The sequence below is a fragment of the Pinus tabuliformis genome, chromosome 3_2, assembly GCF_031772625.1.
Source record: "Pinus tabuliformis cultivar Carrire ecotype Pingquan chromosome 3_2, CPIR1, whole genome shotgun sequence".
In the NCBI taxonomy this organism is placed as follows: Eukaryota; Viridiplantae; Streptophyta; class Pinopsida; order Pinales; family Pinaceae; genus Pinus; species Pinus tabuliformis.
Window position 1 is genome coordinate 731,277,410 of NC_142302.1, and position 144,179 is coordinate 731,421,588.

General features: G+C 36.0%; 3 protein-coding genes and 1 pseudogene across 3 annotated transcripts; 1 reads left to right on the top strand and 3 right to left on the bottom strand.

Moving 5' to 3' along the window:
- Positions 1–46,967: 46,967 nt before the first annotated feature.
- LOC149182691 (uncharacterized) lies at positions 46,968–48,566 on the bottom strand. Its single transcript, XM_089414630.1, has one exon. The coding sequence runs from the start codon at positions 48,564–48,566 to the stop codon at positions 46,968–46,970; it is 1,599 nt and encodes a 532-aa protein (XP_089270756.1).
- Positions 48,567–51,790: 3,224 nt separating this feature from the next.
- Positions 51,791–52,354, bottom strand: LOC149182692 (uncharacterized). The gene has a single exon (XM_089414631.1). It carries the CDS (start codon positions 52,352–52,354, stop codon positions 51,791–51,793), a length of 564 nt encoding a protein of 187 aa, XP_089270757.1.
- A 10,776-nt stretch (positions 52,355–63,130) lies between these two features.
- LOC149182693 (putative receptor-like protein kinase At1g11050) lies at positions 63,131–91,021 on the bottom strand. The gene is made up of 6 exons (XM_089414632.1): positions 90,986–91,021; positions 90,781–90,872; positions 90,500–90,626; positions 90,299–90,413; positions 63,981–64,104; positions 63,131–63,260 (listed from the first exon to the last, which is right to left on the bottom strand). The coding sequence occupies exons 1-6, from the start codon at positions 91,019–91,021 to the stop codon at positions 63,131–63,133; spliced, it is 624 nt and encodes a 207-aa protein (XP_089270758.1).
- A 15,074-nt stretch (positions 91,022–106,095) lies between these two features.
- Positions 106,096–107,388, top strand: LOC149182694 (nematode resistance protein-like HSPRO2 pseudogene; annotated as a pseudogene).
- The last annotated feature ends 36,791 nt before the right edge of the window (positions 107,389–144,179 follow it).

Here is a 144,179-nt window from a genome sequence, read left to right on the forward strand (position 1 = left end):
AATTGACTACCTTATTGAATTGACCGGAGCTGGTATATCTGACTCAACATCGATTCTTTCTTATACTGGCACACAATTTGGCTCATATCCCGCATTTCACTACCCGGAAGCCCACGATTTGCTACACGGAAACCCTAGTGTGAACACAAGGGTGCGGGAGACTCCGGAGGATAGATATTTAGAGATATGTTTGTAATATTAAAATTGTTTCTGAAGGTGATGTAGAAAGAAATGGCTACAGATCAATCTCCATAGTTCTAAATTCACTATCCTTTAATCATAGAAAAGTAAACATATAATTCACTATCCTTTAATGATAGAAAAGTAAACATATAAGCATAGAAATAATCTCGATGCAAATGGAAATGTTGTAAAAATGGCGATGAAGTAACTTTTAAAGTACTCTGGGTTAGTTTATATATATATATATATATATCAAAAGGAAGTTAATTATTTATAACAAAAGGTAATTAAAAAATTTCAGCATGTTTATCAAAGGGGTGCTAAATTAAACAGAACATCATGCTAAATAAAGTGTTGGTTTTTTTTAAACGTAAGAGTAAGGATTTTTATTAAAACGTTTTTTTTATCAGTATATTCCTATAGATTAAGAGTTAATTTTATTATACATAAATTATTTGTGTGAAAATATTATATCCTATTAATTGTATTTTTAAATAATTTCCTCATGAAGATTTTAAAAACATATAATACTATAAATATTTAAGCGAACATTATTAGGGAGAGGGAATTGAGTTAAAGATAGAATTTAGTAATTTTTTTAAGAGATATATGCTATTTATTTTTTACAGTAATTTAATGAGAATAATAATAATATTTTTAAGGAACATTGTTATAAAGATTAAAGTTTAATGTTAATTTTTGGAAAGAATTTATAATTAATGTTCAAGTCATTTTATTTAAAGTTAGTTTGTTTTGTGTTATCACGTTCGATATGTGGAATTATTAAGGTTTCTAATTTATATTAATTCTTTCAATGTTTTATATATTTAAGACATGTATAATAGAAATATAAAAATTAGTTATTTTTTATTTATTTGGTCAAATCTGATCTCTTTTGAATTTGTATGTTTTTTTCTAATTTTTTTTTTATTATATATTTTTTATTTTTAATATTAATAATATTATTTATTTTTATTAATGTTTTTTTTTTCTTTTCATAATTAAATAACTATATTTTTTATTTTTAATATTAATAATATTATTTATTTTTATTAATGTTTTTTTTTCTTTTCATAATTAAATAACTATTTCTAATATTATTTTGATCAAAATCTTTTCTAACCGTCATCTTAAAACTTAAATTATTTAATTTGTTAAACTTATTTTCCAATTTTAGATAGAGGAGGAATGACCTGTTATAGAGTTTTGTGAACCCAACATTGCTAAAATATTGTTCCCTAAATAAATAGGTTATTACTATTTGTCAATTTTTTTTTTTTTTACAACTAAGTTGTTGTTAAAGGGGTCTATTTCTTTTGAGTTTATTTCTACTTAGTAAGAAGTTTATTGAAACATTTTATATACTTTTCATTTCTACTATGACATTTAGAAAATTGTTTTTTAGATAATGGAGTCAATGTAATTGTAGCTACATCAAAAATGGCCACCACATTGATTGCTATATCCATCAAATTGAGATATAAAAATTGATACTATAAGATTCACCATTACATTTCATACCAAGAGATTCCATTAATGACAATGGTTATACCCATCTTGGTGACTACTACCATTCTCAGATATAAGCTAAGTCAGTGTTGGGATGATTTTAAAAAATAGTCATTATTGTCACTAGTAGTAATTTTAGTTTGACTAATTTTTTTCCCATAGAAGAAGAAAAAAGAGGTAAAAGACATAACTAGTAGTGAGAAAGAAACCTTGGAAATTTGCATACCTATACTATAATTTATTTCTCCAAAAGGCATAATAATAGGTGCATCCTTAACTATTTTGAGAACCTTTTGAATATGTATAGTTGGATCGAAAAAAGATACAACCTATATAGGAACGCATATGTTATGCTCAAATTATATTTTAGACAGTGCCTTCAAATGCTAGCATGAAATAATGTGCAAAGGCTAAGGTATATAAAACTCATGCTATAAACAAAATATATATCCTAAGTACTAAATGTAATGTCCCATATTTGATGTGTAACTACAATGACAGTGAAGTGAATAATCCAACTCCAAAAATAGGTCCTTGTAAGTTACTACAAAATGTGTACGAGAAGTGTTACTAAATTCCTATGAGCATTTATTTCAAGAAATGATATTGTGGAGGACAGTGAGAATATTGATATCCAAGATGGTGGTATGTTGTTGTTTCTATAGAGATATGAGGATAAGAAGGAGACAAAAAATATAGATCTATTATGAAACTAATCACAAGAATATTAATAAAAATGTAAGAACTGAATGCATTACAAAAATATGAAGAGAGAGAGAGAGCAAGAATCAAAAAATGAGAATTCCATTAATAAGAACCAATACATGTAATGAGGCCAATATGGTGGGATTTTGTTGTTTCTATAGAGATATGAGGATAAGAAGGTGCATTGTGGCCTACACATATGTTTTCTAAATATCCATAAGTATTATAACATGTTTATGATCTGGATCTTATAGGTGTGATTTCAAAGGCTTGAATGCTGACAGAGGAGGAGACAAAAAATATAGATCTATTATGAAACTAATCACAAGAATATTAATAAAAATTTAAGAACTGAATGCATTACAAAAATATGAAGAGAGAGAGAGAGAGCAAGAATTAAAAAATGAGAATTCCATTAATAAGAACCAATACATGTAACGAGGCCAATTCTACGACCTCTCCTTCTCGACATTCACTCTCTCCCTACTGCTTTCTTGTAAGGTGCCTTTTTTATGGAGTAAACTTTAATTAGGTTTTAATCTACTAGTTACATATCTATCAAGTTACCTTTTACATAATAATATGAACTTATGAATTGTACATCCAAACTTATATTGTAGCCACCCTAAGATTCAGATCAATCTTCTCCCTTATAACATCATTCATCCATGCTAAAAAAAAATAGGGACCCCATGATGTTTAATGTAACATCATGATTATAATAAATTATGAGACAATGAAGAAAATATTTTTATGCGGTTAAGCCACAATGTGAGTTTGTGGATGAACCATAACCAATAAGGTTACAATGTGCCAAGTGCCAATGAAGAGAAGGATTTTATTTGGTTAACCGATAAATGTGGGTTTGTGGAAAACCATAACCGAGTCGGAAATAACTATCTTAGAGAAATATTTTGTGTCATTTACCCATAATTGTGTGTTTTTGGATAACCCATAACCATGGATTTCTTCTTTGAATTGATTTTGCAATGGACCTCTTGTTGCATCTTTGTTAATAGTTTTCACTACAAGAGATTAAATAAATTTTGTCAAAGATCCGTTTGTGTTATTGAGGAGACCTTTCAATTGATATAAGATACTTTCTTCATAATTATATGTGGAGAGAGTAAATTATTATTGAAGCTCAAGGTGTGCATGATTATGAAACGTTATAGATATGTGTGACTTCAACTAATCATGTCTCTCAAATTAGAAAAAAAAAATCTATAAAAATCATGTCTGAATTAACATAAAATAATTTATATTGAACTATTGTACACCCTTTGGAACGCTTTTTATAGGTCATGGAACTTGCATGAAGTTCACTGAAGGTTGTTTCCCTACCTTTCATCCATTATTGTGCTTCTATGGTGGGCATATCTATGGGAAAGGTAAGAAATGGATGAAATGAGGTCGCCTAAGCTTTTATATGTTGCATACCTAATTTTTAATTTATGCCATGGTTATATAAATTTTCTATAACAATGAATATCATAATACCTAATGTAGAGGGCCACAAAGGATATCAAGGGTTTGTAGAGTAATATGGGATGCTATAGAGGTAATGTAACCTCTTTGTTGTAGACCAATGGATGTAATGAATCTATGTAAATATGCTCTTGTAATGGTGAATGAATATACAAGGGAAAAAAACCTTCTAATTCTTTTGAACCAACTATGATGCTTATAGTATATTAACCAACAATTTCACTCCAAAGGTGTCGCAAGGAGGTTCAAAATTAATGTAAGACATTTAGAATAAAATATTCTCCAAACACTAGTTCCCATGGAGTGGTAACTTTATTTGATTCCAATGATTTGGATATTGTGGGATAAGATGCCAAAGGCTTGAATATTGAGAGAGTAGGAAAGAAAACATATATATCTACCATGAAACTAATCCCAAGAATATTGATAAAAATGGAAGAAATGAATACATCATAGAAACATGAAGAGGGAGAGACCAAGAATTAGAGAGGAAGAATTCCATTAAGAATAACTATTACATGCAATGAGGCCAATTTTGGGACATCTCCTTGTAAACATTCACTCTCTTCCTATTTCCTTCTTATAGGGTGTTTTTTATGGAGTCAACTTTAATTAAGGTTTCATATATTAGTTACATATCTATCAAGTTCCAACCTTTTACCTAAAAATATGAATTTATGACTTATATATAACCTCAGATTATATACCCCTTAAGATTTAGATCAATTTAGCTGCAAAGTTTTAGTGGGTGGTTTTTGAATGAACCTGGATTTGCAAAAGTGTAAAAATGCTCTATAGGAACTTCTGAACCTTAAAAGTGGTTAGGATCTAACTATGCATTATATTTGTTATATGGATGGTGAAAAGAGCATTGCACAACATGATATATCCCTTTTCAGGAACATAGTATTATTCATAATCAACAATTTGAGAGCATATATATGTTGGGGTGATATTTTGATCATATATGTCTCCTTAATTTGGTAGTAGTAATGGAATAATTTGAGCTAGAAAAAATGGAAGAGGGCACAAGGGCAATTACAACATGAGGTGTGTGAATGGAAAGATGAAAAAATAGCAAAATAGTGGTTAGGATAATAATGGATAGTATAACATTCTTTAGAAAGCTCATGAGGGAGAAAAAAACATATGGTATAGAGTGAATATGAAATGAGGGGAATTTATCTTGGAAAATTAAGGCTCGAGAAGGAGAATGGTGTAAATTTAAATGAATACTTATTGAAATATAAAAAAAAAAAAGAGATAAAAACATATATACAAATTGATTGGTTAGATTAGAGAATTATGGAAGAGATTTAATATAGTATGGGTGAGTTCATATAATTTTTTCCATTTTAAAAATGCTTATAAGTGATTTGGAAAGCATCATATGAACGAATTAAGGTTATGTTGAAAGTGATTTTTAAAGAGTTAATTAAACCAATTTAGGCATAGATATCATATTTTTTAACTAGAAAATGAGGTTTGTGTTATTTTAATCAAATGAGGTAACAATGAAAGGGGTAGTGGTGAGTTGAAAAAAAGGTTACAAACTCTTGATCTATGATAAATTTTTGGCTACCAATATTAACAATAGTGATAGCCAACTTTCCTTTCACTTGAATATGACATGTAAGAAGGAGATATGGGGATTTTAAAGAAATTTCCTTAGTCATTAGGAGTAAGGAACCATTTCTGGAAAAATGGTTGGGAAAAAAAGTGATTTATGATTGAGGAGAAGCATCTAAATATGGGGATAGATTTAAAAAATTAAGGGACTGATTCTCCCATGTATATGTCCATAGATGTGGCCTAAAATTGGAATAACCTATAATGTATAGCCTCATAGTTTTTAGTTTTAAAATATTGGGACCATTTGGGTGGGGTAGTGCGTGGGGGTGGTGATGAGCCTCATCATTGGGTAATTATATGGGCCTTAATTCACCTCCTATATTAGTCAAACCAGCTTTTCTCACAACTTATTACATGTTTTTGATGATATTTTTTTTATGAGATGAGTTAGAGTAGGATATTATGCCTAGTGTACTAATATGCATTGAGTGCAGGATTGAAGGAAAAAATCAAGGAATTTTTGCAAATAATAAGGTTAAAACTTGAATGGGACAAGGAAGAGGGATTGTAGGAGGTAAATACTCCTCAGTTACCTTTCCCCCATTCAAATATTCCTCCATCCATCACACCAACTCAGATTGCAAGCAGCCAAATCATGAGGATTAGAAGGCAGCTGGGCAAGTGAGAGACAAAGAGCTAGTTTATCTCGTGTTTGGGAGCTGAGCCTCCCTAATTTTAAGGAAGTCGTTGGGGACTTCAGTTGTATAAGTATAGAGGCCTAGAGCCTCACTAGGATTCAAATTTTGGTTGTAAAACTCTAAGTTATTTCCGAACTCCATAGTTGTGGAAGTTTTGTTGATGTAATTTTCTGTTTTGGTAATAAGAATGAGTTTTGTTTTGAGCCACCATTGAGTTAACATAGAGGGTTGAACCTATTGGGTTAGGGCCCAAACCTAGCAGCTAAGGCTCCTCTTTCTTGTATCTATATTTTTAGATTAGTCTCATAACTTCATTGATAATTTTCTTTTAGATGTGTCTTCATTGCAAGTAGTTTAGATTGGATTGGTTGTTTATTAGTTTGCTTCCATTTGTGCCTTACTTCAGTAGCAATTTAGCAGGGATAAAAGGAGCACCACAAGGCTATCAGTAGGTGTCTTGGCCTCATTTCCTCCCTTTGGGATCATGATTTGAGGAAGGGACCCTTAAGGAGCCCCAAAAACACAGATTTCTATTTCTTGTATGAGCTTTAGAGTTTATTGTATTTGATTTAGAATTTGATCATTTTTTCAAAGTAGGATGTCTTTGACATCTCTTCTATCTTCATTCTTGTAGTAGATCTCATCCATGCTTTCATTCCTTTCAGCAACTTTCCTCATGCATAATGTAGGTAGTTAGTTCATTAATTTTGTTTTTCTAGCTTATGAGAATGCTTCTTGTTTACATAGATTTTTTGGAATTATACATGTTTTATGCAGAGCAGGTGCTTCAAGAGTAGACAAAGACTTCATAACTAGAAACCACGTTCCACTTCATCCACTATAGTCATTCCTTGTTTTCACCATTGCCTTCACTAGTTTTCATCATTTTACATAGAAATTCTTCCAAGCACATTGGGCGAATCCAACCATCTTCTATCCTTGTTGTTGACTTATGAGTGATCCTAGAACTTTTATCACTTCAATCCACCCATATACCACCTTCCCTAAGCCTTCCATCACTTCCAACACCTCCCATTTTGCTCTTGGCTATATCCTGTAGATTTATAGGGAATCCTATAAGTTTCTAGTACATCTTGTAGGTTTTCCTATAATAGCCTGTTTTGAGGCTGAATTGAGGGAAAACGTCTAGGAAGTCACCAAAGGTCTCCAAAGGATCTCCCACACCATGCATCCATCTCCTAACCCTTCCAGCCATCCTCCAACCTCCTTAATTCACCTGCCACATCACCAAAAGAAATTAGTTTGCATGCTTGATTTTGCATGAAAAGACAAAAAGAAAAAAAAAATTTATTTCAGTCCCTTTACTTGCACATTAGTGATGTTTGATGCTTTTTACTTTCAGGCTTAGATAGTAGCATTTGGTTCATGTTAATTTAGCATTATTGCAAAGCATAGTTTCTTGGCAGTTAATTAGGAAATGGTGTGATTTAGCATTGAATTTTAGTCTTTCCCATTATTGCTCTAGAGTAACTTTCCCTTAGAGTAGATTTCCCTTTCTTCTATCAAGAGACCAAGCTTCTTCTGACTCCATAGAAGTCTGGCTTGAACACCCCAGTGGTCTCTCACCACCTGAACCATAACGAAAGGCAGAACCATCACTTTTACTTATGTATACAGCACCATCACCTCCAAGTTTTTACGAACCTCAGGTTGATAAAGTAAAGTTGGTAGCCTAGGAGTTACAACATTATTTCTGCAATACTGGCACTCATCACTTTTTGGCATCGTTGTCGGGGAGGCGTCTGAGTAATATGTGAATACTACTTCTTTCTTCTATTTCTTGTCTCTAATATTCTGTCATTAGTTTATTTCTTCAAACGTAATTTAGTTGCTTCCTTTTTCGTTTTTCATTTTGTTCTTTCCTTTCCATTTTGCAAGCAATAGTTCAACTCAAAAAGTAGTTTTTTCATTTAGTCGGTAGTTTTCATTTAATCGGCAATTTCAATTCTGCAAAGTACTTTCCAAGTTTGAGAAAAAAGCACAAAACGAACACAAAAACATTTCCTTTCATGCCTCATAGGAATAGGGATAACTTATGGAATTTTTTTCCAAATACCCCCACTGCATCAAATAGCCAGCCTTCCCTATTCTTCGATGGTTGTGAACTAGAGGAACCCTTAGGTGAGCAACCTGACATATTTGAAGAACCTACAGGGGAAGAAGAAGAAGAAGAACCCATTCTTACTGAACCAATGGCTGAAAACAGAAATGACAGAGGGAATAGAGAGAGAGTTGAGGGTGCCTTCCCCATTAGGGAAACCAATGGGGACACTAAGATGAAAAATATAAGCCCTTCTGCCCTACCTCATTTCCATGGCTTGACAATATAAGGCCCCGACACTTTCCTATTTGAGTTTGATTTTATATGTCGAACCTATGACTATAGAGATGATGATCAGAAGTTAAAACTATTTCCATCTACCCTCAAGGATGCAACATTGTGCTGGTTCATGGGTTTACCTGGGGATAGCATCACAACTTGGGCTCAGATGTAGCAAGCCTTTAACAACAAGTATCAAGACTATTGTAGGTCAAAGGATACTAAAGAGGAAATATTTAGGATGACCATAGGCAATGATGAATCCCTAGAGGACTATGAAGAAAGATTCTATCTTAGTTATAAAAGGGTCAGTGCACACTTGACCGTGAGTCACTAAAGTTGGTCCTGCTTAGGGGAGTAAGCGAAGATCTTCCGGATACCCTACACTTGTTAGTAGGAGAAGATATCTACCAATTACGCTATGAGGATATCAAGACTGTCTTTAGAAACCATTGTAATGCAGCTAGGAAAAAGAGTAGGGGTATTCAACCTATGGTTAGTACATCCTCTTCCAACTCATCCATGAAGGGTGAAATTGGAAACATGAAGGAAGATTTCAAGAGTGAGATGCTGCAAACCCTTGCCTTACAAATGGGCACTATGCACATTAAGAGAAAGTAGGAGGAAGTAGAGAGAACCTTGTCCATTTTATGTCCTAGACGCACTAGGAGGCACCTTAGGAATGAATTTCCATTGAATTCTATTGAAATTTGCTCAGTCTGTGAAGAAAGCCACTCCACAAACAAGTGCCCTTCTTCTTAGACTCAGAGCTATATATCAAGGAGCTGAAGGGGTCACTTGGCAGCTTTGCTACATAAACCAAAGGAGACCTCATGGGCCTAGACCATACCAAAAGGGCATGCAAGGGTCATCCCATGCATATTACAACCCCAACCAAACCACACCAATACCTTCTTAGGGATTCCCTGCTCATCCTTCCTGGTCTACACCTCCTCCTTGGTCCTTTGCATCTCATAATCACTCCCAGCCAGCTATCCAGTCATTTCAACCATATGCTCCACCAAAACCTTAGTGGAATGCACTGCCCCAGGGGTGGAGGCCCCAATACAACGATGCTTCAGCTTTATTTCCTCCACCACCCACCCAACCATAGTTGTTACACTCTTCTCCAGCCAAGTAACCCTAGATTCTTGCCCAGCCAAATCCGAACCTGAGCAACAGACAGGCTCAACAAGTATACAATGGAGATACATCATATCCATCTTATGCTATGGAAATCCAGGAGATTAACCTCGATCTGGGAGAGTTCTCTCGGATAAACAACCTCCACATCCACCTAGTGATGTTGAGAAAGAAAGAGAGGAAAGCAATCTTAGGGGTAAATCCAACCTTTCCTGAGAGATTAACCCAACCACTCCATCCTACCCCAGAAGGGACTGAACTATTGGGAGAATCGAAAAATCTATGTGTAAAGATTTCATTTCTCTAAGAAATAAATTATGTTCCTATTTACAATAAGTTGATTAAGGAGAAGTGATTCAAGCATCCAGGGTGGCGAAGAAGAGATGCCCCTACCATTAATGTCATTGGACAACTATCCAACTTAATGTTGGGGTAGGTAATCTGTCTAAAGTATTTTGACCCTGGAAGCCCTGTAGTAGATGTGCGCATCAATGGCACCATTGTCCCACAAACTTTAATTGATCTTGGGGCTGCCATTAATTTGATGACCAAGGACACCATGCTCAAGCTCAACCTCCAAGGTTCATTGAGGAAGACCACAACAATTATGAAACTTGCAGACCACTCCACCGTGACCCCTAAGGGGATTGTGGAGGATGTGATGGTCTCCATTGGCTCTTGGGAGTACCCTGCAGATTTCCTAGTTCTCTAGCCTAAGGCTAAGCTTATTGGTTACCTTCTTATCCTTGGGAGACCCTGGTTGGGCACTATCGATGCTTACATTAGCTGTAGAGCTGGGAATATGACCATCAAGAATGGCCATATGTCTAAGCAGTTAGTCCTATACCCTCCTGCTCAGCCATCTCTGGAGCATGATTTACCTTTATGGTTGGAGGAGGAGGAAGAAGATGAAGTTTATTCCACCCAACATTATACTTTAGAAACAACCATGGGAGGAGGACCGTATGATGAATATGATTTGATTGAACACCTACTCCAAAGTCCAACTCCCAATACATTTCCCTTAGAAGATGTAGTAAAGGAAACCTAGAACAATCATCCAATTGACATATGCTTGGCCTATTCCAACCCCTTCGATGTCAAAACCATAGAATTTGGCCCTTAGAGAACCTTGAAAATCAATCCATCTCTTCCTGCTCTCCAAGAAGAAAAGTTATGCAACATGCTAAAGGAACATCTAGATGTCTTCGCTTGGAGTTACAAAGAAATGAAGGGAGTGAACCCCTCAGTGTGTACTCGCCACATATACATCAAAGAAGGTTGAAATCTAGTCTGATAGCCCCAAAGGAGGATGAATCCATCTCTTAAAGATATAGTCAAAGAAGAACCACAAAAACTACTAGATGTAGGATTCATTTACCCTATCTCTGACAGTGAGTGGGTCTCTCCGTTGGTGTTAGTTCCAAAGAAAAATGGTAAGTGGAGGATTTGTGTAGATTATAGGGAGTTGAACAAACCCACTAAAAAGGACCATTTTCCTCTACCTTTCATTGACCAAGAGCTAGATTGCCTCACAGGGAAAAAGTTTTTCTCTTTCCTAGATGGATTTAGTGGGTACAACCAAATCTAGATCAGCCTGGAAGACCAGGATAAGACCACCTTCACTTGCCCTTGGGGTACTTTTTCCTATAGTGACCTTCCTTTTTTCCTATGCAATGCTCCTGCCACTTTCCAGAGAGCAGTCTTGATTATTTTTGCTGAGTTAGTCCATGATGCGGTAGAAATTTATATGGATGATTTTACACCTTATCGTTGTGATTTTCAAGAGGCTCTATCCAACCTAGGCAAAGTACTGCACAAATGCATTGAAATGAACCTATCTCTCAGTCTCAAAAAATGTTAATTCTTGATGAGTGCAGGGACCATGCTAGGTCATTCAATATCTCAGGAAGGACTGCAGGTGGACCCAAACAAAATAGCTATCATCTAAAGGGTCCCACCTCCTCAAAAGGAGAGAGATGTCAGAAGTTTCCTAGGGTTAGCTAGATACTACCGAAGGTTCATAAAGGACTTCAGCAAGTTCGCATCTCGTTTATTTGGTTTGTTAGCCAAGGACTCTGAGTTTATATGGTCAAAAAGTTGTCAAGAGGCCTTAGACACCATAAAGAACAAGTTAACCACTCGACCGATTCTCCGAGGCCCAAATTGGGCCCTTCCTTTTCATATTCATGCTGATGCCTCACCCAAATCCATAGAGCATCCCTAGGTGAGATAGATGAAGAATTTCCTTATGCTATCTACTTTATCAGTAAGAATATGTGAAAGGTTGAACTAAATTACAGAGTGACAGAAAAGGAACTCCTAGTTGTTGTGCATTCATTGAACAAATTTAGGCATTATATTATAGGCTATCAAAACTTTGTGCATACTAACCATGATACAATCAAATATTTAATGAATAAACTAGATGTGAATGCTCGGATTATAAGATGGTTACTCTTACTACAACAGTTTGATCCAAATATTGTTGATAAGCCTGGTAAGGAAAATATTGTTGCAGAATTTTTGTCCAGATTCAATTTACCTATAGGTGAACAAGGAATGGTTGATGACGAGTTACTAGATGAGCACTTATTTGCTATTTCATTTCTCTCTCCATGGTTTTTTGATATAGCAAACTATTTGGTATCTGCACAGTTCACACTGAACTTGTCCCCAAAAGAGAAAAGCAAGATAGTAAGGAAGAATGCCCTCTTCACTTGGATTGGGGGCAATATCTTCAAACATGGCCCAGATCAAATCTTGAGAAGGTGTGTCAGGGAGGAGGAAGTCTTTGACATCCTTCTGACCTGTCATGATGGGCCTTGTGGAGGTCACTTTGCAGCAAAGAGGATAGCATTCAAAGTGTTACAAGCAGACTATTATTGGCCCACCCTTCATCAGGATGTGAAAAGATATACTAGTCAATGTGATCAGTGCCAAAGGATGGGAAGGCCTACTCCAAGGGATGAAATGCCTCTATAGCCTCAAGTGACTTTTGAGCCATTTGACAAGTGGGGCATGGACTTCATTGGACCTATCAACCCTCATTCCAATAAAAAACAATACATCATTGCGGCGTGCACTCAGTATCTGACTAAGTGGGCTTAAACGAAGGTAATTAAGGCAACAACAGAAGAGAAGGTAGTTGAGTTCCTAAGGGAGAATGTATTTTACCCTAGAGAGTTGGTCATAGACCAAGGCAGCCAGTTTACCTCCAACATGAATGAAGACTTGCTCAGCCAGCGCAAGACCAAGCATAGAACCTCCACTCCCTATCATCCACAAGCTAATGGACAAGTGGAGGTGACCAATAGAGCGTTGGATGTCATCTTGACCAAAGTGGTAAGCAGGAGCAGGAAGGATTGGGTAGATAGACTAGTTGAGGCCACCTGGGCCTATAATACCACCTGGAGGACCACCATTGGATTCACACCCTATGAGCTGGTCTATGGGAAAAAGGCCCTGCTATCCATTGAATTTGAGTATAACACATTAAGGATGGCATCCCAACTACATCTAGATCTCAGCAGTGCACAAAAAGAGAGATTTCTCCAGTTGAATGGTTTAGATGAGTTCAGAATGTAGGCCCTCCTACATACAGGGGTAACTCAAATTTAGAGCAAGATCTAGCATGATAAGAACATCAAAGAAAATAAATTTCAAGAAAGTGATTGGGCTTTGTTATATGATTCTAGGTATAAAGACTTGAAGGGAAAGTTAAGGGAAAGATGGCTAGGACCTTATGTTGTAGAAAGATCCCATGATAATGGTTCAATACAGATTGGAACCATAGATGAAGAGGCCATTCCATTACTTGTTAATGGACACCGATTGAAAATTTATAAGAGACCATTGTAAAAAAAACAGTTCATTGATGGTATAAATAAAACAACAATGGTAATGGAGCAAGTTTCAGCTCCTACCTCATCAAATCATTGAGAGAAAAAAAAAAAAAGAAGAATAAGGACTTAGGTGAAAACTTCCATGAGGTGCCTAAGTCCCAATATCGGGTTGAAAACCTCTCGGGGAAGCCCAATGGTGTCAATAAAAAAGAAAAAAGAAAATTAGAATAAAAATATCCTTGGGTGAAAACCTCTCTTAAGGCGCCTAGGGAAAACAACTAGGATGAAAACCTCTCAGAGGCAGCCTAGTTGTTGTCAAAAAAAAGGAAAAGAGAAAAATCATGAAAAATTCTATTTTGCAGGTCAGCAAGAAGAATGATCAAAGAGCAAAGGAGGATCACCAAGAGACCTATTTCACTCATATTTTTATTTTTCAACTCATTTTCATTCATCACTCTACCATTTCTTTCATTTTTTCCACTCCTTTCCTTCTGTTTACAAAGGGTTTGTTTTTTCTACAATATCCCCTGTAAACCTATAGGGTGATCGTGTAGGAATCACAGTGACCCAAAAATCCTATAGGAAGTGATCCTAAGGGAAACAATGAGCTGCTATTTCAATAAAATATCACCCCTACATTATCATTCCATGACCATACCTATATCCACCTTCATCACCCCTGCATTGACCCTTAAAAAATATCAGTTTCAAAAAAAAAAATCACAGTCTTCAAAAAAGAAGGAAATAGAGAGAAATAGGGAGCATCACCTGAGTATTCCTCATTTCCCACACTCCTAGTCTCCCTCTCCATCCATGTCACCATCCTCAAAATCCTAGCAAAGTATATGATTAAGAGTTCTGAGGGAGAAGCAACTACACGACATCCTCTAAGAAATCTTGTAGCAGCGTATTCCACAGAGTATAAATCATGTGAACAAAAAGCTTCATGCACGATGATCCAAGAGCATAGGGAACTCCAAAGCAGGAGCATCACCATCATCTTCAACACCAGATAAGTACACAACAAAAGAATCATCAGAGAACAAAAAAAAGGAAGAGGAATAGAATGCAGCCAATACACACAACAAGCACCTCCGGTCTTCAACAACTACAGCAAGGTATTAGCACCACAGATAAGTATCCCACTCACTCTCTCATCTGCATAATGTAGTCAAAATATGTAAAGGTTATGAGTAAGCTGGTCTATAAGCGAAATGCGGTCAGTTAACTTGGCCACCTTCAATCAATCAACAAAGACAAAACAATTTGTCCTCTCACACGCGGCCATAGTCAACTCAAAAATATAGAGAAGGACAAAAGTAGTTAAGGCTATGGAAGCATGAATTGGGAGTGGATTACAAGGAAGTGGAGAATGATGAGGTCGTAGTGGGGACCAATGGTCCAAAAATGGAAACCATACCTCGGCTGCCAGCACATCGCCTCACCCCAAATGACCATAAGAGGAAATACTCATCATCCCCATGCATTCATGCATTCATTTCCTCGAGGATCACTCTCACAAATCTCTCTCATACCAATGCAACCTACAACAAGGAAGACACCATCATTTTTTTGCACAGGAATTCCTATAGGATTGCATAGGAAATCCTACAGGATTGCACATAGGATACACAAATACCATCTACAGGATAGGCCGAGAGGAGTTTCAGAGGGGAAAACATGGGTGTTGGCCACAACAAACACTATGAAGAGGTAGGCTTTATAATTACATCCCTCTTTCCAAGTAAATTGAACAAAAAATACTCTAGTTTGAGTGAATTTAGCTGTTGTGCAAGAGAATTTTCCACACAGTCATTTTAGTTTTTTACTTTTGCATTTGAAAATTGTATCAACCATCTCATCTCCCCAAACTTCACCAACCAAGATAACAGGAGGGTTTAATAGAAGGGGGCCCATTAACACAATGAGAATCCAATAACACCCTCGGGTGCTAGAAATAATCACAATGCATAATTAGATAGGGTTTTCTGAAAAATTAATGGGGTATGATGATAAGGTGGCCCGAGATTTTGCTCTCTCCCTCATTCCACTTACTAGAGTCCATGCAACTGTTGTGGTAAGAGGTCTCTCCATAGAGCTCACCCCTGAACTCGTGATCAGAGGTACCACACTTCCCCTAGGAGTACCATGGAGGAAGGAAGAAAAAGGAGATATCCAAATTACCAAAAGGAAATTATTTTTAGAAGGTGAGGAACCCATTGAGGACAAAAATGGAGTAAGGAGAGAAAGTTTGCCATATCCCTGGAATGAGGTGAGCTACCAACTTATCAAATATATATCATGTGAGGGTAGGTATAGTGTGGTCTATGGCTATCATTTTAGGCTTCTTGAAGAGTTGAGATTTGGAGCAGAAACACCCCCTCACCATAGGCTCAACATACCATACTTCTTGCTCCAGTCACTAATAGACACAAGCATCAAGATGCAAAAGGGAAATTCTCAACAGTTAGCTCACCATCGGTTAATTAGAATCCTTATAGAAGATTCCCTCCAAAACCTCAGAATTCATATACAATGGTCAATTTTCAGAGACATGCAGGCAGAGGAGGACATCAAAACTCTCACATATGATGTTAGTCCTACTGTTAGTAGAAAGAATGAGGAACAGACTGAAGCAGAGGAAGAAGATGTAGAGCAGGAAGAAGAAGAAGCATAAGGAGATTAAGATGAGATGGATGAAGAAGAATATGAAATAGAAGAAAATGAGGATGATGAATAAGAAGAGGAGAAAGAGAAGGAGGATAATGAAGAAACAGAGGAGGATGTTAAGGAGGAAACTGATAAAGAATATGAGGATCTAGAAGAGGAACACGAAAGGAAAGAAATAGGTGAAGAAAGCAATGCGAAAGAGGGGGTAGAAGGCAAGGAGGAGTCACCTAGGGTGTCTCCAGAAACCACAGAGAGAGGCAGTAGCTACCCTCACTGCTCTTAGCACCCCCATGAAGCAAAAAGGCAAAAGACAACAGTAGACCCCCTTATATTTCAAGACAAGGAAAAGCACAAGAATAAGGTAGGGGAAACCCCAAAATCCAACAAAAATTCCAATTGTGATTGAGGACTCACCTAAATAACATGAGAAAATTCCTTCTCCTAAGTCTCTTATCACCTATGTGAGAAGGCCTATGACTAGATCCACCTCCTCCAAGGGAAAAGAAATCCTACAGGATACACAACAGGATCTACAGGAAGTAGACGCCGTCCTATAAGATACTCTGCTGAACCTATAAGAGACATAAAAATTGGAAAAGGAGGTAGGCCAACAGTAAGAAACTAAAGAAGAGGATCTAGAGTCAAAAAAACCTAGCCCCCAACCTAACCTTGACTCCTATTACAGGTTTATCGAAGGAGGTAGGGTCATTCCTCAAAAATATTCTATTCCATTGTTCTTTGAGATTGATAAGGAGAGAGCCAGAACTCATCGATGGATGCAGATTTCCAAGTCCAAGGGGGTGGAAGACATTGGGCACATGGAGGAGAAGCTCAACGAGATGGGCAGATAGCTAAGTAGCTTGAGAGACAGAGAGGTCATAATGAAAAATCAACTAGAAAGAGAAAATGTATGGTTAACAGGACAACTGCAAGAAAGAGAGAATAAATTGGCATGTATGGCCAGTCTCTCCTTGGAAGCAATCTAGTGTAGGATGCGAGCTAAATCCTATGCCCTATACCTCAAAGAACATTGGATGCAATTCCAGATCAAGACCTTAGCACAGAGAGGCACCATGCCAATTCAGGACTACAGGCAGTTCATTGATCATTGTGATCAGAGCACACTAGAAGATAGGGCCAAGATGTCTGAGTTTTATTTTCATAACATGGCCTTAACAAACATGAATATACGAGACCCTAATGCAAAGCTAGGAGATTTATAGTTGATGGCTTTGGCATCATGGATGAACCATGAGGAATCAAGGGCTATAGAGATGAAGAAGATATTGGCAAGAGAACAAATTGAACCTCTTATGATCAGAGATGAACAGTCAGATCCCATGGCCCTCATCAGTATCCATAATTTGATTGTAGATGATCCTCAACTTGCGGCCAGGTATCTTGCTGCCAAAGAGCAAGCAATTTCACATTTTGAGTACATGTTCAGGTTGTTAGGGGATGATAACATACATGCTTGCCTGAGGAGATGGAACACATTGCCATACATCTTAAATATAAGAGAGTACCACTCTCCTCAAATATTGAGAGAAGCACTAAAAAGGACACCCATGTACAAGCAATCTATGCAAAGGTTGAAAGTCAATTGGATGGCCTGAAACTCAGTCCACCACTACTCTTAGGAATGCTAGAAGGAAGGAAGGAAGAAGAATAAAAGAGGTAGTAGGAGGAGGTAGAAAAGAAAGCAAGCTTCTATGAACAAGAAGAGGAAACCACAATAGAGGCATGGGATGAGAGGAAGGCCACAAGAGCTATGAAGGATATGGATATTGATTGAGTTGCTCAGAGGATGAGCAACACTTTCAGTAGGGGGTGATGATGAGCCTCATCATTACGTACTTATATGGGCCTTAATTCGCCTCCTAGCTTAGCCAAACAAACTTTTCTCACAACTTATTACATGTTTTTATTTATATTTTGTTTATGAGATGAGTTAGAGTTGGATATTATGCCTAGTGTACTAATATGCATTGAATGAGGGATTGAAGGAGAAAATCAAGGAATTTTAGCAAATAGTAAGGTAAAAACATGAATGGGGCAAGGGAGAGGGATTGTAGGAGGTAAATCCTCCTCATTTAATTTTCCCCCTTTCAAATATTCCTCCATCCATCACAACAACTTGAAGTGCAAGAAACCAAGCCATGAGGATTAGAAGGCAGCTGAGAAAGTGAGAGACAAAGAGCTAGCTTATCTCAAGTTTGGTATACGAGCCTCCCTAATTTAAAGGAAGTCATTGGGGACTTCAGTTTTATAAGTAGAGATGCCTAGAGCCTCATTAGGATTTGAATTTTGGTTGTAAAACTCTATGTTATTTCTGAGCTCCAGACTTGTGGAATTTTTGTTGATGTAATTTTCTGTTTTATTAATAAGAATGAGTTTTGTTTTCAGCCAGCACTGAGTTAACTCAGAGGGCTAAATCTCTTTGGTTAGGGCCCAACCGTTGCAGCCAAGGCTTATCTTTCTTGTATCTATATGTTTATATTAGTCTCATAGCTTCGTTGCTAATTTTCCTTTACATGTGTCTTCATTGTAAGTAGTGTAGATTGGATTGGTTGTTTATTAGTTTGCTTCCATTTGTGCCTTACTTCAGTAGTCGGTTAGAAGGGATAAAAGGAGTACCACAAGGCTATTAGTAGGTGTCTTGGCCTTATTTCCTCCCTTTCAGATCACGATTCGGGGAAGGGACCCTTATGCATCCCCAAAAACATAGATTTTTTTCTTGTATGAGCTTTAGAGTTTACTGTATTTGAGTTAGCATTTTATTAGTTTTGAAAAGTAAGATTTCATTGCAATATCTTCTATCTTAATTCTAGCAGTATATCTCATCCATTCTTTCATTCCTTTCAGCAACTTTCCTCATGCATAATGTAGGCAATTAGTTCGTTAATTCTACTTTTCTAGCTTATGAGAATGCTTCTTGTTTACATAGATTTTTTGGAATTATACATGTTTTATGCAATCAGGTGCTTCAGGAGTCGACACAGACTTGATAGCTAACAACCACCTTCCACTTCAGCCGCTATAGTCATTCCTTGTTTTCACCATTCCCTTCACTAGTTTTCATCATTTTACATAGAAATTCTTGCAAGCACATTGAGGGAATACAACCATCTTCTATCCTTTTTATTGACTTTTGAGTGATCCCAAACCTTTTCTCACTTCATTCCACCCATATACAACCTTCCCTAATCCTTCCATCACTTCCAACACCTCCCATTTTCCTCTCGGTTGTATCTTGTAGGTTTACAGGGAATCCTGTAGGTTTACAGGGAATCCTGTAGGTTTCTAGTACATCATGTAGGTTTTCCTGTAATAGTCTGTTTTGAGGCCGAATTGATGGAAAACATCTAGGAAGTCATCAAAGGTATCCCAAGGGTCTTCCACACCATCCAATCATCTCCTAACCCTTCCATCCATCCTCCAACCTCCTTAATTCACTTGCCACACCACCAAAAGAAATTAGTTTGCATACTTGATTTTGCATGAAAAGACAAAAAGACAAAAACAGATTTATTTCCGTCCCTTTACATGCACATTAGTGATATTTGATTCTTTTTAATTCCATGCTTATATAGTGGCATTTGGTTCATTTTAATTTAGCATTATTTCAAAGCATAGTTTCTTGGCAGTTAATTAGGAAATGGTTTGATTTAGCATTGAATTTCGGCCTTTTTCATTATTACATTAGAGTAACTCTCATTTAGACTATATTTCCCTTTCTTATATCAAGAGATGAAGCTTCCTTTGACTCCATAGAAGTCTATCATGAAAATCCCAATGGTCTCTCGCCAGCTGAACCGTGACAAAATGCATAACCATCACTTTTACTTGTGTATAGAACATTGTCACCTTCAAGTTTGTACGAACCCCAGGTTAATAAAGTAAATCTGGTAGCCCAGGAGTTGCAACATTCTTATTGCAATACTGGTTCTCATCAAGTGGTAGGGGGGAGAGGGGAGCAAAGGTAGATATAATTTGATGGGGTTAGAAAGGAATTTTGATGGAGGTAAAAATTGAAAGGTAAATTAGGAAAGGATAGGGAAATGTTTATGAGTAGGGTTATAATAACGAAGAAACAAAGGTTTCTTACATTCTACAACAAGGGAATAGTGCTCAAGGACAAATCTATGGAGCTTCTTTAAAACAATGTTATGTGATGATGAAAAGAACCAAAAAACTAAAAGTAATCTTTAGACTAGTTAACACTTAATAATATGTGACCTAGAGTTTGATCAAACACTTGTTAATATGCTTTTTTAATATCTCAGAGGGACCCAGTGACCTCCCTAACACCTAACTACTAGTAAACCCCTGGGGGTTTATGACCTGTCGTCCTCTCCATAAACTGTGTCAGCATGGGGGGTTTTGAACCTTGGATCTCTCAACTTTCACATATTTCACATTACTTCAATCACTAATTGAACTTCCCCCCTATGAAGAAAGCTAGTTAATGTTATTATTACATTGTAGTTTTATTTGACACAGTGTTTGTCAAATTTTCAACCATCTCCACTTCAAGTTATGTGGGTGTTGAGAATGATGAAAACATTGTCCCAATATACTATGAAATTCATCCTAAGTAGTAATGCACTTAAGTCAATAATTGGTACTGGTATATCTATTTTCTTCAATCTAAATTTTTTAAAAGTATACTGTAAGTGCTACAAACATTGGTCCACATATTCTAAGTGATTTTATATGAGAAGAAAACATTGGACACCATTCATCTCCAAGAAATCTTTTAATTATGTAGCTAGGATGTTGATCTAGTAGTTTACCAATAAATGCTAAATATTCCCATCATGTTTAGGTATGATATGCATAAAAATAGAACTTGAGTGTTGGAATTCTAGAAAAGTGTCATAGAACATACATAAGATAATTGTGTATATCCTAACAAATGTGGGTGGAAGGGGATTTATTCCAAGTAAAAGAAATCAATCTATAACGAGACATCCTGGAAAAGTAGTGTGCCACATGTGATATGTTCTTGAGTATATTTAAATATTAAATAAATAATTCCTAGGATAAAGTGTTTGGATAACAATCAAAGACATATCTAAGAAAAGAATGTGTTTGGGTGGGAGGGTAGTCTAAAATAAACTCAATGTTATTGTAGGAAAGATGTATTTAATGGAGATTTAGAACTAGATCATAAGAGAGGGAATGTTGGATGTCTGTAGGGTGGTGTGTACATGAATAGGGTAAAATATAAGTGAAAGGATGTCCAAGGTGGGTAGGCTTCACACTAAGAAAGTTTTGGGTGGCGGGGTGTACATGAATGGAACCAAATATAATTTAAGGGTAAGAGCTAAAGACATATATCTAAGAGAAGGAAATATTTTTGTGGGAGGGTAGTCTCAAATAAACTCAATGTTTGTATTGGAAATATGTAGTTGATCAAGATGTATAATTAGGTCTATAAGAGAGGGAATGTTGGGGTTTTGTGTGGGAATGCTTAATGGAATTTAATATCAAGCATTGTGTAATTATTACTAGTTTGAAACAAATAAAGAAAGTGCAGAGGGATATACAACTAGTATGCATTACAACAAGTTGTTGAAATGAGAGGTGTCACCGTGTACAAAAAGTCGTCTTAAAAAAAAAAGAAAAAAAATAGATTCTTGTACCTTCACAAGTGTTTTCATAGTAGCCCCTGTAATAACAACACATGTTAATTGGAGAAGGACCCACACTAATGCTTCTATTAAATGATGTAAATATCTCTATCTCATGGATTTTGTTAGGTTGTGCTCTTGGTCAACTCTAAACTATACATATGAGTTAATGCTAAGAAGTGAATCACTAAGTCTCACATGGCTAATGTGTTGTATTTCCATGTGCCACATAATTTGGCTAGATCAACATCCATAAATCACAAATTTAAACTACCATGTTTCCTTGTTTTGGGCGATATGTCATCACTTTGCATATTATAGTTGCCACAATGGCTACTGCCAACTCAAGCTAATTTAAAAGTGTAAAATGTCAAATTTTAGATTCTTTGACATATAGATTTTCTTATTGTACAACAACGTTTTGGAAAAATTTCACATAAACTCAGTCAACCTCCCATAACTCAAATTAAGACTTTTTGGTGTTTATTAGGCTAATCGACCTATAATCCAGACATTGTTCTAAAGATGACTAACATTTACTGTGAAGCATTGTGTAATGATCATTGGTTGTAAACAAATCAAGAACATGCAAAGGGCTTCACAACCAGTATCCATCATAGTAGATTGTAGTAACTCGAAGTGCCGACTTGTACAAAAAATTATTTCAATTAATTGAATGAAAAATTTAACAAGAATTTAAATGAGGCTTTGATGGCAAAAAATACTACTCTTCCATATCTTAATTTCAATTTTAAATAAATCATAATTTGGTTTTCTATTATTTCATGCGACGCTAAAAATTGGCATTTTAAACTAATATCATAACTTTAAAACTAATTTTAATTTCATATTTTAAAACTAATTTCACAGTATGACTCCACTGGGTGGAAAGATTTTAAAATTTCAGTTTCTGGAATAAAGGATGTGTGGAGAGAGATATGTGTGGGAGAACCATTATATGCCCACTTTCGCACATGCGCACACATTTTTCCCATCGTACACTTATTTTGCACACTTCCATCCTACAAAAACTACAAAATGTTAATTTTCACATTATTTGACACATATTTTCTTGGTTTGCAAGAACATTTTCATGAAATGTCACATAAACTCAATCAACCTTCCGCTGCATGGATTAACCCATATTAAAAAATTAGTTAAGTCTTAATCTTATGATTAACAAAATCTAGCTTACTCGTAAATGTAAATCATTTCAGTTTTTTTTAGAAAATCGATACTTAACTAGGACACTCTTCAAGTGCTTTATAACATTTATTTTGAAGAATTATGTATTGATTACTGCTATATAAATAAATAAATAAACGTCACATCCAGTATCCATTGCAGTAAATGCTAATGTGTACAAAAAGCCATTTTCGAATATTTCCTTAGTCATTCTTACCAATACCTACCAAAAGAGGCAAGGTCTATGCTGTGAGGCAAGGTCTATGCTGTTGTGGAGCTATCATGATTTATTATTAAGTGTAACTCCAAATGGATTTCATTTTTACAACTTGTTTAAACATTATATTTAAGATTTAAACTTTCTCTAACACCTATTATTAATATCTCACTGGCCTTATTATTAATTACATTATCGTGATATTTTTGGCCCACCAATAGTCCCCCTATATTTTTAGGGGAATTAATGCCCGCCTTAAAATTTTGGGTACCTCTCCTTTTGTTAGCACTTGAGGTGGTTGATGGATCCTCTCTTTCTCGTTGTTTGGCTTTTGAGTTTTTTTCTTATTTGGAATTGGATCATGTTTTAGCTAATCTTTTGTTTTGATTCTTGAACTTGTTGCTTTGATCATTCCCTTTTTATTTGACTTTACTTCTCTAGTGAATTTAAAGTGATAATGTAAAGCTTGCTAGAATTTAAGCCATTTTAGCGGTTTCATGAGCTGCTTCCGAAAATTATCTAATGAATGAAACTTAGATGCATTCCTATTGTCATTTAAAAATTTTATATTGTTTAGAAACCATGTTTGGGCTCTTCCTTCTTTGAGTTTCTCGACGAAGTTGAATTCACTTAATCCCTACATGGCATTTTCATAACACTTGCTCCATCAAAAACGTGTAAATATAAACATGTGTACGTAGATATAATTAATAAATGTATGAAGTGAATGCAGAGTGGTAGTTGGGGCTAATTCCTCCCAAAAGGAAAAATCTTACGGCGTAGATATTGTATTAAGAGAGAAATATTATAAAAAATAAATGTTATGTAGGCAATGTAAAGTTCACAGGTTATTTAAACCAACGGGTCCTCAAATTATAACAAAATCATCCCGAGTGAAGTGATAACCTTCCAAACTAAAACATGATTAATCCTTGTGCATAACGACAGGACATGAATCTGGCTATACGATGAGAATATATTTTATAACCAGTGTATCCCTCAATGCCAAAACCAATGCCATGCAAGGAATTATTTATAATTATTTCGCGTGACCTCTGACCACGCCATTGCACAGAATGATCTACGCATTAAAACGAGCGGCGTAGAAAATATTTTATAACCAGTGTATCCCTCAATGCCAAAACCAATGCCATGCAAGGAATTATTTATAATTATTTCGTGTGACCTCTGACCACGCCATTGCACAGAATGATCTACGCATTAAAACGAGCGGCGTAGAAAATTATTGTAGCGATGGCCATCCTTAAGTCGATTGCAAATTCTTGTGACATGGGGTGCGGTAAATTTTTTATCACTCTCATGTCAGTCAAATTCTCGAATATTCTGGAAATTTACAATCCACTTAAGTTCACCCATGATTAATGCCACAGATTGGCCAGTTTGTCCCGTTGAGTTGCACCATGCTAAACGTCGACTTATTCTACTTTTCCCTTCCCTAAAAAAATACTCCATATGGTTTATAAAGCTTTGACGGATTTTAAAATCGATTCTAATTAAAAAATCACATCGTATTCGTGTAGAACTAACACTGCGTTATTGTGCATATTGCGTTGTTTGTGGAGAAAATTCTTGCATGTTAGAATAATAATCTGGACACTATAGTCCGCGTAGTACAATTCTAGATAGTTCGGGTGAGGGGAGTTAATAGTCGATAGAAATTGGCAAGATCAGGTAAGAAATAAAGATAGTTGGTAGATTTCAGTATAGAAACTCCCGCTCAATCCATGTATAAATTTTTGTGTTTGGGAATAAAATATTAAGCTATGGAGTTGAGTATTCAACTCTATTATTGTATGGGTTTCGAATTAGCGCTTCGGGAATGTGGTGGTTACAGTGGAAGCAAAGTTGAGGAGTTGTGACGTTGTATGAGGGGAGCCGTCAATCACTGTGAAGCTAGAAATTTTTGTGTGGAGTCTCGTAAAGGATTTTGGAAGGTGAGATCGAAGGTGATGAATCAAACTAAAGCCAGTGATCGAAGCAAAGAGAGGCGTATTGAGGTGTAATGTGACCATCGTTTCAAAGAAGAAATTGTTGTGGTTGTCGTGAAGCTGAGTCGTCCAGGTGCAAAGTATAAATTGTGAATTCTAAAATGTGAGGATCGTGCGGATCGTGACGTATGTATGGCGTGGCTTGGCGTAGACGACAACATGGCCGGTGCGTGTGATTGCTGGGACCACGGGCGTTGTGTGATTGTGCATTGTTGACGTGATAATCTTGCATCTGTAAGAGATTTGCTTTACTGGTTGTTTAGCAGCCAAAGAGGATATTGTTGCTTCAGCTGCATTGTCCCACCTTTTCTATGGCAATGCTTGCCCAATGAAGTGAAATTCGTTAGCCGGAGTGCCAGTAGAGGACTTATTTTTATCAGCTAAAGATGCATAACTCCTCAGAGACGATGTGTTGAGAAGTTTAGCGATCATCCTCACACCTTGCATGTAATTTTTCATGTCCAGAGGGTTGGAATAGTATCGGAAATGAAAACTGGGATTTTCTTTGTTGTGGAACGCATGGAGACTCTAATGAGCTAAGGAGGTATCGTTGACCACCACACATCGTTTAACAAAAAAATGAGTATTATAAAGAGTGTGATGTGATATTATTTGAGGTCATATCACTTAAAAAATAAGTGTCAGCGGTGCTTTTGTAATAGTGAAAAGAATTCATTTAATTTTATTATTTTTATGAAAATTAGATTGACTGTGGACTAAAGGAGAGAATGATTTTAAAACAGGGTTTTAAAATATTAGCTCTTTTTTTAAGTAGTGAGAGGGCCGTATTTGGTGGGGTGAGAGTGAATCCGTTCGATCCACAGAGAGGGTTGTTCGTGAACATCCTGGGTGGAGAGCTCCTTGGTGGAAATGAAGAAGTTGGTATGGTGTGGCAATAGTTTTTGTGCGAACGAATTTGTGAGTCAAAAATTCTGACTTGCGATATGTTGTGGAGTGCCCTGAGCGTCTCTTGAATTGAATCTTCAACTCTGTCTTGGTATTAGAGCCAAAGTTGTGGGCTTAATTGTGTGAAGAGCCGTGGGCTTAGTGGTGTGAAGATCTATGAGAGAACTCGCTATAAATATGTTGGATACCATCTCATTCTCCAGTGTGAGAGACGTTGCTGGATCTGAGTTCATGTGCATTGCTTTTACATTGTTCTGTTGCGCATGACTGTCGAGTTTCCGTGTGGTGTGGCATGAAAAGTAAGATTTTCTATTTAGCATTATCTGTTGCGTGGGGATAATCAGTTTATTTGGAAAAATGGTGAGGATAATTAGTTCGTCTAGGATTTAGTGAATGTTTTTGCCGAAGTTGCCATCTCAAACTCGAGTTGTTTATGGGGGTTCTAGAAATGGAGTCTATCGTGTAAAAAATCATCCAAATGTAGTGATATTCTCTTCGTTGATTTGAGAAGAGACACCAAAGGTAATATTCCCCTGATAAAGATAGTTGAATAAATTAGCGGCCTCCGCAATGAGGAGCCAATCCCTCGAGAGGAAAATTTACTGGTGAAAGGGGATCATTAAAAGACAACTTGGAAGATTGAGGTCAAGGAATCATGGAAGATTGGTGCATAGTCGATTGCCTGTGTTGAGTGGGGTTCGTTGCTATGTAGACAAATTACTTCTTGTTGATAAGAAGGATCTCCCTACATTTCCAAGAGAACTTAGTAATAAATATCAAAAGACTTCCCACCTTTACTTAGCCTATAACTGAAACATGAAACATGTAGTATGTTAAGAATAACTTATCTATGAGCAATGTGATTTTAAAAGTCTTTTCAGTGCTTTCCACAACCATCTTTTCCTCAATACCTTAGAGGCTTTCCAAATTCTTTCCACAACTTCTCCATGATGCTCCAAAAGAGATTTTTAGAGACAAAAACATTCAAAGGGATCAAAGTATCTCACATATAAAATCAAAGGTAAATGAAATCCCTAACTTAACATACAACATATAGTTGAATCAATAGTCAATTATAAACCATGCGAGTGATCAAGGAATCTCACAAATAACATCAAAATAGACGTAATTAGGAAGGAACAACTAATTTGTATTAAATTCAATTTAGGACAAAAAACTTACAACCTAGTTGCCTTAATGTCACAATTCTCTTCCAATAGTCTTCATTCCTTCCCATGATGACAACATATTCAAACCCAAAATCAATAGCATACGTTTACAAATCTAAGTCTCTCATCATCTTCTATTATTGTGCTCAATTTATAGGCAAGAAGAGGAGGTTTCTAGTTCCTCTTCTCAAAAGATATGATTCTTAAGAGGAGGAGATTAGTGCCATGAATCAAGGGATCAGGCGTAGGTATGTAGTAGTTAGAGACTTCTAATTTGGATAAGATTCCTCCATAAAAGCTTCTAGAACTTGTTTTTTTTTTCTTTTTTACTTGCATGAAAAAGTTTGTGTTGTTTATAGTGGAATACAGTGCGTAGAATTGCACAGGCCACAATGGTAAAAATGCACATGTGCATGTAATGGCCAGGAAAACTATACAAATGCTCGAAAATGTTTTTTAAACAGCACAAGCCAAAATTCCTTTGGTCTGTGGTATTTTTTTACTTCAAGCTTCATACGGGATTCACTTAAGACACTCTTCAGATCATGAGAGATCTCAATCGACAGTCATGGTGGAAAAATTTAGTGTAACAAATTTCCTCCTAAAGTGCAAAGCCAAAAAATATGTTTGATGACTAAAGCACTTTATCATGTCAAAGTTTTAGATGAGAGACCAATTGGTTGAAGATATGAAACAAACAATCAAAGATTACCATATCATGCTTTCAAATAAACATCACTAAGGTAGGCATTCCCATACTCAGAGTACAAGTATCTCAAAGAATGAGTATGGAAATACATCTGAAGATCCAATATGTCAACATAAGACACAATATGGATGCAGCCATCAATGAATCTATGTTTACAATCATGAATATTTAATAACTCCACACATCTTGGATGGATGAAACTAGATCCATGGTATTGATCTCAATATCCTGATGTATGAATCTAACCATGTGAGCAAATGTATTGAAGTCAAACATGTTAGAAACCACCCGATTACTGATAAATGATGTGAACTTTTAATAAGCTTGAGAGAAACCACCACTAATTACAATGGCTCTTAAGGTACTCTAGTACAGTCTATGAAGTGCGATTAAATGTCTTGAAGTCGAGCAATCATACAATCATTTGATTAGAGGTCAATGATGAGAATATTTCATTAAAGGCGAGAAACCTAACATTAAGGCATGCAGGGTCCAAGGTACTGAAGAAGGTTTCTAGATAAACTTCCTAGATAATGAGCTGAGGTTGATAGGAAGAAATGACTAGTTTTCAACCATTAACATTGGGCAATGATGCATCCTTACTATTTATTCATGAAGGTTGTATGATTTTTTCACCTTGTCCTGAGGATGAACCACATTAGTTGGTTCGAAACGTTGACCTTATCCTAATGATGTGATTAATCTGAAAAACATTTATCTACAATATGGATCACAAAAGTCTCAGATCTAACAGGAAGCAACCTGTTGTAAGAGGGCTTATGACATGAAACTCGTGTCATGTTTTTGAAGAACAAATTTGGAGTGATTCAAGATTGGCTCACGGATGGAAAACATGATTGAGGGCTATGAATTACAAGGTAATTTTGATTGATTTTGGACTTCTCTTGATCATGTCGGTGACATAACATTTCGAATTGGAAGAATTTGACTAAAAAATAGGACCATAAAATAGTTTTAAGACTTTCAATGAGGTATGACCAACTCAGAGGAAAACGGATTTGTAAACCCAGACATAAACATGACGAAGTGTCATGCTCAAGAGAGACATACTGCCTTCTTACAATACAAAAGCAAATGTTTCTTTCCCAATTCCCCCCCGCAATTATTGGAAAGTACCTCTTTATTTTTACTAAAGCTTGAGGAGAATAACATGTGCTTGTATGTAAGCTCATCCTTCGGAGTATTTTTAACGAACCCTAGGAAGGAGTGGGTCGGTCCCATCATGATTGATGAGTCCAATGATATTTAATGTTTTTATGAGTCTAGCGAAGGTATAGCTCATCATTTTTCACATTTTGAGAGTTTGAAAAATAGACTAAATAGAAAACACCATAGGTTCCTTTTCATAATCTGTCCCTTGGGCCTGGAAAGGTAGAAAATAATACCCAAGGGAACCTCTTAGCCATGCTTGACTAAGCTGTTCTTTCTTCATAAATATTCTAGTTTAGTTTGTAAAAGGGTTAAACTTATACTGAACAAATGATTGTTCATTTACATTTACGAGATTAAATAGTCAAATACTCGAAGACCTTTTCATGTTTAGGGTGTCTGAAAAGGGCATAAAGTAAACTCTACTATTTTTCTTTTTTCTAAGTTTAAGGAGCCCAAAAAAGAGATTAAAATTTTACTCATATCATAGACTTTCAATTTAATTAACGAGTACGAAAAGACGAAAAGAACATGGGATTTTCATGTACATTTTACTAGCATGAAAACATAGCAAAATAAGCTCAGGATTTTCATGAGTTTAAGGATTCTTTAAAATAATATTAAAAATCGACTCTAAATAGGTTTCATTTTTATACAAGTTTGAAATAGAGAAAATATATGCTTGGGAGTGGTTTCATTTCTAGACAAACTTGAAACAGAGAGGAAATTGTGCTTGAGAGTGGTTTCATTTTACACAAGCTTGAAGCAAAGAGGAAATTATGCTTGAGAGTGGTTTCATTTTTACACAAGATTGAAACAAAGGAAAACTATGCTTGAGAGTGGTTTCATTTGTACACAAGCTTGAAACAAATCAAAATTATTCTTGAGATAAGTTTTCATGCCCCCAACATAATGACATAGGCACATGCCCCCAAGCTTCGTTTCATTCATCTGAGTCAACTATTGGTTACTAATAGGCAGATAAAATGAAGGTTGATTTACAAAATCAGGTGAGAGACTCGACTTTATTAGGGGAGGATTTGTTTCATTTTTTAATGAGCTTGAAATAGGAAAATAAGTATGCTCATTAAACCTTGTTTCATTTTTTAAGGAGCTTGACAAAAGAAAAATAACTATGCTCATGGGTGATAATTCATTTTTTTAACAAGCTTGAAATAGGAAAAGAACTATGCTCATATCACCTTGTTTCATTTTTAACGACTTTGACAAAAGAAAACGAATTATTCTCATAAGGACATGTTTCATTTTTTAACAAGGTTGACATAGTAAAAGAATCATTCTCATGACGACCTGTTTCATTTTTTAACAAGGTTGACACAGTAAAAGAACCATCCTCATGGATCCCTGTTTTGTTTTTTAACGATGTTGACATAGTAAAAGAACTATCCTCAAGGTGACCTCTTTAATTTTTTAATGAGGTTGATACAGTAAAAGAGCCATCCTCATAGGACCTATTTCATTTTTTAACAATGTTGACACAATAAATAACTATCCTCATATGGACCTGTTTCATTTTTTTAATGAAGTTGACATAGTAAAATAACCATCCTCATGGGGACCTATTTCATTTTTTAACGAGCTTGACACAAGAAAACAATTATCCTCATATACTCTTCTTCATGGCTTCCAGCTGGAAGAAACACATTCCAAGGGACATACCATGCTCATGGCTTCCAAGAGCTCTTCATCAGGAATAATATTTCTTTGGAAGTAACACATGTCAAGGGAATCAATAGGGATAATAAAATTGGGTTCAAATGTCCCCATTGAATGGTTTTCCATGTCAATTACCAGATCTAAGTCAAAATAATTTGAGAAAACATTGAGAGGCTCGCTTACATTAGTAACTAAAAACATAGGACAAGTTTCCACATAATTAACCTATGGTAGAAGCCTTTACAAAATATTTTGATTTCTGAGACCATTGGTGGCTCTATCAATCTCACCCACTATGTTGATAACGTATCTTTAAGAGTAGGGGGGAGTACTGTAAAAATTTCTACAATTCAGCACTATGATGCCTCTGCAAGTTGTTTCTTGGAATGTCGTTTATTAATTCTGTGTTGCTAGTTACAATTAGTGATGACAAAGTTATTTTGAATATAAAAAAGAAGGCAATCTCAGTTCCAAGATTGACTTTGGCAAATTCAGAAGCGAGAAAAGAAAATAGCCAAAAGAAGGCTGCAAAACCCAATTTGTCCCCAAACCGGCAGACGAAAAGAAATAGATTATAACAGATCTAGCAAGAATGGAATTGAAGGATTTAAAGTTTTAGATTAGTTTGGTAATAATTATATGGCCAAGATCTATAAAGCTAATCTTACCAATGATTCTACTCAAAAGATTTCATTCCTGTCAAAATTGCCTGGTAATCTAGGTGATATGATAATGAAAGATCTGGACGTTCAAGGGAAAAAGATTGAACATACTTATTGGATAGATCTCTTATTTCGGTGTCAAGAAAAAGTTAAATATCTTTGTTAGCAAAAGAAAGTTCAAGATTTTTCTCCTGGTCTTGATGTTTTTCATTCTGTATTACCATGGACACCATTCAAAAAGAGAAAATCCAGAAGATATGGAAAATTCAGGCCCAAGAGAGTAGCCAATCCCAGAAAGCCATTCCGCAAGTTCAAATATTTAAAAAAGTGCAGGAAACCAAAAAGAGACAATGCATGTTTTATATGCAAACAAGAAGGTCACTTCACTAGAAAATGTCCCAAAAGCTCTTCCAACAAGTTGAAAGCATGTATAGAGATTGATTATTTTGTAGATAATTGGTCAATTGTTGATTCCCAAGATGAAGTATCAGATGTATATATTTTAACTGATGCTTCCTTGTCAGATACTGAGTCAGTTCCTGACACATGCTAGAAAATGAATGTTTGCTACGATTGTTTTGAATCTAAGAATGAAATTGACTTGCATTTTAGTGATGAGTATAGCTCCGATGACTACACTGATGAGACATTTGAATCCATTTCAGATGATGCTATCTCTACTGTTCCCTCTCTATCTACCGATCGAGATACTAAGAATTCACACTCCGTTTTAAATTCTTTGCCTCCACAATCCACGTTGAATTCTTTTTGTCCTTACCCAAAGACAGTTTCTCAGTCATCTTCATCTTTGCCCATTCCCACATCTGTTAATCTCGATGAAAGTTCTTTTCTCAAAAAGATTGTTAAAACTAACAATCTTCTCTATATTCCTGTTGAAGTCCAAGTTAAAGGTGAATGGATCACTGTGGATGCATTCATTGATATAGGTGGCTCCAATAACTTAGCACGCCCATCTTTATTCAAAGGATTATGGAAGCCTTTACAAAATATTCTGATTTCTGAGACCATTGGTGGCTCTGTCAATCTCACCCACTATGTTGATAACGTATCTTTAAGAGTAGGGGGGAGTATTGTAAAAATTTCTGCAATTCAACACTATGATGCCTCTGCAAGTTTGTTTCTTGGAATGCCGTTTATTAATTCTGTGTTGCCAGTTACAATTAGTGATGACAAAGTTATTCTGAATATAAAAAAGAAGGAAATCTCAGTTCCAAGATTGACTTTGGCTAATTCAGAAGCCAGAAAAGAAAATAGCCAAAAGAAGGCCGGCATGAAAAAATCCCAGAATACTTCTCATAATTGGCAAGAAGTATTGCAGATTTATGAAGAAAGGAGTCAAACAAAATCAAAACAAAAGGCAAACAGAAATCCCGATTGGTCTCTTGAACAAATGACTATTTATGATGAAGACAGAGTCTAAAGCTAACCAGGAAGCCTTCGAAAAGCTCTTGTTCTACAATTGCCGAGTAGATAAACGCTGCTTTAGTCAATCTCTAGTATAGTTTGTAATTATGGCAAATCTGTTACGCTCTTTCTCGTCTATTGATCGTAAAGTTATAACTGAAGTCTCTTCTCGAACTGTTGAATCTGACCTTGCATCTACTGAAAACTCCGAAGCAATTGAGAATCCTGAGAGCTGGAATCCTCCTGCTCTCCATGCTACTGATGTCTATAAATTTCCTATGTCGTTTGTTTTTAAAAGAAAATATTTTTTGAAAGAAGTGGAAGTTACTATAAAAATTTCTGGTCCCGCAGTCCAAATAGTCGCTTTAAATCTATTTTCTGATGATGAGATCAAGAAATTTCGACAGTATGTAAAGGATCAGAAGTATTCCTATCTTCATTTTGGTGGTATTAGAATTGGTCTTGCTCCTTTGTTCCGACATGGATTAAATACTCCCTGCATTGCTGAAGTTTTTGATACCCGTCACCAGATTTATGACCATGCAAGAATAGGAACTATTTTGGGTAATCTATCTACTGGGTGTCAATATGGTACAATATTTCCTGATTATTCAATCAGCTTGGCCGATATCCATCTTAAAGATTGTTGGAAACTCCTGGTAGGAGTTCAAGGACTTCAAATGATAGAAGATACTGAGTATCTTTCTACACTGGTTCAAGCTTCTTTTCAGTTAACCAACACAGCTCACCCTAAACTCAAACAACCCATTTTAAAAGATTGTGTTACTGTTGGTCTTTCAAATGCTCAAGTTGAAGGTGTTCTGTATGATCAAACTGAATTGCCAAGCAATTGGTATTTTCAATATAAGTCGATTGCAGATGATCGCAAGCCTGAGTCAAAACTCAAAAGAATCTCGATTAATAATGGTCAAGTAAAGCTTATTCCTGCAAAACCACAGATTCCTCGACCTATCATCAGGCCACGATGTTATGTAATCCCTGTACCTTCTACTGAAGCTTCTTCTTCAAGACGTGTCGATCTCCCTCCAGTTGAAGAAGTCAGTCTTTCTGAACCACAGTTATCGTCAACTGAACTGTATATACCTGAATCTAAACCTTTTTTAGCTGTAAATAAAATGCATCGTATTTCTCATACCCAGTTTCCTCCTGTTGAAGAATGGCAATACGCAAATCATCATTTTGTAAAGGGTTGGAAATTGCCTCCTAAGACAAAAAATTTCACCACCTCTTCTGTGTCAAAACAGCCACCGACCCGAGCTGACTGTGCTCCCTTGATAGAGCATAATGCATTAAACACCACTGACCTAGATCAGACCTATCAGATTGGTAATTACCTTACCACATGGTGTGCACATGCAGAGGAAGTTTTGGATGATTTAGGATCCTAGTCTGAGCTAATTCTAGCTAATCTTAAGCTTCTCCATGATGAACAGCAAGAAGAAAAAGCAAGAAGAGAAGCAAAAGAGAAAAAGAAAAAAGAAAAGAAAAGGAGAGAATCAAAGGTTCCCAAATTTTCTATCTCCATGGATACTCCTAACTATTGGGATATAGATGAAAAGCAAGAGGGCAGTGAAGCTGAATCCAGTGCCCAAGCTGAACAAATACTAGAGCCAACAAAATCACTAAATCTTCAGAAATAAAAAAGTGATATACCCACTTTAGAAAATGCTGCCTCTAAATTCCCTTCCTTCATTTTGCCATCTCTCCAAAAAGCCAATGTACTTCGTGAAAAACATAAGTACCCAAGGGTTGAAGAAGACTTGTTTGCAGCCAATGCCACTGGATATGTTCTAGACTTAGAAAAATTTACAAATCCAGCTGAATCCATCAGAGTTTAGATTGGTACCCTATATCAAATGCAAATTGTCTCTAAATTAGATAATCTATCTATTTTTGCCTTAGCAGAAAAACGAATGGCCGGAATTGTATATGACTGGTGGATGGGACCATCAGAAGAAGAACGGATGCATGTAGCTGCTGCAGGATTAGCTACATTAGAATTGCCACTCAAAACCCACTTTGTCCCCGAACCGACAGATGAAAAGAAACAGATTATAACAGATCTAGCAAGAATGGGATTGAAGGATTTAAAGTTTTTATATCAGTTTGGTAATGATTATATGGCCAAAATCTATAAAGCTAATCTTACCAATGATTCTAGTCAAAAGATTTCATTCCTGTCAAAATTGCCTGGTCATCTAGGTGATATGATAATGAAAGATCTGGACGTTCAAGGGAAAAAGATTGAAAAGAACTATTGGATAGATCTCTTATTTCGGTGTCAAGAAAAAGTTAAATATCTTTGTTGGCAGAAGAAAGCTCAAGATTTTTCTCCTGGTCTTGATGTTTGTCATTCTGTATTACCATGGACACCATTCAAAAAGAGAAAATCCAGAAGATATGGAAAATTTAGGCCCAAGAGAGTAGCCAATCCCAGAAAGCCATTCTGCAAGTTCAAATATTTAAAAAAGTGCAGGCAACCAAAAAGAGACAATGCATGTTTTATATGCAAACAAGAAGGTCACTTCGCCAGAAAATGTCCCAAAATCTCTTCCAACAAGTTGAAAGCATGTATAGAGATTGATGATTTTGTAGATAATTGGTCAATTGTTGATTCCCAAGATGAAGTATCAAATGTATATATTTTAACTAATGCTTCCTTGTCAGATACTGAGTCAGTTCCCGACACATGCCAGAAAATGAATATTTGCTATGATTGTTCTGAATCTGAGAATGAAACTGACTTGCATTTTAGTGATGAGTATAGCTCCAATGACTATACTGATGAGACATCTGAATCCATTTCAGATGAGGCTATCTCTATTGTTCCCTCTCTATCTACCGTTGAAGATACTAAGAATTCACACTCCGTTTTAAATTCTCTACCTCCACAATCCACGTTGAATTCTTTTTATCCTTACCCAAAGACAGTCTCTCAGTCATCTTCATCTTTGCCCATTCCCACATTTGTTAATCTCGATGAAAGTTCTTTTCTCAAAAAGATTGTTAAAACTAGCAATCTTCTCTATATTCCTGTTGAAGTCCAAGTTAAAGGTGAATGGATCACTCTGGATGCATTCATTGATACAGGTGGCTCCAATAAATTAGCACGCCCATCTTTATTCAAAGGATTATGGAAGCCTTTACAAAATATTCTGATTTCTGAAACCATTGGTGGCTCTGTCAATCTCACCCACTATGTTGATAACGTATCTTTAAGAGTAGGTGGGAGTATTGTAAAAATTTCTGCAATTCTACACTATGATGCCTCTGCAAGTTTGTTTCTTGGAATGCCATTTATTAATTATGTGTTGCCAGTTACAATTAGTGATGACAAAGTTATTCTAAATATAAAAAAGAAGGCAATGTCAGTTCCAAGATTGACTTTGGCTAATTCAGAAGCCGGAAAAGAAAATAGCCAAAAGAAGGCCGACATGAAAAAATCCCATAATACTTCTCATAATTGTAGATTTATGAAGAAAGGAGTCAAACAAAATCAAAACAAAAGGAAAACAGAAATCCTGATTGGTCTCCTCAACAAATGACTATTTATGATGAATTGTTGAAATGTTGTTCTGAAAATCCTCAAGCATTCTAGACTAAAGAAAGTCCTCAGCAAGAAATAATGACTCTGCATGACAACGGGGTTATAGGAAAGCTTATACCTTGTACTCCAATAGATGAAAAAGAAATCAAAAATAAGATTGAAGAACTCTTAAATCTCAAGTTAATCGAACCTAGTTCTTCTCATTATTCCTGTTCTGCTTTCATGGTAAGAAATCACTTAGAGATAGTCAGAGGAAAATATCGAATGGTCATTAATTATAAACCATTGAATGCAATCACGAAGGGCTTCAACTATCCACTGCCCCGCCAGGAAACAATTATGCAAAAAATTCAGAATAGCAAGATCTTTAGTAAGTTCGACATGAAGTCTGGTTATTACCAGATACAAGTCAAAGAAGAAGATCGTCACAAAACTGCATTCACATGTCCCGCAGGTTATTTCCAATGGAGAGTAGTCCCATTTGCACTGAAGAATGCTCCAGATTTCTTTCAATGGCAAATGGACTATATTTTTGGTAAATATGATTTTATTGTTGTCTATATTGATGACATTTTGATTCACAGTCAGGATCTTGAATCACATATGAAGCATTTACAGATATTTCTTGAAGAAGCAAAGTAGCATGGTATTGTTTTTTCAGAAAAGAAAATGCTTCTGTTTCAAGATAGTATTGATTTTTTGGGTATCCATGTTATCAATGGTAAAATTCAGATGCAACCCCATGTTTTAACAAAATTATCTGAATTTCCTGATCAGTTACAGGATACTAAAATGATTCAGCGATTTCTAGGAATACTCAACTATGTGCATAAATACATTCCTAGATTGTCAGAAAAAACTGCTCCAATCAGAAGACATTTGCATTCTGGATGGTCACAAGAAGCCACAGTAGCAGTTCAAATGTTAAAAGCTGAATGCAAAAATCTCCCCGAGCTCAAACCGCCAGGTAATGGATTTCTCATCCTTCAGACTGATGCGTCCGATAATTTTTGGGCAGCCATCCTTTTTGAAAGAAAGGAAGAGACGGGAGAAGAAATTTTATAGTAACTTCCACTTCTTTCAAAAAGGATTTTCTTTTAAAAACAAACGGCATAGGAAATTTATAGACATGAGTAGCATGGAGAGGAGGAGGATTCCAGCTCTCAGTCCAATAACCTTTTTAATTTATTCAACCACATCACCAAGAATTAATTCAAGAATCTGAAATCTTTTTACAAAAGTTTCAAAGCTATCATCTGCAGGGGTCTTACCAGGAATAACAAAAATATCAGTTCTTTGGTTATGAACATGGACCTTGTTCATTTCTCTGGTAAGAGAGTCGGCTAAATAGTTTGAAATACCTGGCACCCATTCAACATCAAAATCATACATTTGAAACCATATCTGCCATGCCAAAAGTCTACCTCTTGCGAGCTATTTTGATATCTTGGCTAATAAGAAATATTTGAAATTCATTGAGTCTTTTCTTATCAGGAACTTGGCAGGGGCCAAATATAATTCAATTTTTTGTATGCCATTAGCAAGAATGGAATTGAAGGATTTAAAGTTTTTAGATCAGTTTGGTAATGATTATATGGCCAAGATCTATAAAGCTAATCTTACCAATGATTCTACTCAAAAGATTTCATTCCTGTCAAAATTGCCTGGTAATCTAGGTGATATGATAATGAAAGATCTGGACGTTCAAGGGAAAAAGATTGAACAAACTTATTGGATAGATCTCTTAAAAGCTGAATGAAAAAAATCTCCCCGAGCTCAAACCACCAGGTAATGGATTTCTCATCCTTCAGACTGATGCGTCCGATAATTTTTGGGCAGCCATCCTTTTTGAAAGAAAGGAAGAGACGGGAGAAGAAATTTTATGTGCATATGCCTCTGGAGAATTTCTGATTCACCAGAAAAATTATTTTCCAGCAGAAAAAGAAACTCTTGCCATTTTTAATGGCATACAAAAATTTGAATTATATTTGGCCCCTGCCAAGTTCCTGATAAGAACAGACTCAATGAATTTCAAATATTTCTTATCAGCCAAGATATCAAAACAGCTCGCAAGAGGTAGACTTTTGGCATGGCAGATATGGTTTCAAATGTATGATTTTGATGTTGAATGGGTGCCAGGTATTTCCAATTATTTAGCCGACTCTCTTACCAGAGAAATGAACAAGGCCCATGTTCATAACCAAAGAACTGATATTTTTGTTATTCCTGGTAAGACCCCTGCAGATGATAGCTTTGAAACTTTTGTAAAAAGATGTCAGATTCTTGAATTAATTCTTGGTGATGTGGTAAGAAATTAAAAAGGTTATTGGACTGAATGAGAGGAAATCAATGGATGCACAGATGTCAAGCTTGGCAGTCCAAAAATGTTGGTGTTCTGTTGGGTCTAGATGAAGAATTGGTAAAGGTATATCCTCTACCAAATATGAAGGTAAAACTTTATTTCAAGGCTCTTGATGATTACTGGACTAAAGAATATACTGAATCCATGATCAAGGTTTTGCAAACTTTTAATTATTATCATATCATTGGAGGTATATATTTCTCTTTTATTGTTTATACTTCTGCTAAAATGCTGGATGTAGATGAAATAAATATGATCGAAAGGGTAGGAAGGTTTCTAAAGTCGTCAAGGATTCCTGATCTTTTTGAAGAACTTGATGCTGCATTTCTTCAAAGAAATGATGAAAATTTTGCAGGAACAGATTCATTTCCCCAGTATGAACTCTTTGAACCATTTGCAAATTGGGAAATAAAAAATATCCATTGTCAAAAGAAGCCATAGACAAGAGCTTCTCAATGTGTTGAAAGGACATTGCAATATCTGCGAACATTCTCGACACCTTGGGATTATCAAAGTTTAGAGTTCAGAAATCCTATTATCCCAAATCCTTTTGCACAATTATATGGCCCTGAATGAGTTGCTGCCTCTGTGATAGCCAACAATAATGAAGAAATTAAGAAAATCACTCTCTGGCTTAAAGAATTTCACAGCCTCAAGTTACCTGAAAATTTGTCTATGATCAGAACTTTGGAAACACTTCAAGGAAGATTTGGAGTAATCAAATTACTGATTAATTCAAAGGCATTAATTACTATTAGTGTTATGGCAGGAAATTGGAGTGATGATGTATTTTGTTTGATAAATTTATTATTGTCAACCAAGGTTTGTTCATCTATGGTTTTTGAATTAGGTTGGCAGCAGCAAGAAAATATCAATCATAACTGCAAGCTATGGGTCCAATGTGCCATAGAACGCTCTATCAACATGTTTCAAATTTTCAAATGGGAATTATTATATGGAGTCGAATTGTCAGTTCAAACAATGCCTAAATTTCGTAAAAGAAAAAAAGATTCCTTCCTTGACATTGAGATAGATCCAATGGCTTATGTAAATCGGTGGACGAAAGAGGACAATAAATATCTCTTTCCTCAAAAGAGTCTCTATGTTAAGACTGACACGATAAAGTTTAATACAGGAAAATCATCCAAGGCACCACTAAAAGGAGAATCTTCTACAGTCTCGACAAAAGAAAAAGCAACTACGACAAAAGGAAAAGAGAAGGTATCCGACGAAAAAGAAACTATTTTCGTGGATTTGTACCAAGATGCTCAAGAGCAACAAGACCACACATGGGAGATAGAATATTTGGAGTGGTTAAATCAATCATGGTTAAAGCAAAAGCTTCCCTCATCTTCATTAGAAGCACATAATCCTGATTCCAATTATGATAGTGATCGAAGTCCGATGGGACCTTGGTAGTAAGTTTTCTTTTAATTATTGTACTCGAGAATATTGAACAGACACCATCTCGACTAAGCAATGCCTGACAGGACCTTCAATAATTCTCATATGTTTCTAAACTTATAAGTATGAGTCTTGTGTGTGTAGAGAGACACGTCTGTGTTGTGAGTGAATGTGTGAGTGTGTGAAAGAGTGTTTGTATTCTGTGCTTTAAGAGATCAGAGACCAGAAAGCTCTACTCTGAGGCATAACTTGGTATGTAACATTTTTATTTGAATTAATTCTGAAGCCTGCTGGGCCGCCTGTCTGAGGACAGTTTGTTCCAAGATCGCCTTAAGTCGGGATTGTAAAGCGAGTTGAAGACCGAAGGAGTCGTGTGTCCTCATATTTCTCGAGCCCGTGGTGGATGGTGTGAGGAATTTCAACATACTCTTCAAAGGTTCAAGTAAGTTACTGAGTCCATCATCTAAATTGGTATCAGAGCCTTGTTCTAGTCCTAAGTTATAAACTACAGACAGAGTCTAAAGCTAGCCAGGAAGCCTTCGAAAAGCTCTTGTTCTACAACTGCTGAGTAGATAAACGCTACTTTAGTCAATCTCTGGTATAGTTTGTAATTATGGCAAATATGTTACACTCTTTCTCGTCTATTGATCGTAAAGTTATAACTGAAGTCTCTTCTTAAACTGTTGAATCTGACCTTGCATCTACTGAAAAATATGAGGCAATTGAGAATCCTGAGAGCTGGAATCCTCCTGCTCTCCATGCTACTGATGTCTATAAATTGCCTATGTTGTTTGTTTCTAAAAGAAAATCTTTTTTGAAAGAAGTGGAAGTTACTATAAAAATTTCTGGTCCCGCAATCCAAATAGTCGCTTTAAATATATTTTCTGATGATGAGATCAAGAAATTTGGACAGTGTGTAAAGGATCAGAAATCCATTACCTAGCGGTTTGAGCTAGGGGAGATTTTTGCATTCAGATTTTAACATTTGAACTGCTATTGTGGCTTCTTGTGACCATCCAGAATGCAAATGTATTCTGATTGGACCAGTTTTTTCTGACAATCTAGGAATGTATTTATGCACATACTTGAGTATTCCTAGAAATCGCTGAATCATTTTAGTATCCTGTAACTGATCGGGAAATTCAGATAATTTTGTTAAAACATGGGGTTGCATCTGAATTTTACCATTGATAACATGGATACCCAAAAAATCAATACTATCTTGAAACATAAGCATTTTCTTTTCTGACAAAACAATACCATGCTGCTTTGCTTCTTCAAGAAATATCTGTAATTGCTTCATATGTGATTCAATATCTTGACTGTGAATCAAAATTTCATCAATATAGACAACAATAAAACCATATTTACCAAAAATATAGTCCATTCGCCATTGAAAGAAAGCTGGAGCATTCTTAAGTCCGAATGGGACTACCCTCCATTGGAAAAAACCTGTGGGACATGTGAATGCAGTTTTGTGACGATCTTCTTCTTTGATTTGTATCTGGTAATAACTAGACTTCATGTCGAACTTACTAAAGATCTTGCTATTCTGAATTTTTTGCATAATTGTTTCCTGGCGGGGCAGAGGATAGTTGAAGCCCTTCGTGATTGCATTCAATGGTTTATAATTAATGATCATTCGATCTTTTCCTCTGACTATCTCTGAGTGATTTCTTACCAGGAAAGCAAAACAGGAATAATGAGAAGAACTAGGTTCGATTAACTTGAGATTTAAGAGTTCTTCAATATGCTTTTTGATTTCTTTTTCATCTATAAGAGTACAGGTTATAAGCTTTCCTGTAACCCCGTTGTCATGAAGAGTAATTATTTCTTTCTGAGGACTTTCTTTAGTCCAGAATGCTTGAGGATTTTCATAACAACATTTCAACAATTCATCATAAATAGTCATTTGTTGAGCAGACCAATCAGGATTTCTGTTTGCCTTTTGTTTTGATTTTGTTTGACTCCTTTCTTCATAAATCTGCAATACTTCTTGCCAATTATGAGAAGTATTCTGGGATTTTTTCATGCCAGCCTTCTTTTGGCTATTTTCTTTTCTGGCTTCTGAATTAGCCAAAGTCAATCTTGGAACTGAGATTTCCTTCTTTTTTATATTCAGAATAACTTTGTCATCACTAATTGTAACTAGCAACATAGAATTAATAAGCAGCATTCCAAGAAACAAACTTGCAGAGGCATCATAGTGCTGAATTGCATAAATTTTTACAATACTCCCCCCTACTCTTAAAGATACATTATCAACATAGTGGGTGAGATTGACAGAGCCACCAATGGTCTCAGAAATCAGAATATTTTGTAAAGGCTTCCATAATCCTTTGAATAAAGATGGGCGTGCTAGGTTATTGGAGCCACCTGTATCAATGAATGCATCCACATTGATCCATTCAATTTTAACTTGGACTTCAACAGGAATATAGAGAATATTGTTAGTTTTAACAATCTTTTTGAGAAAAGAAATTTCATCGAGATTAACAGATGTGGGAACGGGAAAAGATGAAGATGACTGAGAAACTGTCTTTGGGTAAGGACAAAAAGAATTCAACATGGATTGTGGAGGCAGAGAATTTAAAACAGAGTGTGAATTCTTAGTATCTCGATCGGTAGATAGAGAGGGAACAATAGAGATAGCATCATCTGAAATGGACTCAGATGTCTCATCAGTGTAGTCATCGGAGCTATACTCATCACTAAAATGCAAGTCAGTTTCATTTTCAGATTCAGATCAATCATAGCAAATATTCATTTTCTGGCATGTGTTGGGAACTAACTCAGTATCTGAAAAGGAAGCATCAATTAAAATATATACATCTGATACTTCATCGTGGGAATCAACAATTGACCAATTATCTACAAAATCATCAATCTCTATACATGCTTTCAACTTGTTGGAAGAGCTTTTTGGACATTTTCTAGCGAAGTGACCTTCTTGTTTGCATATAAAACATGCATTGTCTCTTTTTGGTTGCCTGTGCTATTTTAAATATTTGAACTTGTGGAATGGCTTTCTGGGATTGGCTACTCTCTTGGGCCTGAATTTTCCATATCTTCTGGATTTTCTCTTTTTGAATGGTGTCCATGGCAATACACAAATCATCGTTTTGTAAAGGGTGGGAAATGGCCTCCTAAGACAAAATTTTGCACCACCTCTTTTGTGTCAAAACAGCCGCCAACCCGAGCTGACTATGCTCCCTTGATAGAGCATAATTTATTAAACACCACTGACCTAGATCAGACCTATCAAATTGGTAATTACCTTACCACATGGTTTGCACATGCATAGGAAGTTTTGGATGATTAAGGATCCCATTCTGAGCTAATTCTAGCTAATCTTAAGCTTCTCCATCATGAACAGCAAGAAGAAAAAGAAAGAAGAGGAGCAAAAGAGAAAAAGAGAAAAGAAAAGAAAATGAGAGAACCAAAGGTTCCCAAATTTTCTATCTCCATGGATACTCCTAACTATTGGGATATAGATGAAAAGCAAGAGGGCAGTGAAGCTGAATCCAGCACCCAAGCCGAGTAAAGACTAGAGCTAGCGAAATCACTAAATCTTCACAAATCAAAAATTGAGATAGCCACTTTAGAAAATGCTCCCTCTAAATTCCCTTCCTTCATTTTGCCATCTCTCCAAAAAGCCAATGTACTTCATGAAGTACATAAGTACCCAAGGGTTGAAGAAGACTTGTTTGTAGCCAATGCCACTGGATATGTTCTAGACTTAAACAAATCTACAAATCCACTTGAATCCATCAGAGTTTGGATTGGTGCCCTATATCAAATGGAAATTGTCTCTAAATTAGCTAATCCATCTATTTTTGCCTTAGCAGAAAAACAAATGGTCGGAATTGTACATGACTGGTGGATGGGACCATTAGAAGAAGAACAGATGCATGTAGCTGCTATAGGATTAGGCACATTAGAATTGCTACTCAAAAGCCAATTTGTCCCTAAACTGGCTGATGAAAAGAAACAGATTATAACAGATCTAGCAAGAATGGAATTGAAGGATTTAAAGTTTTTTGATGGACTCAGTAACTTACTTGAACCTCTGAAGAGTATGCTAAAATTCCTCACACCATCCACCACGGGCTTGAGAAATACGAGGACACACGACTCCTTCGGTCTTCAACTCGCTTTACAATCCCGACTTAAGGCGATCTTGGAACAAATTGTCCTCAGACAGGCAGCCCAGCAGGCTTCAAAATTAATTCAAATAAAAATGTTACATACCAAGTTATGCCTCAGAGTAGAGCTTTTTGGTCTTTGATCTCTTAAAGCACAGAATACAAACACTCTTTCACACACTCACACATTCACTCACAACACAGACGTGTCTCTCTACACACACAAGACTCATACTTATAAGTTTAGAAACATATGAGAATTATTGAAGGTCCTGTCAGACATTGCTTAGTCCAGACGGTGTCTGTTCAATATTCTCGAGTACAATAATTAAAAGAAAACGCACTACCAAGGTCCCATCGGACTTCGATCACTATCATAATCGGAATCAGGATCATGTGCTTCTGATGAAGATGAGGGAAGCTTTTGCTTTAACCATGATTGATTTAACCACTCCAAATATTTTGTCTCCCATGTGTGGTCTTGTTGCTCTTGAGCATCTTGGTACAAATCCACAAAAATAGTTTCTTTTTCATTGGATACCTTCTCTTTTCCGTTTGTCATAGCTGCTTTTTCTTTTGTCGAGACTGTAGAGGATTCTCCTTTTAGTGGTGCCTTGGATGATTGTCCTGTATCAAACTTTATCGTGTCAGTCGTAACATAGATATTCTTTTGTGGAAAGAGATATTTATTGTCCTCTTTCGTCCACTGATTTACATAAGCCATTAGATCTATCTCAATGTCAAGGAAGGAATCTTTTTTGCTTTTACGGAATTCAGGCATTGTTTGAACTGACAATTCGACTCCATCTAATAATTCCCATTTGAAAATTTGAAACATGCTGACAGAGCGTTCTATGGCACATTGGACCCATAGCTTGCAGTTATGATTGATATTCTCTTGCTACTGCCAACCTAATTCAAAAATCATAGATGAACAAACCTTGGTTGACAATAATAAATTTATCAAAAAAACTACATCATCACTCCAATTTCCTACCATAACACTAATAGTAATTAATGCCTTTGAATTAATCAGTAATTTGATTACTCCAAATCTTCCTTGAAGTGTTTCCAAAGTTCTGATCATAGACAATTTTTCAGGTAACTTGAGGCTGTGAAATTCTTTAATCCAGAGAGTGATTTTCTTAATTTCTTCATTATTGTTGGCTATCACAGAGGCAGCAACTCATTCAGGGCCATATAATTGTGCAAAAAGATTTGGGATAATAGGATTTCTGTACTCTAAACTTTGATAATCCCAAGGTGTCGAGAATGTTTGCAAATATTGCAATGTCCTTTCAACACATTGAGAAGCTCTTGTCTATGGCTTCTTTCGACAATGGCCATTTTTTATTTCCCAATCTGCAAATGGTTCAAAGAGTTTATACTGGGGAAATGAATCTATTCCTGCAAAATTTTCATCATTTCTTTGAAGAAATGCAGCATCAAGTTCTTCAAAAAGATAAGGAATCCTTAATGACTTTAGAAACCTTCCTACCCTTTCAGTCATATTTATTTCATCTAAATCCAACATTTTAGCAGAAGTATAAACAGCAAAAGAGAAATCTATACCTCCAACGATCTGATAATAATTCAAAGTTTGCAAAACCTTGATCATGGATTCAGTATATTCTTCAGTCCAGTAAGCATCAAGAGTCTTGAAATATAGTTTTACCTTCATATTTGGCAGAGGATATACCTTTACCAATTCTTCATCTAGACCCAACTGAACACCAACATTTTTGAACTGCCAAGCTTGAGATCTGTGTATCCATTGATTTCTTCTCATTCTCAGTCCAATAACCTTTTTAATTTCTTCGACCACATCACCAAGAATTAATTCAAGGATCTGAAATCCTTTTACAAAAGATTCAAAGCTATCATTTGCAGGGGTCTTACCAGGAATAACAAAAATATCAGTTCTTTGGTTATGAACATGGGCCTTTTTCATTTCTCTAGTAAGAGAGTCGGCTAAATAATTGGAAATACCTGGCACCCATTCAACATCAAAATCATACATTTGAAACCATATCTTCCATGCCAAAAGTCTAACTCTTGCGAACTATTTTGATATCTTGGATGATAAGAAATATTTGAAATTCATTGAGTCTGTTCTTATCAGGAACTTGGCAGGGGCCAAATATAATTCAAATTTTTGTATGCCATTAAAAATGGCAAGAGTTTCTTTTTCTGCTGGAAAATAATTTTTCTGGTGAATCAGAAATTCTCCAGAGGCATATGCACATAAAATTTCTTCTCCCGTCTCTTCCTTTCTTTCAAAAAGGATGGCTGCCCAAAAATTATCAGATGCATCAGTCTGAAGGATGAGAAATCCATTACCTGGCGGTTTGAGCTCAGGGAGATTTTTGCATTCAGCTTTTAACATTTGAACTGTTGTTGTGGCTTCTTGTGACCATCCAGAATGCAAATGTCTTCTGATTGGAGCAGTTTTTTCTGACAATCTAGGAATGTATTTATGCACATAGTTGAGTATTCCTAGAAATCGCTGAATCATTTTAGTATCCTGTAACTGGTCAGGAAATTCAGATAATTTTGTTAAAACATGGGGTTACATTTGAATTTTACCATCGATAACATGGATACCCAAAAAATCAATACTATCTTGAAACATAAGCATTTTCTTTTCTGACAAAACAATACCATGCTGCTTTGCTTCTTCAAGAAATATCTGTAAATGCTTCATATGTGATTCAAGATCCTGACTGTGAATCAAAATGTCATCAATATAGACAACAATAAAATCATATTTACCAAAAATATAGTCCATTCGCCGTTGAAAGAAAGCTGGAGCATTCTTCAGTCCAAATGGGACTACTCTCCATTGGAAAAAACCTGCGGGACATGTGAATGCAGTTTTGTGACGATCTTCTTCTTTGATTTGTATCTGGTAATAACCAGACTTCATGTCGAACTTACTAAAGATCTTGCTATTCTGAATTTTTTGCATAATTGTTTCCTGGTGGGGCAGAGGATAGTTGAAGCCCTTCGTGATTGCATTCAATGGTTTATAATTAATGACCATTCGATCTTTTCCTCTGACTATCTCTGAGTGATTTCTTACCAGGAAAGCAGAACAGGAATAATGAGAAGAACTAGGTTCGATTAACTTGAGATTTAAGAGTTCTTCAATCTGCTTTTTGATTTCTTTTTCATCTATTGGAGTACAGGGTATAAGCTTTCCTGTAACCCCGTTGTCATGCAGAGTAATTATTTCTTGCTGAGGACTTTCTTTAGTCCAGAATGCTTGAGGATTTTCAGAACAACATTTCAACAATTCATCATAAATAGTCATTTGTTCAGGAGACCAATCAGGATTTCTATTTGCCTTTTGTTTTGATTTTGTTTGACTCCTTTCTTCATAAATCTGCAATACTTCTTGCCAATTATGAGAAGTATTCTGGGATTTTTTCATGCCGACCTTATTTTGGCTATTTTCTTTTCTGGCTTTTGAATTAGCCAAATTCAATCTTGGAACTGACATTGCCTTCTTTTTTATATTCAGAATAACTTTGTTATCACTAATTGTAAATGGAAACACAGAATTAATAAACGACATTCCAAGAAACAAACTTGCAGAGGCATCATAGTGCTGAATTGCAGAAATTTTTACAATACTCCCCCCTACTCTTAAAGATACATTATCAACATAGTGGGTGAGATTGACAGAGCCACCAATGGTCTCAGAAATCAGAATATTTTGTAAAGGCTTCCATAATCCTTTGAATAAAGATGGGCGTGCAAAGTTATTGGAGCCACCTGTATCAATGAATGCATCCACAGTGATCCATTCACCTTTAACTTGGACTTCAACAAGAATATAGAGAAGATTGTTGGTTTTAACAATATTTTTTAGAAAAGAACTTTCATCGAGATTAACAAATGTGGGAAAGGGCAAAGATGAAGATGACTGAGAAACTGTCTTTGGGTAAGGACAAAAATAATTCAACGTGGATTGTGGAGGTAGAGAATTTAAAACGAAGTGTGATTTCTTAATATCTCGATCGGTAGATAGAGAGGGAACAGTAGAGATAGCATCGTCTGAAGTGGATTCAGATGTCTCATCAGTGTAGTCATCAGAGCTATACTCATCAATAAAATGCAATTCAGTTTCATTCTCAGATTCAGAACAATCATAGCAAATATTCATTTTCTAGCATGTGTTGGGAACTGACTCAGTATCTGACAAGGAAGCATCAGTTAAAATACATACATCTGATACTTCATCTTGGGAATCATCAATTGACCAATTATCTACAAAATCATCAATCTCTATACATTCTTTCAACTTGTTGGAAGAGATTTTGGGACATTTTCTAGCGAAGTGACCTTCTTGTTTGCATATAAAACATGCATTGTCTCTTTTTGGTTGCATGCGCTTTCTTAAATATTTGAACTTGCGGAATGGCTTTTTGGGATTGGCTACTCCCTTGGGCCTGAATTTTCTATATCTTCTATATTTTCTCCTTTTGAATGGTGTCCATGGTAACACAGAATGACAAACATCAAGACCAGGAGAAAAATCTTGAACTTTCTTCTGCCAACAAAGATACTTAACTTTTTCTTGACATCGAAATAAGAGATCTATCCAATAAGTCTGTTCAATATTTTTCCCTTGAACGTCCTGATATTTCATTATCATATCACCTAGATTACCAAGGAATTTTCACAGGAATGAAATCTTTTGAGTAGAATCATTGGTAAGATTAGCTTTATAGATCTTGGCCATATAATCATTACCAAACTGATCTAAAAACTTTAAATCCTTCAATTCCATTCTTGCTAGATCTGTTATAATCTGTTTCTTTTCATCTGCCGGTTTGGGGACAAATTGGGTTTTGAGTAGCAATTCTAATGTAGCTAATCCTGCAATAGCTACATGCATCCGTTCTTCTTCTGATGGTCCCATCTACCAGTCATATACAATTCCAGCCATTCGTTTTTCTGCTGAGGCAAAAATAGATAGATTATCTAATTTAGAGACAATTTGCATTTTATATAGGGCACCAATCCAAACACTGATGGATTCAACTGGATTTGTAGATTTGTCTAAGTCTAGAACATATCCAGTGGCATTGGCTGCAAACAAGTCTTCTTCAACCCTTTGGTACTTATGTACTTCACGAAGTACATTGGCTTTTTGGAGAGATGGCAAAATGATGGAAGGGAATTTAGAGGCAGCATTTTCTAAAGTGGCTATCTCACTTTTTGATTTGTGAAGATTTAGTGATTTTGCTGGCTCTAGTCTTTGTTCACCTGGGCGCTGGATTCAGCTTCAATGCACTCTTGGGGTGGATACCACTTGCATATAAGGAAAATATAGGGGTGTCAGATAGTTGGTAGTTGAATCAAGACTAGTGAACGAAGGCTAGTTAATAGTCATAATGTTTCCATTGTGAGGGAAAGACATCACACAAAAGAGTTTCGATACGATACCTTTCATGGCATAGACATATTCTCGCCCTAGGAGAAAATTCAAATCCAAGGGACCTTGGAATACCATAAGATCAATACATATATTTTTGTTCTTCCAGAGTAATATGTAACTTAGGAAGGACCCCTAAAGGTTTGCTAATGGTTATGTTAAAAGCTAACAAATTTTGTTTAACAATTTCAAGTTGTGGGGAAACCAAAGCTTGCCAAGTGATTGAGGATAAAATAATGACAGAAGTACCTTTGTCGACATTTGTGTGATGCACATCCTTACTATACACATTCAAAATGATGTGGAACAGGGTGGAAGAAGTAAGACGAGGCTCGGTGAGTCTACTCAAATCAAAGGAAATAGACTCATTACTTGGAGGGGGTTCAATGGAAACATGTGAAATACCCCCATGTGTAGAAGAACCTAAGGTAACACGAAGAACTTGAGCCATATTAATTTCACTCTCTAAAGGGAGAATGGGAACTACTAAATGTGGAATCGAGTTGACCACGTGATCAACCAATGGTTCATCAGCCTTAGTGATATGCATGTCACTCTCCAATGGAAGAGTGGGATTGACTGTACTTGGAATTAGATAAATCACTTTGTCCACTGATGGTAAGTTGGGAGAAAGCATACGGTAACCAGTTGGAAGTTTCTATTGAGAAACAATAATATTTTAGAAAATAGTTTTCCGGATTAATCACATTGTAAGGATTGGATCGACGTTCGGAACCAACTAATGCGGTTTATCCTCAGTGCAAGGTGAGAAATCAATCGATCTTAGAGAATAAATAGCATGGATGCATCATTGTTCAGTGTTAGTCGTTTAAAAATAGCCGTTGGTGAAATGAAATATAGTTAGAAACTAGTTGTTATTTAATAAATAATTAATAGTTATCGGAAATTGTCACAATTTATTAATTTAAATAATAATAAAATTATAATATAAGCTTGGGTTGATCGAGTCAATGTGAATTAGGAAAAAACTAGCCGTTATCATGGTATAATAAATAATAATAGTATTAGTTTATTGGTAAGGGTTGACCTATCAGGTAGAAAACTAGTCATTATAATAATTAATTTATATAATTAGGTTAAAAGTTAGTTATATAAAATGGTTTTTATGTAATGAACTAGAAGGTGATAATATTAAAAATAAATAACTTATTCATCAATTCAAATAGTAGTATTATTCAAGAATGATTTATAATATTATTAGTTGGTTATGATATAATAAATTAGTTACTAGTATTATTAAATTACAAGGTTGAAAAATGTGTAATACTATGACCTAAACTAAAATTTTATTAAGAATATATGGTTTAAACTACATTTGATTTTGATATATTTTATTACATATTAATTACCCAAAACCTCAATAAGGATATTAAGCAAGAGGAAAGCTCACCTCATTGAGAGGAGGAAAGCAAAGAAGGTATAACCAAAAGCAGGAGGAGGGCAAATAAATCTAAGAGGGAAAACATATGAAGCCACAAAAGGATGGAGGAGTTAAGAAGCGAGAGCTGGAACCCAGCTTTTACTTAATTTCCAGCCATCATCCCTATTGAGGTTCTTGGGATGCCTCTCAATCTCAATTGCTTCCCTGAGTTTTCGGTGATGGAAATGACCAATTTTAGCAATGACCTTTGATTCTTCAATGTAGACATGGTGTTTTGATTTCTCAGCATGTTCTGCAAGGGCAAAAGTGCGGGAGCAATTGTTTCTGATGTCAACAGCATGCTCACTGATCCTTTGCATAATAGACCTACCAGTTTCACCAATGTAGGGGATACCACAGGAGCATGGAAGGAGGTAGACCGCTTTGAGTCCTTTGGGTCAATGGGGTCCTTAATCAATCTAAGAGAATTATTAATGGTCTTGAGAGGTTCGAAGGAAGAGGAGACATTATTCTTCTTGAGAATATGGGCAATCCTTTCAGAGGTTCCTTAGATATACGGGAGAAAAAACTTAGAGATAGGATCAGCAAGGGAGAATTTAACCCCTGGCTCTTTGCTAGCTCTGTGGAAGGCATTGAGGCTCTGGGATCTGTTGTAACCATTATTTTCAAAAACCTCAGGAAGATGAGATTTCTCCTGATCAAGGTGGTCATCATCGGAGATTCTTAGAGCACGGGTAGCGAGAGTGCTGAGAACCTCGATTTTCTGAGCAGGGAAATGATGAGAATTGGCATGGAGGTACTGTTCCGTGTGGGTCTTCTTTCGAAAAACTTGGTGACAGACGAAGCCATCCTCCCTCCTAGACAGGAGTATGTCAAGAAAGGGAAGGCAACCATTCTCCTCAACTTCCATGGTGAACTTGATGGAATCAGATTGAGAATTTAGGTGATTGAGAAACAGATCCAGTTTCTCTCGACCATGAGGCAAAATGACACAAGTGTCATCGATGAACCTCTTCCATTTTTTAGGACGGAATTTGGCAGAAGCAAGGGCCTTGGTCTCAAAATCTTCCATGAACAAGTTTGCGACAATGGGGGAGAGAGGGGAGCCCATCGCAATACCACAAGTTTGTTCATAGAACTCTCCTTGGAAACTAAAGAATGTAGAGGTGAGGCAAAGGCCAACCAACTTGGCAGTGTCTTTATCAGTGATACGATTAATGGAGAGATTGAATGCAAGCTCGCTTCATTAATACACCCCACATGACCGCCTGTCACCCTAATCTTAGTGTGCATGGAAAACACAACTAACCTTTGTTTATTGCCATGACCCAAGTTAAGATCTCCAACTAAACTCTTATCATGTCGTGCTCCACATTTGTCCTGTGTGCATTGTTCTTTTAACCAAGGATTATACTTCCTGCCCGCACCATCAATATTGGCTCGACTCTTCATGTGTGGGTGCATCCAGTTATTTGAAGGGAACAAGACCCTTGTCATTTCAATTTAATTCTAGAACTCCAACCCTCAGTTCCAATCCACAATTCACCATATCATTTGCCTCTCTGTTTAGTTGTCCTAGGACATGATATATGGAGACTTCGTCTACTTTTTTTAGTTGCAGCAATATTGTTTTCGCAACTCTGGGACACATCGGATCAAGTGATGATTACAATTTTGTAATCATTTGAATGACTAACATGGAATCTCCTAAGCTTCCTAATACCTTGATGTAATGCAATGTCTAACTCTTTTCAAAGTGATATAAATTCTACCTTCTTATTTGTGGCTACGCCTAATCTATCGAAAATTTTAGGGATGGGTTAATTTTTTAATAGTTTCTCTAAAAAAAATTGTTAATCTTCATTTTTTATTAAAATGATTTGTTAAATTTTATAATATAAAATTATTTTAATTTAAAAATCACTAAATAATAAATTTAAATAATTTTATAAATATATTAATAAATATTTTATAATGTGTATAGTAAAGACTAATAAAATTTAGCAATATTTTTAAATTTCAAAATAATTTTTCATCATTAAAATTTCTTATAAACTCTAACTCCATACAAAATTAATAATCTCTGGTTCCTTAGACCACATAACACCCTTCATGCCCTTGCCCCAACTCGCTTCCCCTTTGCTCCTCCATCAAAGGAAATAACCGAGGTTTTATTTCTTTTCGAGGAGAGGAAGAACTCCTTGCTGAATCTCAAACATTGAATTTTACTTACATTTGGACGTCCTCTAAAGCTTCCAGTAGTCAACGTTAACTTAATTAAAATTTGGTTTTGTCTTTTGAATACTGTAAAAATATTCACAGTTAAAAACAAGAGTGAAGTAGAATAAACCTCTTAGGGAGACTATGAGTTGGACTGACCCCTTATTGTAATATCGCCTTTCTTATTTTGAGATTAAATATTACTTTTCAAGGATCTGCCCAAACACCAACTTTCCTGTCTTTCTAACTCAACACAAATAAATTTGAATTTGAGAAACTTTCCTATTTTTTTGAATATTGATAAAAAACTTAAAAATTAAAATAATTTCTTTTTATACATCAAATTCCATTTGAGTAGATGTTAATAATCATCATTATCAATTAAAAAAATTTAATGCCATTAAAAAAACAAACTATATAAAAAATATGATAAAAAAATTGTTTGAATTTAAAAAAAATAAATCTATTTTAATTTATTAAGAACTATAATTCATTCTGCTTTACCGGAAATTCATTCAGCCACCTCGTCGTTTGACTCCACCACCTTGGGCTACCTATTTCCTTGGTTTTGTGTTCCCACAAGTCACTGGTTGATTTGCAAGAGTGATCCCTCGGGACACGATCGACAATGTCCTTTCACGAAAAGCATAATTCCACATTCTCGTTAATGTATTAATATTAATATTTGTTTGGTAAATAGATTATTTTGAAATTTATTATAGTTTGATATTTCAAATATTTATTAATTATTTAATTTATATAATCATAATAAATATAATTATACTGGATTTAATGATGCATAAATTGACATTAAAAAAGATTAAACTTAAATAAAATCACATTTTACTATATAAACCATTAAGATATTTTTAATATTTTTAATCTACATTTTAAGATTTTTTTAATTTATATTTTAACATTTTAATGATGCATAAATTGACATTAAGAAAATTAAATTTAAATTAAAACACATTTTAGTATATAAACCATTAACATATTTTTAATATTTTAAATTAAAAAGAAAACAACAAAAACACATCTTTAAATGTGATATCTGGTCCAATTTTTTGGATGATTTACCAACATTCATTTCATTCCGCAGTCAAATTTAATGAATCAGAGCTTCGCCTGTGCACAACGTAGTGGCTTGTCATTTTATATGAACTTCATGAATAAATAGGAGAAAATGAAATAGGTAAAGATGCATTAAAAAAATAAACCACATTTTACCCCTCTAAACCGTTAACTGATTTTTTTTAATATTTTAAATTAAACATAAAACAACAATACAACGCATCTTTAAACGTGATATCAGGTCGTCCAATTTTTTTGGATGATTTACGTTCATGTACCAACATTTATTTCATTCAGCTGCCAAATTTAAGGACATCAGAGCTTACCCTGTGCACAATGTATGTGGCTCCTCATTTTATTTCACTTGAACTTCATGAATAAATAGGAGAAAATTAAATATTTGAAGATACATTGCATGCTTTGAGGATTAAGATACATTGAATGCTGTGAGAATTCACAGAATTTGATTAATGAGGATTGAACCTGGAACGGCCTAGTTTACAAAGCTTCTTTGTGTGCTTGCAATAAAAGTTAGTTTCAACAACAAAGTAAGTAGATTGTAAAAAGATAAACACCGTTCCGTTTAACGGGGATGTAAAGAGACGCTGATATATCCGTGAGATGTCGGAGTTGCAGCAGCAGCTTGGGTCGCAGATTCTCGTATGGAAGAGAAATTCGCAGGATTGTCTGTCGCAGTATCTATGAAAGGTGGTCGTGTGGGCTGAGCAGTTCTTTCTGAATGGCCGGTTAACATTGATACAACATTTGACATTGCGGGACGCTGCGTCCATGAGTGTCACACCCCTACACTGGTGGTACTCTTCCAACCGCACTATAGCGAGGTGCGGTACTACCAGCCCTTTTCTTTTCACCAATACTTACGATTGTAGACTACGCCTAACATTCCACAGTTTATTTTTTCATTACCAAGTATTATCTTTGTCCTTATACAGTGAAAGCCCATAACATTCACATAAACAACATTATACAAGAGAAATGCACAACAGTATAAAGGGAGGAGCAACTCCCTGCAATATGAGTCTGCCCAAATCAATATATATAATCCTTTTTTATAAGTACACGTTAAATCTTGGGAAACCCCAAATTTACACAGCCAAATTTTCAACTTCCGCAAACTCAGTTGCCTAGCTCGTTGGCGCCTTTGCACGGTCGCCACACGACTCACCAACCCTTCGTTCACTTCGTCGCACGATCATGTTGTTTGCCCAACTTGAGCGTGCCTCGTTGTAACCAAGTCGTCACACACGGGTGCCTCCGTACGAGTCACACCTCCGTTCACAACTTCAAAACTTCACTGTTTCGTCGTGCACGACGCGCCCTACCCAAGTCGCCCATCCACACGATTCTTCGTTTCAGCGTGCACGGCGCACCCTCACTCGGCTGTCCGTCCGCACTTCCACCCATTCACCCAAACTCGTTCACCCGAACAACTTCACCCGAGTCGCCACACGACTTCACCCGGTTCACCCGAACGACCTCACCCAGGTCGCCACACAACTTCACCCGGCTCGCCCGAATGACTTCACTCAGGTTTCCCAACGACCTCACCCGGCTCGCCCGAACGACTTCACTCGGGTCGCTCGATGACCTCACCCGCCTTGCCCAAACGACCTCACCCGGTTCGCCCGAACAACCTCGCCCGAGTTTCCTGCCCGATGACCTCGCCCGAATTCTAACTGAACAACCTCGCCAGAGTTCTGCCTGAACGACCTCACCCGAGTTCTTCTCGACGTCTTTGCCCGAGTTTTCTGCATGAGTTTCCTGCACGAGTTTTTCACCCGAGTTTCTCACCCGACTTTTCTGCACAAATCTTTTACCCGAGTTTTGCCCGTCGTGCGAGCTCATCCACGCACTGCAAAACTCATCAACAGAACTCATGTCGTCCGAATGATGATTTGCCTCCGCAAACTGTCCATCAATATATACGGGTGGGTGGCGGGTTATGTCCCCTAGCCGACCCATGCCCAACGCCCAAGCCGACTCGTTCATCATGTTGCTTTCGCCCGAGTGGAGAGTTAGCTCGCCCAACTCATGGGACCACCCTCACAACTCACCCAACATCGTATAAACTCGCCTCTTGGTTCATTTCGCATGCACTTCGCACAAGTCCTTCGCACGGTGAAGGTGACCTAGACCGCAGGTCCTTACATCCTCCCCCACTTGAAGTCATTGTCGTCCTCGACCATATCTCATCACAGCAACAATTTGTCATCAAGATATCATACCAAAGCATACACCCCATCGGTATGTCACATATCGGAAAATCATCTCAATCCATGATCATCAACCACCCTGTCACAATCTCCACATGCTACTCTTCATCATGGAAAGCTGGCCCCTCCATCTCAAGCTACATGCTTCCTGCAACATATCGTGTTGACCTCATCATGTGTCGTCCTCATGTGAACTGCTGCCATGATACTCCAACAAATGCTAACACATCTCTACACACTTCGCGACCCCATGTTTGAACTAGTCGGGTGATCAGTCCAACTATCACGCTCAAACCATGAGAATGCACATCCTCATGCCACCATCAGTCGTTTCTCATAACATCCCATCACATCCTCAACTTGATCAAGAATCCATCTCCATACAAGTGTAAGCCATGCTCAGGTCCATGAAGTAGTTTCCAACCTGATGTCCATGACTAAATTGCCCATGTAGTCCAACCAAGTAGAGTCATCACAACAATCGGTCATCCCCATCAAAGTCTGCAATGTTCGGTCTAGTGAACTTGGTCACCCAACCATATCATCATCACATGAGTCTCTTCATCATATCTCCCCCACTAAAGGTTCTACCAAGACTTCCTCTTGGTCTCGGCCATGAGAAGTCCACCCAAGCAACTCAAGTGTGTGCCCTCAATCTGTTCGTGATTCTTGCCGGGCACTTAGTCATATAGCTAAAGCATGACCTATTCCTCCGCAATGATCATCATGTTCCTCCCTTGTCACGGGCCTTTGTACCTTCTACCATAAAGTCACAAACAACCCCAACAAGTCCTGCAACAGTCAACAATCCTTGCTTCTCAATACAAGGTCTCATCATAGACATCCATGGTAAGATGCTCCCTTGCATCGGCAAACTGACTTTGCTATTCCCTGCATATGGTTCATCTACCAAATGCTCAAGTGAAACACAAGTATTAATAATACTTACATCATCATCATGAGGCTCCTCCATGTGACTATCCCCATCCATCCATGTCTGCAAACTGCACCATCCTGGTACAACTTGATCAATCTCAATTTCATCCTCTATCATGGTCACATATGCAACATCCTCAAACATCACGGCTTCCTCTTCCTTGTCAGCACAATCTGCAACTTCATCCCACTCCATTATCCAACCAAGTTGAAGAAGTTCGTCTTCAACATTCTTTTCCAAGACTTCAACTTCCTTTTAAATCTGGGGGTTCTTTACTTTCATCCGCTTCAACCTGTATAAGGTAAGCAAGAGCTTCCATTCACATTCTTCCAAACCTGCCATGCCTTGTCATTCAGCTTGGCCCAAGCACTAAGCTTCACCTCTACTAAACCTGTTTCACCATTCACTTGAATCACCCTGATATTCCACGTGCCACCTGCAAAACTTGAACTTCGTTTCAAGTCTTCGGTCTTCTTAGAATCAACTCCTTGATTCAGTTCACCAGCTCTGATACCACATGTCACGATAGTGCAGTGGGATCAACACTTCATCGTCAACCCGCTCAGCTTCCTGATCATCAGCTCTCATACCACCTGTCACATCCCTACACTGGCAGTACTCTTCCCACCGCACTATAGCGAGGTGCGGCACTACCAACCATTTTATTTTCACCAATACTTACGATTGTACACTACGCCTAACATTCCATACTTAGTTTATTTTTTCATTACCAAGTATTATCTTTGTCCTTTATACAGTGAAAGTCCATAACATTCACATAAACAACATTATACAAGAGAAATGCACAACAGTATACAGGGAGGGGCAACTCCCTGCAATATGAGTCTACCCAAATCAATGTATATAATCTTCTTTTATAAGTACAAGTTAAATCTTGGGAAACCCCAAATTTACACTTAGCCAAATTTCCAACATCAGCAAACTTGGTTGCCCAATTCGTCACAGCTTCTGCACGACTCACCAACCCTTCGTTCACCTTGTCGCACAATTGTGTTGTTTGCCCAACTTGAGCGCGCCTCGTCATAACCAAGTCGCCACACACAGGCGCCTCTGCACGAGTCACACCTCCATTCACAACTCCAACACTTCACTGTTTCCATCGTTTCGTTGTGCATGGCGTGCCCTACCCAAGTCGCCAATTTGCACGATTCTTCATTTCGGCGTGCATGGTGCACCCTCACCCGACTGCCCGTCCGCACGTCCACCCATTCACCCTAACAACTTCACATGAGTCGCCACACGACTTCACCCGGGTTGCCACACGACTTCACCCGGTTCACCCAAACGACCTCACCCGGGTCGCCACACGACTGCACCCGGCTTGCCCGAACAACTTCACCCGGGTCGCCCAACGACCTCACCCGGCTCGCCGAACTATTTCACCCGGGTCGCCCGACGATCTCACCCAGCTCCCCCAAATGACGTCACCCAGTTCCCCAAAACAACCTCGCCCAAGTTTCCTGCCCGACGACCTTGCCCGAGTTTTGCATGAACAACCTCAGCCGAGTTCTGCCTGAACAACCTCGCCTGAGTTCTGCCCGACAACCTCACCCGAGTTTTCTGCACAAGTTTCCTGCACGAGTTTTTAGCCTGAGTTTTCTGCACGAGTTTTTCACCCGAGTTTCTCACCCAACTTTTCTGGACGAGTTTTTCACCCGAGTTCTACCTGTCGTGTGGGCTCATCCACACACTACAAAACTCCTAAACCAAATTCGTGTTGGCCGAATGATGATTTGCCTCACAAACCCCATCAATATATATGGGCGGGTGGCGAGTTATGTCATCCGGCCGACCCACGCCTAACGCCCAAGCCGACTCGTTCAGCATGTTGCCTTCGCCCGAGTGGAGGGTCGACCCACCCAACTTATGTGACCACCCTCACAACTCATCCAACATCATATAAAATCACCTCTTGATTCATTTCACATGCACTTCGCACACGTCCTTCGCACGGTGAAGGTGACCCAGGCCACAGGTCCCTACAATGAGCCCTGAGTGCATAGAAGTGCGATAATGACCACTCTTAGCGCCTGCTCTCTTGGGTACTGCCGCTCTAACAATTGATCGACAATATCCAAAACTTGATTCTGTTCAAACTGATTCCACGCCTGCATTATCATCAAAATAATCAGCACAGTTTTACCGCCGCAGTTACAAACGTGTTTGATATACCATACATTGGATATCTCTATATTAGACATTTAAAAAAAAAACAAATTTACAACTGTCCTAAATATAGGCTACGTCTATATGGTACTTATCTGAATGCAGCGTTTAGAACGTTGCGGTTCATAAAGAAAGGTAAGGGATAAGTGCATACGTACACTATATATATCGGATATATATACAGGAATAAATGCAGTTTTAGATACTTGGAATAAAGAACACGAGTAAACATGTTACAAGTCATTTGAGAGGAAAATTAAATTTTATCATCTCCTCTCTTTGCTGGTAAAAAAAATGCGAGATAAATGTTTTATTTTAATTTTTCTGCGTGGTAGAGTGTTTAAAGGCATATTTTCTAATCAAATTTATTTGAAATTTGATACAAGTTAGAATCACAAGTTTAACCGCTAAAATTACAATTTAAGTGTTTTATGATTTATTTTTTCATGACATTAAATTTATTTAACATATTGGAAAAAATATTTTAGATAAAAATAAAACAATCTATATATGTATTAAAAAAAAAAAAAAATGTATTTTAGATAATAAACAATTTTTTTTTTTATCTAACTAAAAATTATTTCAATGATTTTAGCTGAAAACTCTAACTCTGAAGCACACAATGGTTAGACAACTCTGAAAAATACTAAGAATAACACAAACTTTTCAATGCACATGTACACTATATATTATATATCAAATTACAATGAAATCTTCAAACCTTTATAGAATATATTATATTAAAATACCATTAAAAAAACTAAAAATTATTGAAGTTTAAATTCTTAAAACCACCCACCGTAAATTAATTCTATATCATAATCAAATTTAACCCTACTTAAATTTTATTTTTTTAATACTACATCATGATTTTCTACTTTTCAACGAGAAAAGAAAAGAAAAAAAACCAAAATTTTCTCTAGAGAGAATATGATGCCGTATAGTATTTAATGTAACAATGGAGAAATATAGTATTTAATGTAACAATGGAGAAATAAATAAGCACGGGAATAAAAAGTTTTCATTTATAGGATAGAAAATAAGTCGATATCAAAATTTAGGTTTATTTTATAGTTTTATATTTAAAATATATTAAGGTTAGTTTTTTATCGGTAAGGATCACATTAATAATTGATATTAATATATTTTATTTAAATATTCCATAAATATGATAACTGAAATTATTTTTGGATGTCCCATTTTAATAATTAATATTTTATTTTTTGAATTTTATTCGATAATAAAATTATTTAAATAATAAAAAAAATTAATCTAACAATGTGTAGATATTTTTAGATATTTATTAAATTAGGATGAAATTTTTTTGTTACAGTGATTAAATTAAATAATAAAATAGTTATATTTTAAATAATTTGTAATTTTTTTTAGATTTTTTATTATTTAATAAATAGAAAAATAAAATAAATTTAAATTTAAATGGATGTATTATGAAAAGGAAACAGAAAAAGATATATTTAATTTATTTTTATTTTATTTTAAAAAAATTTAATTATTTATGGATATTTTTGTACACATAAGGCCTTAGGGAAGGAGAGATATAGAATAATATGAAGAAAGATATGATATCACAAAAATGATTCTATAATAAGTGGTAAAATATTTTCATGTTTTTAAATTTTAATATTTTTTTTTATTAATTTACAATTGTTTATATATATATATATATACGGTAGTCTAATTTATAAATGAAATAGTTTTTTATAATTTCAAATAGGAATGCGATTTTTTTTTTAAATATATTTTTAATGCATAAATAAACTTAGTACAGTAGAAGATCACTAGACACTCTAATTCTATAAATTAAACAGCTTAAACCTAAACTTCTAAAACCTTATGCAAAGTTCTGATTAAAATTAACCAAAAAAAAAATCTTGAAAATAACTATTTTATCTATAAATTAGACTAAACCTATATTAATTATTTTTAAATAAATTTATAATTTATGTTTATAAATATAAATAAAAACAAAATTTAAAATATTTTATAAATTAAAATATAAATTACTGAATTCGAAATATATTAAAATTTTAATTTAATTATTAATAATTATTAAATAAAGTATATTAAAATTTTAGTTCAGTTATTAATAATTATTAAATATATATATTTTGTTCTTGATTTAATAACTCTAATAAAAAATAAAGTTGCCCCACGCTTGCCAAATTATTTATTAACTATACATGTTGCCATATGAATTTCTCATCTTATAACTACCTATAACGATGTGCACACTGGCTTCATTTCTTATCCCATCTTTTCTTAAGATTCTGCGAACTTTCTGGGAAATTAGCACCTGCATTTGTTGTCACCTCTCAGAGGATGATGTTGGTACAATTAATTTTAAGGGAGTTGTCTTTAGTAAGATTTTTTGGAGATTTCTCAGAAAAAATTGAGGTTAAATTTTGATTTATATTATTTAAAATGGTTTTTTAACTGTATGTTTGGATTCAGCACCTTGAAAAACCCCTGGGATGCTTTGATTGTTCAGAAATTAGCTATCGAACTTGTGATTCTTATAAATCGCTGCTGCTGGATTTTGACGAGAAAAACCCACTGAAAAAACTTCCAAAAAATCTCTTTAAAGACAACTCCATTTTTAAGATGTTGAAATCTATTAGCAGATGTCTCTAGATTTTCCCCATTTTCCACCCGTTTTAATATTGATGGAACTACTTGCAGGCTTGATGTATTTACTTTTTTTTCCCTTTTCTTTTTAAGCGTGGGGTGGTATGATATCCAAGGCAACGAGAATTGATATTTTATTGAAAAGAAAAATTCTTGTAACTTTGGGGACATGCCTGGCTCTGGCTGTTCTAAACAGCATGGCCGCACTGACCTACGACTTTGGCGGAAGCTGAGGATGGAGTATTCCCACCGGCAATGCCAAGCTCTACAGCGACTGGGTTCACGCCACTACCTTCGAGCTCGGTGATAAGCTCATAGGGCTTGAACATTGTCCTTTTCTGTGTTACGAAAGGCTTTTATCTTTTAACTGGGGTTTCTTCCCCTGCTTTTTCATAACCTGATGTGCACCCTTCACCAAAACATGAAAGTTGAAACCCCTGGCATTTGGAGACATTCTTGTGATTATTAGCATTACGACAAGTGTGTGACGACTAGCCCCCTGGAAAAATACGAGACAGGTTCATCCGACAAAATGAAAGACGAGTTCGGCCATGTAATTAACAGATTTTAGATCGCCATCCCGTAGATTTTAGGCGGGCAGTCTTGCATCCACGCACTTTCTCCCACTCACGATCTCAAGAACCACGATCCCATAAGTATAAATGTCAGCTTTTTCCGTTAATTTCCCATGAACGGCATATTCGGGTGCAGTGTAGCCTCTGCGTTACACCAGATTCATGAAATCCACGAATTAATATCTGGATTCGACAGTTACAAAGATTCGCTGAAAACAACTAATAAATTAATTGCTGAACTTCCATTGTTCCTCCCACTCTTGTAGAAATTGCTGAACTTCCATTGTTCCTCCCACTCTTGTAAAAACATGTGTCGGAAAAATCTAGCCAATCCAAAATCTGCAATTTTGGGATGAAGGTTGTCATCGAGTGTAACACATCTATTCATATATATAGAAAAATTAAATATAAAAGAAAGTAAAACTTCTTTTGTTTTACTAAATTAGCATAGTACGGATTTTAATCAAAACCTTACATGATAATATCCTAGCTATTTACAACATTCATCAAAATAACCATTAGAAAAGCATGGAGTGAACTTTGAACTAAATCTTATTAAATGATTCTACACGGGTCTCATACCCCAAGGCGGATTATATGCATGCACTATCAATTAACATATAAATGGCAATAGTTTCAACTTAATAACTTTCAGTACTTCTGTTTAATACATTGGATTTCAATTTCTTAAAAAGCTGCCATCTGTTTAAGTTCCATTAATGGTCCTGGTTGTCCTGGCCTAAGTGGCGTACTATTATACACCACGCGGTCCCTTTGCAGCACATTCCTTGGGGTCGGCCTCCCTCATCGACGACCCTTGTCATCTTCGACGATCGTTCGGTTCTCAAGGGTTTTGACATTTACCTTCGGTGGTTTTGTTCCTGTTTAGCTAGCATTTCTCTGAAACCCCGATGGGCTTCGGCTCTGCTCCAGTCCGATGACTTGGAACCTGGTTCAATGGGTTGCTTTGCCTGATGTGGGCACCTGCCTGTCCACCAATTCTGTTGCTAGACTTTGGGTTTGCATCCGGGTTTGTTTTCCATTTGCTTTGAACGCTTGGGCGTGCTGGAGTTCCACTGTTGCATCAAGGTTTCTATGTTGTTTATGCGATGATAAGATTTTCCTATTAGTTTTGAGTCTGACCTTTCTATATTACAGTTTTTATATGAATGTGTAATACTAATCCCTGTCTTTGGTTATGTCTTCACGGAAGCCCTTTCCAGGTTCCGCAACCTCGAGAGGGTGCTAAGGCTGAAAGCCTTTCTCCAGCTTCGTCTTCTAGGAGGAAGAGCCCACTAGGCACCAGGGATTTAAATTATTGAGTCATTTGTTTAACAGGGATTCTCTCGCCAGACGGTCGGCTTTACTGTGTAGTTTTGATGTTATGCTTAGGTAGTTCTCTTTTCTTTCTCGACTTATGGAAGCCTGATTCCATTGTACTATTGGTTCCATGTTTTTATAAGATTTAAATGGTCTCGGCCTCATTCGTAATCCCTACTCTATATGTAATACTTATTGTTTCGCGCTTATTGAAAGCTCATAAAATGTATGGTTCTGGCTAAGTTCAATCTCAGTGCCTCTGTCGAGACTCTGATTCATATCTAGCCCATTGATAAAGCTTATAGTTTTTACAGTGGGGTTTGTATGTATCATAATAACTTATGGATCTAGGATAATGTCAAGAACTTTCTAGTTTCCTCTTTAAAGAAAAGGTATCTAATTTTGATATGGTGAAGGAAGAGATGAATTCCTCAGTTTAGACTAGCATAAAAATGGCTCATAACTAAGTCATTTTGAATCTCGCAATGGTTCAGAATTCCTTGATTTTGGTATTTATAATTCTCGTTTTCTGCTTAGAGTTTAAATACTAAACCTCTTAATCTTCTATAAGGTATTCAGTCACATGGAATACCTCGGGGAGTGCGAGACTGTTTCGAAATACCTGTGCTACTATTTCTGGCGCCAGAATCTATTGGACTCTAAGTATACAACTAGGGTTTGCATCTGAGATTTCTATTCATTGTAAATAGTTAATCAAGGGATTTTTGATGTTTTCCTATTTGTCATTTATATAACTGGTATTAAACCCTATAAGGGTTTTGTTGTTTTGAAGAAGAACCTTTTAAACTTAGGATTCTCCTACGGAATGAAATCTTTGTAAATTCTTCCAACTGAACTTAAATGTCTATAATTTGTATATTAGTATGCATTTATCTGGATTTACTATTGAATTCGTTTGTTACTAGCTTGTCTTTCACGGATCTATATTCGTTGTTTCATAGATATTTACTGCAAATTTTCATTCTGAGTAGTAAAGGTGTTTTTCCTTTGATACTCATTCATGTAAGTTCTATTTAATAACTTTGCAAAGAATTCATTACCTCTATTAAAAGACACCTTACTGATATAATTTTCTAGGATAACGAATAGGAATTTAACTCACTTAATATTACTAAATCAATTTAACATTACAGGATAAGACTTATTAATCTACGTAAATTGTAAGCTTCTGTTGTGGTCACCAACAACCCCCCTCTTTGTTTGATATTAGCAATAACACCAAGCAAAGGGGGACCCTTAACAAAAAATCCAAAAATATTTTTATCAAAATTTTTGTATTTCAGCTCCCTAAAGCTAGATCGCATTGCAAAGAGAGTGAAGCGTTTCATATGCGCATAAATAAGCTGAGAAGAAGCGACGCGAAACTCATCGCATCGCATATATTGGAAGCGCCCTTAAATGAAAAACTTAAGGAATCGCCGACGGCCGATATGCGACGTCGCATATCGCAACATCGCATAAACAGCACACAGTAAATGAAAAACGCGATCTGCGATCTTACAATCTGCGATCTGTGATCTGCGATCTGCGATCTGCGATCTACGATGAATGAGACTATCAATTCCTGCGATGACACTTCTTGACATCGCAATCCTCGATACTGCGATGCGAATCGCAGGAACCACTCATCACAAGATTTCCTCGACATAGTCTGTAAACCCAAAATTGAGCGCGCACCTTAAGGAAAATTAATGATTGTACGCCAAAATATCCAAGAATGATTGTGTTGCGTTTTTCGAAGAGTCAAGTCATTATGAGTTTCATGATTGTGCATTCATTAGAACTTAAAGCTTTCATGTCAATCTTTTCATCATTTCTCTTTTCCCTTGCGTAAATTGTAAGGCAGCAACTAATATAAATCAATATGTAGGAAACATCTAAGGAAAAGGGGAAAGCGCCAATACTAAGAGAACAGAGAGGAGATGCCTTCGCAAGTGGATGCCGCATGCAGCAGGACCGCGGATTCTAGAGTATCACTCAACAGACACTGATGAAAATAGACTATCCAAGACTCAGAGTCAAAGGCACACAAAAGCAACATGTTTACAAAAGATCCTGAAGCTCAAACTGGGTAAAGCAAAAAGAAAAACGCTAAAGAGGGAGGACGCTCCAGAAAAGCCCGGAACAAAGAACGGAAGCAATTTTCAATACAGAAAATTGTTCAGGCAATGAAATCCCTAACTCATTGAGTCATTCGCACGGCTAGAAACCGAAATAGCAACAGCACAATCAGTTTGAAAGAAATCTGGGTTATACTAAGTATACACATAGCGAATACACCCAGCCAGAGGAAGATTTTCGAAAATATCTTCTAGTTTGTCAGAAAGAGGTGCCAGCTTTTGTTATTTCTACTTTTATCGCTCGAACGAAAGGAAAAGACAACCAACCGACTCTTTCCAGGCAAATGTTGCATCGCTTACAACACTAAGGAGCAGATACAGAAATGGTTAGAAATTAGATTCAATTTTTAGAAATAAATTTGTTTTAGTAAAAGGGCGGTCATTTGAAGCCGTTTCCTAAATTTGTGTAATTAAGATTAATTAGTTAGTAGTATTTAACCCTTCTCATGGCATTTGGAGAAGGGTCCGGAAATTTGTCAAAAAACTTGTCCCCAGAACATGCGCTTTTGCACCCTCGGAGGGGATTTTTGATGAATGGATGGATCGAGATTTATTTATGTTTGCGTTTTAATGTCTGCTATTGATGTTGCACTTCTGTACTCTTAGTAGATATTAGAACAAGTAGAGATAAATCGTTATTGCTTGAAGTTTGTGAATGAAATCAGTCATAAATGGTACTTTTATCTCTTGACCAATTTCTACTTATATTCTTAGAGTGATATGCAGCTGAGTTGTTTATATGTTAATGTATGAATGTGTGGGTTACCATTTGGCACTTTTGTACGGTGGAGTCATTTATTTGTGCTTGACATATGAATAACTTATTATGCGATATGTTGTTCACAACTGTTTTGCCTAACTTTTTTATGCAGAATGGTTTATCTTAATTGATTTCTATTCTTATGATAGCTGAATGATCTTTATTACCAGTTATTGTTCGAAATCTTTTTAGATCACATAATAGAGGAAATCTACCCGGGTTAGCGTAGATTAGATGTGTTGTTTTTTTTGTTAGATTACAGTAGCATAGAGTCAGTTTAGAAGTTAGAATTAAATTAGCTTAAATTACTTCTAGATCAGCATCATCAAACTCTACACACACACACACCCCCTTACATTGGGAAATTGGTCCCATTATCCCCAGTCGGACCCGCTATACCAAACAGACAAGGAGCTGCCAACCAAGTTCCGGACCGGGTGGGTATCCCCCTTGTTGTTGACCCGATTTTCGGGCCCTCAACATATTTGGCGCTAGAAGGAGGGCACGAACTATGAATGGCACCTAAATCAAAATCTAAATACCATTCTGAGAGTAAATCACCCTCATCAACTCCCCCGACTTCTCCAGTACGGTTAAACCCGGAGTTAGAAGTCGCTCGAGTATCCACCGCTGCTACCTACCCTAATATATCAGACCAACTTATCATTGAACCCCCTGAAATTCAAACTTTGATTCGTAAACTCTAGGGATTCTCTATTTTTACTCAGAGGTCTGATAAATCTCACAGCAGCGTGACTTCGCAGTACAATCCTGCTCATCCCCTGACCAGATTGAAGAGTGAAAAATTTGGCATCCAACCAAGTGAACTCCCTCTCCCTACTAGGAAAAGAGCAAGGAAAACACCACCAGAGTCTGACAGTGAGACTCTTTCATCTACTTCGTCCATTTCAACTCCCTCACCATGAAGTCAACCACCCACATCTTCATCCCAAATCACTCATCCATCTTCCACAACCCTTCCTCTTCAATCATCAAAGATCATAATATCTTCATCTTCTCAGCATCCGGGACCATCCTCTGCACTTTCATTAACTAGCAGCTCAACGATGGCCCAGTCTCCATGGAACAATCCTGGGGCAGCTTTAATGCCTCCACCCCTGAGCCCAATACCGGCCCATCCTGAGAAATGGCTACCTAAATTCAATCCAGAAACAGGCATGCTAGCTGAAGAGTATATCAATAATTTCATGCTTTCTGTTAATCTCAATGGAGTTACCAACGAGGATGCTGTTGTCTGGCTTTTTCCTTATACAATGCAAGGAACAGCCGGGTCATGGTACTTTTCGTTACCTTCCGGGTCTATCACAAGTTGGGACATTTTTCAAAGTCAATTCCTTACCAAGTTCGGTGATGACAGGTCAACAGCGACATTGATCAATGACCTATCCAATCTTAAAGCTGAGGCTAGAGAACCCATTAAACATTTCAATTTACGATTCAATAAGATCCTCAACAAAATTCCCGCTGCTTCTCAACCCAGCGAGGAAGTAAGATGTGAATGGTATATCACGGCCTTACCATCAAACTTGGCTATCTTCATAGATAGGGCAAACAAGACAACCTTAGATGAAAACTTGACAGAGGCGTTAGCAGTAGAAAAGTGCGTAGTAGCCCTAGAAAAGAGATCTGCAATAGAGGAACGCAAATCTAAGAAAATCTCTTTCAAAGAAGACACCAAGAAGAAACAAACGAAAGATCCTTTCGATATGGAAGGATTACAAAAAGTGTTAAAGGCCATGTCCAATGAGATGATTGACATAAGAAAACAAGTAGCAGAAACTTCTTCAAAAAAGCCCTACAGAGCTTTTAAAAGAAATCCTCCCATGGAGGTGAAACCACCCAATGCTGTCTCAAACGTCGAATTTGAAGAAGAAGAAGAAGAAGAGAATACCACTGAAGGGCAGACCGATGATGAAGAAGTTGTGGAACTACAAGGAATGTGGGACTTCATCCTCCCACAAGAAGAAGATCAAGAAGCATTTCCGGTTAGCACACGAAGCAAAAATCAACTTGATCCTCCCCAAACTACCCCTAAACAGAAGGGCGCAAGCCCTGCAACAAAAGATAAGGTCGCAACAAAGAAAACAACCGCTAGAGCGACCCAATTTAGCCCAGTCCGATCAGATCAAGCACCTCCATCAAGAACACTGATAGTGTCGGATGAAATGGAGTATAACATTATCGATGACATGAAAAAGACTAGGGCTAATATCACTCTTTACGAGTTGAGCAAATTGAAACATCAACAGAAAATAATGATGAAAGAATTACATGCCGTGCCTACTACATCTTTACCTACAGCTGTAGCTTCCCACAACATGGGAAGACCTCCAACCAACATGATCAATAAGATTGATCCAAATGACATTGCCTTGATTGGAGGAAGATCAAGATCTCATACTCCTCCTTTTCTTCTCACTTATGAAATTTTCAATAAAAACGTGCACAATTGCTTGGTTGATTCTGGTGCTTCAACGAATATTTTACCCAGATCAATATGTGCCAAATTGAATGTTCAACCACAAAAATCCGCAGTGCGCATAGTTCAACTTGATCGATCTCAAGTCGAAGTGATTGGTGAACTTAATCAGGTGACCATAAGATTTTCGTCTAACCCGAAAGTATGCCAGGTTATCGACATTCTAGTAGCTGATATCCCTGAATTCTATGGTTTAATTCTTAGCAGGGATTGGTCCGAAAAGCTCCACGGATATTTCTCAACCGACTGGTCGCACATGTGGTTACCCTACAACGGTAAACCGAATCAAATAAAGGTTGAACGAGAGTTGCACCAAAAGTACATAGTGACGGAATTGGAAGGAGAGAATGAAGCAATAGCATACAACAGCAGTATCATAGGCAATTACTCGGTAGATTCTTTCCTCAGCAATTTCAATGCTCATATTTCACCTTACTTAGAAAATTCAGTTTTGTCCCAAGTTGAAAATTTTTCTCAAACTGATAATTCAAAATGTGTTAATTTTTTAGATAACCCTGTAAATACATCTTTGTTTTGGAAATTATATTTTGATGGCTCTAAATCTAACGAGGGAGCAGGAGCAGGATGCGTTCTGATTAGCCCAGACGGAAATAAGACCATGCTTACGTGCAGACTTGAGTTCGATTGCACAAACAATACAACGCAATACGAGGCCTTGGTGCAAGGCCTATACAAAGAAATCGGACTGAACGTTAAGTATCTTCAAGTTTTTGGAGATTCTGAGATTGTCGTCAAACAGGTACGTAACACCATACATTGCCTGTCAAGCCATTTGAAGCACTATCAATCTTTAGTACAAGATCTGACTGCACATTTCATAGCATTCAATATTTCTTCAATCCCAAGACTCCAAAATGCGAGCGCAGACCTGTTAGCTAACGTAGCCTCTAGACTTATTCCCTCCGAAGATTTTAGTCCAGATAGATTCTCAATAGAATTAATCTTTAGACCATCCATCCCTGACAACATCATCAACTGGAGAGTATTCAACGACGATCCTGACATTGTAAATTTCCTCACTTCTGAAGGATCCTACTCAAATCAAATAATTGACGAAGACCATCATGATCACCAAATACAGCAAAATAGCACTGATAATGCTATACCTAAATCGGTGGTTAAGTTAGAAGATTTATATGATTTAAAAAGTCGGTTTAAAAGGTCTGCCAATTCTAAACTCTACAGTTCAACTCAGAACTATGAATTAGTGAACCTAGGAACCGATGAGAAGCCACAAAACGTTAATCTAGGCCACGGCCTAGCCCCTGAAGAAAAATCAACATATATCTGTCTTCTGAGACAATACAAAAACGTTTTTTCTTGGAATTACGATGAGTTGAAGACATACAACACTTCTATCATTCAACACACTATCCCTATGATTGACAATGAAAAACATGTCCAGCAGAAGCTCAGAAAAGTCCACCCCAACTTAGAAAGTCAGATAAAGACTGAGCTAAATAAGTTGTTGAGAGCCAGAATAATTTTCCCCGTCAGACATTCCAAATGGGTATCCAATATGGTACCCGTTAGAAAGAAAAACGGAGATATCAGGATCTGTATCGACTTCCGGAATCTCAACAAAGCCTGTCAAAAAGACAATTTTCCCCTCCCACCTATGGAGCAAATATTATAGGCAGTAGCAGGCTCAGAATTAATGTCTTTTCTGGATGGATTTTTAGGATATAATCAAGTGCTGGTACATCCCGATGATCAGTTAAAAACCACATTCCGAACTAAATGGGGCACATACGCATATCGGAAGATGCCATTTGGTCTGATCAATGCCGGCGCTACCTTTCAGAGAGCCATGGACATCGCGTTTAAAGGTTTAGTCAATAAATCGGTAGTGATTTACCTGGATGATATAACAGTGTACTCCAAGAAGCGAAGCGACCATCTCAAAGACTTGAAACAAATCTTTCAAAGATGTTTAAGGTATGGGATTTCACTTAACCCAAAGAAATATTTTTTCGCATTAAGTGAAGGGAAATTGCTAGGATTCATATTGTCAAAGTCTGGTATTCACATTGAACCTGACAGAATCAAAGAAATTTCCGAAATATCCATGCCCCATAACAAAAAGGCCATGCAATCTTTCCTTGGTCAAATCAATTTTGTAAAGAGGTTTGTCCCATATTTTTCACGTATTATTTCTCCTTTACAAAATATGATAAAAAAGAATTCAAATTTTAAATCGAGTCAAGATGAGCATGAAGCATTCAACTTGATCAAACAAGCTATCATCAACGCTCCATCTTTAGCGACCCCAAAATTTTCAGAATCTTTTATCTTATACACATTTTCCTCAGAAAAATCTTATGTCGCGATTTTAACTCAAGCAAATCAAGAGAAGGCGGAAGCTCCAATCGCATTTTTTAGCTCGAACTTACAAGGTGCTGAACTCAATTATTCAGACGTGGAGAAACAGGCATATGCCGTTTTCAAAGCAATCAAATATTTCAGACCTTTCTTACTTAAAGCCCATACCAAAGTCGTAGTACCGTTCCCAGCAGTAAGAAACCTTCTGATACAGAAGGATGTGGGCGAAAAGAGAGCAAATTGGATTACTGCCTTACAAGAATACGATCTTGAGATCAAGCCAGAAAACATCGTAAGAGGTCAAGGCTTCTGCAAGATGTTAGCTGGAGCATCGAAAATTCCTGAGAACTCATCTGAAGAGGTACATACATATGAGGTAAGCCTAAACGACGCAGAATCATTATATGCGGACACCATTTATTATCTTAAGAACGGGTATGATCCATGACACCTGGACCACACCAAGAAAAGAGCTCTGAGATTGAAAGCTAAACAATACCAGCTCATAAATGATGTTCTGTTTAAAAGGAATTACGATTCTATACTTCTTAGGTGTCTTGAGAAAACTGAAGCCGAAAAGGTTTTGCAGGAACTCCACGATGGACCAGCAGGTGGACACTATGCTGGAGAAGCTACTGCACATAAAATCTTACGTGCAGGATATTATTGGCCCACGCTGTTCAAAGACTCATACAATTACGTAAGGAAATGCCAAATCTGCCAGACTGCTGCAGGGAAACAAAAGAAATCATCCATGCCACTACAGCCGGTTAACATCGAGCAACCATTCAGCCAATGGGGCTTGGACATAATAGGTGAGATCGTTCCTCACTCTTCTAAGCAGCATAGGTATATCCTCACGGCAATAGATTATTTTACTAAATGGGTAGAAGCAGTTCCTCTCAAAACAGCTAATTCTGAAAACATTATTGAATTCATAGATCAATTTATCATCACTAGGTTTGGATTGCCAACGGCCTTAATGTTTGATAATGCATCATACTTTTCTGGAAATACAATGACTGAGTTTGCACTTAAAAGAGGGTTCAAACTGAAGTATTCTGCCAACTACTATCCGCAAGGTAATGGGTTGGCTGAATCAACAAACAAAAACCTAATCAGGATTATTAAAAGAACAGTCGACCAAAACCAAAAGAATTGGCACAAAGGGCTGGTAAATGCTTTATGGGTAGATAGAATTACGAAGAAAGCTTCAATCGACACTTCTCCCTTTAATTTAGTTTATGGGAAAGAAGTGGTTCTTCCAACTCACTTAGTCATTCCCTCTTTGTCTTTAGTACAATACATCGATGAAGTATCTACTTCCTCCTTACAATTGAGACAAATGGAAATAATCAAACTAGAAGAACGACGAGAACAAGCTAAGAAAACCCATGCTCACCACCAAGCGCTAATAAAATCCTCTTTTGACTCAAGCATAATGAACAAAAAAAGCTTTCAGATGGGAGATTTAGTTTTAAAATGGGATAAGGCTCATGAAGAAAAGGGAAAACATACGAAATTTCAGAAGCTGTGGCTCGGTCCTTTTCAGATTGTAGAAGTCATAGGCCCATCGACGTTTGTGTTGCAGGATTTGGCAGGTAGAAGAGATTCTTTGCCTGTGAATGGACAGATTCTTAAAATGTATTTTCCATAGAAGATCATTCTTCTATTTTTGTAGGATAGCTTTAGTTTTTTTTATTTGTTTTTCTCTTTCTTATAAATAAAACAGGTTGTAAATGATCATCAAAAAGGATTCATGAAAGAGCACACCAATTCTCTATCAGATTTTGATTTCGCTTGTACAAGTAGCAAAACTTTTCGAAAAATCTGATTTTTATTATTGACAAATAGAGTTAACTTTAGCCTAAATATGATGTTAGTTTCAACCTCAAAAAACTTTGATGAAAGCAACCTTTGGTAAAAAATTGTTTTATGTCAGCACAATGAAAGGTATCATCAATAATAAAATAAATATTCTCTGTAAAGCTGCTGTTTTCAAACTCTATTATTGTCGTCCAGAGCTTTCTTAAGGAAAAACAATGACTTCCTCCCTGCTAAAGGAAACCGCAGCATTCAGAGAAACAATCCGAGAAAACATTATATCTCAAAGAATAAGAGGTCTCATCACGAGCCGGCTTATCATGATCACAGATATTATAACTTGCTGACTTTGCCAATATTGTCTATCAAAACAAGGCAACGACTCAAGATTGTTGCAATCAAAAGACAAGGGGTCTCATCACGAGCCAGCTTGTTCAGCATAAGTGTAAATCAAGTGAATGACTGTGTCATAATTTGGCCACCAAACAAAGACATTGTTCTTTAGAGAATAAAAAAGGAAAAAGTGTCAAAAAGGATTTTTCTCTGAAATGTTGTAAATAACCTCAAGCAGGATAAAGGATCATTGCTGGATAACAGGTAACCCTGTCGAGGCTATGGACGCTTGCGGGCAGCAGAGGCTCTACATACGACAAATGAGCATATTTTAAAAGCCAGCACGTAGAGAAGACCTTATTTTATCTTTAAAAAGACCGAGTAATGTCTGGTATGAATGAAAGAACTAAGCCTGAGGAAGCAGACAATTGGAATATGAAAAGGTTGTGACAAAGTATCATTGACAGGATAAGGAGTAATGTACTCTATCTGTCCATAACAAAATTTAGGCATATGAAAATTTTTCTGTTTCGGAAGTGAAAATTCAATAGAAAAGCAGAGATAATTGGTTCTTCACAGTGAATCACCATTGTTGTGGTCACTAACAACCCCCCTCTTTGTTTGATATTAGCAATAACACCAAGCAAAGGGGGACCCTTAACAAAAAATCCAAAAATATTTTTATCAAAATTTTTGTATTTCAACTCCCTAAAGCTAGATCGCATTGCGAAGAGAGAGTGAAGCGTTTCCTATGCGCATAAATAAGCTGAGAAGAAGCGACGCGAAATTCATCGCATCGCATATATTGGAAGCGCCCTTAAATGAAAAACTTAAGGAATCGCCAACGGCCGATATGCGACGTCGCATATCGCAACATCGCATAAACAACACACAGTAAATGAAAAACACGATCTGCGATCTTACAATCTGCGATCTGCGATGAATGAGACTATCAATTCCTGCGTAAACACTTCTTGACATCGCAATCCTCGATACTGCGATGCGAATCGCAGGAACCACTCATCACAAGATTTCCTCGACATAGTCTGTAAACCCAAAATTGAGCACGCACCTTAAGGAAAATTAATGAGTGTACGCCAAAATATCCAAGAATGATTGTGTTGCGTTTTTCGAAGAGTCAAGTCATTATGAGTGTCATGATTGTGCATTCATTAGAACTTAAAGCTTTCATGTCAATCTTTTCATCATTTCTCTTTTCCCTTGCGTAAATTGTAAGGCAGCAACTAATATAAATCAATATGCAGGAAACATCTAAGGAAAAGGGGAAAGCGCCAATACTAGGAGAACAGAGAGGAGATGCCTTCGCAAATGGATGCCACATGCAGCAGGACCGCGGATTCCAGAGTATCACTCAACAGACACTGATGAAAATAGACTATCCAAGACTCAGAGTCAAAGGCGCACAAAAGCAGCATGTTTACAAAATATCCTGAAGCTCAGACTGGGTAAAGCAAAAAGAAAAATGCTAAAGAGGGAGGACGCTCCAGAAAAGCCTGGAACAAAGAACGGAAGCAATTTTCAATACAGAAGATTGTTCAGGCAATGAAATCCCTAACTCATTGAGTCATTCGCACGGCCGGAAACCGAAATAGCAAAAGCACAATCAGTTTGAAAGAAATATGGGTTATACTAAGTATACACACAGCGAATACACCCAGCCAGAGGAAGATTTTTGAAAATATCTTCTAGTTTGTCAGAAAGAGGTGCCAGCTTTTGTTATTTCTACTTTTATCACTCGAACGAAAGGAAAAGACAACCAGCCGACTCTTTCCAAGCGAACGTTGCATCGCTTACAACACTAAGGAGCAGATACAGAAACGGTTAGAAATTAGATTCAATTTTTAGAAATAAATTTGTTTTAGTAAAAGGGCGGTCATTTGAAGCTGTTTCCTAAATTTGTGTAATTAAGATTAATTAGTTAGTAGTATTTAACCATTCTCATGGCATTTGGAGAAGGGTCTGGAAATTTGTCAAAAAACTTGTCCTCAGAACATGCACTTTTGCACCCTCGGAGGGGGTTTTTGATGAATGGATGGATCGAGATTTATTTATGTTTGCATTTTAATGTCTGCTACTGATGTTACACTTCTGTACTCTTAGTAGATATTAGAACAAGTAGAGATAAATTGTTATTGCTTGAAGTTTGTGAGTGAAATCAGTCATAAATGGTACTTTTATCTCTTGACCAATTTCTGCTCATATTCTTAGAGTGATATGCAGCTGAGTTGTTTATATGTTAATGTATGAATGTGTGGGTTACCATTTGGCACTTCTGTACGGTGGAGTCATTTATTTGTGCTTGACATATGAATAACTTATTATGCGATATGCTGTTCACAACTGTTTTGCCTAACTTTTTATGCAAAATGGTTTATCTTAATTGATTTCTATTCTTATGATAGCTGAATGATCTTTATTACCAGTTATTGTTCGAAATCTTTTTAGATCGCATAATAGAGGAAATCTACCCTGGGTTAGCGTAGATTAGATGTGTTGTTTTTTTTTGTTAGATTACAATAGCATAGAGTCAGTTTAGAAGTTAGAATTAAATTAGCTTAAATTACTTCTAGATCAGCATCATCAAACTCTACACACACACACACACCCCCTTACATTGGGAAACTGGTCCCATTATCCCCAGTCGGACCCGCTATACCAAATGGACAAGGAGCTGCCAACCAAGTTCCGGACCGGGTGGGTATCCCCCTTATTGTTGACCCGATTTCCAGGCCCTCAACAGCTTCAAACAAAGAGTATCACTTATCTGATGTTTTGACTCCCAACAGATTTTTCAACTTATCTGTGTTTGTTGTTCACCGTTTGGTCTATACATAGACCTGCACCGTGTTTACCTCCGTACCATGAGAGTTACTATATAAGTATATCTCCCCCCATTCTATCCCTGTTCCAGGGAATTCTTTCTCATTCGATACTAAGTATATATCTAGTTATCTGGTCTTAACCAGACATAGCTAGCACAACTTCCTCACTTCTCAGCACAATTTTCTTCTCCTTTCCCTCGATCTCAGATACCCTTATCCTCTTGATCTTTTTCTTTCAAATACTTTCCAAGATTTAGTTTCTTTTCTTGGAATAGGTAAATGCTTTTTAAACTAATTAATCAAAGAAACATCCTTTTACTAATAACTACAAAATTCCTTCTCATAATTTAATTCAAAAACAATTTATGATTTCAGAAATGTAATAGTTTGTTTGGTTGCAGTAAAAGAAATAATATTTACATTAACGGGGGTTGATCTCCCCCCCAAGATGGAACATCATCCTGATGTTCTTCTCCTGCAAATAACCCCAAAAAGTTTTCTTTCATAACCTGCTCATCTTTCGAGATGGCCTCTTCCGGCCCATAGTGTTCCCACTGCACTTTAACCTGGGTGATAACTCATTTCTACAGTGTTAATTCTCTTTGATATAGTATAACCAGAGGTTCGACCTGAACATAACAAAAAAAACGTTAAGTTTTAACCAGTTTGTTTAATACATCCTTAAAGAGAAACCATATATATATATATATATATATATATATATATATATATATTACCTGAATGTCTTGCCATTTGATTACAAGATTAGCATCATAAACATATTTCTTAAGTAGAGATACATGGAAGACATTGTGTACACAAATGTGACCGGGTAAGGTAAGTTGGTAAACCATTCGTCCGATTCAAGCTAGGATTTGAAAGGGTCCACAAAATCGGGGTGCTTATTTAGCACACCTAGCCCATTGTAGGGTTCTTTTATTTGCTCAAACTCGAATGTAGACATGATCCCCTCCTTGGAATTCTCGGAAGCTTCTCTTCTGATCATCAAAATTCTTTTGTCGGTCCTGAGCAGCTTTTAAATTGATTCTTACCTTTTTCATCATTTCTTCCATCTCTTCTAACATGTCTGGTCCTAGCAACAACTTATCTTCTAGTCCACTCCAACTCAAGGGTGTCCTGCACTTGTGCCCGTATAGTACCTCAAAGGGACTCATTCATAAGGATGCATGGTACCCATTGTTGTAGGCAAACTCCACCAGGTGAAGATAATCTTCCCATTTAGTGGGTTGTTGCATGACATTAACACGCAACATGTCTTCAATAACTTGATTCACTCATTCAGTATGCCCATCCGTTTGTGGATGATAAGCTATACTGAAGTGCAGTTGTGTGCCCAATCCTTCAAAGAGGGCTTTCCAAAAAGCTGATGTAAACTTTACATCTTGGTCGGAAATGATCATCTTGGGAATTCCATGTAGTCTAAAAATGTTCTACATAAAAATTTTAGCAATTGGACTGCTCTATAAGTTGATTGGACAGGTATAAAATGAGTTGATTTGCTCAATTTGTCCACCACCACCATGATGGAGTCATTTTGTTTTCTTGATTTAGGCAGTCTGGTAATGAATTCAATAGATATTGTTTCCCATTTCCATTCCGGGATGGGCAGAGGGTGAAGTAACCCTGCTGGATGTTGGTGCTCAAATTTCACTTGTTGGCACTCCAAGCATTTGGCTAAGTATTCTGCCACTTCCTTCTTCATACCGAGCAAGAAAAATTCTTTCCGCATGGAAGAAATCATCTTTTGGTAACCAAGATGACCTACATAAGGAATCTTATGGTATTCATCCAGAATTAAATTTTTGAGATGTTGTTGGTTGGACACATATATTCTTTTCCTATAAATTAGTAAAATTTCTTCATTTATTTCATAACCCAATTGTTGTTCATGGTTGTTCGACATTGTTGCTTGCTGCCATAAATGATTATATGTTGAATCCTGCATGGCTGATTCTTAAATCTGCCCAACAAAGGTAGCTCATGATTCACTAAAAGAAATTTCATATAAACAGCTTACCTTTTGACTTAGAGCATCTGCCACTAGATTTTCCTTTTCTTTTATATGTTGGATTTCAAAATTGAATTCGCCAAGAAGTCAGCTAAATGAGCTTACTTGGCATCTAAAGTTGGCTGTTTGAAGTAATCAGTCAAACTATGGTGGTCAATCATCAATAAAAATCTCTTACTTAATAGGTAATGTCACCACATTTTTAAAGCGTGAATGGATGTTGTTAATGCCAAATTGTATGCTGAATATTTTTTTTCATATTCTTTCACTTTTCTAGATTCATAAACCACCACTCTTCCTTCTTGCATTAATACGCCACCCACACCTTCCTTACTAGCATCCGTAAAAACCACATATTCCTTATGGGGAAAAAAATGCTCAAAATAGGTGCGATGGTAAGAAGATGTTTGAGTTGATCAAAGCTCCTTTGACAATCAAGGGTCCACCTTAAATCTTTTCCTTTCTTTTGTAAAGAGGTAATAGGATATCATAGAAGATTCTAGGGGTGAATGTTCGCCCTTTGGCGAAATTAAGGGGCTTTAAATTTTTAGTGGGCAAATATTTTGTATCATAGCACATTTTTACAAATCACCTCAAATAGCCAACCTTATTTTAAGGGAGAGGGTAAAAAAGTTAAATTTAGCCCTTGAAACTAGGAGTTACAACCTTCCATTCGCCCATTTTCAAGAATAGGTTTTATTTAAGTGAATCGATTAGCCCATTTTCAAGAATAGGTTTTATTTAAGTGAATCCTATGGGCCAAATACCATATTTATAAAAGAGGTATGGTAAATTAATAAAAATATAAATAAATGAGAGGTATGGTAAATAAATAAAAGATTTTTATATTTACACCATAAGTCACCTTATATACATGCAAGAGTGTAAACAAATAAAAATATAAGTAAAGTGGAGGTATGGTAAATAAATAAAACGTCTAGGTATAGTAAATAAATAAAAATATAAATAAACTAGACATATGGTAAATGAATAAAACCTCGTTTTATATTTAGTCTATAACCCTCATTCTATTTATGAAGGCTCAAGAAAGAGGTTTTATTTAAGTGAATCCTATGGGCCAAATACCATATTTGTAAAAGAGGTATGGTAAATTAATAAAAATATAAATAAACGAGAGGTATGGTTAAAAAATAAAACATTTTTTTGTATATTTACTCCATAAGTCACCTTATATTTACTAACACTCAAAAAATGCGTTATATTTAGGTGAAACCTATGGGCAAAATACTATGGGACAAATACCATGGACTAGATTGTTATTAATACCATGCAAAAAAACATTATTAACCCTAATATTAGTATTAATAAAAATAAAAATGCCACATGGTATTGACCCATGGTATTCACCTGGAATGTAGCCTATTTAAATGGGGGAATTAAACCAGCATAGATCCATCTTTACTATGGATCTACTAACCCCCGAGAGGTATCAAATACCTGATATGAAAACTAGCATAGAGTGAAAAAATATTTGATCCCTCTTGGGGCTTGGTGGATCAAGAGTAAAAATGGAAGTTAATGTATGTTAAACATTTTAGCTTGGTTAAAATAAAAAATAAAATAAAATTCAACTATTAATTTTATTAATTTTTATAAATTACTAATAGTAATTTTTAAGCTCGAGGTTTATGCTAACCCATGGTATTGACCCATGGTAATGCCATGGTATTCATGTGAGCATAGACTATTTAAAGGGGAAATTCTATCATCTTAGATCAATCTTAATTCTGGGTCTACCAAGTGCTCAGAGCTATAAATAGATTTCATCCCCCCAAGAGTCGTAGATGTGGAGTTAAGATGGATATAGGTTGGTTTTTATGATAATGAAGATATTAAATAGGCTTAGGAAATTATATTGTAAAAACATCTTAAGGTGAATGGTTAAAGCATAGACATTGGACAAGTATATTTGTATACTTATGTTTTAAACTGAAACAAATCCAGGGCTAAAAGGAATGGATTGATTGCACTAGTCATCCTTCTATAACTTTCCAACATATGATGGAGTAAACACATTGTAATTTGGGTAACTTTTCTAGTTGCAAACAGGAACATACTTGTGTATTGGCAGGGTGGTTACGAGGTCCCTAGAAGTGATGAATTTGAATTTTTCTTGGTTTTATATATAGTATTAGGTTTTTTCTCGTGCTTTCTGTGAATGACACGGGTGAATTTTATCCTACACCCACTAGGTTATCGATATGTAATTTCAGTAATTTTGATTTCAAAAGATATTTTAAAGAAATGAAATGATTTCATTTGTGTATTCAATAAACACAATATTCTAATGGAATTCTACATTTGTGGTTTACCTATATAGATTCCATGGAGAAGTGTTAGTGGTGTGACATCAATTGTACTTAAGCAGAGGCTTTAGTTTTACTCTTTTTGGAAGCAAATACTTTCTTCCAACATTTTTGAGTTCCATGAAAAATTTGAAAGTCCTAATAGTATTCAATTATGGGTTCAAGAGAGACATAGTATTCAATTATGGGTTAAAGAGATCCACATTGAATGATCTATCGGCCTTATTTTCACTTAGTTTAAGACTATTCACTTGGAGAGCCTGCATGTGCCCCCACTTCAAGAGCATAGTAATGTCATGTAGAACTTAGAGAAGCTATCTTTAAGATTTTAGTGAAGAATGGAAAAATGTCTGGGTTCAATAACAACTAGTCGAGCATTAAGCTTCCAATAATGCTAGATTTTAACCTGGAGCACTTTTGTGATTTGGAGGAGATGCCCCCTTGTATTTGTGACACATCTTCAGTTGTGAATTGGACTACTACTAACTATCATTTCCTTCGAAAGTTACCTGATGACTTTCAGAACCTCAACTCTTTAAGAGTGTTAAGGAAGGAAAGAAAGTACATTATGCTAAGTTCTCTTATGCTTTTCAAGTTTTTATTGGATATCTCCAGCGTTTCAGGTAGGAAAGTACATTCTGTTAATGAAAATTTGTCTTGATAGAAAGGCCCAATTTCAAATTCTAATGCTTTCAAAAAACATTGTATAACTGTAATGTTTCTAAAAGGAAAGCATATTTTTTCAAATTAAGTATCATGATCCCATATTCCAACTTATTTTTCAGTAACCCATTAGGCTTTGTAGCTTTCAATAAATCCACGTCTTTTGATAAGATCCTCTTCCAAATTAGAACACAGTTTCCTTTTTGCAATAACCACATACAATGTCTTGATTTTTTTATTGAGAAAATAGAGGTTGTGAAACAAGCTTGTGCCATACAAGGACTTGATTCATTGATTATGTATCAATTATGGCTCTTGATGTAACAATGTCTTGATTTTGTTGCTTGAAAATAGAGGTTACGCCTTACTATTTCACAGAATTTCTTACAATATTTCCATAAGTATTGATTTGTAATCTCAGTCACTGAGGGATGACAGTAATGACAAAGGTAATATTCCATGGTTTGAAGTTACCCTCTTACTAAATATTTAAATATATCACCACAACTTAATTGTTAGTTAAAGGAATTGTATTTGATTTGTAAACAATTCATTGCTTGATTTATAGATTTTTATTTTTTCCCTTTTTTATTTTTTTCTCAGATTTGGTATGAGATATCTTACAATATTTGGGTTCCCTAGTTTCCCCACCATAGCTATGAGGTTCAGATGCTATCATTAAATATTCTCAGAACGTTACAGCTTTTCTATTAAGTGTGCTTTGAAACATTGTTGTTGCTTTTCCATGGTGTTAATGCAAATAAGCACTACAACTAGTGCCATTATTTAGATTAAGTGCCAAAATCTAGGTGGTCTTGTAATGATGGAGTGATTGTTTTCTAGCTACTAAGGCCATATGCATTTTTATCTCTTATGTTGTCCTGAGATATTCAAATTTAGAATAAGAATTGAGGTCTCGTTTCCACTATAGATTGCAGTCAGTTTCTTGAACATAATATATAGTAGATTATATTTTACTAATCAACTGTGGATGTGATCCCTCGCAGGAAAGGAAATTCAAAGTGACTTTGATTTCACATTGATTTGTCAAAACATCCACACAGGAAAGGAGATTCAAAGTGACACTGATTTCACACTGATTTCACAAGGAATCTTTGTATTCAACAATGCTCTTAATTTCATATGTACATGCACAGACATATTAGTAGAAAATATTGAAGGGTTGTCTAAGTAATATTTTCCATTCCACTACATTCTTTACAGCTTGTAAATAAATAACTCGGAACAATTCATTACACTGCCTGTTATTCTTTATTAATCAGTGGTTAAGATTTTGATATTGAACTGGCTAAGATTTTTCTTCCTTTTGTGAAATTGTGTGTTCTATAATGCTTCTTTTCCATTCACTATGTATAGCATATAAAGTGTGTCTAATGGAGTAGGAAGATTGGAAAGTCTTGTGATCCTTGAGCTATGTTACAAGGCAAACCCCAACGGGGCAGGGTAGGTGCTTCCCCACAAGGGGGTCACAAATACCAAATTTTGTATTGGCTAGTGCCTTGAGCTAGAAAATTTCCTTTACCCTTGTACTAACAGTGAATCCAGAGAGGATTCTAATATTATCTTTATAAGATTTATATTAGTTAATATTGATGAATAAAATTCATGAGACATGAGCTAGGATGTCCTTGCAAGGTGGTTGTTGATTATTGGAAGCTATGATGGCCATTATGTCAGGATAGGTGGTCGCACTCCCTTGATCATGAGCATGATTGTGTTCAAGATGGAAGACTTCATAGTCTAGATTGATTGTTTAGCAGTGATAATTAGTGGGCTCATTCACAAAAGCTTCTATTTCACTAATCCTTTTTATAGAGTTGTCAGATTCAATTTCCAAAGGTTTTAATTACACTATAGAGTTGAGTTCTAAGAGAGTTGTGATTCACAGTGTTAAGTATAGCAGCTATGACACTTGAATGAAGAAAAACATAGTAGATGTATCAGACTCTATTATAAGCTTACCTGCATATTATAAGGGACTTGGTTGGATTCTCTATAATTTTATAAAAAAGTTCCATTTCGTGGAAATGTGAAAAAAAACAATGATATTGCCACCATGTGACTATTGTCATATATGGTTTTATACTTTTTTCAAAAAATTCTCTAAGAGTTCACAACGATAAGATTCACTAGGACCTTGCAAAGTTTTATTATTTAGTGAAAGACTCACCAAGATCTTATAAGATTTTATAATTCAGTAAAATATTTGCCATGCCTGGTGAGAGATTCGCCAAAAAATTATATATACATATTATATTATTGATAAAATCGCCTTCCATTTTTCCTATATACCATGGAGATTCGCCCATTTATTATACATATAAATTTAGGGGGGGGTTCTTAAAATTTTCCCTGTAGAATATGCCACTCTAGAGAATCCCTCCACAAACCTTCAGTAGTAACCAGTGAAGCCCATAAGTGATCTTATATTGGCCACATCTTTTAGCACCGACCACTCCATAATGGTTCTTATCTTTTCCGGATCGACCACAATTCCGTCCTTGGGGATGACGTGTCCCAAGTATTGGATTTTCTCCTTAAAGAAGTCACATTTACTGTACCTAGCATATAGTTAATGTTCTCTTAGGACCTACAACACAATGCAGAGATGCTCCTTATGCTCCTCCATATTCCGAGAGTAGATCAGTATATCGTCAATGAAGATTAATATGAATTCATCTAAGAACTGATGGAAAATGATATTCATGAGACACATGAAGGTAGCTGGGGCATTAGTTAGACCAAAAGGTAAAACCACAAACTCATAATGACCATAACGTGTCTTGAAAGCAGTTTTTGTAATATCTTCCTCTTTGATCCTGATCTGATGATACCTAGAATAGAGATCGATCTTTGAGAATAAGGTTGCACCCTTCACCTGGACAAATAACTCGTCCATAAGGGGAAGGGGGTATTTGTTTATAATGTTCATCTTGTTTAGTTGGTGGTAATCAATGCACATCCACAGGGTTTCATATTTCTTTTTAACAAATAATACCGAAGCTCCACAAGCGGACACACTGGGACAAATATAGTTCTTATCGAGAAACTCTTGGAGTTGCGTCTTTAATTTTGTTAGTTTTGGTATGCTCATTCGGTACAGTGCTCAAGAAACTGGGGCAGCTCCCAGAATTAACTCAATGGTAAAGTATATGTCTCTTTCTGGGGATAGACCTGGTATTTCTTCAGGAAATACATTTGGAAAATTTTGTATCACAGGTATATTCTCAAGGGATACAGATTTATCCTTTGAGCCAGCATACCCCACTTGGATGGCATAGACTTGACAACCTTTTCTGATGCATTTGGCTAAGTGGGAGGTTGTTATAGGCCTTAACTGTAGAGGTTTCTATGCACCTTCAATTTACTGTCTCACCCCTACCTCATCCCAGAAACTACCAGTTTTTGTCTTGCAATTTATGAGGGACCAATGTTTCTCCAACCAGTGCATGCTTATAAGAATGTCGTATGACCCCAGGGGTAACACATTCATACCAGCTATAATAGGTTGACTAGCTATTTTTAAAGGACAATTGCTTACTTTAGACAAAACTCTTCTTTTCGCTCCTATGGCTAGTTGTACTAACCATGAAATTTTAAATTTAACAGCTTGCAATTTACATCATTCCACAATCCTCGGACTAATGTAACTTAAAGTGGCCCTGGGATCTATTAAAATAGAACAGGTCTGATAAAAAATAGTACCTTCAAATTCAACAATAGTTGATTGAAATTCTTCTTGATGATCTTCCAGCGCTGCGTTAATGTTTGGAATACTCCTAGCCACTTCTCCCATTGTAGATGCCTCTTGAATTTGAGATATCTGTTCTGCTCCCTTGTGGTGGGGACAATTGTTTACGTAACGCGAGCCTCCACACCCCCAACACTCCACAGGTGGTCTGTTAATAAATTCAGCTTCATTTCTGTCGACCTGTTCATTTATCTTGATTTCACTGGGTACTTTAAATCTGGGTTTATTCACATTTCGGTTAGTTTGTCCTTTATATGAGCCTTTGTTGGTGATTCCCTTATTTCCCTTGTGGCCGGGAATAAATTTAATTCCCTTTTTATCAACTCAGTTTTTGCTCAAATCACCCTTTGGTTTATTTTGTTGATAGAATGTTCGTGTCTTCCAAATGAATTCATCCATAATCTTTGGGTTGTCAAATTCCAGCCTTTCCTTCACGAACAACAGAAGATTGCTGATAAAACGCTATACTTTAGCCTTTTCTTCGCGAATATAAGGGACATACCACAATAATGATGTAAATTTTGTTATAAACTCATCCATGGTCATTTGGCCCAGGAAGAGATCATGGAATTCTTTTTCTTTCTCATCGTAAAACCTTTCGGTTATTTATTTTTCTTTGAAAATTTTCTAGAATTTCTCCCATGTTATATTTTTCTCATTGACCCCACGGGCAGCTTTTACCTCCTCCCACCATAACGTGGCTTTCCCTTGAAGTTGGAAAATGGCCAAATGGGCCTTGGGATTGAAATCATACTCGTACAGTTAGAAGTACTTATTCATGTTAATTAACCATGCTTCTTCTGCCTCTTTTTGCTCTCTGTCGAAGAGAGGAGGCTTGATTTTCTGAAACTTTCCTTGGAGTTCAATTTTCTACTTTTTCTGAGTCTTATGATTGGACTCATTACCTAATTCTTCTTCTTGGTTTTCTTCACCTCCCTCTATTTCCATGTTTTCAGTTTGAAAGTCTTGTTCCCCGTCTGTCTGGCCGCGCTCTAGGTTAGGAACTAAAGGTCGATGATTCTATCTATCGGATAGGATTTTCAGAATCTTTTCTTGTTCCTGCGTCAATCTTTCGTTGTCTTCTCGGAGTCGGGCCATTTCACCTTTCATTTCTTGTATAGTCATCCAGATGTCTATATTGGTATTTTGTGATTCATCCCGCAGCCGCACCTAGACCTCAGGATTTCCTTCCTGAAATGGTGTTGGTCTTGTTACCAATATGGAACCGTGTAGTGGATTCCTAGTTCGCCTCATACTGACCTTTGCTTCATCCTACATTCACATAATCCAGATTGTTATTTCTTACCCCAGAGGTCTTAGTTCTAGAAACCCGAGTCGCTCTGATATCATATGTAACACTTCTATTCATATATATATATATAAAAGAAAGTAAAACTTCTGTTGTTTTACTAGGTTACCACAGTACCGATTCTAATCAAAACCTGACATGATAATAGACTAGCTATTTACAGCATTCATCAAAATAACCATTAGAAAAGCATGGAGGTGAACTTCAAACTAAATCTTATTAAATTATTCTACACGGGTCTCATACCACAAGGTGGATTATATGCATGCGATATCAATTGACATATAAATGGAAATCGTTTCAACTTAATAACTTTCAGTACTTGCAATTTAATACATTGGATTTCAATTTCTTAAAAGGCCGCCATCTGTTTAAGTTCCATTCATGGCCCTAACTGTCCTAGCCTAGGTGGTGTATCGTTATACACCGTGCATTCCCCTTGCAGCACATTCCTTGGGATCGGCCTCCCTCATTGACGACCCTTGTCATCTTGGATGATCGTTTGGTTCTCGAGGGTTTTGAAATTTACCTTGTAGTGGTTTTGTTCCTATTCAGCATAGCATTGCTCTGGAACCCCGATGGGCTTCGGCTCTACTCCAGTCTAATGACTTGCAACCTGGTTCAATGGCTTGCTTTCCCTGATATGGGCAACTACCTATCCACTAGTTCTATTGCTCGACTTCTGGTTTGCATCAGAGTTTGTTTTCCATTTTCTTTGAACGCTTGGGCATGCTAGAGTTCCATTGCTACATCAGGGTTTCTATGTTGTTTATGCGATGGTAAGATTTTCCTATTAGTTATGTGCTTGACCTTTCTATATTATAGTTCTTATATGAATTTGTAATACTAAATCCTGTCTTTCATTATGCCTTTGTGGAAGCCCTTTCCAGGTTCTGCAACCTCCAGTGGGTGTTGAGGCTGAAAACATATCTCCGGTTTCATCTTCCAGGAGGAAGAGCCCACCAGGCACCAGGTATTTAAATTATTGAGTCATTGCTTTAAGAGGGATTTTGTGGCCAGAGGGCCGGCTTTACTGTGTAGTTTTGTTGTTATTCTTAGGTAGTTCTCTTTTCTTTCTCGGCTTATGGAAGCCTGATTCCACTATATTATTGGTTCCATGTTTTGATAAGATTTAAATCATCCCGATCATCATTTGTAATCCTGACTCTATCTATAATACTTACTTTTTCGCGTAGCTTATCAAAATCTCATAAAATGTATGGTTCTCACTAAGTTCAATCTTAGTTCCTCTGTCGAGACTCTGATTCGTATCTACCCTGTTGATAAAGCTTATAGTTTTTATAGTGGGGTTTGTATGTATCGTAATAAGTTATGGATATAAGATAATGTCGAGAACTTTCTGGTTTTGTCTTTAAACAAAAGGTACTTGATTTTGATATGGTGAAGGAAGAGATGAATTTCTCAGTTTAGACTAGCGTAAAAATGCCTCATAACTAAGCCATGTCGAATCTAGCAATGGTTCAGAATTCCTTGATTTTGGTATTTATAATTCTCGTTTTCTAATTATAGTGTAAATACCAAATCTCTTAATCTTCTGTAAGGTTTTCAGTCTGCATGGAATCCCTCGTGGAGTGCCGGACTATTTTGAAATACCTGTGTTATTCTTTCTAGCTCCAGAATCAATTGGAGTCTGAGTATACAGCTAGGGTTTGCATCTGAGATTTCTATTTATTGTAAATAGTTAATCAGGGGATGTCTGATGTTTTCCTATTTGTCATTTATATAACAAGTACTAAACCCTATAAGGGTTTTTCTTTTTTGAAGAAGATTCTTTTAAACTTAGGATTCTCCTATGGAATGAAATCTTTGTAAATTCTTCCAACTGAACTTATATGTCTATAATGCGTAAATCAGTATGAATTTATCTGGATTTACTAGTGAATTTGTTCTGTTACTATATTGCCTTTCATGGATTTATATTCGTTGTTTCCTAGATATTTACTGCAAATTTTCATTCTGAGTACTAAAGGTGTCTTTCCTCCGATACTTGTTCATGTAATTTTTATTTAATATCTTTGCAAAGAGTTCATTACCTCTGTTAAAAGGCACCAGACTGATATAAGTTTCTAGGATAACCAACATGAATTTAACTCACTTAATATTACTAAATTAATTTAACATTACAGGATAAGACTTAGTAATCTACGTAAATTGTAAGCTTCAAACAAAGAGTATCACTTATCTGATGTTATGACTCCCAACAGATTTTCAACTTATCTACGTTTGTTATTCCCTGTTTCTTCTATACATAGACCCACACTATGTTTACCTCCCTACCATGAGATTTACTATATCAATAGATCTCTCCCCGTGCTATTCCTGCTCCAGGGAATTCTTTCCCATTCGAGACTAAGTGTATATCCAGTTATCTAGTCTTAACCAGACATAACTAGCACAACTGCCTGACTTCTCAGCACAATTTTCTTCTCCTTTTCCTTGATCTCAGATACCCTTATCCTCTTGATCTTTTTCTTTCAAATACTTTCCAAGATTATTTCTTCTTTTAACTAATTAATCAAAGGAAGATCCTTTTACTAATAACTACAAAATTGCTTCTCATAACTTAATTCAAAAATAGTTTATGATTTCAGAAAAGTAATAGTTTGTTTGGTTGTAGTCAAAGAAATAATATTTACATTAACGGGGGTTGTTACATCGAGAAGAATATTTGGACATTTGATGTCTCTTTATATAATGTGAGCGCTGGATTCCCCATGCAGGTACGTAAGGCCTTATGTTGTGCCCACTATAATGTTAAAACGATTTTCCCAGCTCTAAGGATTTCTTGTCTCGCCTGTGTACCTCCAGAAATAATATTCTAAAGCTTCAATACAAGTCACATAATTTCTGAAAACGAAATGAATTTTGAAAAATTTGGCAGTAGTAATAACAACCTACCGAACAAATGTTTGTCAAGACTGTTATTTGACATAAATTCGTAAACTAGCAAGCATTTGTGCCCTCGCTTGCAACATCCGAGTAAAGAAACAAGATTACAATGACGGACACTACTGATGAGCTTCACTTCCGTTAGAAATTCCTCAGCATCTTTAGTAGTGTGCTTTCCATTCAGTTTCTTAACAACAACATCCCTCCCATCTAGAAGCCTTCCCTGTAGATCATCAAAATCATTACAATTACACTACAAAGGTACCACATAATTGAACAAAACCATCAAAACCACGAATATTATTATACCTTGTAAACTTCTCTGAATCCTCCTTTTCCAAGCATGTTATTCCGCTCAAAGTTTCCAGTAGCATCTCCGAGAATCTTGTAATCAAATATACTTCCCCAAAATTTCCTCTTGCATCTATATTCCCATCTGCAGATATAATCACAATAACAATTTTCTTCATAATGATTTAATTCGAAAAAAGTTACAAATAAATAAATAAAATAAAATATAGCTCAACTCAGCATGGAAACTATAGTGCAACAATTGATAATTACCTGTTCTAACAGAGTTTTTCCATTACCTTCCACTTCGACCGAACACCAGGCACAGCATCAGAAATAGAGTTGTTAAACCAACGACGCTTCCCAACAATATACTGATTTTTTCGATGCTCTTTTACCGGATGTGTGTATCGAATTGCCTAGTAACAGTGTCAAAGGGTGTGGAAAATTTGTTGATCTAGGGGACATTGTGGGAGACATTATGGGTGACCCATAGTGTAATGCCCTGCGGTTCCGTGCATGGGCGCATGCCCCTCCCATCACGAAAATTGACTAAGGCATGGAAAAATATGCGATGGCGACCAAGGCGCGACATATGTTATGAGAGAGCTTGGGCGACCATCGTTTATAGGCAAGTTGGGCAAACTTGCTGAACGAACCGACGGAGGCAAACATATGCGATGGGCGCATTGGATGGGGCGGTCCCGCACCATGGGCGGGCCGACCGCACGAAGGGCGACAACATATGTGAACAATGCGGTGAAGAGGTGCGAAGGGAAGGTCGGCCGAGCGCTGGCCACTTCACACGATAGCGTATAAATATAAAAGGTTGAGCGCTCATTTGGGCATCAACCTTGGCTCGTCGAAGTCAAGTGAAGAAGTGCGCAAGGAGTAGAGCGAGGCCGCAGCAAGGGGCAGCGCACATGCGCCCGCCCACCGGGCAACGTCCGCACAGAATTGGCACTTGGTAATAATCAGTTAAGGCGTGGTGGAGGGTGCGCTAGGGCACCGCCCGCCGAGTCGTGTGAGCAAGTTGGGTTGTGCACGGGCGCGGGTCGTGCACGGGCGCGCCCGCCCGTTTGGCAAAGAACTTGTGTATTGTATTTTGGGTTGAAGGTTGAGGTGTGACCGCCGTGCGCTCTTGCACGGGCGGGCGCCCGCCTTGTTTATGAACGCCGGTGGAGCGCCGCTCCCGGTCATTGTAATCTTTCTCATATATAATAAAAAGATTACTTCTCTTATATTATTGGGTTATTATTGTTCTTGTATTATTGATGGATTCCGCACATTAATAATGTTAATTCATGATTATTATGAATTGTTGAAGGCGTAGTTCATAAAGTTAATTAACAATGGATAAAGTTATTAACTTAGGCGGTGCCGCACCGGGCCAATTTAAGGAAAAAAGAATTGGGGGCGTGACAAATAGGGTGCCATAGTGGCAGTGGGACTCACCACTGTGATATTCTGTCCTGAGATAAAAAACAAAAATATGAGTGGACAAAACAAACATTTTTTATCATGATGAAACAACAAACACATGCACAAAATGCTCTGAAGTGTGGTTATTGGTGAAAACAAATAATTTGAGTAGCACATAAAACAGCCCCACCACGATACCTTGACCTTCACGCAAGGGAATACATTTGTGTAACATATCACGCTCTTCATTAAGTTACTATTGGAAATTACTACGCATTAGTACGAAGGGCTAACATTGAACAATATCATATAAGGAATCATTAATGGAGCCAACGACACAACTTTATTTACAGAAAAGTGGGTTATGACTTTGGTAGAAAATGACTAGGTTTTTGACAGATATCATCTAGATTGCTGTCATTGGTTTGAAAATAGTATTGAGAAGAAAAGTAAGCAGCCAGATACTGAATATAAAAGCTTGAAATCTCACAGGGGAGGAAACAACTGTCTAGGAGAATCCGAACACCATTTGATAGGTAACTGTATGCTTTCACTTTTAAAGTGTCATTCAAGCGACAATCAAAGTCAGTCATCAAGTTTCACCTTTTTAATTTATAGTCTTTTACTTAAAGTTTATTAAATAAAATTTTGCACGATTTTTAAGATATTTTTAATAAAACTATTTTAAATATAAAATTAATTTATAATAAGTAGTATATCATTTTAAAATATATATTTTCTATCTTTTAAATAGAAAAACAATGTTTCCACCAATATTTTATATAACATAAAGATCAATCTAATCCCAAATGAGAAATCAATCTACCAACAGATATTTTACAAACACTTGAAACATTTAGAACTGTGCTGCAACACCACCTATTCTCCCCCGAAACCTTGAAATGAATAACACTTAATTAAAACCATAGTTGCCAAGTTCAACTGTATTGGGATTTTTTTTTTGAAAATTTGTCACTACCATTCCGAAAAATACGATGATATTGATACGATACGGATTTCTTTGGTTGATTATGATTTTTATATTAAAATAAATAAAAAACACTGGAGCAGACAAATAAACTGAGTGTTACCTAGTAGACCCCTGACTTATTCTTATTTTCTATGGAAATGCGACTAAAACCTAAGAGGAACCTCCCTTAAACCATCGACAGAGTATATATATTTAGATTTTTTAACTTTTTTGATTAAATAGCAATAGGTTGTTTTATTATTATTGGTTTTCTTTTGTATTATTTTTAAAGTTCAAAGATTTAGTAAATGTAGTTTTTTATTCATAATTATTTAATTTCTTTTAAATTAAAAGTTTGGAGAAGTTTTTTAATGTAACAACTAACCATATTCACAAGGATAAAAATCATACATAATTTTTTTATATAATATTACACTGCATAAAAGAATATGAGATTATGTATTTATAATATAAGTCCATTGATGTATCGAGAAAAGGTCCAATCAGTGAATTTCCTTCAATTAATTGCCTTTAAACATACCAGGTTCATTTAATGCCCTCCTCTCATGTGGAATCTAATGCTTAAGGTTGAGGGCACTTCCTATTTCCACCTCCATAGAAAAGTTAATGCTATGTCCTTACACCCTCTGATAGTGGCAGACAGCCTCCTCGACGTCATGGGGCATGTAACAGCCCGAAGTAAACATGTAATTAATCAAGTAATTGATATTCAACATGCAATTCAACTGATTAACTTCAAGTTCAAAACTATGATTAGAATACTTACCTGTGATTTCGGTTGAAGTCTGCTATCTGCAACAAGGTTTTGGGGACGACTCTCCACCCAACCGTAGGCTCAATTGTGCAACGTCTTGCTACAACTGGCCACCCCCGAGCCCTCAATCAACGTTCTACTGCCAGTGACTCCTAGGTCTTAGTATACCATTCTCCCAAGAGAATGAAAGACAGAATCTCGGAAAGATGGAATGCCGGAATGCCTCTCATCTTCCTCACCATCTATTAAATAGAACAAAACATTGGAAGGGGAACCACATGCACACACTCCATGTGTCTGCATGCAACTTTTTTTTTCTTGTTTTATTTCTTTACTTTTCTTTTGATTTTTAGCTTTCTTGTTTTATTTCCTTCTTTTTGATAGTTTTCTTGTTTTATTTTTATTTATTCTTATTTAGAGCTTTAATATGGTTATTACTATTTATTTATTTTTATATAATATATATTATTTATTATTTAACATTTATGATTTATTATTTTTATTATTTATTATTAAGTGATTTATTTATTATTATTCATTATTTTTATTGTTAATTATTATTTTTGTATTATTTTTATTATTTATTATTATTTATTATTTATTATTAAGGGGAGGGATATTACATACTCTCCCACTTTAAGGAACTTCGTCCCGAAGTTAAGTTGAATTATTTATTACTTATTATTTTTATTATTTATTATTTATTAACTTCATGTTGCCAACACCCTCTGCTGAACTAATATAACCAGCAGGCATCGAAAGTCCCCAACACCCCGGGAAATCTCAAGGAATCTCTGTCCTTTTCCCACTTTCGGCACCAGGCTAAGCCTGACCCGGTCTGTATCCTAGTCCAAGGCTGGCCCCAAGGCTCGCGCCTGACTCAGACCTCATCTGCCCCAAGGCAGGCATCTGATCCGGTACTCAATGACCCCGGGCATCTGGCAAGGCTGGCCCACTCCCTCCACAACTACTAAGGCACATAGCTCCAGGCATCAAAGTCCTTTACATCCCTTCCAGACTTCACCATCCCAATCCAATAATAGGCACCAAGCCTAGAACATCAGGCACTTGGCCTCCTCAAGATGGTCCCATAGCTCTTCTAGAGCTATCCATCAAGAGCTATACACAAGACAAAGGAACCACTGGCATATGTAGTGTTGATTGAGTTTGTCCCCAGCCCATATGGTGTTACTTATTCTCCCTCGTGCATATGGGCTCGCACAAGATCATCAAATAAACCGGCCCTCTCGGCCCATTTGTGGAGTCCTGTGAATCATCACACCTCAACATGCAACCAATGCATTAGCTCTACCATCATAGTATCATAGAAAATAATCCACATGCCAAGTCTTGCATGTCATCATGTAACATTCATCATTGTTAATCGTAACATTATGAATAATAACGAACTACATGCTCATGCATGTCATAAATTTTTACGGAAGTATCACCTGCTTCACCTCATGAAATACCATCATAAGTTATAACATCAACATATTTGCAATAAAAATATATCATGACTTCACATAATAAATGAACCACATGTCAATAAACCTCATATTATAGCATCATAATTCCTATGCCACGTTATGCATATCATATCCATCATGAGTTTTCAACATTAAATACCTATCATCACGTAGTAAATGAATATGTCAATTTACCTTTACATAACATCATAATGCCTCATCATAAGTATACATCATCACTATTGTAACCAGTATATAAATATGAACCACGTGGGCATGATCACCCTCATACCATCATATTATGAAACATCATCAATATGAGAAACATCTCAATACTTATCAAATATAGAATAATACTCTATAAGCATTCTTATCATGATTCATTAGAAAAATGAATTTCATTTACTTTACAAACATTCAACTATGAACTAAGATTATTCAACATCCATCTAGGATTTATGTTATCTCATCAATGTTATTAGTGTGATGTTTTCATCAAGACGCCAATTAGTTTTTCAATAATCATTTCCACTTCTTTCAACTAAGAAGTTGACCATTTACACCATAGGTATAATTATCTAAATACATTGTTAAATTTCACATGAGCCTCATCATCTTGAGTCTTAATCTCTCGTCATATTTCTTCCTTCCCCAAGGAAATTCTGGTGAAATTCATTGTTAAGATATTACCATTTGTATAATCATTTAAATCATCAATATCAAGTTAAAATTCCATGATCACTATACATATTTTTCTTAACCAAATAGCGCACATACAAGAGGTCATCCCTATTTAAGTCTTATTTTATGCTTAATCTACCTGCATGAGGGCTTGTTGCCCCCTCATGATTTATTCATTAGTTGCATAATTTTCATTGTTCATCCTAAAAAGATTTGCTTTTCTCATCAAGTTTCCACTTGATCTCTATTATCGTAGATTCACCCATGTTCAAGTTGGAATAGGGATTCTTCCACTTTGATTTTCACTCATTAATTATTCAGTTTAGACTTTGAAATGATTGGAACCACTACCATCATTATCATCTATGAATGATTTGGTATGCCCATTGTATTTTGACCATAACTTCTTTCAATACTAATGACGTGCACTAATAAGTTGTTTTGTATGAGGTAACAATATATGATCAATCCCCTCGTGAGTGAAATTTATTCAATTGTACCCTTTATTAGTTGAATCTGACTTCTTTTGCCAATTTATATGTAATCCTTATCAAAGTCTCATTATAGAATTTCCAACTATATTTCCAACAATATTTCTTCCTACACTTCATGCTCAATGTTTTCTCATTAGTCTACATCATGTATTTCTTTTTGAAAAAGTTAAACAATTATCATCCTCGGAACATTTTCCTAGTTTATCATTTGTCATTTCTCACCGATTACAAGTGCTTAGAACTTCCTATAATGACACTTATATAGGCCATCACTTTGACCTTACCAATCATGTTGGTCGGTTCAATCATTAATATCATTACGAAAATTTTCTTCTTGACATAAACATGCTTTACTTCCTCCTACCATATATTCATAGATACCATTTATTTTTCCCTTAGTCTCAATTTAAAACATGTTACACTTGAAATGTTGCTACTATTCTTCCAATATAATAACTTATCTTCCTTGAATTGCTCATTTTTATTATGGATTCTCTTCTTTAATCTAATGTTATCATACCCTTTAGGCCATTGAAATGATCTTCTTTATTATTCAACTTTATTAGTTGTTACACAAAGCAGTTCTATAGCAGTGTAGAGAGGTCATATCCTCCTACGATTATATCACGAAACCTTATGTAACATTATACTCAACATCATAACAATTAACTAAACTAAAATCATAGTGTACGATTTAGATGCATCATAAAGTTTAAACAATAAAACATGATTTAGATTGTCCATAAAGGTAACTATCTTAGCTAAGTAAGCACTCCTAATTAGTTCATCACACAATTTGTATGCTACAATTCTGATGTAGTCTATTTATTTGCAAGTTTCAACATCTAGAGCCTTAACCTTTAATTAAGCTATTACTAGCCTTACCAATGTTCTATAAAACATTGTTTCACTCCCAATACTTTGACATATCCAATTACATAATTCATCAATGATACATCTACTAAGGGAAGTTCAATATTTTCCTACGTTATTTATGAAAATTGGCTTTTTATAGAGAGCTTAACAAAAGTTGATCGATTATTTCATACTTTTAATTGCATCTCATGATTTTTCCTTATCATTGTTAATAATGTGGAGCATAAAATAAAACAAATGCAATAGCACAATATTTACATTATTTAGTGCATTAATTATCCATATAAACACAACTTTCTTATGCTAGTTACCAGTGAGCAGATGTAGAAACCAAACATCAATGGATATAGAGTAATCAAAGATCAAGGAAATCATTTGCTTCAAGTCAACCAATATATTATTTTACCTTTTTCTCTTCTTGAGAATTTTGTATAGTCGACAAAGAAAAGTAGTGACTCCTAAATAAAGTGACAGTCATTTGAATTCTTCAGTAGTTACCCATAAATCACTAAATCACCCACTAGAATATATTTTAGACTATGAAAATATTAGCATAAAATAAATCAATTCAGGCAACCATCCAAAGAAGAACATCTCCTTCAAATTTTAAAACCAAATGTCACATATGTATGGTTGTAATTTCCGACGCAAAACAATAGTATTAAGAGAATTATGCCCTAAAACCAAATTTGAGACGATCTTCTAAACTGAGTGCACCCAAATCGGTTGATGATAGTGAGAATGCTTCTGATGGTGGTGAAGATATCTCAGGAAGTGAATCTGGAAATGGTGATGGATGGTGATGGATCGCTTTCTGTCCCTGGCCAAGCCTCTGTCAGAGCATTTCTACTCTACTACTTCAAGCAACATATGAGAGAAGAGATCTGTTTTCTATGGCAATGATACTTATTATGAGCTTTCTAGGCTGCATCAGACTTTATATGAATAGATAGTCTCTGCAAAGAAGAATGCATTAACTGCAGAGCGGAATTGGAAGAATGTGAAAGATATAACACCTCCTAATTTGTATGCAAAATTCATGAGTTCACTATATAGTTTGCTTGATGGATCAGCTGATAATGCAAAGTTTGAGGATGTATGTCGAGCACTAATTGGGTAAATTGGTTTTCAAAGTCGAATAGCAGCTCCAAATAATTGCATCAGATGATATGGAAAACAAGTTGTTTCAGTTAGAATTGTATGAGAGAGCAAGATCGCCTTCACGGTTTATTGATTCAATATACCATGCAAATGCTTCCACGCTACTGCATGGTGAAAATATTTATAGGTTTGAATTTTCATCTAATCCTTATCACTTGAAAATTCAACTAACGGAAGGGCTCGAGAATTGAAGTCATTCCTAATGCACTGGAACCCACCTTTTCAAGTTATTTGTATAATGAATTTCTCACAACAGATAATTACACAAAGGAAAGGCATCAATTCTTCCTTTCAAGAAACATTCCCCAGTATGCTAGTGGCAAGGAAGTCAGCGTGATGTCTACGGTGATGAAGGCAATTTAAATGAGTATTGACCAGCATAACCTCCAAACAAATACTTGTATGATAGTATCACCAAAAAAAAATATCAATGGCAGAAATCGAGTCCATAAATCAATCCAATTTCTGCAGGACAATGGTAAAAATCTAGGAAAAGACAAATTCCAACCATTCAAAACAACTATAACTCTGATGATCCAAATATCGATCACTATCGAATAAAAATCATTAAAAATCATAGAGATCATCATAAACAATGCCATGAGATTGTATATCAATGCATGCAAAGGGTATTAAATGCATCCAAAGCTGCTAATAAATCAAACATTGTAATGATGAAACCATATCAACGTTGTGACGGAAGAATTATTCATATCGCTGCAAGAATATAACAAATAGATTGGTCACAATATCAAGGGTATAGGCAGATTACAAACAACAGCGTTGCATTGTTCAAGTAACTATGACACGACAGGCCACTCAATAGATACACCAAATTACTAACATGAGAAGAAGCATTACCTAATAACGGAATGTTGCAAGCGTTAGGGTTTTGAGAAGATGGCTTTGATATCGATCCTTACTCCTATGGACGCGAATCTAAAACACCCAAAACCACCCTAAAAGATCATCAAATGGCACAGTTATATCATGCAATACATATAGTCATTCCCAACAGTCGTGCCCTATTCAAGGTGCATTTACTGCTATACCTAGAGAGCTTGTTTAAGCCAGACAGAAAGAAGAAAAATCGACGAGTGCTTGACAAATGAATTTGGCTGCCCCTTATATTTTGAATTCATATCAATCTATGTCAGTCATAGATTGGTAAAGTGATGAAGTTTCCCTGCAAAATTGGACCGGATTCAGATGGCTTATAGAGGAAAACAACTCTATCTGATTTGGGTGTTAAATATTAAATTTCTACACACAGAAATCGTGCAGAGAATCAACAGGAAAACAACAATTCATCTAGCATTTGGAGTGTTTGGAATAGAGAAATTGGGTGTGATGCCGATCCTGATACCTGTGGTCATCTGTTGCCACAGTTTTTTAGGCATGTGCCCGTTTGGTAGCTCAAAAATGGGTGTAGTGTCTTCGAGTTCTATTATCGCGGAGTATTCAAGCAATGCGTATTATGATGAGACTTTGAAGATATCTCAACAAATAAAACTGGCAGATGTGAGACCTAGCTCGGTCACCTTTGCTAGAGTTCTTCCTGTGTGTTCTTCCTCTTAACGTTATTGCGTAAGTAACAGGTTGATGTTAGCCACAAGTCATTGAAGTCACTAGTTAAATACTAGTATCAGGTTTAAACTAATTGCAGCGAAAGAACTGCAACGGCGCTTACAGAAATCAGATCAAGAGCAGAGCAATAGCAATGGTGGCAATAACAATGATACAACCATTGAGAAACAACTCATGAGTGAGGCATTCAATCCATAACAGGAGAGTATCACCGGTAAACCTGGGAGAGTATCACAGAAACCTTTCAAATTTTATAAAAAATGTAATAACTAGAATTTTCCTAATAACACAGAAACAGCCAAAAACGTCTGATAATTAAACTCGGTCCACCATCCATTCATTCCCAGATCTAGCTACGGTCCAATGAACAGTTCAACAAAAACAGATCGAAATTAAGATCATATGGTTGATTCATCCCCAGATCTACCTACCCTCTGATGGACAGGACTATATATAAAAAAAAATTGTAAGTAAACATTTAACTTAGATCCCTGATTTTTAAATTAGTGAAGTATTTGAACCTCATTATTTTGACCCTACTGATATCTGCTAAAATCAAGCTTTCCTTTCAAAGGTCATTCTGTATCCAAGAAGGAAATAATTCAGGAGCATAAATTTCTTTGTTTCACCAAACGAGGATGAGCACAGTAAACTTCTCTGTGCGCCAAGAGCTCCATGCTCGGAAGAAAATGATTAGGGTAATTATTACTCGATACTTTTCTTTGCTGTTTGCTTTTGACTGTAAACATTTTCTGATATCTTCTGATATTTTCGATTTTCTTGAATTTTTCAGGGTCTCGGCATCCTAAATATTTACCGAGATTTAAATTTCATTGTCTAGCATTTCGAAGAACTCTCGAGTCTTTTTTTCGATATTCCTGATGGTTCTTTTTTTTCCTACCAAATCCTGGACTATATGTGAACTCGATTCTTATTTACCCAAAACCAATGTTTACAGAACAACACATTTTCAGATAATTTGGGCCAGGCGATAATATTCACCACATATTTCTTTCCCTGTAACAATATTTACAACATATAAACTATATTGAATTCTGATTTTCTCTCTGTGATAAACTTTTCTCTGTACAATACAAATTTTAATTTTGATTGTCTTTCTATATCATATGATCGGCTTTTAGTGAACCTTCTCACTGTATAAACTATTTTTAATTCTGATTGTCTTTCAAAGCGAAAAATAGTTATCATGGAAATTATTTTCCATAAACATGTACCAGTGTTCACCTATATACAGTAGTGTTTGCTTTATTCAATTTCATGAAAAGAATCTCTTCTCGCTATTAGTGGAAAAGCTGAATTTAAATGCGAATAGAAGGAAGAAATAGAGGAAAATCAAGGGTAAGTACATACCATAATCCAAAGCTTGCCTCAAGATAATACTATGGAATTTCCTTATGATATTGAATAAAGACAAGATACAGAACAAAATCTATCATCGATATTTTAAAAGGTGCGATCAGCATGTTATAGTATTTCATTTGTATTCTAAGTCATAACACTTATAAATAATAACCAAAGCCAATAAAAAGTTGAAATAAGAAAATTTACGGCATAGTGAGGGTTTTTAAAAAAATATGCGGCTTCCTGGAAGTAATCAACCTGTAACTTTAAAATAAGTCAAGTTAAAAATTCCAACACATAATTTTATTTTATTTTCTCTAAGATGCCCATAGGCCCTAAGGGTTGAACCTCCACTCTGATACCATATGTAACAGCCCGAAGTAAACATGTAATTAATCAAGTAATTGATATTCAACATGCAATTCAACTGATTAACTTCAAGTTCAAAACTATGATTAGAATACTTACCTGTGATTTCGGTTGAAGTCTGCTATCTGCAACAAGGTTTTGGGGACGACTCTGCACCCAACTGTAGGCTCAATTGTGCAACGTCTTTCTACAACTGGCCACCCCCGAGCCCTCAATCAACGTTCTACTGCCAGTGACTCCTAGGTCTTGGTAGACCATTCTCCCAAGAGAATGAAAGACAGAATCTCGGAAAGATGGAATGCCGGAATGCCTCTCATCTTCCTCACCATCTATTAAATAGAACAAAACATTGGAAGGGGAACCACATGCACACACTCCATGTGTCTGCATGCAACTTTTTTTTTCTTGTTTTATTTCTTTACTTTTCTTTTGATTTTTAGCTTTCTTGTTTTATTTCCTTCTTTTTGATAGTTTTCTAGTTTTATTTTTATTTATTCTTATTTAGAGCTTTAATATGGTTATTACTATTTATTTCTTTTTATATAATATATATTATTTATTATTTAACATTTATGATTTATTATTTTTATTATTTATTATTAAGTGATTTATTTATTATTATTCATTATTTTTATTGTTAATTATTATTTTTATTATTTTTATTATTTATTATTTATTATTTATTATTTATTATTTTTATTATTTATTATTATTATTTATTATTTATTATTAAGGGGAGGGATATTACAGGGCCCTTCGATGTTCAGCCATGCATCATAGCATGCATCCCTCTCCGGCGATTACAGGGCACGAAGCTCCGGTGACTCTGCCGTCTGTTCTGCTCCTGCCCATCGACGACCCTGCCTGCCTCCACTCTCGCGTATTGATGAGGCACATTTACCAACCTAAGGCACATTTACGGCATTTACGAATGGTACCAACCATCCTCCAGGCAATTAAATCTCTCGACAATTCAAACTCCAACACAATTCACACATTGAACTCCCCAGCGAACAGAGGAGAGGTTACAACCATTGAACTTCGGCGAACAAATGAGAGGTTACAGAAGGTGATTCAGTGCATGCAGCGCTTTGAGGACGGAAGATTTCAAACACTCGTTCGACCTCTGTCTTGCGCGTATACAGGTATTATCGTATACCCCTGCATACAACCATAATATAGAATTCATGAAACAGCTACTGAAAAATGCAGGGCTTTCCCCTTTGCGGTTCTGTGAAAAGGGTTGATACAATGAAAATCATACGTTCAGGGTGTTACAGGTACTCTTGTTTGCGGTTTTATGAATTCCTATCAGATGTATTTCAGATCCCATACAGTCGAACTTTGATAGTCATGAATATAAGCACTCTTGAGTTTAAGTTACAACAAATTGATAGCCCAGCAGATGGTTTACATAAATATATAAAGACCACAAACAAGCACAACCAAAAGGTGGTAGCATACACACCAAAATGATGCTTTGTCGGTTCTTGGAAAAATCCAAATACTGTACATCATTATAATGACTACGGTGACTATCATTACCAAAATTAAAGAGGTTACTGATGTGAAGCCAAGAATCTTGCATTACCCCGTTTATGCTCTCAGTTGTAAATCCAAATATCTATATGCTATATATCATTGCAAGTATTCTATTATTGATACCAAAATTTAAGAGGTAAAATACATCAATATTAGGATCAGGAATTGCCATTTGCCAAATTCAAGTCACTGATCAACAATGCCTTCAATTCAGCATCAAAAGTTTCAGCCATTTTCTTCACTTCTCTGGTGACCTCTTTCTTCACTTCTCTGGTGACCTCAGCCAATGTATCCATGATTTCCTTCATAATTGGCGTCGATGAAACTGGGGGCTTGATAGCGATTGAATTCCTATCAGATGTATACAGCTCAGAATTTCAATAACACAGGAGCTTTTACTGAAAGTTTGAAACTATATGCAGCTGGCCATTGGTGATCGAAAATCGCTTTTCGCAAGGTTAGTGCGCATCCTTTTCATGCCTCGAAGCCGTATTTTAAAAATCCATATGCAATGCGACAAAGCCCTAGCATTTCCAATAGATTCCCAATGACATTTCATGTTTTATGAACTCTTCCCTGCTTAATGATCTGTAATTGATTTAGCACAGATTCCAAAACACTTTTCGAGTGATTTAAAGATTTAAATATATTTTAAAGATTCAGAGATTACAGCTCGATTTGCTCACTCCGCCAAACTGTCTCGTAAAAGATAGCAAATTTATTCTGGAGCAGTAATATATGGCTAAATTTAGATCGCAACTGGACTCACAGTTCGGAATAAATTTTATTTGACTCCTCAAGAATGCGGTGCCATGAAGAATCTTGTTCATCATTCTCACACGCATCGGTCCTAGTCACGGTTAATTATAAGGAGTATTCCCAAGCCAAATGGCTCTGAAAATCTTAGTTTGGTTGGAATTTGATTAATAAAAGGTTCAAGTTTCATTAGATTAGATGAATTTTAAAAAAATTAGGGTTTTGATGAAGTCAGCGCTTAAATGCAGTAAGCAAGCATTTAAAGATTCTAAATAGATAGAAGTTTTTCCTCGCTCAAACAATATTCACACATCATCACAATGGGAAATAAAACCTTTATTCACACACCATCACAATTTCTGAAACGACCCCTGTTCACTTACCATCAAAATTATAACACAGCGTCAGTGTGAACATCACCACTATTAACACATCATAATAACGCCATTCAAACCAATGGCGAACAATAAGCACTAACCTATAATTCATTTCAGGATAATGGCGAGCAATACATACCTCTCAGAGATATTTAAATGAAGGAGAGTAAAAGTTCTAAGTTTTTTACTTTTGCCACAATCATCTAGCTATGTAGCGATGTAAATGTTGTTGAGATAAATTGAATCAATACTTCTATTCAGAGGAAAAATTTCAAATCTAAATCACCTTGAAATTGGACAGTTTTTGCAACTTTGATAATTTCCGCAAAGAATGTGGAATGGGAAGGATACAAATTTTGCAATATTTAGCAGACATATCACCCAGGCAAATTATATCCATGTTCACTTCTCCTACTAACACCTTACAAAGTATTTCGATCATACAATGTTAAAATATGCAATTCTACAATTTCCTATTCCCAAAATTGATTAAAAATACATATAAAAAAGGTTAAAAATATAAAATATTTAACTAAACTATACTCCATACTCTATATATATATATATATATATATATATATATAAACTCTATATATCAGAGATCTAAACATAAAACATGAGGATATATAAACTCTATATATCCTTATACAGTTGGAGGTCTAAAATATAACCACAAAAATAAAACATTTGAAAACTAACCTATATTACATACTCTATACGGCTGGAGATATAAAATTATTTAGATCCGACCCCTGATAAAAGAAAGATTTAAATTTTTGAATATAATTATAATTTTGTTACGATTCAAATTTTTCTCCTAATGACTTGTTTTTCTCAAAAATTTGCTTTAGGATCGTAAAAAATTTCAATTAAATGTTTGATTAATAAGTATTCGTGTTTCCTATATCCGCAAAATCTTACAACAAATCATCTATCCTCATTTCATTCAATTTTATATTATAAAAATGAATTATGAATACTGTAGGTATATTATACGCAGTGGAATCGGTAGATGAATCTGGTGTCATCTGTTTGGATGGAGAAATGGAAAACCATAGTAAAAAATCACAAAACAATTGCATAGTCTAATAAATGTGGAATATTGTTGTTAAGGAATCCGTTTAGTTATTAACACTGTGAGTATATATACACAGTGGAAACAGTAGATAAATTTGATCTAATAAGTATAAATGAAGAAATAAAGAAATGAGGTACACATGGAAACAGCAGAAGGATCTGATGTCATAGGAAGAAATGGAGAAGTAAAGAAATGAGAGTTGACATTATTTACATTAAATATTAACACTTTAGATATTCAGACTAAAATCAGTTGATGAAAGCACTTACAGACTTTGTCCTTGCCGGATGTGCAACAGTAATGTGCTCAGAATTAGGGTGCCAACAGACCAACCACCGTATATTTAGCTTATATCTATTCACTTTGTTAACTGGAAAAATATATATTTATGTGTTGACATTATTTAACTCTTTTCATTATTTATGTGTTGAGTTTTTATCATCGACAGAAAAAGTTGAGTTGCAACAAATAGATATGTTTTCTGTCCAGTAACATATTATATACAACTTTTTAAATATATCATGGATTTAAGAACATTTTATTCTATTCCAGTTTTCAAAATTTTAGTGTTTAAAATGGATTTTAGTGTTTATTCTATTATTATGTTGTTCTTTTTAGATTATGGTATATGGAGAGCATTAGTGTCTTTACTCTCCTGGTTATGTTCGCAGGGAAAAAATATGTCCTGTAAATAAATGGCATCCTATTTTGCCTTTGTTGAAGAATCCATAGAGTCCTCCCCCATGGAGTGTGCGGGTTACGAGCAGTATGTGCATCTCCCCGAGCTCAGTGCCATGTGGAAATTCAAGGAATGGCCTGGTTGGTCTAGAGAGGGGTTGGTAAAGGCTGCCTTACAGTCATTGGAGATTACTTTTCGGTTTGTTTCGTCTATCCTCTGTGACACAAGGACTTACATTGACAAAGAGGAATGGAAGAGAAGGCTTGAATCCTTAATTAGTTCCCAGATTGAATTGATTTCAATGATTTGTGAAAATGACAAGCAGGTTCCCACTCTTCAGTTGTCAGTAAGTAGTGGTGTTCTCTCATGGAAAGTTTTCCATGAGGTATGGCAGAGACCTGGTGCTTTACCTGTGGTTAGTAGAACAAGTGAAGAGAGCTTACTTCCTCGTTTGGGTAAATGGAAAAGCGTTGAAGCTATGGTTTCTAGAATATGGCTTGCCATTGAAGGCCATATGCAGAGGACTCCCTTCACTTTAGGTCTGGGGGAACCAAATATGTCAGGTAAGCCTCTTCTTGAATATGATAGAATCTGCAAGCCAATATATTTGCACTCTTTAAAACAACATAAACAGTTCCATAATCCAGAAGATGCCAAACTTTGCAATGTCCTCTAGATCTTTGAGGTCTGGGTATTTGTAGGCCAAGAATTGTTGCACAGAGTCTATGAAAGAATAGACTCTGGGGATTTCTTAAGAGCATCCACAGATTGTTGGATGGTTGAAAGGATGTGGAACATGCTCACAGAAATTGTGAATTTGCTTCTAGTGATGGAGCCAGATGATTTCCTTTGCCTTAAACACCAGTTGGCAATTAGCAGCACTAGTACGCTTGTAGGCGCATATTGCCTTCGGTCTGCCCCCCTTAGAGACCTTACAAATGCATGCAAGGAACTAAGGCATTTGGTGCCCAAAGTCATGGGTGTTGAGGCTGATCCAAAGGGTGGACCAAGGCTCCAGGAGGCACTTATGCATTTGTTTCATTCACATGGACTTCGCTCACATAACACTTCATGTGCTTATCATGTTGCAACAATACATGTTCTGTTGGCCTTCCAGGCAATAGAAGCCGCGGTGAAAAGGTTTTTCTTCTCATACCAGCAGCTGGTAGTAACAGCCATGGGTAGCATTGAAATGAAGGGTCCATCATATCTAGGTGCTTGTGATGCCCTGCGTCAGATATATTTTGAACCACCTTATTTCCCTAGTGTGGATGGTGCAAAGACATTTTTGGGTTACTATTGGCACTAGAAGTCTACAACTATGGTGGATGGTACACTGGAAGATCTACAGACAAATCAAGTGAAGTTTACAAGACAAAGAACAATGCATTCAATTTTTCAAAGTATTACCCCAAATTCATACATACACTTCTTACATTGACAGTTTTGAGTACTATACATAGAATTATATTGAATATAGGATTAGACTCATTTTTGTTCATCCCCATCAGTAGGACCAATAAAAAAAACAGTGCTAGAAATTTGAAAAAAAAAAAATATTTCCCTCTCAAACATGGATAGGATACTAAGGATTCATAGTGTGCATTTCCTCCTTCGTTAGTTAAATACTATAAAAGATTGTCCAAAATTAAAAAGGTAATTATTAAAATTATTAAATTTTACGAGTTGTTTCTTTTTTTAATTTTTTATTTCTTTACCTAAATTCTATGATGAGTTTAATGATATTTATATAATTCATTATAAATTTTAATATGAAATGTAGTTTAATGCTGTTATTTTTTAATTTTTTTTAAGATTTTTTAATTCAGTGTGTGAAACTGAGATAATTATAATTTTAAATTGTTAAGTTTATTTAATGGAATGCATCATAATTTTTTTGATGCATTATTTTTTTTATATTTAATCAATTTTTTTGTTTTTTAAGATTTTTTAATTCACCGTGTGAAATTGAGATAATTATAATTTTAGATTATTGAATTTATTTAATGGAATATATCATAAAAAAATTAATGTATTAAATCTATATCATATTTAAATATATAATTTAAATGATGGAACATTACAATTTCATTACGGGTCATACTAAATAATTATCTCTTTAAACTAGGCCTCAAAAAATATGAATCTTTTATTTGAATATTTTCTGCTTCAAAATTATGAGCACAAGCATAAGTATGCGACTCATTTCCAAAGTTTTGAGAAAAAATATTAGATAATGCATTTTGGATTGACTAATAACATATAATTAGTATAATTTTTTATCTCTACATTTATTTTACAAAGTACTCTGATACTTCTTTATACTCTACTTTAATTTTCTTGCACGTGGCCTTGTGTTATTGCTTAGGATGTCATTTAATTTAACTGAATTTATGGTAAAGGTATAAATTTTGCCTTTAGTTCTTCAATACTAATTTGTTTTAGTGAGATTGTAAATTTTAGTCAAATTATTTCTAGTATAGTATCATTTATAAAATACGTTGTTCTTTAATCATATAAGTTTAAATTTAGAACATTGATAATGCATATTGCTTATAATCATTCTCACTCTTAATATCTATAATTTGGCTTAACACTTATTATTTTCTTGCAGATTGACACACGGTTCGCTCGCTTGTGCAGAGCCTAACCCCACAGTTTACAAAGAACAAAAACAATCATTGTAATTTTTCTTTCGTGGGTGACTGGCAACCTTTAGTGAATTTCATTCACCTCTGCAATTTTTTTCCATATAGTTCAGATTGTTTTAATAATCAGTATTAGAAGGGCAATTACTTAGCCTTTACTTTAAAATTTTTACATTTCACACATAGCTTAATTAAGGGGAAAAGTATGTGGCCATAATCCACACATTTTTTCAATTTGTTTTGCTATTTTACCCAAGTCACATAGCTTAATTAGCAAAGGAGTAAGTGGCCCATAATTCACTCATATTTTTTACTAACCAAAGCATCTTTACTTCATTAGCATTGGGACTAGGAACTGGTGTTATTAAAGAAAGGGAGTAGCCCCTGCTTCCCTTGCGTCTTTTAGATGATCCTGGGCTTGCATCTGAAATCTTTCTCAAAGCACTCAGTTTTTCATCTCCCTTTTTAGGCTCACATAGTATAATAGGAAGGAAGTAAGTGGCCCATCAACCACACATTATTTTATTTGTAGGTAAGGAACAAACATAATTTAGTGTAAGTAGACGAATTTGAAAAGGATCATCGAATATCCACATGACTACAAACTTTGTATGTTCACTCTGTCACTTACACACACATTTCACTACACACACTAAGCTACTCTAAACTTTGAACAAAGGGAATCAAGTGTAAAAACCTTTTGTACTTAGTTTATTTAAGCTTAATCTTTCACACCATAAGTGAAGGAAGACACGTAAAAGCAATCATAACTTGAACAGACTAAATTTCCCCACATGGGCCACAAAATAATTTATAGTTTAGGTTAGGACTATTGGGGGTAGGCATCCAACAAGCCGCCATGGTCATGTTACATTTTGAAACATAGAAGTTGTCTTTTAGGGTGCTTCAAATCCTTCAATCAGTCCACGGAAAAGACAACCCAGGCAGCACATAGACCCGATTCAGAGGGGGTTCGGCTTAGGCTCAGTGCGCGCGGTACTATATGGGGCTACCCAACCTGTATAGTGCTCGGTACTGATAACCGATTACCACGAAGCTAAAGACTCGACTGCCTCCGTGAGACGAAGGTACCTACTGGCCAAATTTTAGGGCATCTTTCCCTATAGGTGGAGGTGTGGGAAGCACTAAAGCCTCATTCAATACCTTGGTTGATTCTTTTCGTTGCTAGAAGCATCACCAGTTCTTTCTGGACGTAGCCCCAGTACTCGTCATTTTTTGGCTGCTGGAAGCGTCACGAGTTCTTTCGGGACGTAGCCCCAGTACCCGTCATTTTTTGGCTGCTGGAAGCGTCACCAGTTCTTTCGGGACGTAGCCCCAGTACCTGTCACAAAAGATATCTCCGCAAGGCCCAGTTACTTATAGAGTGGAAAGGACGAATAGGTCTTCATAGGACCTTTTATCATACGCAAAACAAACTAAAATATTTTCCTTGTTTGATCGATCACATAGCTTAACTTAAAGGGAAAGTAACACTTTATTTTTCATTTTGCTTTATGTATGTAATTTCTTTTTATACACATTCCTCTCCTCACCACAAAAGTGACACACATTCCATTTTAAGAATACATAAATACTTTACTTTTTTATATTAAGAATAACAAGACAATGCTACACAAAACATTCCAATTCTTGTTTCACCTGAATATACATTAAAATAAATTCTACAAATAAAAATTGAAATGAAACATTTTTTTTAACTGATTTAAAATGAATTATTGGATAACTTGTTATTTATTTTGATATTTTTTGGGTCGAAAAATTGGAGGAATTATCTTTTGTGACATATTTTATGATATGTCTTAATTTTGAGATTTAGAATTTAAAGCCCTCTAAAGTTATTTTGGGATATGAAATGAGTGAAACCTTTGTAAGCATAGCTCTCTGCCTCTTGATGTCATTTTACACACCAATTCTAGCTTTCAAACAATGTGAAAATCACCTTAATCAAATTTCATATGCAGAAGCTATGCCTCCCACAAGTTCAGCTAACTTGTTCATACGGTGGTACCAAGTGGACGCTGCATCAACACCATTACTTAGATATGTGGAGTTAGTCACGTGTGGACATTCAAGAAGATCCTAAAAGGTCCAAAACCGTAACACTAATAGTGGCTTGAAAAATGTGAAAACCCTAAACCTTAAATAGTTTCCAAGCTATGTTAAATACTACGTCACTAGGAAGAGAAGGGGTTCCATCTTTTTAGGATTGTATTAAAACATAGTTGAGCACAACATCTAGGAGTGGGATTTGAGATCAAAACAAAGGAGAAAGATAATTTGCAACAACCATATAGACAACAATGTCATAGGAAAATCGATCGTAAATACCCCTTTCTTTGTATTTGTATTTCCATAATTAAATAAAAAAGAGTAGAGTATAAGCCTCACCTTCTAATTAGGTTTTCTTTTATATGATATCCCCTGAGTTATATCTTGTATTAAATTATATGATTTTTATATTCACTTACATTTTTTTCTTTTATGGGTTTAAATATTTATATGTATTTAACACTAACGAAGTGTTGAGAGACGTGAAAACCCTAATCTGAAATCATTATCAAACTATGTTAAACACGAGGTCACTAGAAAGAGGGGGTTCCATCTTTCTAGCATTGTATTGTCTCGTGGTAGAGTAGAGCATCTAAGAGTTAGATTTAAGAGCATAACATAAGAACCATTTAGAATACAATGTCAAAAAAAGCTCTCTAATAAATACTCGTTTTTCTGTATGTAAATTTTCATAATTAAATAAAATATAATAGAATATAAGTCTGCTTTTTAATTAGATTTCTCCGATATCATAGTTTATAAATTACATCTTTTATAAAATCATATAACTAATATTTCCATTTACTTATTATTTTTTTAAATTATTTTCAAATATTTGAATAATAAAATAATAAACAAAATTAAAATTCAAAAAATAAATTAAATAATAAAAATTCAAAAATGACAATGTAGGCTATAATAAATTACTTCGGGTGAATATCTACAATAATTTATATATTGTTCACAATAACTTAAACTTAATATTACTTTTTGAAAAATTCACTCTCAACTTTCAATACCATGACATCTCATGGTGAAGACCTCTCCAATCTACTTATGTAAAATACGAAAGAACGAGGGGTATTATTAGACTCGAGAAGCCTCAACCTATGCTTTTACACTTAAAAGTTACCTTTCTCAATGACGCATTATCATCTATAACCACATACCTTGAGATTTGGTAAAGGACTCTCCATAATCTACTTAATTGAAAAAGAGGGGTGTTATTAGGCTAAATAAGCCTCTAACTTATGCTTCTAATAAAGCAAAGATGCGGGGTGCATCAGCTTATGTTAAGTTGGTTCATTGTTTAATATTAAGTATGTAAGCTAGGGTGAACAATGATATTATGGGGACGACTAACTTAAATTCTTTTTTTTGCTGAAGCAAGATTCGTACCTTCTATTCATTACAAACAAAGAAACAAATTACATATAATACAACTACCCAAAGAGACCTGAGGGACATAGAGTCAACTATCCACTCAGGGCTTGGGTACCAAGCCAAAAGCTTAACATCCAGGCCACGGGCCCACAAATTTAACTGTGAGACCTTCAAAATATAAACAAAAGCCTAAACCGGCCAATCCGTTTGCAAAGTTCTGACGAATGAGACGCAAATCGAAGCCACAAAAGGCATATTCTTAGATTCCAAAAACGGACCCGATGAAATAATAGAAACCACACTAAACGGATTTCGAGTCCGAATGGTGGAATAAACTTCGCGCATGTGAATCTCCCGAAATCCACCAATTCCAACCCCAAGGCTCAACATGCACAGAAGATAACAATGAATCCGAACCCGTATTCGAAATAACCCAAAATTGCCACTCGCCCCCAGTAGCCCGCGAGATCTCTCGCAATTCTGTCCCCGGCAGAGTCCCTTTGACATGAACAATCTTGACTGTTGATCCACATAGAGAAATCCAATGGAAGAGCATAATATCGCACCGAACAAGCGGACCAGACGTTAGTGTGCGATGGAGGGCAGTTTTCCAAACCCTCTATCTGCCACATGTAGGTTGTTGGATGGGATCGCTGCAAAATTGCTAAAACCATTTCCCACTTTAGAGCGATGTGAACATCCAAAAACCGCCAAGGAAGCGGTTTTACTCTACGAGGCCCAAAAATGTAAAGATTCCGGTTGCCGGTAAAACAAGGATTCCTTCCATGCCTGCTCAACTTTCTTGCCTGAACCTAGATCCCAGAAAAGAAGAGAGGCTCTCCATTAATTAAGGAACTATGGTATCCGCTGTGCTCACGCCAATGAACAGTGATGTTCATCTGACTGACTCTAGGTATTTTAGCGGCTAGCTTGTGATTTCCATAGAAACAACTGTTGTATTTTATTGAGTTCTTCTTGTGGTAACGAATCTACTCCTCCCGTGGTTCCCTGTATCAAAAACCCTTCCAGATCTAGGTTTTCTTTATCAAGAATTTCTTGTAGTTCATGATCCTCCAGGTCCATCTCATTTTGGGTCATTTCCTGATCCATCTCCAGTTCTGCATCACTCATTATGGCTTCCTTCTGATAATCGATGTCCTGTGTGTTTTCCCGGTTTTCTTCAGATTCCTTGTCCACAGGACTTCCTTCCATTGCTTGATCTTCTTTTGAGATCTCTTCATCTTCCTCAAGCACTTGGAATTTGTTCTAACTGATTTGTTGACCTTCATATTGATGTTGTTTTGGTCCTCTTTTTCCGCCCTTTCCACGATTCACCATTTTCTGAAAGCTGTATGTTTCCTTCATTGTGTTATTTTTGCTCTTGCTTACTACTTTACTGAGTGGACAATCTCTAAGAAGGTGTCCATGTTCATGACATCTGCGACATCTAAACGGAATGTGCTCATAATCTACTGTTTGCACCCATTCTTCATAAAAAACTTCCAAGATCACCTCATCCAGTAGAGCTCCCGATAAATCCATTTCCACACATATTTTGGAAAATGAAGTATATTTTTCTTTTCTTGTGGCTTCAGAAGCTTTAACAAAACGACCTAATTTATTGCCGATAGCGGCTAACAATTCATTTTGCCAGTAATCAAGAGGTAGAGAATAGAGCCTTACCCAAACCGATACTGAAGTAAAAGTTTCACGTTCTGGAACAAAATTCATCATCCATGGCCACATGTAGAGTCCAGCTACTGCATAGATATAAGGTCCTCCTTCAAAAACTCTTTGATCAATATATATGCAAATCAATGCCACCCTTTATTCTTCAAGGACGATGGTTATAGGCTTTGGCTTTTTAGCTAGAGGAACTAGATTGCAAATTGAGGTGTGGTTTGGTGAGTCTTGTCTTTTCGAGCTAGTTGATCCTATTATATCCTAGTCGAGTCCCTATCCTACTCTATAACATTACTAAGTCACCACCACTATGTATTTTTTTCTCAAAGAAGATTTAATAGAGGGGATTTCCTCTTGTCTTAATTCACAAAATTTTTTAGTGGTTTTACTCTTGATATTGGGGGGTTTGTTGGGGACAGGTTTTATGTCTCTCCCTTTCATCCCTATTTGAAGGGACCCATTAATGCACCGTCTTATGTGTCAGTTTTAGGCAGTTCCCTTTCACCAATTCCAGCTCAGCGACTCATCACAAGTCGCCCCTCGACAATAACATGGTGGCCCCACCTCCAGAAAGAATTCATATGTCATACATGGGTTAGTCTAAATTTGTCAGAGATATTTAAGCTTATTAATGACCCAATTTCTTATTATCTTAGTTATCGTACGATGTCATCTAAGATCCCCTAAATATTACTTAATCCCAAAGTGGTTTACGTGGAAAGTATAAAATATTTACTAAAAAATGAGACTTCCATGCTTAGTACACTATGCATTGATCAAGACCATATTATTTACTCAAACTAAATTATTTTCAATGCAATTTGTACAGGTATTTTAATAATGAATAAGTGGGGGAGGATTAACGAGTTGGAAGTTGAAGACCCGGAAGATATGATACAATTTTCAGTAGAAGACTTAACATGGACAGAGATTGGGGGGGACCAAGTTGCAGTTATTCCATATTGTCGACTTGATGATTTCATAAGTGGAGAGGAATCAAATGAAAGTGCACCCACTCAATTTCTTCTTAAGAATCATCGAAGTAACAAAATAGAGGATATCAAACACACCAATTACTCAACATTCCTGGAGTACAGTGTGTGAGTCTCTATATGCTTTTTCAAGATACGTATAATTTTTTCAATATGCATAAATATTATATCTAATTTGTAGTAATTTTTTTACGTACAGTTATTGGTGTTCATATGGTCCAGAGTCGACAAGGAGAATTAGGAGTGCATCATCAGATCCAAAGACAACCCACAATCGACATGAAAGTATTAAAGTTGGTTGCCAATGTCACTTCTTTGTGCGACGACTTCAAATGAGACCAGATGATGCTGTAATAATATATACTGCATGTAGACATATTGATAAATCCAATGTTATTTGTCATGGGATAGATGCAATCGGTAGGTCCATGAGATTCAATTATGCACCACATTTAAGTTGGAATATGCGATCTAGTGTCCAACATTTCGTTAAAAAGGGTTTTAATGTTACAATGATATGGGACAAGTTCATCTTTGATGTGAAGGATGGATCTGGTGAGTTATACACAGGGATACCTCGAGGTAACTACATGACAAAAAAAGATATAAGTAACATTTACAATGATATCATAAGGCTAGAGTATGTTAAAGATCAAAGTGATCCAAAGAGTGTGGAATGCTGGTATAAGGAAAACCCAGAGAGTTTTTTCTTCTACCAAAAACAAGATCTTGTTGAAAATATCCCTTTTATCATAGGCATACAAACAAAGTGGATGTGTTCAATGATGCTGAAATACTCTCACAATAATATTATCTCAATGGATTCAACCTTTAGTAAAAATAAGTACAGGGTGAGTATATATTTATCCTAAATCCGATTCATTTATTTAACCTCATATTAATGCATGTATGTTATATAAATATAACTATGCACATTTTTTGTAATGCAGTATCAACTTTACACCTTAATGGTTTTCGACAAACATCACAATGGGGTTCCAATAGCTTGGGTGATATCATCACGCAATACAATAGCTGATCTTTCTAAATGGATGTTTACCTTACTTGCAATTGGAAACAAAGAGTGACCAGATTGGCATGTTCTTGCCTTCATCACAGATGATGATACTACTGAAATTAAAGCATTGAGGTGATGTGTTTATTATTTTTATAAGAGGCATAAAAAATATTGTTAATGTATAATCTCTCTAAAAATTATGTTATTGCAGGTCTTCAATCAAGTGCAAAGTATTATTATGTGTGTGGCATGTTCGTCGTGCATGGTTGAAAAATGTTGGAAACAAGGTCAAAGGGAGGGAAAACCAAATACGCATTTTTCGCAGTTTAGGAGAAATCATGCACATGTGTAAAGATGATGAATCTGTGAGAAAGAAAGTTGAAAGCTTATTTGAAGAATTCAGTGAACGAAAAAGATTTTTGGAATATTTTAGAAATACTTGGTTGTCCAACAACAAAATATGTAAGCTTCTTATTGGTGGTTTTAATGACTCTATTTTTCATGTCATATGTATACTTATTAATATGTAACTAATAAATTTCTTTCTACAGATATGTGGGAAAAAGCATACAGAAATTTTCCACATTCAAATCAAGATACGAACAATGCTATTGAATCTTACCATCATTATATCAAGGAAAGGTACATATGTGAGAAGAAAAATGCATGCCACAGAAGGGTTGATTGGTTAATCTATGTTTTGTTGACAAAGGCTGTATTATTTTACAATCATATGCACCGTTTAAAAGAAGCTTGTTTTGTACGACCCAGAAAAATACAGGAACAATTGAATTCATCCAAGTGTAGAGCTAAGAAAATCCCAAATGAAGATTGTGTGCCTGATGAAAAGAGTAATGACTACTGGGTTCGTAGCCAAAATAAGGATACTCGTGACATTTGGTACAATGTCATATATAAGGATTCTAATCTACACTTCTGCAATTGCAATTGGGCCCTAAATGGAAATATCTGTAAACATGTATTGAAAGTTGAGATGTTAGTGAGTAACACTATTTTGGATGAAAATGTAGCACCTGGTGTCACTGATCCCATGACAGAAAGTCCTAGAATTTTATTTGATTTGAATGAAACACCTATATTGGTCCCAGAAATCCAAACAGAGCTTTCGCCACGCTTTGATTCTCCTCCCAATCTGAATTATCATAATGAAACAAGCATTGATAATATAGAGAATTTCTCATACAATGTTGAATCGACCAATGTATGACAAGATAGTGCATTCTCTGAACATGATGAGATGAAACGTGTTAACTCATCAACTCTTGAGAAATTGAGATCCATAATACCTACAAATTTGGAACAGGCATATGCATTGAACAACTTGGTAGACAAAGCATGTCAAGAATACAACAAAATGTTTTTCAATACTATAACTCCATCCAAGATCACTACCAAGAGAAAACATAGTTTCTTGAGTCCAGTAAATAAAAAGAGGCGATGTGGTCGCAAGTCAGGGACAGATATACTACAATTTGAAAGGGTTGGACGAGTTCATGCAAAGAAAAAAAGAATGGATGAACAATTGGAGTCATATTCTCAAAAACAAAGAAATGTGGACCACGCGCCTAAGATAATGCAAGATTCTATTATACCCAATATTGGTATGGAAATTTCATGCTATGCATTGTTTTACGTTAAATGCGATACATTAGCATGTTCAACACATTTGCATGACTATATGAACTATTCTTATTGTTACAGCTGAGGGACCCACATCTCACAACATTCAAAATTGTCGAATTCGTTTATTTGATGAAGACGCTATTGAAAAAAGATCCAGCATTGGGAACACTGCTTCAACCATTAACACCCCAATATCCTCTCCAAGGGTGCTCTCCCCTATTGTTGAACCAATTAGGATGTATCATCGCCCACACCCACCACCTTTTTCCTCCATAAATTCTTCCATGCCTATAACCACCTCTGTAATACCTTCCCAATGCTCACCCCTACCCTTCAATCATCCACCATTCTCATTTTTTCAATCGTCCACCCTTAACATTCCAATTTCCCCCCCTAGGTTAATCCCCTGGCCTACAGTCATTCCCACTATCGTGCAACCGGTGGGGGTGTATCCTCGCCCGCACCCACTACCTTTTCCCTATTTCACATCCACCATGCCTTTATCCAGCGCCCCTAAACCATGCCTATATCCATCACCAAGTGCTTCGCCATCTACCCAGGAAGGGTTGTCTTCTCCATTGCCTCAAATCCTCACGGTGAGAATGAGTATTTGATCAAAATATCATCATAAATTAATGAAATTGATTATATGCCTTTCAATTTTTACAACTAATTGATTATTGTAATTTTTTGCAGAGATATCAATTTAGAAATCCACCTGGGAGTGCCAAGAGGGACGAGGGTGACTTATAGACCCATACTTTAGATAGATCATGATGTTGTTTTTCCATTATGTCATTTATGGGCATGAGATTCCATTATTTATGTTGGAAATGAAGTTCTATTTTGTAAAAAAGAAACATGTATAGTTGGACCTATTTTGAATAAAAATACATAAATTTATATTTGTGTTTATGACAACATCTTTATTGAATTTTAAATCCTTATGTGGATGTGATGTTGTATTCTATCAATGTTACATTGCTTTTGATGAATAATTGTAACGGATTTTGTTTTTATTATTTACAAATTATCAAGTTTATAAGTTAAGTTACTTTTATATTTATGTCTTATTTGATGTTTAAAATGTAATCTTAAGACTTATACCTCGCACCTCAAGATTAATCTGTCTAAAAATACATATGCCTTTCAAACTTGATACTAGATAAAAAAACAATAACCACACATTACAATCCAATATCACTTTAAAAATATTCTTACCATGTCTCTTAACAAATATGTAACCGTAGATATTTTTATCATAAGCTACCATACAACAATGATTCTTAAGTATAAACAAAATATATATCGAAAAAAATATGAAAGCTTAAATATATTTTCACATCCTCAGCCCTAGAATATTCATTTATTTCTTTACATATGAATTATAGTTTATAGTTTATGTTCATATTCCATAGATTTTACATGTGAGAATCAACCCATTTAATAAACATGTACTTGTTATTTAACCTCTTTAACCTTTATTAATTTTTTTTGTTTTATGGGGTTAAGGGTGTGATTGGAGAAGAGTGAATATTAAGATTACCAAAATAAAATTTCAATTGAAATAGTAAGGAAGTATAAAGTTAAAAGTTGTAAATTTAAATTTTGAAATGGTTAACATTCTAAAGTGAAATGTTGATTTTTGAGAGTGGAAATATCGATGGATAAAAGTATGTATTTGGAATCCAAATATGTGAATTCCATTAATTTCAAACCTCCAAACTGTGAATTTTGATTTTTAAAGCGTTAAGTGTCATCTTTTGGTTTCAAAAATATAAATTTTGATTTCAAAGTTGTTAATTTAAATTAAAAAATAGTGAATTTCACTATCAAAAATAAGTTTTTCAATTCCAAAAGTGTCCATGGTAATTATGAAGTTGTGAATTTTGATATAAAAATATTTATTAATTTTGAAAATTTAATTATGAAGTTGTGAATTTTGATTTCAAAAATAATTATTACTTTTAAAACTTTAATTTTATTAAATTTGACATAATAAGTAAAATCTAAAGTAAAACATTGTGTGTTTTTATTTTAAATGTTAATATATGCTGTTTTGAAGTGTAAATTTGGATTTTCAAAGTAGTGATATTGGTTTTCAAAATGCCAATTTTTAAAATAATTCCATATACAAAAATTGTGCATATACGGAAGATATGCGCATATACGGAAAATGCGCATATACGGAAGATATGCGCATGTCTTCCGTATATCCCTAACTTTCATGTATGTGCATATCTTCCGAATATGCACATTGTTCATGTATTTGCATCGCAGATGCGCAGATTCCGTATACAAGAATTGCGCATATACGAAAACTGTGCATATACGGAAGATATGCGCATATACGGAAATTGGGCATATACGGAAGATATGCGCATGTCTTCCGTATATGCCTAACTTTCCTGTATGTGCACATCTTCCGTATATGCACGTCGTTCATGTATCTGCATCGCAGATGCACAGATTCCATATACAGGAATTGCTCATATACGAAAACTGTGCATAGACGGAAGATGTGCGCATATACGGAAATTGGGCATATACGGAAGATATGCACATGTCTCACGTATATGCCTAACCTTCCTGTATGTGCACATCTTCCGTATATGCACGTCGTTCATGTATCTGCATCGCAGATGCGCAGATTCCATATACAGAAATTGCGCATATACGGAAATTGGGCATATACGGAAGATATGTGCATGCGCAGATTCCATATACAGAAATTGCGCATATACGGAAATTGGGCATATACGGAAGATATGTGCATATCTTCCGTATATGCCAATTTCTGTATATGCGCAATTTCTGTATATGGAATCTGCGCATCTGGGATGCAGATACATGAACGACGTCCATATACGGAAGATGTGCACATACAGGAAAGTTAGAGATATACGGTAGACATGCGCATATCTTCCGTATATGGCCAATTTCCATATATGCGCACATCTTCTGTATATGCACAGTTTCTGTATATGTGCAATTCCTGTATGTGGAATCTGCGCATCTGCGATGCAGATACAAGAACGACGTGCATATACGGAAGATGTGCACATACAGGAAAGTTAGGCATATACGGAAGACATGCGCATATCTTCCGTATATGCCCAATTTCCATATATGCGCAGATTTTCCATATATGCACAGTTTCCGTATATGCGCAATTCCCATATACGGAAATTGGGCATATACGGAGGATATGCGCATATACGGAAACTGGGCATATACGGAAGATATGTGCATATCTTCCGTATATGCCTAGTTTCTGTATATGCACAATTTCTGTATATGGAATCTGCGCATATACGATGCAGATACATGAACGCCGTGCATATACGGAAGATATGCACATACAGAAAAGTTAGGGATATACAGAAGATATGCGCATATCTTCCGTATATGCGCAATTTCCGTATATGCGTACATCTTCCGTATATGCACAGTTTCCGTATATGCGCAGATACATAAACGAAGATATGTACGATTTCTATATATAGAAATTGTACATATGTTCGTTTATGTATCTGCACATATACGGAAACTGTGCATATACGGAAGATGTGCGCATATACGGAAGATATGCGCATGTCTTTCGTATATTTCTAACTTTCCTGTATGTGCATATCTTCCGTATATGCACGCCGTTCATGTATCTGCATTGCAGATGCGCAGATTCCGTATACAGGAATTGCGCATATACATAAACTGTGCATATACGGAAGATGTGCGCATATACAGAAATTGGGCACATACGGAAGATATGCACGTGTCTTCCGTATATCCCTAACTTTCCTGTATGTGCACATCTTAGTATATGCACGTTGTTCATGTATCTACATCGCAGATGCGCAGATTCCGTATACAGGAATTGCGCATATACGGAAGATGTGCGAATATACGGAAATTGGGCATATACGAAAGATATGCGCATGTCTTCCGTATATGCCTAACTTTCCTGTATGTGCACATCTTACGTATATGCACGTTGTTATGTATCTGCATCGCAGATGCGCAGATTTCATATACAGGAATTGCGCATATACGGAAACTGTGCATATACGGAAGATGTGCGCATATATGGAAATTGGGCATATACTGAAGATATGCGCATGTCTTCCGTATATCCCTAACTTTCATGTATGTGCATATCTTCCGTATATGCACGTCGTTCATGTATCTGCATCGCAGATGTGCAGATTCCATATACAGAAATTGTGCATATACAGAAACTACGCATATAAGGAAAATATGCGCATATACGGAAATTGGGCATATACGGAAAGACATGCGCATAACTTCCGTATATCCCTAACTTTCCTGTATGTGCATATCTTTCGTATATGCTTAATTTCCATATACATGAATTGCGCATATACGGAAACTGTGCATATACGGAAGATGTATGCATATACAGAAATTGGGCATATACGGAAGATATGCGCATGTCTTCCGTATATGACTAACTTTCCTGTATGTGCACATCTTCCGTATATGCACGTCGTTCATGTATTGCATCGCAGATGGGCAGATTCCGTATACAGGAACTGCGCATATACGGAAATTGGGCATATACGGAAGATATGCGCATATCTTCCGTATATGCCCAATTTCCGTATATGCGCAGTTCCTGTATATGGAATCTGTGCATCTGCGATGCAGATACATGAACGACGTGCATATATGGAAGATGTGCACATACAAGAAAGTTTGGCATATACGGAAGATATGCGCATATCTTCCGTATATGCCCAATTTCCGTATATGCACACATCTTCCGTAAATGCACAGTTTCCGTATATGCGCAATTCCTGTATACGGAGATTGGGCATATACGAAAATTGTGTATATACGGAGGATATGCGCATATACGAAAATTGGGCATATACGGAAGATATGCACATATCTTCCGTATATGCCAAATTTCCGTATATGCACAATTTTTGTATATAGAATCTGCGCAAATACGATGCAGATACATGAACGACGTGCATATACGGAAGATATGCACATACAAGAAAGTTAGGGATATATAGAAGATATGCGCATATCTTCCGTATATGCGCAATTTCCGTATATGCGCACTTCTTCCGTATATGCACAGTTTCCGTATATGCTCACATCTTCCGTATATGCATAGTTTCCATATATGCGCAATTCTTGTATATAGAAATTGTACATATCTTCGTTTATGTATCTGCGCATATATGGAAACTGTGCATATACGGAAGATGTGCACATATACAGAAATTGTGCATATACGGAAGATATGCGCATGCCTTTCGTATATCTATAACTTTCTTGTATGTGCATAACTTCCGTATATACACGTCGTTCATGTATATTCATCGCAGATACACAGATTCTGTATACAGAAATTGCGCATATACGGAAACTGTGCACATACGGAAGATGTGCGTATATATGGAAAATGGGCATATACGGAAGATATGTGCATATTTTTCGTATATCTCTAACTATCCTGTATGTGCATATCTTCCGTATATGCACGTCATTCATGTATTTTCATCGCAGATGCACAGATTCCGTATACAGGAATTGCGCATATACGGAAATTGTACATATATGGAAGATGTGCGCATATAAGGAAATTGGGCATATACAGAAGATATGCGCATGTCTTCCGTATATGCCTAACTTTCCTGTATATGCACATCTTTCGTATATACACGTCGTTCATGTATCTGCATCGCAGATGCGCAGATTCCATATACAGGAATTGCTCATATACGGAAACTGTGCATATATGGAAGATGTGTGCATATACAGAAATTAGGCATATATGGAAGATATGCGCAGTTCTTCCGTATATCCTTAACTTTCCTGTATGTGTATATCTTCTGTATATGCACGTCGTTCATGTATCTGCATCACATATACGCAGATTCCATATACAGGAATTGGGCATATACGGAAATTGGGCATATACGGAAGATATGCGCATATACGGAAATTGGGCATATACGAAAAGACATGCGCATATCTTCCGTATATCCCTAACTTTCATGTATGTGCATATCTTCCGTATATGCACAATTTCCATATACAAGAATTGCGCATATACGAAAACTGTGCATATACGGAAGATGTGCGGATATACGGAAATTGGGCATATACGAAAGATATGCGCATGTCTTCCGTATATCACTAACTTTCCTTAATGTGCATATCTTCCGTATATGCACGTCGTTCATGTATCTGCATCGCAGATGCGCAGATTTCATATACAGGGATGGCACATATACGAAAACTGTGCATATACGGAAGATGTGTGCGTATACAAAAATTGAGCATATATGGAAGATATGCACATGTTTTTCGCATATGCCTAACTTTCATGTATGTGCACATCTTCCGTATATGCACGTCGTTCATGTATCTGCATCGCAGATGCGCAAATTCCATATACAGGAATTGCGCATATACGGAAACTGTGCATATACGGAAGATGTGCGCATATACGGAAATTGGGCATATACGGAAGATATGCGCATATCTTTCTTATATTCCTAACTTTCCTGTATGTGCACATCTTCTGTATATGCACGTCGTTCATGTATCTGCATCGCAGATGCGCAGATTCCATATACAGGGATTGTGCATATACGGAAACTGTACATAAACGGAATATGTGCGCATCTACGGAAATTGGGCATATACGGAAGATATGCGCATGTCTTCCGTATATCCCTAACTTTCCTGTATGTGCATATCTTCTATTTATGCATGTCGTTCATGTATCTGCATCGTATATGCGCAGATTCCATATACAGAAATTGTTCATATACGGAAACTGGGCATATACGGAAGATATGTGCATATCTTCCGTATATGCCTAATTTCCGTATATGCACATAATCCTCCATATATACACCATTTCCGTATATGCCCAATTTTCGTATACAGGAATTGCGCATATACGGAAACTGTGTATATACGGAAGCTGTGCGCATATACGGAAGATATGCGCATGTCTTCCGTATATGCCTAACTTTCCTATATGTGCACATCTTCCGTATATGCACATCGTTCATGTATCTGCATCGCAAATGCGCAAATTCCATATATTCCATATACAGGAATTGCGCATATACGGAAACTGTACATATACAGAAGATGTGCGCATATACGGAAATTGAGCATATATGGAAGATATGCGCATAACTTCCGTATATGCCTAAGTTTCCTGTATGTGCACATCTTCCGTATATGCACGTCGTTCATGTATCTGCATCGCAGATGTGCAGATTCCATATATAGGAATTGCACATATACGAAAACTGTGCATATACGGAAGATATGCGCATATACAGAAATTGGGCATATACGGAAGATATGCGCATGTCTTCCGTATATCCCTAACTTTCTTTTATGTGCATATCTTTCATATATGCACGTCGTTCATGTATCTGCATCGCAGATGCGCAGATTCCATATATAGGAAGATGCGCAGATTCCATATATAAGAATATGCGCATATCTTCCGTATATGCCTAATTTCTGAATATGCGCACATCTTCCGTATATGCACAGTTTCCGTATATGCGCAATTCCTGTATACGGAAATTGGGCATACACAATCTCCGTATATGCCCAATTTCTGTATACAGGAATTTCGCATATACGGAAACTGTGCATATACGGAAGATGTGCGCATATACGGAAATTGGGCATATACAGAAGATATGCGCATGTCTTCCGTATATGCCTAACTTTCCTGTATGTGCACATCTTCCGTATATGCACGTCGTTCATGTATCTGCATCGCAGATGCGCAGATTCCGTATACAGGAATTGCGCATATACGGAAATTGGGCATATACGGAAGATATGCGCATATCTTCCGTATATGCCCAATTTCCGTATATGTGCAATTCCTGTATACGGAATCTGCGCATCTGCGATGCAGATACATGAACGACGTGCATATACGGAAGATGTGCACATATAGGAAAGTTAGGCATATACGGAAGACATGCGCATATCTTCTGTATATGCCCAATTTCCGTATATGCGCACATCTTCCGTATATGCACAGTTTCCGTATATGCGCAATTCCTGTATACGGAATCTGCGCATCTGCGATGCAGATACATGAACGACGTGCATATACAGAAGATGTGCACATACAGGAAAGTTAGGCATATATGGAAGACATGTGCATATCTTCCGTATATGCCCAATTTCCGTATATGCGCACATCTTCCGTATATGCACAGTTTCCGTATATGCGCAATTCCTGTATATGGAAATTGGGCATATACGGAAATTGTGTATATACGGAGGATATGCGCATATACGGAAATTGGGCATATACGGAAGATATGCGCATATCTTCCGTATATGCCCAGTTTCCGTATATGCACAATTTCTGTATATGGAATCTGCGCATATACGATGCAGATACATGAACGATGTGCATATACGGAAAATATGCACATACAGGAAAGTTAAGGATATACAGAAGATATGCGCACATTTTCCGTATATGCACAGTTTCCGTATATGCGCACATCTTCCGTATATGCACAGTTTCCGTATATGCGCAATTCCTGTATATAGAAATTGTACATATCTTCGTTTATGTATCTGCGCATATATGGAAACTGTGCATGTACGAAAGATGTGCGCATATACGGAAGATATGCGCATGTCTTTCGTATATCTATAACTTTCCTGTAGGTGCATATCTTCCGTATATGCACGTCGTTTATGTATTTTCATCGCAGATGCACAGATTCCGTATACAGGAATTGCGCATATACGGAAACTATGCATATACAGAAGATGTGCGCATATACGGAAATTGGGCATATATGGAAGATATGCATATGTCTTTCGTATGTCTCTAAATTTACTGTATATGCATATCTTCCGTATATGCACGTCGTTCATGTATCTTCATCGCAGATGCACAGATTCCGTATACAGGAATTGCACATACACGAAAACTGTGCATATACGGAAGATGTGCGCATATACGGAAATTAGGCATATACGGAAGATATGCGCATGCCTTCCGTATATGTCTAACTTTCTTGTATATGCACATCTTCCGTATATACACGTCGTTCTTGTATCTGCATCGTAGATGCGCAGATTTCATATACAGGAATTGCGCATATACCAAAACTGTGCATATATGGAAGATGTGCGCATATACGGAAATTAGGCATATATAGAAGATATGCGCATGTCTTCCGTATATCACTAACTTTCCTGTATGTGCATATTTTCCGTATATGCACGTCGTTCATGTATCTGCATCGCAGATGCACAGATTCCATATACAAGAATTGGGCATATACGGAAATTGGGCATATACGGAAGATATGCGCATATACAGAAGTTGGGCATATACGGAAAGACATGCGCATATCTTCCGTATATCCCTAACTTTCTTGTATGTGCATATCTTCCATATATCCACAATTTCCGTATACAAGAATTGCGCATATACGAAAACTGTGCATATACGGAAGATGTGGGCATATACGGAAAATATGCGCATGTCTTCCGTATATCCCTAACTTTCCTTAATGTGCATATCTTCCGTATATGCACGTCGTTCATGTATCTGCATCGCAGATGCGCAGATTCCGTATACAGGAATTGCGCATATACGAAAACTATACATATACGGAAGATGTGTGCATATACGGAAATTGAGCATATACAGAAGATATGCGCATGTCTTCCGTATATGCCTAACTTTCCTGTATGTCCACATCTTTCGTATATGCACGTCGCTCATATATCTGCATCGCAGATGCGTAAATTTCGTATACAGGAATTGCGCATATACGGAAACTGTGCATATACAGAAAATGGGCGCATATACAGAAATTTGGCATATACGAAAGATATGCGCATATCTTCCGTATATGCCTAACTTTCCTGTATGTGCACATCTTCCGTATATGCATGTGGTTCATGTATCTGCATCGCAGATGCGCAGATTCCATATACAAGAATTGCGCATATACGGAAACTGTGCATATATGGAAGATGTGCGCATATACGGAAACTAGGCATATATGGAAGATATGCGCATGTCTTCCGTATATCCCTAACTTTCTTGTATGTGCATATCTTCCGTATATGCACATCGTTCATGTATCTGCATCGTATATGCGCAGATTCCATATACAGAAATTGTGCATATACGGAAACTGGGCATATACGGAAGATATGCGCATATCTTCCGTATATGCCCAATTTCCGTATATGCGCATATCTTTCGTATATACACAATTTCCGTATGTGCCCAATTTTCGTATACAGGAATTATGCATATACGGAAACTGTGTATATACGGAAGCTGTGCGCATATACGGAAGATATGCGCATGTCTTCCGTTTATGCCTAACTTTCCTGTATGTGCACATCTTCCGTATATGCACGTCGTTCATGTATCTGCATCGCAGATGCGCAGATTCTATATACAGGAATTGCGCATATACGGAAACTGTGCATATACAGAAGATGTGCGCATATACGGAAATTGAGCATATACGGAAGATATGCGCATATCTTCCGTATATGCCTAACTTTCCTGTATGTGCAAATCTTCTATATATGCGCGTCGTTCATGTATCTGCATCGCCGACGCGCAGATTCCATATATAGGAATTGCGCATATACGGAAACTGTGCATATATCGAAGATGTGCGCATATACAGAAATTGGGCATATACGGAAGATATGCGCATCTCTTCCGTATATCCCTAACTTTCTTGTATGTGCATATCTTCCGTATATGCACGTCGTTCATGTATTTGCATCGCAAATGCGCAGATTCCATATACAGGAATATGTGCATATCTTCCGTATATGCCCAATTTCCGAATATGCGCATATCATCCGTATATACACAATTTTCGTATATGCCCAATTTCCGTATACAAAAATTGGGCATATACGGAAATTGTGTATATACAGATGATATGGGAATATTCAGAAATTGAGCATATACGGAAGATATGCACATGTCTTCCGTATATGCCTAACTTTCCTGTATGTGCACATCTTCCGTATATGCACGTCATTCATGTATCTGCATCGCAGATGCGCAGATTTCATATACAAGAATTGCGCATATACAGAAACTGTGCATATACGGAAGATGTGCGCATATACGGAACTTGGGCATATACGGAAGATATGCGCATGTCTTCCGTATATCTCTAACTTTCCTGTATGTGCATATCTTCCGTATATGCACGTCGTTCATGTATCTGCATCGTATATGCGCAGATTCCATATACAGACATTGTGCATATATGGAAGCTGGGCATATACGGAAGATATGCGCATATCTTTCATATATGCCCAATTTCCGTATATGCGCATATCCTCCGTATATACACAATTTCCGTATATGCCTAATTTCCGTATACAGGAATTGCGCATATACAAAAATTGTGCGCATATACAGAAGCTGTGCGCATATATGGAAATTGGGCATATACGGAAGATATGCGCATGTCTTCCGTGTATGCCTAACTTTCCTGTATGTGCACATCTTCCATATATGCACATCGTTCATTTATCTGCATCGCAAATGCGCAAATTCCATATACAGGAATTGTGCATATACGGAACTGTGCATATACAGAAGATGTGCGCATATACAGAAGATATGCGCATGTCTTCCGTATATCCCTAACTTTCTTGTATGTGCATATCTTCCGTATATGCATGTCATTCATGTATCTGCATCACAGATACGCAAATTCTATATACAAGAATTGCGCATATACGGAAATTGGGCATATACGGAAAATGTGCGCATATACGGAAATTGGGCATATACGAAAGATATGCGCATGTATTCCGTATATCCCTAACTTTCCTGTATGTGCATATCTTCCGTATATGCACGTCGTTCATGTATCTGCATCGCAGATGCACAGATTCCATATATAGGAATTGCGCATATACAGAAATTGGGCATATATGGAAAGACATGCGCATATCTTCCGTATATCCCTAACTTTCTTGTATGTGCATATCTTCCATATATGCACAATTTTTGTATACAGGAATTGCACATATGCGGAAACAGTGCATTTACGGAAGATGTGCGCATATACGGAAATTGGACTTATACGGAAGATATGCGCATGTCTTCCATATATCCCTAACTTTCCTGTATGTGCATATCTTCTGTATATGCACGTCGTTTATGTATCTGCATCGCAGATGCGCAAATTCCATATACAGGAATTGCGCATATACGGAAACTGTGCATATACGGAAGATGTGCGCATATACGGAAATTGGGCATATACGGAAGATATGCGCATGTCTTCCGTATATGCCTAACTTTCCTGTATGTGCACATCTTCCGTATATGCACATCATTCATGTATTTAGCATCGCAGATGCGCAGATTCCATATACAGGAATTGCGCATATACGGAAATTGTGCATATACGGAAGATATCTTCCGTATATGCGCAATTTCCATATATGTGTAATTTCTGTAATGGAATTTTCACATATACGATGTAGATACATGAACGACGTGCATATATGGAAGATATGCACATATAGGAAAGTTAGGGATATACGGAAAATATGCGCATATCTTCCATATATGCACAATTTCCGTATATGCACAATTTCTATATATGGAATTTGTACATATCTTCGTTCATGTATCTACATCGTATATGCACAAATTCCATATTTAGAAATTGCACATATACGGAAATTTTGCATATACGGAAGATATGCGCATATACGGAAGATATTCGCATATCTTCTGTATATCCCTAACTTTCCTGTATGTGCATATCTTCTGTATATGCACATCGTTCATTTATTCTTCATGCTCGGTGTGTATGCATTCGAAACTTTTGAAAAAGTAATAAATCCACATTAATTGCATGCTCTTAAGTGCAAGTTACTAGGTTGTTACACTACACAACCCTAATTTCTATTCCCAATGAACTTAAACAACTTACGAGAGTATAAATAAGGTTTATGTGATGGAGAAGGGGGAATTGACCATTTTTGTACCTTTATTTTGGAGCATTATATTGAAAATTTAACCTTGGATTTTATGGTTCTCTTCTACACAAACCTTTGTTTATAAATTTGACTTTCTTACTCAAATTTGATATGTAATCCCTTATTGGTTTTCCTTATCACATATAATGAGGAGTTGTAATTAAAGTTGAACTATATAAGTGGTCGAGGTTAGGAGGAACACAACCTTTGTTGATGAAGGCATTGGAGTTATATAAAGTATTTCCCACACACATTAACACACGTGCGCACACATACACGCATGAAGCGATCTCTTCTCTCCCAAAAGAAACTATGTTGTACTTCATTTAATTATTAATTACATGATTTAGAAGAGAAATTAATTACTTGATATTAACTAATATTAGTTAGTTACAAGTGTTCTTGTTTTAATATCATTAATAATTTATATTGTAAATGGTTTGAGAAATGTCATGTGATGATTTTGAGCATATCTCTATAGAAGTTTGGAGCATGCAAGACTTTATCTATACAATTACAAATCCAACCAATGGACCAACTAATTGGTGAAAGGTATTCTTCCCTGTCCATTATTTATATCTTTGCATAATAACTTAATCTTAAAAGTTGAGTAATGAGTCTTCTTATTTTCTTTGTCATTAACTTGACCCTGATAAACTAGGGATCATTCTCTGTCAACCACCCCGGACTTTCCCAAGAAAAGTTTCTTTGTATTTTGATTTGTTTGTTATATATATATATATATATATATATATATATATATATGCTAACTTTCATTTTAATGTTGTTTGCTAGTTCTTCAATGTATCTATGTGAATGAAAAGCACCATTAATGACACACTTAGCCATCCATAGTAACACTAAAACAGGTGCTACTATTACATGGCAATGCATTACATGACTTACAAAAATAAAAAAATGGGATGGTGGTGTGTTTCTCTAGTAAAGTAGCAACACTTACTGTGTTATACCCTAATTATCCCATTTCCATCAATATGCACTTCTCATTCACTTAGTGTAGTTATCAAAGATGTGTGATACACATTATCATATGGGAGTATTGCAATAAGTGCTCCCATCGATTTGTTAATGTACCAAAGAACATGGTAAATTTATGCACATTTCATATATGACTATTTGATGCACTTCAAACGATATTGAGTTTTGTTAATTGATGTGACCTGTGTACATGCTTAGAGTTAGCATGGTTTGAATTCCAAGGTGACACTATTAAGAACTTTTTACAAGATAAAGAAAGAAAATAGAAATGTAGGCTAATTTTAAATATTTAGATAGTTAAAACAACTATCAATATATGGTATCTATGTAGATGAAAACTATAGATTTATATGTTTGCCAAAATTCTAAAAATAAATCAAATATATTATGGAATAGAAGGAATAATGAAATATAACAATTCAATAACACAAGACAAAGAAGTGCTCATACTAGAATATAAAGCATCGGTGCTTGTATGTGTGTGGTGCATTATATACAATTTAAAATGAAAAGTTCAATGCGATATATCTTTTTAAACCCTACCATGGTGCCCCACTTATTATATTGAAGGTACAATAAATATTATTTTATAAAATAACTTAACCTACCTTAGTGCACATAGGAGGGTAATACATGGCTATGATGGTATCTTTCATATATAACATTGGCCAAATTTTTTGAAACCTTTACAACATACCATAGAACAATCTACATTAATATAACTCTATTTAACACATTGAAAATAATTTATTAAAAAAAATTGTTGATATTAACATGAATAAGCACGGGAACGATGGAAGCAGCAGCAGCGCAGGGTTTGCGATCTTCGTCTTCGCCTTCGGCCGCCCAGGTTAGGGCCTCTCTCGGTGCTCATGACGGCTATGAAGGACAGGCGGCCCATGTCCTGGCCCGTAATAAACTCTGCATTCAAGCTGAAACGAAGCAGGATCTTGCCGAAATCCGTCAAGAAACGCTCCAATACAGCATTTGGGGCAGCCGCGGCAAGCACAGTGCGGGTTTATTATGCCCTCACAGCAGATCTGCACACGCCACTTTGGCCTCGACCGGACAGCTAACCATGCGATGTGGCCACAAACCTGAGCAGGAGATCTCAAAGTTAGCCTGGTCCTTGTTAAGATCTGGGGAAAACACGCGCCCTCCAAAGCACAGTCTTGGCTTCAGATCTGGCAAAGAGCAGCCAGATCCGGTCACCCAGAAGGAAGAACAGCCCACGCTCTGGCCAGATCCAGAGCTCTATTCTCATCCTGGCCAAGATCTTGCAGATCTGTCCCCCTGGATGGGAAAGGGCCATGGCAGATCTGATCAAGGGAGCTCAAAGCCCTCACCTGACATCTTCCAGATCCAGATCTCTCAGCCTACAGGCGGCACTATCATGCATTGGGTTAGCCCTTCAGATCTGGTGCAGGATCTCAAACTGAATCTAGAGAGCAGAATAGGGATCCCTTCAGGCAGTCAGCGACTCCTCTTTCAAGGTAAACAACTTGAAGACCCTTTTTCCCTATCTGCATACAGCATTTCTAGGAACAGCTCTGTAGTGGTAGCCCTCCATTTGAGAGGAGGCGCAGCGGGACAGTCTTCCTCCTCTCGGCCCTTCTCATACAAAGATGTTGTTCACTCTGAGTTCCCCAAACCCCCGAAAGCCCCTAAATCTAAGGCCTTCTTGGTTGACAAGGCTGAAGAAGTTCCCTTTATTGAACTCAGGCATGATGAATTGGCTTCCCATCTTCAAAATTTTGCAGAAAGAGCCATCATATGCAGATTCAATGGTTTGTGGCCGCGATCCCAGGATCTTTATGCATGGATCCATGCAAACTGGACACATCACTGTAAGATCTTCTTTTGCTCCAAAGGTTATTTCATTGTTTTATTTGATAATAGTAAGCACTATGAAAAGGCCTTAGAAGAAGGCCCTTGGTTCATGGGAACTGCAGGACTATTCTTGACTCCTTGGTTCCCAGATTTTGACCTAGCTTCCGCAGTCATTACTAAGACGCCTGTATGGATCCGGCTTCCAAACTTGCCTGCCCATCTATGGAGTACTCGAGTCTTCAGAGCCATAGGAGACACCTTGGGCAGCTTCCTTAATGGTGATCTTTGGCGGGAATCCAAAGGTCTCTACTCGTATGCAAGAATATGTGTAGAATTAGATCTGAGCAAAGGACTTCCAGAACAAATCAATCTCAAGATTAACGACTTCGTATGGACCCAGACACTGGACTACGAGAATACTGCTTTTCGGTGCCGACATTGCCACCAATCTGGGCATTTGCAGAATACATGCCCATCTCGCCCAGCAAGAAAGAACATGGCCAACGTCTCCAAGCCCAAGGCTAAACGATGGGCTCCTTGTTCTCCTCCTCCTGTCGAGAATTCTGACTCCTCCAGCTCTGAAGATGAAGATAGTGATGAAGAGCAGCTTCAATCGCCTCATTTCGAGGCCCCTCCCACAGATGGTCTGGCGCCTTCCACTGACTCAGCCATTGCTCAGAAACGTGTCCATCTGTCCTCCTCCTCCGATTCAGAAAGGAAGGTTCTCCTGGGGAGATACCCAATCTTCAAGTTATTATTGCTCATCCACCCCAAAATGGTTGGGTTGAAGTCAAAAAAAGGAAAGGTAAAAAGATTCGTGTTGATCCCTCTACCCTTTCAGGGTAGGAATCACTGCTCCTTTAGATCACCAATGACTCGTTGTAGCTCCATGCCTGCTTATTTCCTTCTCCGGAACCGAGGTTGATAGTCTTATCATTTCCGGTTGCCGGTTTTTTGCTTCTCTGGAATGTAACCTCTTGTACAATATTTTTCCTTAATAGAATTAGTCTTAATCGAGAAAAAAAACATGAATAAGCACTAACAAAAATATATTTAGTAAAACTTTTACCTAAATTTATTTATTAAAAATATAATATAAATAAAATAATTTTATTAAAACATTTTAAAATTAATATTTAATATTTTTTGAATAAATTATGTATTAAATTTGAAACAAAACATTATTTAAATCTAAATTGAAATTGTTGTAAACTTACATTTTAATAATAGTTAAGTTTTCACAATTATCAAATTTACCTTAATCTTAACTAAAGTATTTGATTTGAATTTTGTTAAAATTGGTGAAAAGTGCATATGTAAATAAATGACAGATACACAAAATGCTTTAGATAATTGTTATTATTATAATATATGGAATCGAATATACATGAGTTTGGATTGTATTAAAGTTCATTATCGCCCTTACATCGAGGTGTCAATGTACCACAAAGCATAGTAAATTTATGCACATTTCATATATTTAGGTGTCAATGTACCAAAGAGCATAGTTGATATTAACATGAATAAGCACCAACAAAAATATATTTAGTAAAAATTTTACCTAAATTTATTATTTAAAAATATAATATAAATAAACTAATTTTATTAAACCATTTTAAAATTAATATTTAATATTTTTTGAATAAATTATGTATTAAATTTGAAACAAAACATTATTTAAATCTAAATTGAAATTGTTGTAAACTTACATTTGATAATAATTAAGTTTTCACAATTATCAACTTTACCTTAATCTTAACTAAAGTATTTGATTTCAATTTTGTTAAAATTGGTGAAAAGTGCATATGTAAATAAATGACAGATACACAAAATGCTTTAGATAATTGTCATTATTATAATATACGGAATCGAATATACATGAGTTTGGATTGTATTAAAGTTCATTATCACCCTTACATCGAGGTGTTAATGTACCAAAGAGCATAGTAAATTTATGCACACTTTATATGACTATTTGATGCACTTCAAACGATAGTGAGTTTTGTTAATTGATGTGACCTGTGTACATGCTTAGAGTTAGCATGGTTTGAATTGCAAGGTGACACTATTAAGAACTTTTTTAAAAGAAAATAGAAATGTAGGCTAATTTTAAATGTCATATATGTACCAAAGAGCATAGTTGATATTAACATGAATAAGCACCAACAAAAATATATTTGATGTGGTCGAGTGGCCCTTCTTCAATCCATTAGGAAAGAGAGATACGAACTCAGTTGGAAAAATAGAATACGACTCCGAGTGCACCAATAATGCCAGTGGCTAGCATGAATGGGAGGGCTATGATTTTCATCTCGTCTGGCCTGAAAACCCTACTGGAGACATGACAACTGGGTCTAAACCAGATCAATCGCTCCACTGCAGGTCTAGTAAACTACACGATAATCTTCAACGTTTCTCCTTTCTCCTTTTTAAGATCCTAAATAAACACTATCATAAATTCATTTCTCTGTTTTTTTAGTACACTTCTTGTTCTTGAAAAACCATGTGGGAAAATTAAAGGAGAAATTTAAGATATAATTTCCGATTTTCAAAATTTGCAAAGTTGAATGATTTTGTTTAATCATTAAATAAAATTTACATATAAATTTCTACTCAATTATGAGATAATAACATATTTGAGAAAACAATCATGAATAATAATATACTTTTTATAAAAATAATAAATAAGTAAAGTTATATTTTATATGATAATATATTTATTAATAAAAGATAAATTTAATTACTGCATTTTTAAACTATATACATATAAATTAAGTTTTTTTCCTTTTATTTACACATATAATTTTTTTATATAAAATAAATAAAAAATTTAAATTTTATTTCACATGTTCCTTTATATATCCTATTAAATATTAAGCTTGTTTTAACACTTTGATATTTTTCATTTAAATATTTGAGTTCTTTTGACCTTAAAAGATACTACTATAAAAATTTAGAATACATATAAATTTGTTTTTTATTTGCTATTAAATACTAAATCAACTTAACACTGTAAATGACTTTAAAACATTCTTAAATCAAATTTACTACATATACCTGAAAACATAATTTTTATATGCAATTTGATTCCATCTCGGTCCTGCGAAAATGCACCAAAATTCCATTTGTGAAAATTTTATATACAATTGATTCCATCCCTAGTCCCGCGAAAATTCCACCTTTGTTTCTGAAAATTCTATATACAGTTGATTCCATTCCTGGTCCCGGGAAAATTCCATATTTGTTTGTGAAAATGGTCCCAGCAAAATTGTAAATTGCTGTTAAATTTTTACTCACTAAAGAGTATAGAATTAGAGTCCAAGTGTGTTTAAATTCCTACCATGTGTACGACGGTTGAACTAACATGCCTCGCCCTGCATACACGTGGAATTGGAATTTCTGTTGAAAATGAGGAGGTTTCGAGATGATCTTGAGAGATACTCAATTGTCGTTTGAGAAATTTTCTGGCTAACTTTCTCTCCACCTGACGTTTTGTCACTAGCAGGGACGGAGTGAAGTGGTCTGGATTTTACCACATGGTCTAATCACTATCCTAACCCCCTAGGCCATTTTGATGCTATATATACAGCCATGGATTACTCCCAACCTTGACATGTTGACTATGGGTTCTCTAACAATACTAACTTTTGTTTGTGTATTCTGTGCTTTGTGATCTTTGGGACAGGGCCAGCAAGTTGGCTATGGCTATCGTCTATTCTGTTATGATCAAGGTTCTGATGGGAGCTTGATTGGGAGCCTGGAACTCATCCAGTAGACTAATACTTATGGTCCTGATATTACACACCTTAGACTCTATGTCAAGTACCGTTTCGGCTTTATTTCCTTTTCCCCATTGGGTTGTTATTAATTTGTTGTTCCAGTTTCTGCACTGTGTGATTTGTCGTTCCAGTTTCTAGACTACTATCTGTGTTTTGGGTTTGGTGGCTTTTGAGTTACAGTGGTTGACAAATTTGAAATTGTAATGCAGACATGAAACAGAGGATCGGGTGAGAGTTCATATAACTGATGCACAGAGCAAGAGATGGGAAGTTCCGCAGGAGTTGCTGTCCAGGGAACAAGCGCCTGCCGATCTGCAGATAAGCAGCAGGAAGGCCAAACCAGCCAAGTCAGCTTTCGAGTTCTCAAAGTTTCCTGGAGGCGAGTTGATCGTCTCCCTCATTGCCAATCCATTTGGGTTTGCAATAAAGCGCAAATCCAATGGGGATGTGCTCTTTAACTCTTCCTATGGGAACTTGGTCTTCAAAGATCAGTATCTGGAGCTCACCACTGTGCTTCCTGCAACAGCTTCCCTGTATGGATTGGGCGAGAACACGCAGCCCAACGGGATCAAAATTGTTCCCAAAGAACCTTATACTCTGTACACAACTGACATTTCTGCAATAAATCTGAATACAGATTTGTATGGCTCCCATCCTTTTTACATGGATGTAAGGAACGGAGGAATCTCTCATGGAGTTCTGCTGTTGAACAACAATGGGATGGACGTTTTCTATACTGGTAATGCATTGACCTACAAGGTCATTGGGGGCGTGCTCGACTTCTACTTCTTTGCAGGGACTTCTCCATTGGATGTTGTTCAGCAGTATACTGCCCTCATTGGCCGCCCAGTTGCCCAGCCCTACTGGGCCTTTGGTAAGTTGTTTCCTGCATTGTTCTCTATATTACAATGCATATTCACATCTAGCTCATAGTGGGAAGTTTTAGTTCTTGTTCTCACATGGATGTCTGTGCCAACTGCCTACACATTTTAGAATATGCACAAGGCAAAGGGTGGGGTTTTGGGCTTTTCGGCATATTGGATTTACAGCAGAAACTTCCACGAGGTTTTCTTGTTGGGAGTTTAATAGAGTTGAAATCTCTTTGCTTTGTTGGATCAATACAATATGGGCACGCTGAACTCTAAATCTCAAGCATATGCAAAACTGAGATTTGGGAGTTGGGTTATCACGCTCGTAAATAGATTAATTATATATAACTAGATTAAACTACACCTATTCATATAACTAGATTAATGTGAATAGAGATATCGTTGAAATCTATAACATTCATAATTTTTCTTTAAAGAATGAAAATTCTGGAAAAACTTATTCTAAAATAAACCACTAAAAATTAACAAATATATAGTTGAAATATACAACATTATTATTTTCCTTTTTTAAAACTAAAATTATGAAGACTTATCACACCTATTAACATAACCAGAAACTATCTACGTGAGCAGAGGGATGATTGAAATGGGTGCTTAGAAATGCAGTCACATATGGAGATAATGACGTCTTGGAGCGGTTTACTGCATTAATAATTAATAACATTAGATTTTGTTAATTATGCTTTGATAAGGATGCCAGGAGACTCAGGATATATTATCCTGTTTTTATTCCTTTGTATATATTTGTGTGCATTATTTCGCCTTTAAAGTCACGGATTCACTATTTCTTGGATTGATGCGATAGCAGCTTGGATAAAGTTGGACAGATAAGGGCAAACGTAGCTAGTGAAGGGCAGTACTTCAGAGGAATATCATGCAAATATATTTAAAATCTTTATGATGTTGGCACTTTAAAGACATACTTAGCACCTGGAAACAATTTTTGGAAAAAAAAATGATGTATTGAAAAGTCTAAAGAATACAGAGATTACATATATTGAAACTGTCTTTGTAGCTCCTTTATAGACAAAACAATGGCTAAAGTTATATTATTGTAGCCTAAGTCATTTAAACTTGCTGGAATGTTTAGCCTTCAAAGTAGCAAACCTAGTGGGTTTAGTGATAGCAATGGTAGTTGAGCATATATGCTCTATGTATTGTTTGCGTGACTTGAAACCACATGCTTTCAAGTCCTTTGGCGTGATTTTGGTCCTTTTAACCATAGCATCAACATTTATCTTTTTTGTTTTCTATGGAAATTAAAACATTATTAATAAATATCAAAATCCACATAGATATAATGAAAATACGCTGACCATGTAACGAATATGAAAAGACAATTCATTGACTAGCTATCAATGAATATCAAAATCTATATAGATATAATGAGAATATGGTGAACATGTAATGAATATGAAAAGAAAATGCATTAACTAGTCATAAAAAAATATGTCAATGTTATTATGAGGTAAGATATGTAGTATATAACTTACCTCTCTTAATTTATCTTGAAGTCTAGGTGAATGCCGCAATGGTTGAGGAGAATGTGATTTTTGTTGAGTACCATGTCCACCATCATACATGTGCAAAGGTGTTTTAGGAGATGTATATTCATTACTCTGAAAATTAGATTATACATAGATATAAGTATGTGACTCAAAAAGAATTAAATGTAAAAATATGATAAAATTGTAAGAGTATAAATAAATATAATCTTACCTTGCATTTTGACATTGGACGTGAAGATGGTTGTAGCATTTGAACCATTTCATTTCCATTATTCTTAAGGCTTTGACAAGGGGTTTTTCATTGATTGTGATGGTTCCAAAGGGAACACCTGCACCATAAATAAGAAATAACACACACACACACAATTAAAAAAAATCAAAGATAATGATATATAATACAGAACATCCATTTCTCATCCCATCATTATGGTAAAACATAACAATTTATTATTAATGTTTTTAGTGGAATAGGTTATATGGATTAAAAACTTACTGGCCCAGTAACCCCTTGAAAACCTTAAAATCTAGGTGAGCGTTGTAATGGTTGGTGGCTTAAATTTGGGGAATTTTTTGATTAGGCTATGCATATCAATAACAATGAGAAATTAGTATACAATTATAATAAATATAAATATTATTCAATGTTAAAATGTCTAAAAAATTAATATATGCAAAAAAATGGACTCAACTGTGTTGTCATTGTCTTGATTAGTTTCAACAAAGTTTAATATATCGTTGTGCCCATCTAATCCTTCTTCCCCCACATCATCGGGAACCTCAGTGCTTGCTTTCTCTTTTAAAGCAATATCTATGCGCTTCATTGTCTCCATGCATCTACGAGGTAGACTCTGAACCCAACGTTGAATTTTTTCACAAATCCTTTTCTTTGAAGTGTCATTAAGCTGATCAAATGTAACAACTGACTGTGAAAGCAAGTTTCAATGAATTTAGTCCACAACAATAATTAATATTAATAGAAAACATATACAGATAAATACTAATAAATACTTACAGCTGAAAGAATTTCTTCATTGACAATATTAATAAAAAATCATATACAAATAAATACTAATAAATACTTACAGCGGAAAGAATTTCTTCATTGACAAATCATTTATATGCTTGTTTTCGTGCATGACATAGCATTGCATCTAAATCATATTGTATTTTGGCATTTTTCTTTTAACTGCACTTGTTGATTTGACCGCCCATGTAGCATTTGCATCTCTTACTCGACCTCTTTGGCGTGGAGGAATTGGTGGGAGATTGTGGGTGGTAGCGCGATGATGATTAAGGCCAGATAGCTTAGATCGACTCAAATTCCCCACACAGCCACCAACAAGACAAGTGAACACTTGCTTGGTGCCTTTGATAGTTACCTCCCATTCATGTCTAATTTCCTCCATTTTCTTACTTCCTTATAAATGAATATGTAAAAAACAATGTTGTTAAAAACATCATAAAAAAGACATTAAAGTAAAAATCAATATTCATATCTATTTTTTTATGGTTACCATAACTATCCGGCTTATCCCAGCATCATCATTCCACTTAAAATTAGAAGGGAGAAGAAAAGCTTGGACAACCAAGGCTTGTAAGCCTCGGCAATTCTGAGCACATTACTGTTGCACATCGGCAAGGACAAAGTCTGTAAGTGCTTTCATCAACTGATTTTAGTATGAATATCTAAAGTGTTAATATTTAATGTAAATAATGTCAACTCTCATTTCTTTACTTCTCCATTTCTTCTATGACATCAGATCCTTCTGTTGTTTCCATGTGTACCTCATTTCTTTATTTCTCCATTTATACTTATTAGATCAAATCTATCTACTGTTTCCACTGTGTACATATACTCACAATGTTAATAACTAAACAGATTCCTTAACAACAATATTCCACATTTATTAGACTATGTGATTGTTTTGTGATTTTTTACTATGGTTTTCCATTTCTCCATCCAAACAGATGACACTAGATTCATCTACCGATTCCACTGCGTATAATATACCTACAGTATTCATAATTCATTTGTATAATATAAAATTGAATGAAATGAGCATAGATGATTTGATGTAAGATTTTGCGGATATAGGAAACACGAATACTTATTAATCAAACATTTAATTGAAATTTTTACGATCCTAAAGCAGATTTTTGAGAAAAACAAGTCATTAGGAGAAAAATTTGAATCGTAACAAAATTATAATTATATTCAAAAATTTAAATCTTTTTTTATCAGGGGTCGGATCTAAATAATTTTATATCTCCATCCATATAGAGTATGTAATATAGGTTAGTTTTCAAATGTTTTATTTTGTGGTTATATTTTAGACCTCCAACTGTATAAGGATATATAGAGTTTATATATCCTCATGTTTTATAGTTTAGATCTCGGATATATAGAGTTTTATATATATATATATATATATATATATATATAGAGAGAGAGAGAGAGAAGAGAGAGAGAGAGAGAGAGAGAGAGAGAGAGTATGGAGTATAGTTTAGTTAAATATTTATATTTTTAACCTTTTTGATATGTATTTTTAATCAATTTGGGAATAGGAAATTGTAGAATTGCATATTTTAAGATTGTACGATCGAAATACTTTGTAAGGTGTTAGTAGGAGAAGTGAACATGGATATAATTTTTCCGGGTGATATGTCTACTAAATATTGCAAAATTTGTATCCTTCCCATTCCACATTCTTTGTGGAAATTATCAAAGTTGCAAAAACTGTCCAATTTCAAGGTGATTTAGATTTGAAATTTTTCCTCTCAATAGAAGTATTGATTCAATTTATCTCAACAACATTTACATCGCTACATAGCTAGATGATTGTGGCAAAAGTAAAAAACTTAGAACGTTTACTCTCCTTCATTTAAATGTCTCTGAGAGGTACGTATTGCTCGCCATTATCCTGAAATGAATTATAGGTTAGTGCTTATTGTTCGCCATTGGGTTGAATGGCGTTATTATGATGTGTTAATAGTGGTGATGTTCACACTGACGCTGCTGTGTTATAATTTTGATGGTAAGTGAACAGGGGTCGTTTCAGAAATTGTGATGGTGTGTGAATAGAGGTTTTATTTCCCATTGTGATGATGTGTGAATATTGTTTGAGCGAGAAAAACTTCTATCTATTTAGAATCTTTAAATGCTTGCTTACTGCATTTAAGCGCTGACTTCATTAAAACCCTAATTTTTTTAAAATTCATCTAATCCAATGAAACTTGAACCTTTTATTAATCAAATTCCAACCCAACTAAGATTTTTAGAGCCGTTTGGCTTGGGAATACACCTTATAATTAACGTGACCAGGACCGATGCGTGTGAGAATGATGAACAAGATTCTTCATGGCACCGCATTCTTGAGGAGTCAAATAAAATTATTCCGAACTGTGAGTCCAGTTGCGATCTAAATTTGGCCATATATTACTGCTCCAGAATAAATTTTCTATCTTTTACGAGACAGTTTGGCGGAGTGAGCAAATCGAGCTGTAGTCTCTGAATCCTTAAAATATATTTAAATCTTTAAATCACTCTCAAAGTGTTTTGGAATCTGTGCTAAATCAATTACATATCATTAACCAGGGAAGAGTTCATAAAACATGAAATGCCGTTAGGAATCTATTGGAAATGCTAGGGCTTTGTCGCGTTGCATATGGCTTTTTAATACGGCTTCGAGGCATGAAAAGGATGTGCACTAACCTTGTGAAAAGAGATTTTCGATCACCAATGGCCAGCTGCATATAGTTTCAAACTTTCAGTAAAAGCTCCTCTGTTATTGAAATTCTGAGCTGTATACATCTGATAGGAATTCAATTGCTATCAAGCCCCCAGTTTCATTGACGCCAATTATGAAGGAAATCATGGATACGTTGGCTGAGGTCACCAAAGAAGTGAAGAAATGGCTGAAACTTTTGACGCCGAATTGAAGGCATTGTGATCAGTGACTTGAATTTGGCAAATGGCAATTCCTGATCCTAATATTGACGTCTTTTACCTCTTCAATTTTGGTATCAATAATAGAATACTTGTAATGATAATATAACATATAGATATTTGGATTTACAATTGAGAGCATAAACGGGGTAATGCAAGATTCTTGGCTTCACATCAGTAACCTCTTTATTTTGGTAATGATAGTCACCATAGTCATTATAATGATGTACAGTATTTGGATTTTTGCAAGAACCGACAAAGCATCATTTTGGTGTGTACACACAGAGGTGTGTATGCTACCACCTTTTGGTTGTGCTTGTTTGTGGTCTTTATATATTTATGTAAACTATCTGCTGGGCTATCAATTTGCTGTAAACTTAACTCAAGAGTGCTTATATTCATGACTATCAAAGTTTGAATGTATGGGATCTGAAATACATCTGATAGGAATTCAAAACCGCAAACAGAGTACCTGTAACACCTGAACGTATAATTTTCATCGTATCAACCCTTTTCACAGAACCGCAAAGGGGAAAGTCTGCGTTTTTCAGTAGTTGTTTCATGAATTCTATATTATGGTTGTATGTAGGGGTATACGATAATACCTATATACGCGCAAGAAAGACAGGTCGAACAAGCATTTGAGATCTTCCGTCTTGAAGCGCT

What these genes read in the sequence shown, in the direction of transcription:
- LOC149182693 (XM_089414632.1), bottom strand. Translation starts at nt 91,021, where the DNA reads ATGGGAGGGGCATGCGCCCATGCACGGAACCGCAGG. An exon ending in CCCATGCACGGAACCGCAGG is followed by an intron (nt 90,873 to 90,985) that starts GCATTACACTAT and finishes ATCCGGTAAAAG; the next exon opens with AGCATCGAAAAAATCAGTAT. An exon ending in CATCAGTAGTGTCCGTCATT is followed by an intron (nt 64,105 to 90,298) that starts GTAATCTTGTTT and finishes ATTGGTGGACAG; the next exon opens with GCAGGTGCCCACATCAGGCA.
- LOC149182691 (XM_089414630.1), bottom strand. Translation starts at nt 48,566, where the DNA reads ATGAATATTTGCTATGATTGTTCTGAATCTGAGAATGAAACTGAATTG.
- LOC149182692 (XM_089414631.1), bottom strand. Translation starts at nt 52,354, where the DNA reads ATGGGCTCCCCTCTCTCCCCCATTGTCGCAAACTTGTTCATGGAAGAT.